General features: G+C 42.0%; 1 protein-coding gene across 3 annotated transcripts; it reads left to right on the top strand.

The window, feature by feature from the left end:
* Positions 1–36,560: 36,560 nt before the first annotated feature.
* Positions 36,561–66,664, top strand: LOC120057833 (carboxy-terminal domain RNA polymerase II polypeptide A small phosphatase 1-like). Of its 3 annotated transcripts, XM_039006294.1 has the most exons (8): positions 36,561–36,680; positions 42,140–42,259; positions 44,334–44,336; positions 48,502–48,603; positions 54,935–54,991; positions 57,765–57,857; positions 58,315–58,500; positions 66,358–66,664. In XM_039006294.1, the coding sequence occupies exons 1-8, from the start codon at positions 36,561–36,563 to the stop codon at positions 66,484–66,486; spliced, it is 810 nt and encodes a 269-aa protein (XP_038862222.1). In that variant the 3' UTR covers positions 66,487–66,664. The 3 variants fall into 3 exon arrangements, with proteins under 3 accessions (XP_038862222.1, XP_038862223.1, XP_038862224.1); XM_039006295.1 differs by lacking the exon at positions 44,334–44,336; XM_039006296.1 differs by lacking the exon at positions 44,334–44,336 and having other exon boundaries at positions 36,561–36,633; positions 42,108–42,259.
* The last annotated feature ends 77,515 nt before the right edge of the window (positions 66,665–144,179 follow it).

Raw genomic sequence — 144,179 nt, forward strand, 5'->3', positions numbered from 1 at the left:
TTTTATTTACAATGACGGCCTGCGGGGACAGGGGCTGGGATTAAAAAAAGAACAGATAAATTAAATATAGAATAAAGCACACATCACGATGAGAGACAACAACACTACATAAAGACAGACCCAAGACAACAACATACCAAGGCAGCAACACATGACAACACAACATGACAACATCATGGTAGCAACACAACATGGTAGCAGCACAAAACATGGTACAAACATTATTGGGCGCAGACAACAGCACAAATGACAAGAAGGTAGAGACAACAATACATCATGCAAAGCAGCCACAACTGTCAGTAAGAGTGTCCATGATTGAGTCTTTGAATTTTCATTTCATTTTATTTAACCAGGTAGGCCAGTTGAGAACAGGTTCTCATTTACAACTGCAACCTGGCCAATATAAAGAAAAGCAGTGCGACAAAAACAACACAGAGTTACACATAAACAACGTACAGTCGATAACACATTAGAAAAAGCTATGTACAGTGTGTGCAAATGTAGAAGAGTAGGGAGGTAAGGCAATAAATAAGCAATGGAGGCAAAATAATTACAATTTAGCATTAACACCGGAGTGATAGATCTGCAGATGATGATGTGCAAGTAGAGATACTGGGGTGCGAAAGAGATAGAGGATAAGTAACAATATGGGGATGAGGTAGTTGGGTGTGCTATTTACAGATTGGCTGTACAGTGATCGGTAAGCTGCTCTGACAGCTGATGCTCAAAGTTATAGAGGGAGATATAAGACTCCAGCTTCAGTGATTTTTTGCAAATCGTTCCAGTCATTGGCAGCAGAGAACTGGAAGGAAAGGCGCCCAAAGGAAGTGTTGGCTTTGGGGGTGACCAGTGAAATATACCTGCAGGAGCGCGTGCTACGGGTGTTGCTATGGTGACCATGGAGCTGAGATAAGGTGGGGCTTTACCTAGCAAAGACTTATAGATGGCCTGGATCAAGTGGGTTTGGCGACGAATATGTAGCGAGGGCCAGCCAAGAAGAGCATACAGGTCGCAGTGGTGGGTAGTATATGAAGCATTGGTGACAAAACGGAAGGCACTGTGATAGACTGCATCCAATTTGCTGAGTAGAGTGTTGGAGGCTATTTTATAAATGACATCGCCGAAGTCAACGGTTGATAAGATAGTCAGTTTTACAAGGGTATGTTTGGCAACATGAGTGAAGGAGGCTTTGTTGCGAAATAGGAAGTCGATTCTAGATTTAATTTTGGATTGGAGATGCATAATGTGAGCCTGGAAGGAGAGTTTATAGTCTAACCAGACACCTAGGTAGTTGTCCACATATTCTAAGTCGGAACCGTCCAAAGCAGTGATGCTAGTCGCGCGGGCAGGTGCATGCAGCAATCGGTTGAAAAGCATGCATTTAGTTTTACTTGCATTTAAAAGCAGTTGGAGGCCTTGGAAGGAGTGTTGTATGGCATTGAAGTTCGTTTTGGAGGTTTGTTAGCACAATGTCCAAAGAAGGGCCAGATGTATACAGAATGGTGTCATCTGCGTAGAGGTGGATCAGAGAATCACCAGCAGCAAGAGCGACATCATTGATGTATACAGAGAAAAGAGTCGGCATCAGAATTGAACCCTGTGGCACCCCCATATAGACAGCCAGAGGGCCGGACAGGCCCTCCGATTTGACACGTTGAACTCTATCTGAGAAGTACTTAGTGAACCAGGCGAAGCAGTCATTTGAGAAGCCAAGGCTATTTAGTCTGCCGATAAGAATGTGGTGATTGACAGAGTCGAAAGCCTTGGCCAGGTCGATGAAGACAGCTGCACAGTATTGTCTTTTATCGATGGCGGTTATGATATCGTTTAGGACCTTGACGTGGCTGAGGTGCACCCATGACCAGCTCGGAAACCAGATTGCATAGCGGAGAAGGTATGGTGGGATTCGAAATGGTCGGTGACCTGTTTGTTAACTTGGCTTTCGAAGATTTTAGAAAGGCTGGGCAGGATGGATGTGGATCTAGAGTATCTCCCATTTGAAGAGGGGGATGACCGCGGCAGCTTTCCAATCTTTGGGGATCTCAGATGATACAAAAGAGAGGTTGAATAGGCTAGTAATAGGGGTTGAAACAATTTTGGCGGATAATTTTAGAGAGGGTCCAGATTGTCTATCCCAGCTGATTTGTAGGGATCCAGATTCTGCAGTTCTTTCAGAACATGTTTGGATTTGGGTGAAGGAGAAGCCGGGGGGGGGGTGTCTTAGGCAAGTTGCTGCAGGGGGTCCTGAGATGTTGACCGGGGTAGGGGTAGCCAGGTGGAAAGCATGGCCAGCCGTAGAAAAATGCTTATTGAAATGATTGATTATAGTAGATTTATCGGTGGTGACCGTGTTACCTAGCCTAAGTGCAGTGGGCAGCTGGGAGGAGGTGCTCTTATTCTCCATGGACTTTACAGTGTCCCAAAACTTTTTGGAATTAGTGCTACAGGATGCAAATTTCTGTTTGAAAAAGCTAGCCTTAGCTTTCCTAACTGACTGAGTTTATTGGTTCCTGACTTCCCTGAAAAGTTGCATATCACAGGGGGCTATTCGATGCTAATGCAGAACGCAACAGGATGTTTTTGTGCTGGTCAAGGGCAGTCAAGTCTGGGGTGAATCAAGGGCTATATCTGTTCTTACTTCTACATTTTTTGAATGGGGCATGCTTATTTAAGATGGCGAGGAAAGCACTTTTAAAGAGCAACCAGGCATCCTCTGCTGACAGGATGAGGTCAATATCCTTCCAGGATACCCGGTCCAGGTTGATTAGAAAGACCCAGATGGTTTTTGGGGGGATAAGTTTCATGAGCTCCTTTTGCACCTCGGACTCATTGACTGCCTGCAGGGAGAAACTTTGTATCCGGGCAGGGGAAAAAGATGATGAAGCATCTGGGATAGTCGCATTAGAAGGGATGGGAGATGAGGAAATGTTGGACGGGCAAGGAGGCATGGCTGAGTCAAATAGGAATCCTGACTTAATGACATGAGCTCCGCCATGTGCTTCTTGTCAGTAACAACCATATCATCATCATCATTAAGGGACATCGGCAGCTTTGAGGAGGAGGGTTTATTCTCCAGGTCTTTAACCGTTTTCTAGAATTTCTTGGGGTTAGACCCACAGAGAGAGAACTGCTCCTTAAAGTAACTAACTTTGGCCTTCCGGATAGCATGAGTGCACTTATTTCTCATTTGCCTGAACGAGAATATGCATGTGCCAAGCCTTTCGCCAAATGCAATTCTTGAGGTGGAGTAACTCTGCAAGATCACAGTCAAACCAGGGACTGAATCATTTTTTAAAAATAAAAAAATAATGGCGGCGTGTTTGTTAACAATACCACTGAAAATATCAAAAAAGAAGGTCCAAGCGTCTTTGACAGAGTTGATTCTATAACGTTTTACAGAGGCCAGTTCATGAAGGAAGGCTTGCTTATTAAAGTTTTTTAGCAAGCGTCTATGACAAATCAGGACAAGTCATTTCACTGAGCAGCCATTATGAACACAGGCTGTAAAACGGTGATCACTAAGGTCATTACAGAAAACACTAGACTGATACCTATCAGGATTATTTGTGAGGATAACATCAAGGAGAGTAGCCTTTTCTGGGTGTTTGGAGTCATGCCTTGTGGGATTGGTAATAATCTGAGAAAGATTTAGGGAGTCCCATTGCTTTAGGACTTGGTCAGGTGGTTTAAGCATGTCCCAGTGTAGGTCACCTAGCAAAACAAATTCAGACTTAGTGTAAGGGGCCAGGAGAAAGCTTAAGGCTGGTAGGGTTCAGGCCGGTGCTGATGGAGGACGATAGCACCCAGCAACAGAGCTATTTGAAAGTTTAATGCTTAAAACCAGCAATTCAAATTGTTTGGGGACAGACTTGGTAGAGACAACCGAGCACTGAAGATGATCCTTGGGAAAGATTGCCACTCCACCACCTTTGGAAGATCTGTCTTGCCGAAAAAGGTTATAACCAGAAAGGTTAAAATCAGTATTTAAAACACTCTTCCTTAACCACGTCTCAGTAATGACCAACATATCTGGATTGGAGCTGTGAACCCACACTTTCAATTGATCCACTTTCGATAATAAGCTTCTACTGTTAACGTGCAGAAAACCCAGGCTTTTACGAGAGCAGAAATCAGTGAAGTAGATATCAGAGCACAAGTCAGATTTGGGGCTAGCAATAGTAGATGGGCCAGGGTGTACTTTACATGCACATTTCCAGATATCATCAACAGTAATACAATCAAGGCACGGCATAGTACAGGGAGTGCTGATTTATGACATCTGAATGTGCATCAGATGGCAACAAGATAATATTGTAAAGCAATTTCATCAGGAAACAGGAATACAAAGCCGGCGAGAGGTGGTTATAATAGGATGGGAGGCCAAGAGTCCATGTAATCAATACAGGCAGCAGTGCAGCAGGCAACAGAGTAGGTGTCACACCCACTCGGGAGAAGCTTGGAAGAGACGGTCTTTGAAGAGATGGTAAATGGGTCTAAATAGGCTTCTGGCGTTTGCTAGTCTTAATTCAGTGTATTCGTCTTTAACTGCCATTTACCAAAGTCCCACACTTCCCACAAGCCAACTCTGCTTCAGAAGAATCCGCATTCACCAAATTGTGTGTGGTTGTCCTTAGATATTATCAACCGACTTGCCCAGAGGAAGTTGTTGATATGGTGTTCATTTTTTATTTTAGATAATATTTTATTTTCAAAAATGCACCAAAAATGTCTTTACTATTTTACAGATACTGTAGAAATATTTAAAAAATATTTATCCTGGAGTGTCTTAAAGAAATAAAATAAAAACTATTTAGGCTGACTTCATCCAGTGGCCAGAAAAATGTATTTGCGTGGTATTCCAAATTTTTATGAGATATCACAAAATTTGCGTATTTTAACATTTTTCTTTTTTTTTGTAAAAGTTGATTGCGATATAACAAAATATCCCTATTAGGGTGTTGGGCCTGGTCTTAAAGATATCTCACGAGATATTCTGGATAGTACTGTTTTTGTTTGTTTATTGCAAGTGTGCATTTAGACAAGGAATATGTCCCTCTGAATGCATACATTTAGTCAAAAACAAGGTTTTGACTATGACCACTGGTCTTTATTCTAATCTCTGACCTTATCTTTGGGTTTCCTCCCTAGCCTGATAACATACTCATGGCAGACCCCCATGGTGATCAGATCCGCATCTGTGATTTCGGCAACGCCATGGAGCTCACACCCGACGAGGCTCAATACTGCAAATACGGCACACCAGAATTTGTCGCTCCAGAAATTGTCAACCAAACTCCAGTATCCAAGGCAACTGACATCTGGTAAAAATGCTGGAAGCCATTAAAGTGTTTAAAACTTGATTCCTATCACAAATGGGTCCTCTCTAATTCTCTTCTTTCTCTTCCCAGGCCGATTGGAGTCATCACATATCTGTGGTAAATATGGTGTCTATGCAGTGATTACAAAACCAATCATTGATTCATAAGATGATTAATCACGATTTAAGCATGGAATTATTATGCACATGCACACTACAAGCCAAATGGATAAATAAACACCTGTTCATTGCTATTTTAATTACTATTAGAGACCCTATCAAAAAGGCCAAATTTGCCCCCTCATGGAACTGTAATAATATTGGAACATGGCTCTAGAATCAGTGAACAATTAGTGAGAGGAGGAGAAGTTAACAGGTGTTTCTGCATTTCAGCTTGACTGGAGTATCTCCGTTTGCTGGAGAAAATGACCGCAGCTCCGTGCTCAACATCAGGAACTACAATGTGGCTTTTGAGGAGAGTATGTTCGCTGACCTGTGCCGTGAAGCCAAGGGATTCATCATCAAACTGCTGGTGGCAGACAGACTGTGAGTGAAACCTGTAGAGTTTAACATGTTCAGGCCAAAACTTGAGATGTCCATATGCTACTCAGAATGTCATGTAAATCATGCATTTGATTTAATTGTCAATGTTCCAGACAATTTTAGTTACGGATGTCAAGATAGGATTCGTCCTTAGGATGTTTCCTCTGTTCTTATACATGTGTGGGCTTCTTAAGACGAACTAGAAATCTAATGTAAAATGGTATCATGTCATCCCTTTAGTAGGCCTGATACACAGGAGTGTCTCCGTCATCCATGGTTCAAGGTGAGGCATGTGAACGTTGACTATGGACTCATGTGTGACGCATAACTTTAGGGCTCTGTTCTAACTTGAGATCCCCCGTCATATAATTTGGTAAGATATTGAGCAATTTCAAAATTACGGAGTAATATATGCTAATCTATTCTGTTTTCATTTTTTCATAAAGACCCTTACCAAAGGGAAGGCCATAAGCACAGAGGCCCTCAAGAAGTTTGTGTCTCGCCGAAAGTGGCAGGTAAGGGATCTGTCAAAGCGTCTTTTTTATTATTATTATACAATTCAAGCCATGATTTTTATTTTCATCTGATTCAGTCTAATATTTGTTTATGTCCATCTTTTCAGCGGTCCCTTATCAGCTACAAATCCAAAATGGTAATGAGGTCCATCCCTGAGTTGCTGAATGACTCATCCAGCCACATCTCCATCGCTGTTCCCCGACACCTCAAAGAGGGCTCACCCCCACCATCGTCGTCCTCTGACTCCGACGAAGATATTGACGAGCTTCCCTTCATTCCAATGCCACTCACCATGGAGTTCTCTGGATCAAGAATGTCTCTGAATGAGATCCCGGACGATCAGGAAGGCACAGGCAGGCCAAACGGCCCCATTGACAGACCAGGATCAGCAGTCACTCATGGCCAACAGAAGATGGTGAGTGAAACCACTGGGAGAGAGAAAGAGGCTGGAGATTCCGCAGGTAAAGGCCACGGCAGGAAAAGGTCAACGCTAGAAAATGACAAGGGGTCTTCGGACGAGGAGGCTCCCGCAGAGTTGGTGCAAGTATCTGAGAAAGCAAGAAGGCCCTTGTGCAGAGGCTTGAGCTTGGAGTCAGATAAGCCAGAGGGAGGAACCAGAAGGGGGCCGCTGCGTAGAGGGGGCTCTGCAGACAGTGCGCTGCTACTCCACCTCGTACCAGAAGAGGACACTCCGGAAAGGAGCCGACGAGTCCTCAAAAAGACAGTATCCATGGAGCTGCCTAGGAGGAGCACAAGCCCAGGGCCTCTGAGTCAGGAGGACTATGCTCTCAAACTGGAGCTGATGCGGCAGAGGCTACTTCGAGGCGGCTCTGTAGACAAGAAGATGAGTGGCCTGCGAGGACCCCTGCTGGAGACGCTGGGCATGGACGATGGAAAGCAGCGGTTGTCACTGGAACGCTACTCGCACGCCCCCCGCTTAGGGGTTCCCCCATTAACCAGGGCAGCTTCCAGCGACCAGCCTGGAGAAGACGAGCTCAAACCCAAATTGCTTCGCAAGAGCGCCTCCTTCAGTCAAGGAGATGATGCAGAGCCCATTCCTCTGCACAGACGGTCCGGGGAGCCACTGGAGTTCCCGCAGATAGAGGAGCGAAGACTCAAGGAGGCCATATCCATGTCTGCTCTCACTGAGCCATTCAAGAATGACTCCCGCCCTGTGACTCCCAGGGAACCGTCCCCTAAACTTCCCATACCAAGCCCAGAGCCTGGGGAACAGGAGACAACAACCAAGATGGAGAACAAAGAGATTAAGACTGTGGAGTCCATTGGCAAAAAAATGGATGGAGTGAGTACAGACAGTAATGCAGATCAGAGATCGAACACAGGTGGCTTCTCAGAGAAGAACATGAGCACGTCAGAAGAAGCAATGATTGAAACAGAGTACGTGGATCTGAGGGAGCCTATCCCTCCTTGGAGGGAGCCTAGCCCTCGTGTGATGGTTCTTCCATTAGAGGAACCAATGGAGGAAGAGAAAGAAGAGATTGAGGAAAAAGAGACTGTTCCTGTAGATGAACCGAAAGCTAGAGAAGTTGAAGAAATACACAAAGAGGAACAAAAAAAAGTCAAAGAAGTAGAAGAAGAAGTGAAGGCACCAGTAAAATCTTCTGAGATGGTCATTACTACAAGCTCCATAAGGGTCACGCCAGCACCAGCATTTTCAAGGGCACCAGATAATGTTGTGACTCCCTTTCCACCTACGTACGTGGCTCCCTCTCCACCTGCCCTTACTGTGCTCCCAGACGGTAGGACCTCTGCGTACGCTAGCATAATGCAAACCATCATGGTCCCCTCGCTTCAGCCCCTAGTTAGCCCCCCATTAGCAGACTCCACCCCTGTAGTTGTTCCAGTCCTTGCACAAGCCCCATTTCCAGCACCAACATTAATACCCACATCTACAACTGTCCCTGATCCATCAAAGCCAGTAACTCTGCTATCTACACCAGGGGAACACCCTGCTGTCTTTTCAAGGGTGGCATCCCCCGAGCCCAAGGAAATGAGTCCACCCAAGGTTTCCCCGTGCCCCACGCCCCAACATGAGCTCTCGCCAGGGGGACTAAACCTCCAGGACATTGCCTCAGAGGAAATATTCAAGGCACGCTTCAAAAAGCGTGACTCTTCTGTCATTCGAGGCCTGAAGCTTCTCAACTGGTCAAAGCCTGAGGAGAAACAAGTAGCCTCTTTGGACTCTGCCGAGTCAGGCGAAGATGTATATCGTCCTGGGCCCGTTGGAGCGCCGCTTGAGCTTGTCCCCAGGAGATTGGAGGAGAAGTCCAAGTCGGTGCAGGATCTCCGCGAGGCCCAGAAGGACCAAGGTTTTATGAGAAGGCTCTCCATGCGCCTCAAGAGGACTCCGTCAGCCGAACGCAAGGTAGAAAAGCCAAATGAGGAAGAACCGGTGGCTCCCAGGCGCCGGCTCTCCTGGGCTCTCCCCGGCCGAAGAGGATCCCATTCCCAGGAGAGAAAGGAGGTGGAGATGATGAGGATGGATGGGGGAATGGAAGCCGAGGTGGAACAGGAGGTCAAGGAGCCAAAGAAGCCAAACGAGTCGCCAGTCATGGCCATGCGCAGGAAGATCGAGTCGACGGTGTCCGGAATATCCATGAGGATCCGCAGTGCCTCAGAGGAGAGGAGGGTAGCAGCGGAGGAGAGGGAAGCCAACAAACCAGAGAGCAAGAAGACACCCCTGTTCTCTATTCTGCGCAGGTCGACTTCGGAGGGACGTAGCCTAAAGAATATGGCTGGACACAGTGTCCCTCAGAACCAGCTGGTTTCTCAGTCGGGCACCGGAGCTTCCTCAGATTCCCTGGAGTCCATGTCCAGCGTCAAGTTGGAGACAGCATCAAAGGGTACGAGACTTCTACCAACATATAAATAACATTTATTTAGAATGAACATGTTCCCCCTACACCTGAAAATGTCATATGTTTCTTTTGAAGATGATTACTGAGCAGAATTAGACAAAACCAAACTTTAACAATTAAAGGGTGTATTATCACTGTACAGAGACAATGTCACTATTCTGGAGTGTTACTAAGAATGTAATAAGAATCATACATTTGAACAATTATGCAAACCCTCCCACCCCCTTCCCCAACCAAACCTTTGTTCTTGCATACTGAGATACAAGAAAAAGTTAATCTAAGGAAACACGCTTCCCTATGTGTGCTATCATCCCCTTTTTTCTTTGTTACTATTTATGTTCATTTAACTTTGTTATGTTTGTTCCCTCTGGCAGGGGCAGAGGGCGAACGTAGGTCCCGATGGGACCGTTGGGGCCTAACCAGAGGCAGCAAGAAAGACAAGACGGTCTCGCAGCCTGATATCCCCACGGCTATTGCCAGAGAAAATGGCTCCCTACGCTCTCGCTCGTACTCCAGACTGGCATCTGGTAATACTTAAAGTCCCTAATTTCTTAAAGAGATTGTTTATCCAAATTTCCAGACCTGGTAATCTCAATTACATTTCAAAATAAGTATTCAGATATCTTTTATTTGAAATGAAAAGTAGTTGAATATTTAAAAAGTAGTTGAATATAAGTAGTATAAATACACTTGGAAACTGTTTGAAAATACTCAAATACACTTCCATGCATTTAACCCATGTATTTGAAAATATATTGTATTTGAAATAAGTATTTGAAAATACTTTCAAATACAATTTGCTAGACTATTTGGTTTAAAAAAATAACCATTCAAATGTTTTGGGCTGTGTATTTGAAAAGCATTTAAAATACCAGATACTCAAACACACATGTATTTGAACCCAGGTCGGCAAATTACAACATTTTATATTTGTTCCCTTACCCTAAAGCACTCAGTGGACAGGAAGAAACCGCAATCCATCATCATGTATCAAATTACCGGAGGGTTATGAGAATATTCCATCAACGTTCCACCAAACAATTTATTTTCAATCTCTTTTCTATTTTTAAAATAAATATACCTTCCGGTAACCCACCTCACTCAATGTGACACGGATCCGCAATTTTTTTTAGACCTTAGCTACTAGCTATTTAGTCATTGTTAGCCACTGCTAGCGGCCTTTACCTTCTGCACAGGCACCAACCGTTTATTTTTTAGCCTGGATAATACCTACCAGCCTCAGACTGTTTTTTTCCACCACAACGCCGGATTACTGCCGTAAACCCTGGACCATTACTCCTGATCATCACAGCTAGCTAGCTGCCACCGAGTGACCCAGCCCCGAAGCTAGCCCTGAGCCAGGCCCACATCCTGGCCTACTCTGTGATCACCCGGCTACCCAGCCGATGCCTCCCGGACACGGCTAGAATCTACTACTCCACCGGATACTTCCCGTAAGCTCTGGACCTTTGCAGCAGATCATCACGGCTAGCTAGCTGCTACCGAGTGGCTATAGTGGCTAACGCCCCTGCCCCGAAGCTATCACCAGTTAGCCGCGAGCCAGGGGCATCTCCCGGCTAGCAAACACAGTTACTACAACTACAACACCTCTTTCGCCATCTGGACCCTTTGTCGACACGGCGCCCCGCCGTACCACCACGACTGGTCCGCAAACGTAATTCCGTTCACTGTGCCCTCAACCGGCCGTTGCTGAACGTCGGAGCTGACGCTTCTACTTACCACGGCTTGCTAACTATAAACGCTGTGTCTCCCGCGTGCTAGCGTAGTAACGACTACCCCGCGGCTTCCCTGTTCCATCTATTGCTGTTCACTGGACCCCATGATCCCTTGTCTACGTAGCTGGTGCCTGCTGGACTGTTCATTTATCACGTACTCCATTTGGATAATTTTTCCGTTTATCTGTCGGCCCTAGTCCCGAACTCAGGCCCTGTGTGTAGTTAACCAACCCACTCTGCCCATTCATCGCCATTTTACCTGTTGTTGTTGTTGTTTTAGCTGATTAGCTGTTGTTGTCTTACCCGTTGTTGTCTTAGCTAGCTCTCCCAATCAACACTTGTGATTGCTTTGTGCATCGTTTTATATCTCTCTCAAATTTCAATATGCCTTGTATACTGTTGTTTAGGATAGTTATCATTGTTTTAGTTTACAGTGGAGCCCCTAGTCCCACTCTACATGCCTCAGATTCATCCTTTGTCCCACCCCCCACACATGCGGTGACCTCACCCAGTATAACCAGCACGTCCAGAGATGCAACCTCTCTTAACATCACTCAGTCCCTGGGCTTACCTCCACTGTACCCGCACCCCAACATACCCCTGTCTGCACATTATGCCCTGAATCTATTCTACCACGCCCAGAAATCTGCTCCTTTTATTCTCTGTCCCCAACGCACGAGGCGACCAGTTTTGATAGCCTTTAGCCATACCCTCATCCTACTCCTCCTCTGTTACTCGGGTGATATGGAGGTTAACCCAGGCCCTGCGTGTCCCTAGGCACTCTCATTTGTTGACTTCTGTAATCAAAAAAGCCTTGGTTTCATGCATGTTAACATCAGAAGCCTCCTACCTAAGTTTGTTTTACTCACTGCTTAGCACACTCCGCCAACCCTGATGTCCTTGCCATGTCTGAATCCTGGCTTAGGAAGGCCACCAAAAATTCTGAGATCTCCATACCCAACTACAACATTTTCCGTCAAGATAGAACTGCCAAAGGGGGAGGAGTTGCAATCTACTGCAGAGATAGCTTGCAAAGTTCTGTCATACTTTCCAAGTCTATGCCCAAGCAGTTCGAGCTTCTAATTTTAAAAATGAATCTCTCCAGAAATAAGTCTCTCACTGTTGCCGCCTCTTATAGACCCCCCTCAGCTCCCAGCTGTGCCCTGGACACCATATGTGAATTGATTGCCCCTCATCTATCTTCAGAGTTCGTTCTGTTATGTGACCTAAACTGAGATATGCCTAACACCCCGGCCGTCCTACAATCTAAGCTAGATGCCCTCAATCTCACACAAATCATCAAGGAACCCACCAGGTACAACCCTAAATCCGTAAACATGGGCACCCACATAGATATTATCCTGACCAACTTGCCCTCCAAATACACCTCTGCTGTTTTCAACCAGGATCTCAGCGATCACTGCCGCATTGCCTGCATCCACTATGTGCCCGCGGTCAAACGACCACCCCTCATCACTGTCAAACGCTCCCTAAAATACTTCTGCGAGCAGGCCTTTCTAATCGACCTGGCCCGGGTATCCTGGAAAGATATTGACCTCCTCCCATCAGTCGAGGATGCTTGGTCGTTCTTTAAAAGTAATTTCCTCACCATGCATGCCCATTTCAAAAAAATTTGAACCGATATAGCCCTTGGTTCACTACAGACCTGACTGCCCTTGACCAGCACAAAAACATCCTGTGGCGGACTGCAATAGCATCAAATAGTCCCCGCAAAATGCAACTGTTCAGGGAAGTCAGGAACCAATACACGCAGTCAGTCAGGAAAGCAAAGGCTCACTTTTACAAACAGAAATTTGCATCATGTAGCTCTAACTACAAAAGGTTTTGGGACAATGTAAAGTCCATGTCCACTGTAATGTCCAATGTCCTGATCTCCAATCCAAAATAGAATCGGCATTCTATTTCGCAACAAAGCCTCCTTCACTCACGCCGCCAAACTTACCCTAGTAAAACTGACTATCCTACCGATCCTTGACTTTGGCGATGTCATCTACAAAATAGCTTCCAATACTCTACTCAGCAAAATGTATGCAGTCTATCACAGTGCCATCCGTCTTGTTACCAATGCCCCTTATACCACCCACCATTGCGACCTGTATGCTCTAGTCGGGTGGCCCTCGCTACATATTCGTCGCCAGACCCACTGGCTCCAGGTCATCTATAAGTCTATGCTAGGTAAAGCTCTGCCTTTTCTCAGCTCATTGGTCACAATAACAACACCCACCCGTAGCACGAGCTCCAGCAGGTATGTCTCACTGGTCATCCCCAAAGACAACACCTACTTTGGTCGCATTTCCTTCCAGTTCTCTGCTGCCAGTGACTGGAACAAATTGCAAAATCGCTGAATCTGGAGACTTATATTTCCCTCACTTACTTTAAACATCAGCTATTTGAGCAGCTAACCGATCGCTGCAGCTGTACATAGTCCATCTAAATTGCCCACCCAATCTACCTACCTCATCCCCATATTGTTTTTATTTACTTTTCTGCTCTTTCACACGCCAGTATCTCTACTTGCACATAATCATCTGCTCATTTATCACTCCAGTGTTAATCTGCTAAATTGTAATTACTTCACTACCATGGCCTATTTATTGCCTACCTCCTCACGCCATTTGCACACACTGTATATAGACTTTCTTTTTTTCTATTGTGTTATTGTGTGTACGCTTGTGTATTCCATGTGTAACTCTGTGTTGTTGTTTGTGTCGCACTGCTTTGCTTTAACTTGGCCAGGTTGCAGGTGTAAATTAGAACTTGTTCTCAACTAGCTTACCTGGTTAAATAAAGGTGAAATATATATATATTTTTTAAACATACACAGAACATGGTTGCCATCGTCACAGAATTGTGTGTCCAGTTTTCTGAGGGTTCTATAACATTAATATCTTATGTTCTGAGAACATGGCAACCATATTCTGTGTATGTTTGGTAGGATGTTAATGGATTATTCTCCTAACTCTCCGAGAACTGGACACATGAATGTTCTTGCAACATTCCCATTAAACGTATCTAGAACATTCATATTTTAAGTTCTGAGAACATGGTTAAGCACGTTCTGGCTAAGTTATATTTGACATTAAGAGAATGTGTCTCATGGAAACATTCCTTGCACATCAATAGAACATTCCACATTTCAAAAAATGTAAATACCTGAGACTCTTAAAACTTAGGGATCAAATCCTGTTAACGGGATCGATTTGACATCATCCGGTGAAATGGCAGAGCGCCAAATTCAAATTAAATTACTATAAATATTAAACTTTCATGAAATCACACAAGCAATACACCAAATTAAAGCTACACTTGTTGTTAATCCAGCCAACGTGTCAGATTTCAAAAAGGCTTTACGGCGAAAGCAAACCGTGCTATTATCTGAGGACAGCACCCCATCAAACAAACACAGACAATCATAATTCAACCCGCCAGGCGTGACACGAAACTCAGAAATAATTATATAATTCATGCCTTACCTTTGACGAGCTTCTTCTGCTGGCACTCCAATATGTCCCATAAACATCACAAATGGTCCTTTTGTTCGATTAATTCCGTCGTTATATATCCAAAATGTCCATTTATTTGGAGCGTTTGATCCAGAAAAACACCGGTTCCAACTCGCGCAACATGACTACAAAATATCTAAGAAGTTACCTGTAATCTTTGTCCAAACATTTCAAACAACTTCCCTAATACAACTTTAGGTATTTTTTTACGTAAATAATCGATCAAATTTAAGACGGGATAAACTGCGTTCAATAGCGGATAAAAACAAAGTGGAGCGAGCTTTCCGGTCACACGCCTCTAACAAACAGTACACTTCACTCGAAGCTCGTTCTGAACTGTCCTAATTCTTCATTACACAAAGGAAAAACATCAACCAATTTCTAAAGACTGTTGACATCTAGTGGAAGCGATAGGAACTGCAAGCAAGTGCCTTAGAAATCTAGATCCCCATAGAAACTCATTGAAAAGAGAGGAACCTCAAAAAAAGTTGTTCCTGGATGCTGTAATCGCTGCCGAAGGTGCTTCAACAAAGTACTGAGTATATGGTCTGAATACTTATGTAAATGTTATGTTTTTTTATTTTTAATAATACATATGCAAAAATTTCTAAACCTGTTTTTCTTTTGTCATTATGGAGTATTGTGTGTAGATTGATGAGAAAAAGGGGTCTGAATACTTTCCGAAAGCACTGTAGCTTGCCAGTGTGTAAACTCGCTTGTCAGTCTAAACAGCATGTTGATACTCACAGTTGTTGAAAGAGTCTAATTAGCAAACAGTGAAAGACATATCAAACAACATTTATTTTTATGTGGTCCATAGAAATGCCAATTTTTTTACTTCTTAAACCCATTCCCAATTTGTCTCTCTTCCAGACTTCCCTCCCGTGTTCCACATCAAGTTGAGGGACCACGTCCTGCTGGAGGGAGATCCCATCACCCTTAGCTGCCTCCCTGCTGGCAGCCCCCACCCACACATCTCCTGGATGAAAGGTAAGAACTTAATATAAGAGCAGAATGTAATATCAACCCCTATAGCATTCAGACCCCTTGACTTTTTACACATTTTGTTAATTAAAGCCTTCTTCTAAATTGTATTTTTTTTGTTATTCCCCCTAATCAATCTACACACATTACCCCATAAGCACAAAGCAAAAACAGTTTCTTTTTTCTTTTTATAAAAACTGAAATAGTAAATTTAAATAACTATTCAGACTCTTTACTCTGTACTTTGTTGAAGCACCTTTGTCAGCGATTACAGCCTTGAGTCTTCTTGGGTATGACGCTACAAGCTTGGCACACATGTATTTGGGGAGTTTCTCCCATTCTTCTCTGCAGATCCTCTCAAGCTCTGTCAGGTTGGATGGGGAGCATTACTGCACAGCTATTTTCAGGTCTCTCTAGGGATGTTCGATCAGGTTTAAGTCCGGGCTCTGGCTGAGCCACTCAAGGACATTCAGAAACTTGTCCCAACGCGGCTCCTGCATTGCCTTAGCTGAGTGCTTAGGGTCGTTGTCCTGTTGGAAGGTAAGCCTTCACCCCAGTCTGAGGTCCTGAGCACTCTGGAGAAGGTTTTCATCAAGGATCTCTCTGTACTTTGCTCCGTTCATCTTTGCCTCGATCCTGACTAGTCTCCTAGTCCCTGCCGCTAAAAAACATTCCCACAGGATGATTCTGCCACCACCATGCTTCACCATAGGGATGGTGCCAGGTTTCCTCCAGACCTGACACTTGGCCAAAGAGTTCAGTTTTGGTTTCATCAGACCAGAGATTTTTGGTTCTCATGGTCTGAGAGTCCTGAAGTGCCTTTTGACAATCTCCTAGTACGCTGTCATGTGCCTTTTACTGAGGAGTAGCTTCCATCTGGCCACTCTACCATAAATGCCTGTTTGGTGGATTGCTGCAGAGATAGTTGTCCTTCTGGAAGGTTCTCCCATCTCCACAGAGGAACTCTGGAGCTCTGTCAGAGTGACCATTGGGTTCTTGGTCACCTCCCTGACCAAGGCTCTTCTCCCCCGGTTGCTCATTTTGGCCGAGTGGCTAGATCTAGGTAGAGTCTTGGTGGTTCCAAACTTCTTCCATTTAAAAATTATGGAGGCCACTGTGTTCGTGGGGAACTTCAATGCTGCAAAAAATGTTGGTACCCTTCCCCAGATCTGTGCCTTGATGCAATCCTGTCTCGGTGCTCCTCTGACATGCATTGTCAACTGCGGGACCTTATATAGACAGGTATGTGCCTTTCCAAATATTGTCCTATCAATTGAATTTACCACAGGTGGACTCCAATCAAGTTGTAGAAATATCTCAAGGATGATCAATGGAAACAGGATTCACCTGAGCTCAATTTCAAGTCTCATAGCAAAGAATCTGACTATTTATGTGAATAAGGTATTTCTGTTTTTATTTATTTGATCAATTTTAGAATAAGGCTGTAACGTAACAAAATGTGGAAAAAGTTAAAGGGTCTGAATACTTTCCGAATGCACTGTAAATGCATCATATTGCATTATAACTGTTGGCTTTAAGTGTACATTTTCTCCCACCTCAGATAAGAAGCCTCTGCAGATTGATGCCAGAATGAACATGATCTCCTGCCCGGATGGCAGGCAGCTGCTGATGATCATGACAACCACCAAGAAGGATGCAGGGCTATACGAGTGTGTGGCTACCAACCCTCTGGCTTCGGTCTCCAGCTCCTGTACTCTCTCCCTTGCTCGTAAGAGTCACACACACCTCAGAAAGGGAAATAGAGGGAGAGAATTGTCGTTATTTTTTTGTTGGTTTTCTAAATGACAGATTTTCCTGCTCTATTATTTCGGTTTGGATAGACCCCTTGGCCAACTCAGTTGTTCGAACGAACCTATTCTAGCGCAAATTCCTTTCTAATTCTGTTACGTCAGAAAATGATACCAAATTAATTACCATCAACTAATCTTTAGACCAACTCTCTTGCAACTGAAAATCTTTTTTATTTCGGCCTATATCATTTGAAACACTTTTAGTGGTTTTGAATGAACAGGACTGAGTTGAACCTATACCTCTCTGACCTTCTAGGGCTGCCTAATCATCCTGGGACTCCTGAGGTTCCCCAGCGCTATAAGAACACTGCCCTGGTCCTCTGGAGGCCCTCGGACACTATGGCACCCTGCACCTACTCTCTGGAGAGAAAAGCAGAGGGTGAGTCATGGTGTCACATACACTCACACATACAACATCATTCGTATCATTTCAAAGTCTGAACTTAAAGCCATACTGTCCAAATGCAGTTGTATCATACGTCAAATGTCCACAGTCCAACACATTATTGCCCTGTTGCAGTCATTAGCAATATTGCAGTGTTGTTCTGTTCAATCACTGATAGAAATACATTTACATTTAAAAATGTAATCCTTTTATCAAGGCGAGACCCAAATGCAGACACAGGAGGCAGATGGTTGGAGTCTTACAATGTTTATTAATCCAAAAGGAGTAGGCAAGAGAATGGTCGTGGACAGGCAAAAAGGTCAAAACCAGATTAGAGTCCAGGAGGTACAGAGTGGCAGACAGGCTTGTAGTTAAGCAGGCAGAATAGTTATGCAGGCGGGTACAAAGTCCAGAAACAGGTATGGGTCAAAACCGGGAGGACTAGAAAAAGAAGAATGCAAAAAGCAGGAGAACGGGAAAACCGCTGGTTGACCTGGAAATATACAAGACGAACTTGCACAGAGAGACAGGAAACACAGGGATAAATACACTGGGGAAAATAAGCCACACCTGGAGGGGGTGGAGACAATCACAAGGACAGGTGAAACAGATCAGGCTGTGAGGGGGGGGGTCAAGTGCAAGTACTGGTAAATGTTTTACATTTTGTATTTTAGGTGAGGAGGAAGATTGTTTAAGATACTGTTTGAAGAGGTAGGGTTTCAGATGTTTTCAGAAGATGGGTAGGGACTCTGTCCTAGTTTCAGGGGGAAGCTGGTTCCACCATTGGGGTGCCAGGACAGAGAAGAGCTTGGACCGGATTGAGCGGGAGCTGCCCCTCCCGTAGGGGGGAGGGCCAAGAGACGTGAGATGGCTGAACGAAGTGCTCGGGTTGGGTTGTAGGGTTTGAGCATAGCCTGAAGGTAGGGAGGGGCAGTTCCTCTTGCTGTTCCATAGGTAAGCAACATGGTCTTGTAGTGGAAGCGATCTTCGATTGGAAGCCAGTGGAGTGTGCGGAGGAGCGTGAGAGACATGAGAGACATTTTTTTATGCAGTTTTATTATTCCAATGATTCATTCAAAATAACTGCCTTCCGTGACCTTATTCTCTGACAATGATTGAAATGTGTCTTTCTAAATGAAATATAAACATGAACACGTAAATGTATGTCTATGGTCTTTCTCCCCCAGGTGAGAGTAACTGGCTCATCGTGGCCACTGGAGTGGCTGACTGTTACTACAATGTGGTAGACTTGCCAGGAAGGGGCACCTTCAGGTTTAGAGTGGCGTGTGTGAACAAGGCAGGCCAAGGACCCTACAGTAACCTCTCAGAGTTAGTGTGCCTGGACGCCTCAGGTATGTGCTACTTTCTACTATGAAGACCTAATGGTAATACAGTATGTCATTATTATCATACATTTATTTTCCATTTGGTTTACATTTTTGCACACATGTATGATGTACTTTAGGCACCTGGAGATTGACAGACTCCTGTAAACGTCTATACTTTCTCCATCAAATATGAATGTTTCCTAGCAAAGTCTTTTTCATAGAATTCTACGAGAGGGCTCACTCTCGTAATACTAAAAACGGTATTATTCTGAATCAACAGCACCAACAAAATCCAGTGGATCAGTCGTTGTGAAGACAGTCCATGCAGCACCGGTTGTCAAAACGTCAGCAATTACCGTCCCCTCCATGAAGCCTGTGCCTAGTAAAGTGCCGACCCCAGCCCCATCTTTCTCCCCATCCACACAGACCCCATCCCCCTCTGCTGCTGCTCCCACTCCTGCTGTACCAGCGGCCAAGTCTATTGCTTCTATCCCCGCTTTTAAACCTGTTGATTCCAAACCCTCAGTCCCTCAGACCCTAACCAGCGCTGCCTCCGCCCCCATTGTTATTAATGTGGCCCCATCCCACCGGGCCATCCCTGAGATCCAAAGCCCGTCTCCAGTTCAGTCCGCTCCTGCCCCGGCCAAAGCCAAGACCACCATCAATATCAACGTCACGAAAACGCCACAGTCTCAACTGGGAACCGTAACCAAGCTCGCTCCTCCTACCGTTCTCCCCAAACCCCAGAGTCCCATCAATATTGTCTCTCCCATGACTAAGACCCCACCTAAGACCCCACCTGTGGCCCCTCCCACAGCCATTGGCAAACCCATTTCGTCTGTGCCCATGTATGCGCCAATACCGGCTACCACGGCGCGCGTCATCCCACCATCCCCCTCCACCCCCATCTCACCCCCGGTGGTGCTGGTTTCCAGCATGAGTCCTGTAGGGGATGGTGGGGTTACACCCACACGTATGACCCCGTCTGGGCGGATGACCCCCTCCGGCACCCTGTCAGGACGCAAGACACCCTTGGGGGGACGCCCTGGTGAGAGTTCCCTGCGCCAGGGAGTGCCCCAGAAACCATACACCTTCATGGATGAGAAGGCCAGGTAAAGAATGTAAAAAGTAATGTCCACAATGCTCCCACAGTGATATGCTCAGAGATATTTTAGACACAGCATTTCCCTCAAGACTGTCTATCCATAACTGTGTTATTACACTGAACAAAAATATAAATGCAACATGCAACAATTTGAAAGATTTTACTGAGTTACTGTTCATGTAAGGAAATCAATAAATTGAAATAAATTCATTAGGCCGTGATCTATGGATTTCACATGACTGGGATTACAGATATGCCTCTCTTGGTCACAGATACAATACATGACCAAAAGTATGTGGACACCTGCTCGTCGAACATCTCATTCCAAAATCATGGGCATTAATATGGAGTTGGTCCCCCCTTTGCTGCTATAACAGCCTCCACTCTTCTGGGAAGGCTTTCCACTAGATGTTGGGACATTGCTGCAGGGACTTGCTTCCATTCAGCCACAAGAGCATTATTTAGGTTGGGCACTGATGTTGGGCGATTAGGCCTGGCTCGCAGCCGGCGTTCCAATTCTTCCACACCAATCTCGACAAACCATTTCTGTATAGACCTTGCTTTGTGCAAGGGGGCATTGTCATGCTGAAACAGGAAAGGGTCTTCCCCAAACTGTTGCCCCAATGTTGGAAGCACAGAATCGTCTAGAATGTCATTGTATGCTGTAGCGTTAAGATTTCCCTTCAATGGAACTAAGGGGCCTAACCCGAACCATGAAAAACAGCCCCAGACCATTATTTCTCCTCAACCAAACTTTACAGTTGACACTATGCATTTGGGCAGGTAGCGTTCTCATCCACCAACCCAGATGGTGAAGCGTGATTCATCACACCAAAGAATGTGTTTCAACTGCTCCAGATTCCAAAAGCAGCAAGCTTTACACCCCTCCAACTGACGCTTGGCATTGCGCATGGTGATCTTTGGCTCGTGTAAGGCTGCCCGGCCATGGAAACCCATTTCATTAATCTCCCGACGAACCGTTCCTGTGCTGACGTTGCTTCTAGTTTGACCGTTTGTGAAGAAATTCTTCAGTTGTACCATCCCACAGTTTCATCAGCTGTCTGGGTGGCTGGTCTCAGACGATCCCACAGGTGAAGGAGCCAAATGTGGACGTCCTGGGCTGGCGTGGTTACGCGTGGTCTGCGGTTGTGAGGCCGTTTTGGCTTACTGCCAAATTCTGTTAAAAATCGTTTGAGGCGGCTTATGGTAGAGAAATTAACATTGCATTCTCTGGCAAGAACTCTGGTGGACATTCCTGCAGTCAGCATGCCAATTCCACGCTCCCTCAAAACTTTAGATATCTGTGGCATTGTGTTGTGTGACAAAACTACACATTTTAGAGTAGCCTTATTGTCCCCAGCAAAATAAATTTTCGCACAGAATTTTCGCACAGTTTTCTGGGATTATTTTATTTCATGAAACATGGGACACTTTACATGTTGCATTTATATTTTTGGTCAGTATATTATTAATATTATTATAATTATGAAACACTTATTATTATTTATTATATTATGCATTTCCCTGGAAATCTACCTCTAATTCAGTTTAAATTACTTTTGAGTCTGTTGTAATGTTGATACATTTAGAGAGACATCATACATCATACATCATCATCCATATAATAAGCCTTATTATACAACATTTTAATGGTTTGTATACAGTTATCTTCTTGATGGCTTTTTTTGAAGTGTCAACTCAAGGTTGTCTCTTTGTTTGTCTTAAAGGGGCCGCTTTGGGGTGATCCGAGAGTGTAGAGAGAACGCCACGGGCAACCTGTTCATGGCTAAGATTGTGCCCTACGAGGCAGACAATAAACAGACAGTGCTGCAGGAGTACGACATCCTCAAGTCCCTCCACCACGATAAGATCATGGCTCTGCACGAGGCTTACGTCACGCCCCGCTACCTGGTGCTCATCTCGGAGTGCTGCAGTGGAAAAGAGCTCCTCTACAGCCTCATCGACAGGTCCGACAGCACAAACTCTTACGTGTACCAACTAATGGATATAACTCGTTTATTTCTGTTATATGATTTTGTATGTAATGAATTACATTTGCTCTGTATAGTATCCCTGGGCCAGGGTTGGGGTCAATTCCATTGGATTTCTTCGTTGAAAAGCTATTTATCTTCAAGGACAACTTTGGAAATTAGTGTTTCTATTAATGCTTTAAAGGGCTATAGTCAGGGGATGCAATGCAAATCGTGTGGTATTCTTTTTTTTTTTACCCAAATAAATCAGTCAAGGCAAATCAGAAGAAATTGGAATTTCAGTTTACTTTCTCAATTGATGGAATTGACCTCAACACTTTCCTCTTTTGTTGTCCCCCTAGATTCCGCTACTCCGAGGATGACGTGGTGGCCTACATCGTTCAGGTCCTGCAGGGTTTGGACTACCTGCACAACCGCCGCATCCTGCACTTAGACATCAAGCCGGCGAACATCATCATCACCTACATGAACGTGGTGAAGATCATTGACTTTGGCAGCGCCCAGACCTTTAACCCACTCTTCCTCAAGCAGTTCAGCCCGCCTGTTGGAACTCTGGAGTATATGTGTAAGTCGTGAGCATGATCGAAATCGGTGTGTCTCAACCCAATCCTACCGGTTGAAACTTAGGGGGTGAAAAATGTTGTTTTAGCCTGGCACTAACATACCTGATTCAACTTATCAATCAAATATGTATAATAGGGAATCCTTGTGTATAATAATATGTATTAATGTGATAGTTTTTAAACATGAGCAATCTGAACAGGGAATTTCAAGCACATCAAAATGTGTTCTGTGCGGAAAATGCTCTGTAGCCAATCGGTCTGTCTCTGTGGCACGATGTAGACACAGACGGTAAGGGACGGCTCATAATACCATGTACAGATGCCACGACTGAGCGGTGAACAGATTGTGATAGATGAATCTTTGAGCAATGAATCATATGTTATTACCAGGTACAGTATGTGAACACACGCTAGTTGTGCCTATTTATGTGTCCTGAATGCCTCAAAGTTCTCACACTAACCTTTCCCTAACCTGCTCTCTTTTTCCTAACCTTTCCCTAAAGCGCCTGAGATGTTGAAAGGGGATGTGGTGGGCCCTCCGGCTGACATTTGGAGTGTAGGCGTGTTGACCTTCATCATGTGAGTATGACCAAGGCTTTGGGCCAATGTCATTTGAACTCATTTGAAACTTAAGCCAAATCCCAGTTCATTCAAGTACCATTCATGAGTTGCAATTTGTCTCTATACAGTTATGTAAGTTTTTATTTTATTTTTTATAAATGAATCCATTTTTGCAGTCATCTACACAGTGTAACAGATGGGCACCTGCTTTACATGAATAAAATCAAACTTTAACGTTCATTTAAATGTCTCAACACACAAATTGTTACACATGAATGTTTTGATTTGATTTGTTTATTTTAAGTGCTCTGTCCCTTATGTTTATTTCAAACCTATTTAAAACCGATTTCAAACCCATTTCAAACGTTTTCAGGCTAAGCGGCAGGTCGCCCTTCATGGATCATGATCCACAGGAGGCTGAAGCCAGAATCCTGGCAGCCAAGTTTGACGTGGGCAAACTCTACCAAAATGTGTCTCAAAGTGCCTCTCTGTTTTTGAAGAAGATCCTGTGTAGCTACCCTTGGTAAGTGCGGCTGATAGTTAATACCAATTAAGTGCTATTTTCTTTCGATTAATTGGTCCATTAATTATATTTTTTACAGTCTGGACTGACATCAGCAGTTGGTCCTTATTTTCTTTGTCAGAGCAATACATTTAATAAATTAAATCAACGCAATGGCCTCTGTCTCACTCCACAACATTACAAACATTGGCTGTTGTTAACTTGATCTGTACACATATTTTGCAGTGGTTGATAATGCAGGATTGAGGCATTGACGTCTTCACACTTATACCCATTCAACAAGGCTGCCAATGGATGCCATAGCTTGTAATGAATTAATTATATAAAGAATGGTGTGTGTCGTATCACATTTATATGGCCAATCCCTTATGGGATAGTTTGTGATTTTGAGTTAGGGCTGCTTGACCCTGGTTGTAACCTCTGTTTCAGGGCCCGTCCTTCCATCAAGGACTGCTACAACAACTCATGGCTCCAGGATGCCTACCTGATGCGGCTGCGGCGGCAGACCCTCACCTTCACCACCACGCGCCTCAAGGAATACCTGGACGAACAGCAGAGCCTGCGGGTGGGGGTGGCCACCAAGCACAAGGTCCTCCTCCGGTCATACCAGAGCTCGCCCCAGTCACCCACCAGCCCTATACCCCCCTTGCCCATGACACCGGTCACACAGTGAGCACGGCTTCATATGTTAAATGCATGAAGGAAGGAGCTGTTGCCTGGGAGGAAGTACGCAATCTAAATGAGGCAGGTCTTAGGACCGAGCTCCCTAACTTGGTGAGATGAGGTGTGACTTGACCTTTTCAGCCAAATGGACATAAAATCACAACATCCAGCACTGGTTCTGAATATTGAGGACCTAACCTCTCTGCCTCCACTAGAAAAGTCCCTATACTAAGCCTACAGGAAGGCACACGTTTTTTGTCTTGCAATGAGACAATCCCACAATGGTTCTTTGTGTATTTCATAGGGTGATACATGTTTCTCAAGGACTGGATGCCAGCTCAAAGTTCCAAACCTCTGCTCTCTTTTTTTATGTTAACAATCTCACAATGTTTTCATCTGATCCTCTTGTTTCCATGTACATCAACCAGATATCTTCTCTAAACATCTAGTGCATGTGTGATTTTATCTTTCCCTGGGATAATGACATTTGTGGAGATGATGTCTCTTCTAAGCAATTTTTTTATGAAGCAACACTACTGATGACATCTTTGCCCATGATTTTGGGTGCTACGGTATGCACACCATAGTACTCAGTTGCATTTTCTATCTCTGATCATCAGAATGTTCTTGAAAACATGAGACGGAATAAATGCATTGAGAAATAATTGTTAGCTAAATGGTCGAGACAAGATCAGCAAGAGCTACCAGAACAGTGAACAACCAATCAATACAACCCAAATCAAGGAATAGGACCACATCTGCCTGAAAATATTCTTAAAGTCATTCTGATTTGGCCCGTTGAGTCTTTGTCATGATATATTACTATGTCAATGGCTACATGTTCCTATAGTTCCCATAATTCATGGACATTGCAGAGGATTTGTGTATACAAAGGCTGCCTTGAACTCCAGTACCTTAGATTCACAGTAGCTGAGGGTGTCTTGAGTCACATGGTATAATGTGGAAGGGGTCATGCTGTAGCTTACAAGTGCCCTTACTAGAGTTCAGATTGAACATTTTGACAAATTGCATTTGTAAAATGTGAATGAGTAGAGGGAGTGATGAGTGGCTTAATCTACAGTTAAACAGGACCTCTTTGACTGTACGAATGTAAATGAGTACACAGATAATACAAGTTCCCACTTTTAAATTAGGATGATGCTTGGAGAAAGAATGTCTCTTTGTTTTGGGGTTGTTGCCATATTTGAAAAATACATGTGTGTCGGTGCATGTCAGTCACATCCACGCAGATGAAGAAAGTGTGAACGTTTCATTCATAAACATTTGAGAATGTAGTTATTTGATTATCTGTTTTGGTATCTTCATCATCCAACATCGAAACAGTATAACAAAAGAGATTTAATAGTATAGATATGATATATATTTATTGTGGTATAGTCATGAAATGATGCGGCAAATGAGTGTCATGAAGATGGTTTTACTTGACATTGTATTTCAGTTTTTAAATCAGCAGTTTGTTAACAATTAAGTATTTCAGCAGGATTCTTGTAGTTGAATACCATTGTCAAGTATGATATTAGTTTGATGCCTGCCCTGTGTGTCATATCATACAGTTTTCTATACAATTATGATATGGTCAATTTCTTGGATGACAGAAGTACTTGGGGTAAATCTACAAAATGGATAAAGAATATATTTCAATGGATTGTGAAGACAGTATTAACATTTAAAAAGAGAGAGTGAATATTGATGTATGAAGACAAAGAAGGAATGTGCAAGACACCTCCAGTACGTTAAGAAGTAAAGTAATTGCAAATTATTTTGTAATGGAACTGTTTGCAAGGTTGGCAATGATAAAGTGAATAGTTTTGTACCAAAGTAAGATACCTTGAATTATTGCAGTGTCCCATGTAATGCACATTGAAACACAAGCGTTTGCTTTGTATGTTGAGAATCAATATTAGCTTTAATTAAATATTTTATTCGGGGGGGTGGGGTATTATGATACTGGATGGCTTTGTGTGTGTGTGTGTGTGTGTTTGTTTATTTATTCATTGATTGAGCCATTCAGCTTGGGCCTAGATTAAATCAGATCAAGCATTAAGCGGTGATAGCCGACACCCTAGCTGATGTTTTGGCAGTGTCGGAGGTGAAACTGCATTGGAGCTGTCAAATCATTGTCCCGAAAACACACCCATGGGAAAGTGTATGCTATATAAGTGATAATGCCCGAGAAGCCGGTATTTGGAGGATATATTGACACGGGTGTTGTTTGTCTTGGGCCGGCAAACTGTGCCAATATATCCTCCAAACACCGGCTTTGAGTGCATTATCCCTTTTATACAACAGGTTACCAACATGCTCAAATAATGATGCAGATTTTTAATTAAAAACCTTATTTCGATGAATGTATTCATACTATTTCATCCTTCCACAAGATATAGTCCCGACACAAATCTAGGGTTGCTATCCAAGCCGGCTGGTCGTTCGTTCTATCGGTCCGGTTGCCAGAGACGCGACACAGTCGTTCCGTGTTTTTGTTCTGTATCTACGGACGTGACCCAGTCGTTCGTTCTAAATATTCCATTGCCATCCTGGCTGGCAGCGTTCTTATCCCTTGCTTGATAGCTAGCCAACTACGGCTAACTTACAGTCACGTCAAAAAGTGCAGCCAGAATAACAGCAAAGTAGCTGCATTTGCATTTGTTTAAGCTGTTTTCTAGTGACAGTTATTTGGATACATCCATAACAACGAGCTAATGAGGCACGATTTTGCCTGGCATAGAAAATGTGCTCCCTCGTCAGGACACTTGTTCAGAGGAGCTAGCCAACAACACAGCTAACACAATCACTTCAAACTGAAGTTGGAAAGACTGCAAACTAGCTGCACTTCGTTTCGTTTGACCTTTTACAATTTACATTTCTTTGTATATATCCATAAACATTTTGACAGCTGATTCATGATTTCGACTGGCTGAGAAACGCTGCCTGCCTGTCTCGTCCCGACTCCCGACACGTTCATTACTATGGGACAGCTGGAGATCGAATTTGAATATTGAAACTAAATGTTAGTCTAAAAGAAATGTGAGATAATGTCTAGAAGCTATTTATAGTGGCGATCAAGTTTAGAAATTGCTTGGCTGGGCTGATGAGACAGTGGATTGCACAGTCAGATCAAAAAGAGTAAATAGGCATTTTAATGTCATAGATTTAGCCGGTGGTAACTTGTGGAATAGACACAGGCTGGAATGCAGTTTTAACTGATCAGCATTCAGGATTAGACCCACCCGTTGTGTAACTGGAAATAATGACCCTTAAATTAAAAAACATTAAATTAAATAATGAGGATTTCAATCAGCCTAATCAAGGTGTAGATTACATCTCACATTCCAGTGTTAGAACTTGTAAACAAGGTTGCATGGGATTTCTCGTAATGCAACTCCGTGCAGCCAATGGCAATGTCCGCTTTAGGTATAATGCCAGGAGACACTTGTGGATTTGACAGCTCTAATGCAGTTCCACCTCTGACACCGCCAAAACAACCGCTATGATTGAATAGAGCCCTTGATGCAGCTCTTAACCTTCTTTGTTCTATGGAATCTCTCTGAATCTGGCATGGAATAGCTACGAATAATAATAAAGAACATACATCTTAAACCCATTAGTTTCAGTTTGTGTTATTTCAATTGAGCTTTGAGTTGTGTCTTTGTTTAATGACATTTAACAAGCACTCGTGAGCAAAAGTATTTCATTTTATTTGGAATGTTAAGGCAGACAAAATTAAACATGCCTATTTACGTAATGAATTTGAGTTTGGGGGGCTAAAATGATTCAATATTAAAGCTTTAAACCTCACTAAAAGTTTCACTCATACATAAATTATACTTAAACCCAAAATGGTTCTCCAGTAGATTATTAAGAAAGTCTCATCCTTTGTTCAAAAATGGCCTTTTTGACTTTATAGAGATTACAACTTCTCATTTCAGACTAATTGAAAAATAAAATGTATAAAGTATCGCCCTTTCTTAAACAAGCCTTACAAAGCTGATTACAATTTCATTTTTATCCTCCAGAAAATATTGAAAAAATATATATGATGAATGATGAATACATTTGCATAACACAACCAACCAACAGTAACTCCTGTTCAGGCTATCCTATCCAATCAATCAATCAGCTAGTTGTTATGATATGGGGGTAGTTTAGTGTTAGCACAGTTAAGCGCCACTCTGCCAGGATGCACTTCCACACTCCATCCCCAGGTGGCAGCACCAACCGAGTCCAAGTGCTTAGCCAAGCCTTTATTTGCACACAGGTGTGAGTAATTAGGACTGAGCTCGACTTCCTCATGAGAAATCGTTAAGCACTGTATGAATTTAAGAATTTCCAAGCTGATGAAATGGCATCCCTTGAGAAGGCCAGAACGAGATGTATGTTAGGAGAAGTACAATATTATCATAAGGAGACATAGAATTCAGATGAGGAATGGAGGGGCGGAGGGTACGCAGAGGAGGCCGAAGAGAGAGAGGAGGGTGAGCTTGAGTCGGGTAAACATTTTCAGGAAAAAAGGGAGAGGTTTAATGAAGAAGAATGGTAGAAAGTGTAAGCAGAGTGAGCCGTATGCCAGATCGAGGTCTGGAGGAGGAAATATAAGTGAATGAGGGCGAATTATCGGAGGTGGCAGGTGTGGTGAAGTCCTTGGAGACTGAGGCTTGCACCGGTGGTCAGGATAAAGATGAGTCTGTGACGGTAGGAGTGACATTTTTGGAGAAAGTGGACCCCTGCATTTTGGTTGATCCATTTGTGTTTTCAGGGTGGGTGAAAATGAGTTGGATGCTGTGGAATCAGTGATGGTAACCCAAAAGTGGACTTGTGATAATTGTTTGTGTTTCTGCTGGTCAAGGGGAGCCGGCGCTTTGCGCCAAACGAATTGGAGCAGGAGATGTGAATTGTTTTGCTCTCAAGAAAAGGGCATCATTGAAAGGTGAGATTACTGGGATAGCGGTAAATCTGAAAGTGGACCAACTGAAGGGAAAGATTTCCGATGTTTGTGATTCTCGTCATTTGGTGTGACGCAGACAGGGTGGCGTGAGTGGTGAAACAGAAGAGTCAGAGTCATTGTCTGTTCTTTAAGTTTTGATGTTGAGTCTCTGCCCAACAAAGTGATGTTAGGATATTTCAGTTATCCCGTACGAGCTTATATGCCGAATACATTACTGTACGTTGTTACAGGTGTCAAGCGTATGGGCATGTGGCAGCAGTGTGTAGGGAGGTTCCTGGTGTGAGAAGTGTTCAGAAGGACATGAGAAAAAGGAATGTGTAGCATTGGGGAAAGAAGTGGTATGTGTTAATTGTAGGGGTGTCTATCGGGCTGGGGATCAGAAATGTATGGTGTGAGAGGCAGGTTGAGGTTACCAGGGTTAGAGTAGAGCAGAGAACGTTGTATTTTAATTAATTATTTATTTCACCTTTATTTAACCAGGTAGGCTAGTTGAGAACAAGTTCTCATTTACAACTGCAACCTGGCCAAGAATAAAGCAAAGCAGTTCAACACAAACAACAACACAGAAATACACATGGAATAAACAAACATAGTCAATAATACAGTAGAAAAATCACTATCACTACTCTGGACGGGCGGGCAGGCAGGTGCGGGCAGCGATCGGTTGAAGAGCATGCATTTAGTTTTACTTGCATTTAAGAGCGGTTGGAGGCCTTGGAAGGAGAGTTGTATGGCATTGAAGCTCGTCTGGAGGTTAGTTAACACAGTGTCCAAAGAAGGGCCAGAAGAATACAGAATGGTGTCGTCTGCGTAGAGGTGGATCAGAGAATCACCAGCAGCAAGAGCGACATCATTGATGTATACAGAGAAGAGAGTCGGCCCGAGAATTGAACCCTGTGGCACTAAAAGTAGAAGCTCGGATTGTTTGGGTACAGACCTGGATAGTAAGACAGAACTCTGCAGGCTATCTCTGCAGTAGATTGCAACTCTGCCCCCTTTGGCAGTTCTATCTTGCCGGAAAATGTTATAGTTAGGGATGGAAATTTCAGGGTTTTTGGTGGTCTTCCTAAGTCAGGATTCAGACACGGGCCTTCCTCTGACACCGCCTGGTGTAGAAGTCCTGGATGGCAGGCAGCTTAGCCCCAGTGATGTACTGGGCCGTACGCACTACCCTCTGTAGTGCCTTGCGGTCAGAGGCCGAGCAATTGCCGTACCAGGCAGTGATGCAACCAGTCAGGATGCTCTCAATGTTGCAACTGTAGAACTTTTTGAGGATCTCAGGACCCATGACAAATCTTTTTAGTTTCCTGAGGGGGAATAGGCTTTGTTGTGCCCTCTTCATGACTGTCTTGGTGTGTTTGGACCATTCTAGTTTGTTGTTGATGTGGATACCAAAGAACTTAAAGCTCTCAACCTGCTCCACTACAGCCCCATCGATGAGAGTGGGGGCGTGCTCGGTCCTGCTTTTCCTGTAGTCCACAATCATCTCATTAGTCTTGGTTACTTTGAGGGATAGGTTGTTATTCTGCCACCACCCGGCCAGGTCTCTGACCTCCTCCCTATAGGCGGTCTCATCGTTGCCGGTGATCAGGCAACACTGTTGTGTCGTCAACAAATGAGAGCACCTGGGGAATAGGAGTGGAGCGAGGCACTGCAGGTCCTGGATTAACCTCTACATCACCAGACGAACAGAGGACTCAAGGGGGAGGGAGATGGGTCAAGGGGGAGGGATCCTGAGAGGATTCATGTGAGTAGTAGATCTGTATCAGTACAGAGGGATAGGCCAACAAATGATATATGCTTCAGTAAGATTGGCCTTTTAGCATTTATAGTAATGGTTATCAACTGTACTGCAGGGATGGAACGTAAGTCACAGAAAATAGTTGTGGTGGCAGCAGCAGAGAAGTATTTGGGTGTACGAGATTTGACGTCAGAAGAGTTACAGGGTGTGTTGAGTGGTGGGGTCCCATCCATACAGGCTGTTGGCCTGAGGTAAGAATAGATAGGTTTAAATAGTGGAGCAGGGTGGTGGTCAAGAAGGAGCTGACCTTGGACCTAAGATAAAGTGTCTGTTTCCTTGGTACATGCATCCAACACGGTCCTCAAATGCTGATTTCTCACATAAATGCACACATCAAATCAGGTTACAGACCAGTTAACTAGGCCTAAGACTGCTAGACTTAGCGAGACAACAATATTAGCAGGCTAGTTATTGGCTACGTAACACAATCACAACAATACATTTTTTATAACACAATCAAAACAACTACTTTGATTAAAGGCACCTTCTGGTACGTTGATCAAAGAGCTCCTCATAATGACTAAATGTAATTGTTTTGAGCTGGACTCATTGATTGCAGAAGTGGGAACACCTGTGTGTATTGGTCGGGTGCAAGGGCTGTGGTTCCTCTGGCTACTCATCCTGGGATGCAAGAGGCGGCAGGGAGAGGTTCACGCTGGCTGTCCTCATATAAAAGGAACGTCAACCTGCAAAGCAATACAAATAATATAAAATATACACACACACACACACGTGTTCCCACTTCTGCAGTCAAGCTCAAAACAAACAAAGGAGTGTGATAGGGCAGACATTACGCATACAACAAAATACACTTTTCACCCATATGACCACATAATTCAGAGTAAGAGGTTACAAAACGCATACACTGAACAAGAGTTAGTCTCGTCAAAGAATGACAAGTTGATGGCTTGAAAAGCAAGTTAGCCTACAACAATGCTATTAAATGAATGCAACAGATTTGGAATGAATGTGGACCTCTGCTATGGAAATGTATGTTACATGAAGGTTGGGTAAACACACTGTCACTGTAAAAAATTAATGCACACAAGATTCTACAACCTCGGCTTCCCTATTCCTCTGCTGGAGAAGCTTCACATACTAGTGCAGCAGCTGGCAGGTAGTCCAGCATGGTCATCAGATCGCAGTATTTTTCTTTCTTTACTAGAAGAGGAGACTTGTAGGCCCTGGGGTAGTGGCTTAAGAATGAGGGAGCTTGAGGTCTAGCTCCACGCTTCCGCTTAGAGACAGACCAAGACTTCCATTCCTCATATTGGCTGTGGCTCTGCCTGGTGTGTATGGTCCAAGGACCATCAGCTGAAATGACAAAAGACGGCAGAAACAATACTTCCAATTCTAATTTGTTTTTCAACCAAATGCCCTACCATCACTTTTGCTATAAAGCAGTGTGCTGGGGTTAGGGAACCCCTCTAAAAGACAGAGAGACAATGAGAGAGACAAATATTTTTTGTAAAGTACCTGAGAGTTTGAACACATCAGTTAGGTGATGTGTAGTCCAGCTGGTCGAGGTGGCCAGGGCCCCATTGTGAACATATTTCTGCCCAGTGTGGATGCAGTCAGGCCACTGAAAGCACATTCATCAACTTAAGTTAATCTGAATAGCAAGAAAACACAGAGGACCCGGTGTCGAAAGAAGAGCCACATCCAGCACACGTGTACTGTAAGTATCATGTGTGGACGCACGTATTGGGATCAGAGAGTGTTCTGATCAGCATATTCTGATATAAGTAAGAAATGTAGACCTAATACTTAACCTACACATATAACATGACATATGCCATTTAGCAGACGCTTGTATCCAAAGCAACTGACAGTCATGCGTGCATACATTTTACATATGGGTGGTCCCGGGAATCAAACCCAATACCCTGGCATTACAAGCACCATGCTCTACCAACTGAGATACAAAGGACCACAGCCTAATCATACCTGTAGATAGCTGTTTGTCAGTTGATATACTGACATGAATGTCTTCTTGCAGACAGTCAGTCTCTGGGCCTCCCTGTTGTAAGGTGTATTAAAAACATTGTTTTATTTTAGGCTGGTCGTGTGGCTGCCCTTCTTCGCTTCATTTTGTGCTGGATAGTAAACACACACATGTTTGCAACAGTTCTATAGGTCTGCAACATTGTATAATATCAGTCAGTCAGTGAGACATCTAATCCTTCTGACACTCCCAACTGCCTCCCCCTATTATTATTATTATTATTATAATCACACTGCTCATTCCCGGGCTGAGACTACACAGATACAGACACACACAGATGCTCCAGGTTTAGCACATCTTATCATTACTGCCTGACCATGATCTCAGTCCCTGTGTCTGTCAATCAACACACTACACCAAAAGCCTTGACAGTTTTGTTCTCATCAGTGCGCCATCCCACTTTTGACAGTCACAAAGACCAGGGTTCATGTACTAGTCAGGCACTAATATCTCATTAAGCTACAAAAAAACTGATGCCTATATAATTCTCTACACCCATCTTACTGAAAGTAACAGCACAGTAGTGGAGAAGGTGGAACGTTTTAAATTCCTCTGCGTACACATCACGGACAAACTGAAATGGTCCACCCACACAGACAGTGTGGTGAAGAAGGCGCAACAGCCTTCTTCCTCAGGAGGCTGAAGAAATTTGGCTTGTCACCTAAAACCCTCAGAAACGTTTACAGATGCACAATTGAGAGCATCCTGTTGGGCTGCATCACCGCATGGTACGGCAACTGCACCGCCCACAACCACAAGGCTCTCCAGAGGGTGGCGCGGTCTGCACAACGCATCACCGGGGGCAAACTACCTGCCCTCCAGGACACCTACAACACCCGATGCCACAGGAAGGCCAAAAATATTATCAAGGACAACAACCATCAGAGCCAATAAGGAGGAGGTCAGAGACCTGGAAGGATTGTGCCAGGATAACAACCTCTCCTTCAACATCAGCAAGACAAAGGAGCTGATTGTGGACTACAGGAAACAAAGGATCGAGCACGCCCCATCCACATCGACGGGGCTGTTGTGGAACAGGTTGAGAACGTCAAGTTCCCCTGTTCCCCCCCCTCCACTTCACAAACGAACTAGCATGGTCCACACACATAAGCACAGTTGTAAGAGGGCATGACAACGCCTCTTCCCCCTGTGAAGGATGAAAAGACTTGGCATGGGCCCTTAGATCCTTAAAAAGTTTTACAAATGGGGGCCTCCCGAGTGCCGCAGCGGTCTAAGGTACTGCATCGCAGTGCTAGAGGCGTTACTACAGACCCAGGTTCATTCCCGGGATGTGCCACAACTGGCCGTGGACAGGAGTCCCATAGTACGGCACACAATTGGCTCAGCGTCGTCCAGGGTAAGGGAGGGTTTGGCCGGGAGGGCTTCACTTGGCTCATCATGCCCTAGCGACTCATTGAGGCGGGCCGGGTGCCTGCAGGCTGACACTGGTCGCAAGTTGAACAGTGTTTCTTCATACACATTGGTGCAGCTGGCTTCCGGGTTAAGCTGGAGGATGTTAAGGAGCGCTGTTCAGGGTCTTGTTTCGGATTACGCATGACTCCACCTTCACCTCTACTGAGCCCGTTGGGGAGTTGCAGCGATGAGATAAGATCAAAAAAGGGGGGTAATATACTAAAAATAATAATTTAAAAAAATTACAACTACATTGAGAGCATCTTGACTGGCTGCATCACTGGCCACTGTTTGGCATCCGACTGCAAGGCGCTACAGAGGGTAGTGCGTACGGCCCAATATATCACTGGGGCCGATTTCCCTGCCATCCAGGATCTTTATACCAGGCGGTGTCAGAGGAAGGCCCTAAAAATTGTCAGATTACAGCCACCAAACTCATAGACTGTTCTCTCTGTTACCACATAGCAAGTCTGAAGCCAACAGGACCCTGAACAGCTTCTATCCCCAAGCTATAAGACTGATAAATAATAGCTACCTGGAATATCTGCATTTACCCTTTTTGCACTAATCTCTTTTGACTCATCACATAAACTGCTGTTTATTATCTACCTCAACCCCTGCACATCAACAATAGTGCAGTAGTGAGTGCATTCATTTTCTTATTTGTTCATACTTGTCCCCCATGGGAATTTAACCCTCAACCCTGACATTGCAAGTTCCATGCTCTACCAACTGAGCCACTCAGGACAGAATTGTGTTTTTATTTTCCTATTTATTCTATGTGTTATTATTTTTCAATTTTTCCTCTCTGCATGGTTGGGAAGGGCCTTCACTGTTAGTCAACACCTGTTCATTATGAAGCAAGTGGCAAATATAATTTGATTTGATTTAACAAGTGACATAATAAGGGATCATAACTTTCACCTGGATTCACCTTGTCAGTCTATGTCATGGAGAGCACAGGTGTTCCTAATGTTTTTTACACTCAGTGTATGTCACAGTGCTTCTATAGCTATATACACCATGATACTGCCAATTTCATTTATTCATTTAGCAAACAAGAAAGCTCATAATCCAGTGTCTTTTTCACAGTCAACACACCTATATTTCAGCTTTAATTAGCTTTAAAACAGCAACATTTTCTCTCAGCATCATTGCAAAATATTTTGAATAGCATGAGATTAGCTACATCTTTCTCTTTACCCCATGACAAAATGAGTAAAATTATATATATATATGGGGCCCAACCAAATTTATGCAGGCCCACCTACCAACGAATTTCTTACTTTGCCACTGATTACTAACCTCCATTTTCCTTCGTTAGTCGGTTTCAAGGCTACCCTCGTCGGCTGCTCCTGATCTACAAAGTTTACTACAAACATTCAGCTTTCAAGAAACTGTAACAATGCGTCTCTCGAACATCTCGTTATGTCAAGGCAGCATATAGTATTTTTGATCGCTAGAAATAGCCTACTGCTTTGGAGGAAAAGCATACATATTATTCAATAATATTGTCTACTGTTAAATATTCATTATGTTTTATGATCCGGTTCAATATATGAATTGATGAAAAAAGAAACATGGGAAATACATCGTTTTTGTGTGACATTGTTGGATATTCCAAAATGTTATAAGGACATAAACTTTTGTCGCTTTAAGACTGGGCTGCCTTGAAACCGTCAAGTTCCATGTTTGTATCGAGAAATTGAAGGTTCTGAACTGAACTCCATATTGAAACAAAGATGTCAACTAGAATCTGCCCCTTTTATTTCTTTATTTTAACATTTTATTTCATATGCACTGATGTTTTCAAGAGATTAGCTTTAGAATCGGGGCTATTTTACTTAATTTTCCTGCGGGGAGTGGCAAAATATAAATAATATTTTCTATATTTAAACTTCCTTGAGCTATTATACATAGTCAACATTATTTCTTTATTTACGGAACTAATGGACATCTCGTCCTCAATAATCACGCAAGTAACAAGGGATGAAGAGGATAACTATACTCTGCGCGAGGAAGGTGAGTTTGGAAAAGTTTTCAAGAAGTGTTCTGTTGCGCATGACAAAGTGGATATACATACACAAGATGGTCAAGGCCAGAACTAAATAAATAAATCCATTTTAAAGTTCAACGGAATATGTAGAGACCCATGTAATATTGCACTACCATAAATAATTGCTTGAAATTATTGTAATTTACAGTCAAACGTTTGAATAATCGTAACGATCATTGTGAAGCCATATAGCTCGCCTACGACATGGCCCAATGAAAGGCTTAAATTATTATTTCAACTAATAACTTTTTGTTTGACAGCATCTTGTATTTATAAAAGGATGTAGTTGAAATTATTGAGTCAACATTTTAAGTAGGAAATCACAACCGCGTTTTTGGAAGGGGCGGGGCCCACATGACTTGTCTGACGTTTCCAATGTTTTTGATATGTAACTTGGACAATCCGACCAAATTCACATAGAAATGTTATAGATCTGTAATTTTCATTGAAAGCAAGTCTAAGAAGTGGTAGATCTGTTCTATGTGTGCTATTTCTATGCGCCTGTTCTTAAATTTAGTTTTGCATATTTTATTTTCAGTATTGTACACCAGCTTCAAACTGCTGAAAATACATTATTTTTGGTTATGGAAAATATATCTCACAGCTGTTTAGATGGTACAAGGATTGTACACTATACCTGCTTGTTGAACTGAAATTAGGCAAACTATTAGAATTTTAGAAACTAGGAAATGGCAGGGTGATTTTGGCATAGTGCATCTTCAAGTTAATTTTGTAGTAAAGTTATGGAAACAATGTAGGATACACCTGTATGGCTAAATAGCCTGTTAGTCAAATGAACAAAAATGTAGCAGTTTTTTTTTTCTGATTTTCACTGAACAAAAATATAAAAATGCAACATGTAAAGTGTTGGTCCCATGTTTCATGAGCTGAAATTAAAGATCCCAGAAATGTTCCACATGCACAAAAAGTTTATTTTGCTCACATTTTGTGCACAAATTTGTTTACATCCCTGTCAGTGAGCATTTTTCCTTTGCCAAGATAAACTATCCACCTGACAGGTGTCGCATATCAACAAGATGATTAAATAGCATGATCATTGCACATGTGCATCTTGTGCTGGGGACAATAAAAGGCCACTCTAAAATGTGCAGTTTTGTCACACAACACAATGCCACAGAGTTTTAAGGGAGCGGGCAATGGGCATGCAGAATGCAGTAATGTCCACCAAAGCTGTTGCCAGGGAATTGAATGTAAATTTCACTACCATAAGCCGCTTCCAATTTTGCAGTACGTCCAACCGGCTACACAACCATAGACCACATGTATGGTTTCGTGTGGGCAAGCGGTTTGCTGATGTCAGCGTTGTGAACAGAGTGCCCCTTGGTGGCGGTGGTGTTATGGTATGGGCAGGCATGAGCTACGGACAACGAATACAATTGCGTTTTATCGATGGCAATTTGAATGCACAGAAATACAGTGACAAGATCTCGAGGCCATTGTGAGGCCCATTTTCTTTAAGTTATATGTGACCAACAGATGCATATCTGTATTCCCAGTCGTGTGAAATACATAGATTAGGGCCTAATTTATTTATTTCAATCGAATGATTTCCTCATATGAACTGTAACTCAGTAAAATCTTTGAAATTGTTGCATGTTGCTTTTATATGTTTGTTCAGTATATGTTAGACATCAATTCAAATTGAGTAGTTGTCCTCCAAGAGACATCAAGCTACTCATGTTCAGGCTGTCCCACTACTACACTACCATTGGTCTACTGCCAGGTGTGTGTTCATGAGTCACGCACCAAGCCCCGAACACGTGCAAGTGCACGCTTCCTCAACATGAGACCACTGCCAAACGAGGCGAGAACGGTACTTGCTAGCAGTGAATTGCTAGTGAGGAGTGAGCATCATGTCTCAGCTTCCTAAAGAAAAATCTGGCTTCCAAAAACAAAAAGAAAGCAAAGAAAGCCAGGAGAGGGAAATGATAGGGCGACAGTATGTTACCCAATTTTTCACAAAGGAAAGTGGGTGTAGTCCGTGAGTGATGGAAATGTACCTGTTAGCCTAGTCCATAGTAAAATAGGCTACTTTTGCTCCCCTAAAATGAGTTACTTAATATCTTCACAGAAAATTCTGAGTGTTTACACTCTTTTAGCCGACATTTAATCAATGCAGGCAAACTTTTAGCAAGCTATTCATACTAAATCAGTTGTCCCTGCCCCTGCCTGGCAGCTTCAGGCTCAGCAGCCCTGTCTCCCCATCCCCATACCCCTGAACCAGCCGTACTCCTAACTGGAGAAGGACGTGAGCAGCATTGTGCTGAATGACATGTCAGTTGGGGAAAGGAATGTGATTCTCCAGTCAGGACAAATCTCACTTGACACAGAGGTAGCCAATATCAGAGCATTAAAGGAAGAGATGCAGGCTCTTAGAGATGGATGGGAGTCTCTCCTGTCTGAGGCAACACTGATTGCTACGCAACTGGATGTTGTACCACAATTTAGTAAGGAACACAGCCGCCAGAGGAAAAGGAAGAAATTCCATGATGAAACCTCTCAAGAGGAGACAGCTCAGGACAGTGCAGCAACGGTGTTTCAGAACACAGTGTTTTTTACTGCTATGGACAACATCATAAGTGACTTGGACACTAGGTTCCACACCACTGCAAAAATTGTAGAAGAATGTTCTGCTGTTCTGAAAGTTGGGCAGATTAGTGAGGATAAAGTCCCTTGAGTGTGCCAACCACTGATCATTAAGTATTCCAGAGATCTTTCATCTGAGCTTCAAAATTAAGTAAGATACCTGAACACTGTATATGCTGCCATTCCCCCCCCCCCCCTAACTTGTCCCCTCTTGGTCTCCTGAATGCAATTTGTAAGATGCAGCTGCAAAGCAGTTTTGGAGAAGTGTGTATTGCTTTACGTATATTTTGCACACTGCCTGTGACTGTTGCTGGTGGCGAGAGAGCTTTCAGTAAGCTAAAACTGATCAACTATTTGAGGTCCACTATGTCCCAGGACAGGCTTTGCAGTCTTGCCATGCTCTCCATTGAAAGTCAGTTAGCTAGAAAGCTGGACTTCAAAGATTTGATCAATGACTTTGCTAGCAAGAAGGCTCGGCGCTGGGCTCTTGGTGAGTAAGGCTGAGCAAGGGCCAGTGCTAAATGACATGGCTATGGATATTTGATCACTACACACATGATGCCCACAGACTGAGACTGAGAACAAGATATATCTCAAAGTAATGGCTGGATTGCCATAAAATGTGTTGTGCACAGTCAAGACCCCAAGTGGAAGAAACCTATTGATTTGTTGACCACTTGACCTTTCCTCTAGCGCCACCATCAGGCCTTTTCATGTCCATTTCCATTTTGTTTTTCATTTTCACTTTTACAGCTGCTTATTTTCTAGTTGGTATGTATACTTTGTTCAAAAATCTGCTGCTGATTTTAATATTTTGTTTGTTATATCATTCTATAGATGATAATGTTAATTTATTTTAATGTATATTTAAGTTATATTTATTTTAGTTATGCATTAATTTTAAGAGAATTTTCCATTCAAGATTTTTACCATTAAAATGACATGTAGACTGTAAAAGATGGCCTTTAGCACATTTCTTATAGAGGGTATCAGTCTTGCATCAAATAGTGAATTCCACTGTATGCAGAATGTTGCATGCATGTCTGCACAGTGTTATATTTCCACGGCTCACTGTCAGTAAATATCGTACAGTAAATATTGGACTACAAGAGAGTTGCAAGCCTGCAAAGGTAGAGTTATTTAAAGCTTTGATTGGGTCGATTGGGTTCTGGAGGTGTGCGGTTACAGCAATTGCGCAGGGTTGGTGTGTCCTGTGGTGTTGGGGCCCAATGTGATATATTTTCATGGGGCCCAAAATCCCTGGTGGCGCCCCTGACAGTATGTGTCAAGTTCCAGCCTCAAGTTCATATAACTGCAATATCTGAAGGGTCTCTGTTTTTCTTTAATCAACTCAATCACTAATGTAGTGGTTAAATAATACATATTTGAAATACATTTTAGCTGCACCAGGTAAACACGAGGCCTAGCCATTTCCTCCTGGCTGCTATACCAACACAAAAAGGTTTTGTTTTGCGTCTCCGTTTATGGCCTGGAGTGAGTGCGCGCTAGGCTATATATACACAGAATCCCATCATTAACCACTGTCAGCAGCTGCTCGTGGTGTGCTATTTAAAGTGCTCTAATGTGTAATATCAGAAGAGCTAACATGGAAGGCAGCATGATGTTTCTTCCCACCCATGTGTTCACCTGCCCTGTTCCTTCACATGTTTGCACACAAACGTCATGACTTGTAAGCCTCTAGCAAGTATGCACCCTGCGTAGGTGTAGTCCCTTGTGGCTTAGTCCGGTTTCAGCTCCAATTGAAAGACGTCTTCAACAGTCCTCAGTTCAACATGAATTGGTTTGTGAGGTGGGTCGGTGAAATGTGAACAGTCTGCCATTGAACAAAGTAATATGGTGTTTTGTTTTATTACTTTGTGTCAGTTCATTAGTTTTGCCATTATGACACGGGTGTGATTTTAAGTTAACCTAATTCATAGAAATTACAGAACATTGTTGTCTCAGGAGCCCCTTGGAAACAAGATGATTTTAAAAAGGATTTTATCTAGCAAAAGATCAAACATATTTATAAATAAATAGATAATACTGTAGTTTGCTGGCTGTTATGCGGTGACAATCTGTTCTATTAATAGAGCTGGGAAAAACAAACAACTGGCTTCATGAGATGGCGGCAATAATTACAGTATGAAATATAATGCATGCCGTGCATACAGTATAACACGACAATTGTGAGCTGCAATATTAACTATATACTGTACATAGATTTTTTAAATCTGATTTTCATGACTACATCACAGTGGCTATCGGTCGGATGAGTCTTAATGTACAATAGTGATTTGATATTTTTTTTTACATCTTAAACTCTTAAATGTAGTCAGTAGGGTGGATGAATACATACAACAACAACAAAAAACTAGGCACATTTCAGACATTACTTACTGTATATTTATGTTTCTTCTAAGATTATATAAAAAAAAAAAAAATGGGCTGAAAGAGTCCAACCTGATGATTCAAAATCGTAGGAAATCCGCTGTATTTCAAACTAAGCATAGAAAAAATAAACCAATGAAAAGATAAGGGTGTGGAAATTAATACTGTTTTTTAAGGGCTAGTCATAACTATCAACATGACTGTCCCCTAAACTTTTTTATTTGAGATATTATTTCTTATACACTACTTGTGTGATTCATTTGACAGATGTATTTTGTTAGTTCCTGTCATTTTAGTTTTGCTTAACTATTTCCATAACTGAGGTGGGCATCTGACTTTGTTACGTAAGCCATGGCGATAACTTTCTGCCACCTATTGTGAAACAACCACTCTCAGGTAACATAAGGACAGCTGAATACTATCTGAATGCTTTCTCTTTTAGATGCCCCTGCCCATGTCGTTTCCTCAAAGAAGCCCCGCAGTCGTGGCATTTTTCGAAGTCTCTTCTGCTGCCTCTGTCACAAAGAAACCGAGCAAATCCCAGTCAACAACAATGCCCCCTTATCGGTGGAAGAAAATGGGACCATTTCAAAAGTAAGCTGTCTTCGTCCTTACATCCCTCTCTCCCTCTTGCCCTTGCTTGTGATATCGCCTATCTCTCCCTCACTCTCTCTCTATGGTCATTTAGCATCATGTGGTCAACATGATTGAGAGCCACTTGATCGGTACACATGTTTTCTTTGCCCAATGTCCTTTCATATTTACAAGTTCTCTGGTCAATACATTTTTGCAGTTCTGCCTTAAAATGAAATATTTCACTGCCAATAAATTAACCCAGAAGACAGCATGAGTCAAAAAATATATACAATTAAATCAGCACAGACTGTAATGCATTATCAGACCACAGTCATTCTTTGTCGGTGCATTAAGGTGAATCACTTTACAGCAGGGATGGTCAACTTTGATGGTGGTGGGAGATCAACATTTTTTTTTATATTTTTGCGGCCCCCTTCTTGACGGTGGAGAGAAAAATGTCAGTTTTTAGAGTTGATTTCCTGGGTCACACTTTATTTGCATAGTCCAGATTGGATAGTCCGGATTTTTCCATCTGTAGATGTAGATGGTCATACTACCAACAAACTATATGTTGATAAGCAACTGCTTGCTAAGGTTACAGGGATAGGGTTAGGTTTAAAACAGGGATGGGCAACTGCAAGGCCCTCGGATCAATCCCCCCCTAAACAAATATAAATATTTGAATTTAGTCGGGGTCTCAACTTCCTGTTTCAAATTCGAATAGTAGAACACACATGGTACAATTTGGAAATTTGGTTGTGCATCAGCAGTTTATTTCGTTACTCAATTAGCCCAGGTCAACATTTTGATTGGTAAGTTAGTCTAGTTGATTGGTAAGTTAGCCAGCAATCTAAACTTGTACTAATCATGGTCGATTACCACCCGGCGGGCCCTCATTGACTTTGTTAGTCAGTCTCACTCAGATATCATATTAAAAACTGCAAACATTTCTCTCCAACCTATGGCAAAATGTGTAGAATTTCACAGATTTTGTGGTAAAACAGCTAATTTCCTTCTCCGCCCCATGGCAAAATTAGTAGAATTGCATGAAATTAGTTTTAAAATTTCTACATCTTCTCTCCGCCCCATAGCAAAATCTGTAGACTTGCATCGCCGGCAGTTGCCCATCCCTGATTTAAAGCATTCCCTGCTGAAGAGGAGATGATAAAAGGCAATTCCAATTTTTGGGCAGATGACAAAGCCGCCCATGACTCTATGTGAACACTTAATGAACAACATGGCAGTTAACTCGCTACGGACAGATTAGGTGATCAAGACGCATCTCGGGTGTCAGTTTCAGATGTATGCCTTACTTCAGCTTTTTACAGTGATTTGATATTCCAGGAGTTATTTGTCACGTCTCTTGAAGCCCGAAAATAAATTGCTCGGTCTCATGGAGAGGGGGCCATGTGTTAGTCTCAGTGTGGTTGTGACCTGTCAAGTCAACGTGTACTCTGCTGCTGGTGTCTCAGGCGGGCTGTAGACTGTGAATACCCCCAGCAGTTCAAGCCACCATTACCAAAGGAGCAGTCTTGTGAGATGCCAGCCCTCTGGACTGTGTCGCCTCCCTAGAGAAAACAAGTCTCTCTCTCTATGCTTGGAAAAGTGCAAAACCTCTGAACACTACAAACCTATTGGAGAACGTCAGCTCCCTTTGTACCTGAAAAGGCACTCTAATCAAAGCAAATCTTTTGACACATTTCCCAAAAGCAAGCATGCCTGCTGAACACTGCGAGGTGTCTGAACTAATTGAAGCCATGGAATCAACTGAGCCTTCTGCACAATCTGCTGAACCCTGCATCATTGTGGATGAAAGAAAAAACTCTTTGGACTATACTGAACACCAGAAGGTCAATGGACAAATGGATCCCGCTGTGCAGATTGTCGATCATTACAGCATGAATGGAGAACATGCAGAAGAGAGCAAACCTTTTGTGCATTATAATGGACATTCTGGGGGGTTTGAGCAATGCATCAACAAGCCTTGTGAGGACTATCCTGTTCTCCACATGCACACTAATCAGTATAAGTCTCCTGAGTTAAGCAAATCATTTGAAGAATGTTCTCAACATTGTGAGTGCTTTGACTTCAGCAAGTCCTCTGAGCACTATGCTAATGACTGTCTAACTTCTGGATTTAGCCAACACTGTGAACATTTCACAGAATGCTTCCAGTCATCTGAACAATGCAAGTCTTCTGATCAACACTGTAAGTCCTTTGAGTCAAGCGAACCTGCTGAGAACTCTGAGTTTTTAGAGCAATGTAAGATATCTGACTTCATACCTGACATCTCTGAATCCAATGAATCAAAAATATCATTTGAGCACTATACTGGAATTTGTGAGTATTCGGAAAAATACAATCATATTGATGACCCAACAGAGTATAATGAGACTACAAAGCCAATTGATGAGGATTTAAAGCCCTCTGAGCCATCATTTCAACAAATTGAAATCTGTGGGCTTTTTGACTCTGAGTTTTGCATAATATTAGAACCTATACATTCTTCAGATTTGAACATGCCTGCTGCACACGATTCTCCCAATGAAAGTAGACATGTCTCTGAAGTTCATGAACCTTCTGAGCAAACTCTGCTTGCTGAACAAAGCAATCATCAATCTGCTGACTATAATATGCCCTCTGGGCACTGTAAATTGCAAAACACTGTCTATGAGCAAAGAGAGACAAGTGTACAGTGTGAACTCTCTGAGCGATTTAATTCTTGTGAGAGCTATCCTTGTCAACATAAAAGCACAAGTGACAAATGCTATGAGCCTAGCAGTTCATTTTATTACGAGGAAGACAAGTCTTCTGAGTGCTCATCCATTGAAACAAGGTCTTTTGAATCTTTGATTTATGACAGTATAAATTCAGGCCCATTAACTGATTCAGCTGAATCCTATGAGGCGTTGGTGGAAGAAGGAGCACAGGACAAATCCAGTTCAGATATATGGGAATCATTTGATAATTGTGCAGTTGTGGTAGAATGTGAGGAAAGCAATGCTGATGAAGACAAGCCTCACTCGGATGCAGTGGTTGTTGAGGAATTCTTTGACTTATTTGATAAAGAGGACACTTATACTTTTTCCCAAAGGCCACCGTATACCTCCTGTTTTGAAGGGGGAGGGGTGCATGAGCTGTTTTTTGAACAACGCAAAACTCACGTGTCCATTATGAATGAGGAAGAAACACAAATGCCCTGTGCCAAAAAAGGGCTTGAAGTTTTTAGTCAAGAAGTGGAAGAAGTTGATGGATCTTATGATGCTTGTGCTGAGGATGGACAATTTAATGTAGACTGTGCTGAGGATGGACAACTTAATGTAGACTGTGCTGAGGATGGACAACTTAATGTAGACTGTGCTGAGGATGGACAACTTAATGTAGACTGTGCTGAGGATGGACAATTTAATGTAGACTGTGCTGAGGATGGACAACTTAATGTAGACTGTGCTGAGGATGGACAACTTAATGTAGACTGTGCTGAGGATGGTCAACTTAATGTAGACTGTGCTGAGGATGGACAATTTAATGTAGACTGTGCTGAGGATGGACAACTTAATGTAGACTGTGCTGAGGATGGACAACTTAATGTAGACTGCGCTGAGGATGGACAACTTAATGTAGACTGTGCTGAGGATGGACAATTTAATGTAGACTGTGCTGAGGATGGACAACTTAATGTAGACTGTGCTGAGGATGGACAACTTAATGTAGACTGTGCTGAGGATGGACAATTTAATGTAGACTGTGCTGAGGATGGACAACTTAATGTAGACTGTGCTGAGGATGGACAACTTAATGTAGACTGCGCTGAGGATGGACAACTTAATGTAGACTGCGCTGAGGATGGACAACTTAATGTAGACTGTGCTGAGGATGGACTATTTAATGTAGACTGCGCTGAGGATGAGACGTCCGCCTCTGGATCCTTTGCAGATGAGGAATCGTGCGAGTCTTGTTCTGAAGGAGCCACGGCTTACGAAGTTGAGTTTTATTACGCTTTTGTAGCGGGAGACAATGCTATTGAGGCTGAGGCCTACGAGCCCTTTGTTGAGGAAGAGGAACTTTGCGTTGCTGAAAATGAAGCTGGTGACGCTCGGGCCAATGGTCCCTTAGTTGATGAGGACAACAAGTACGACGAACACAGTGCAGAGGAAGCATCTCATGGATCCTCTTCTGACGTATCTTCTGTTGAAGATGATGAAGCATATGATGGCCAAAATGATCAAACTTATGAACCGTGCTTTGAAGAAGAGAAAACTTGTGATGAAGAATACCAGACAATATGCATCGCGGAAGACGAATTATACAGACAATATGCTGAAGACAAAGTGTATGGATCCTATGGGCCGTGTGATGAAGATTTCGATGCATATGGCAGTGAACATACGCAATGCTCTACCGAAGGGGAAGATAATGCACTATGCACTGAGGCCTGTGAACCGAGTGCTGAAGAGCACCATGAATATCAAAGTGAAGCCAATGAATCTAATGTTAATCAAGAAGTTAATGGATTCTGTACTGAAGAAGACTCTCATGATCAGTGTAATGAAGAAATGGATTATGACAGCACTCCTGAGACACATTTTAAAGATGGAGTCTGCACTGAAGAGGGAAAGAATGACGCTCCATGTGCTGAGGAGAATGAATCCCCGGAATCATTTGAGGTTATAACCAAAGACACTGCATTATGCACTGAAGGAAGCAAACCTGCTATGCCTGATGGTATTGAATTCAGTGGGGATCAAACTGATTCCTCCACAACCTCTTCCGAAGAGATAGATGAGCAAAACAAGTCATCTGAGATATGTGAGCAGCTAAACACACTATATCTGTCTCAGAACTGGGAGGAACACAATGGCGTCTCAGAGCATCTCCAACGCCCAGAGTCAGAGGACCTTTCAGAGCAGGTGTCTGAGAAAACACGCCTCCCTCTTGATGGTGCTGAACATAGTAAAGACACCATAGACCGCGAGCCACTTGCACATCACGCCGAACCAACAGAGCCCTCTGAACAAAGTGAGCTGGATGAGAAAATGCAGTTGCATGAATTCTTTAAGATTGTGGCCTCTGAACAATTAAGTGAGGAGTCTGAGGAGGAGCTGAGTGACGATGAGTCCTTTGAGTCCTGTGAATGCGAGTACTGCGTCCCGCCTAGAGAACAGGTATTACAAGGTCTTTGCACCGTGCTTGAAATCCGCTGGAATAGCTGTGACATGCACCTAATTTGATCAACGCTCCGCTTTCAAATTTCAGAAGTGTGGAATATGAACGTTTCGCATGGAGTGACAACAAACTGAAATTTGCCAGAGAAAAGAGTGAAATGTGTTTGTCTAAGTATTAGGCCTATTTTTTTTACATATTGTCCATTCAGTGTTAGCTTTGGATGTGTTGGCTTTGGATCAAATTTGTGACAACAGAACTAAAATAGAGGAGGATATGGTTTAACATAAGGTTCTTATTGCTTTGCACAGCAGATGGTATTTATGTCAAACTAGAAAATATACAATTTACTCTCCTCCTGACCTGGTTATTTACTTTGCTGGGTTAAAGAAATTTGAATTGCACAGTGTTTATAGGATGCTTATTTGGTCATCACATTTCCTCTTGCTAGTAGAGTCGGTTTCACAGTGTTGCTGCCTTGCTAAGTTGTTGTCTTAGGTCTCTCTTTACGTAGTGTTGTCTCCCTTGTCGTGATGTGTGTTTTGTCCTATATTTATATTTTATTTATATTTTATTAATCCCAGCCTCCGTCCCCACAGGAGGCCTTTTGCCTTTTGGTAAACCGTCATTGTAAATAAGAATTTGTTCTTCACTGACTTGCCTAGTTAAATAAAAGTTAAATAAAAATATTTAAATGGACCACTTGATAAGGGAATGGTTAGCTCTTAGTCAGTCCACAGACCCATGACAGTCCATAGTCACATTGATATTTACTTTTCCATCAACAGAACACCAGCTGTTGGGAAATAGCTTTCTTATGCCCCCTTATGGACATGCTCTTCTATAATTCAATTATCTCAACCTCACAAGCAAACCTTTTACCAGTGTGTTTTCTCACTACACATTCATGAGGTAATGTTATGAATCGTCAGTTTAATTCATGACCCACACACACACACTTTTTAATGTGTTTTTGCATCATGCCACAGTGTTGTCTTGATTGGCACAAACATAACAAAATAATTCAATTTGCATCTATGAATATGATGGCATCATTTGGCTGTTCATTGACCTGACGTCTAACTATTTGTTTTCAGGTCCCGGCAAAACCTCTGCTACCTCAACTCAAGTCACAAGACTCAGGGAAGATCTGTGTGGTGATTGATTTGGATGAAACATTAGTGCACAGTTCATTCAAGGTAAGCTGACGCGAGTGACCCGCTCTTTGAGGACAAACGTTAACAGAGAATACTTGATTGATTTCCACTCTCTCTTTTATACTAATTAGTAAAGCAAAATGTAAATATGATAATACATTTGATAATGAGCATTGTTTTCGTTTTCTTTGTCCATATCAATATGAATTTCTTAACCCTTTACACTTGTGGGAATTGGCCTTTATGGATAGGGAAACATGTTAGTGTTTCTAGCAGAATAAATATGAGAAAAATATGCATAACCACGGTAGAAATTAAAAGGGAACATTTTGGAATATTATCGGGTAATTATCAGATAAAAGGTGGGGACACAACAGTTCACTTGACACAAGACTGAATCCAAACATTACACTGTTGATTTAATTTTTTTATTTTTTACATTTACTGTAGTCTTTGCAGCATTTGTCAATAACAACATCTGAAAATACTCTTAATACATTCAGTAACATAATAACAATATTCATGGAAAGTTTGGGGTAGGTGCAACATGAGACAAAAAAAATGACAAAGGTTTGAGTGAGAGGTCTAACTGGTGTCTAGAGTAAGCGCAATCAGCTAGCTGATCTCACAGACTTCTAGTCATTGCGCTGACGCTAGTTAGCAATGGCTCTAGAAACTACCTTCACTTCCTTCAAACTGCACACAGACATAAAAATGGTATCCATGAGTTCATCTGACTCTGGGTAAGTAATTGTCAAAATCTCGCACTTTGAAGAATACATTTGAATTCCAAGTAACCTTTTACACCTGGTATTGAAATTATAGTCCATATCAAATATTGTGTGATATGTCCCTTCCTGTTTACAACTTTTTATATTTGTGTCATGTATCCATTGTGATTGTAATGAGTATGATGGGAGACAGAGTGCTGGTTTCAAGAGCAGGGCGCAGCAGGTGTTTATTTAGTAAAGGACCACAGGAGGAGGCAGGTAGCAGGGTCCAGGGACAGGCAGGAGGTCATACACAGGAGGAGGCAGGTAGCTGGGTCCAGGGGCAGGCAGAAGGTCAAACACAGGGGGTCCAAAAAGGTAACAGTACAGGTAGGGAAAAAGGCTAATAACGTAGTCCGGGAGATCAGGCAAGAGGTTGATGACAGGAAATCTGATTGGCAAAAGTACAGAAAGGGAATAGGCAAAAAAACATTGTTAGTGAAGATGGCCAAAAACTACAATACACGGGAGAACTAATATGGGGGGGGGGGCAGAGCTCTGAATAGAATGTGGACAAAAACAAACAATACCTCACAAAGATAGGGTGCAATGAACTGAACTAAATAGTGTGATCAGAACTCAGGTGATTGGGATCTGGAGAGTGAGCTGCGTTCAGGGCATCTATGTGTTTGAAAGTGTGAGCTGGAAAGTGGGCTGGAAAGTGAGCTGCGTTCAGGGGATCTGTGTTTGAGAGTGTGAGTTTGAAGCAGAAGTTACAGGGATCAGATTTATTTGGAATGATAATTGATGTTAATTCATGTTTATTTTGGTAATCAACTGCAGTTACCATTAAACTCGTTTCTAGCGAGTATTCTTATCTATGCTACTCTGTAATTCCACGATTGGCTGCATAATGGGTATAATGTGCTCTTCCCGACGACAGCTGGTCTTGGCCATCTAATCACAGTCTGTCCCAAAGAATGTCACAAGATAGGCCACAGGTTTAAACTGTCAATGAAAGTGGCAGCATTTTATTGAAGACGAGTCACAAGGTGTAGTGTGTAAATAATGGGATTGATTGTCCAAAAAGGTAATGGAGGGGTACGTATAGTAAATGAAAGATGTTTATTCTCAGAGATATATATTTCATGTCCTATTCTCTGAGAGATATACAGTTTGTCCTATTCTAACTTAAGTTGGCTTGTTTTCTACCATAGTATGGCAACTTTGATTGATTTTAGAGTAATACTGTGAATTTGGGTGTATGTATTCAACTAGACTATCCATACAAAGTCGAAAACTTGATTTTCAATACTCTTTAATGGCATGTTACAGAGTAGTTTTAAAAATGTGTCTCAGTGTTTTATTTACGCGTGACTTCAGATTGGCATCAACCCTGTGCTCACTGACCTGGATGTCTGGGTGGCTACTACGGTCATGCTAGTGGTGGAATCACTGACATCTGTTAATGGATTTGAAATGATTTTGCAATATATGCATGTGAACCAATTACCATGAGGTAGCTAGTGATGTGAACAAGTCTGGTGTGCTGGTAGATCTTCCACAGAGCAAAAGAAAGTGTCTCTCCAAAATTAGCTGGCATCAAATTCTGACTTGGTGTCAGACGTGGCATGCAGTCAAAAATTGTCAAATAAAACCTTGAAAGCATTCGAACTAGTCACATGTGTATTTAACAAAACCCATGCATATACGGTGCCTAAAGAAAGTGTTCATACCCCTTGACTTATTCCACATTTTGTTGTCTTACATCCTGAATTCAAAATGTATTAAATATATGTTTTTCTCTCACCCATCGACACACAGTAATACCCCATAATGACAGTGAAAACATGTTTTTAGACATTTGATGACAGCTTTGCACACTCTTGGCATTCTCTCAACCAGCTTCACTTGGAATGTTTTTTCAACAGCCTTGAAGGAGTTCCCACATATGCTGAGCACTCGTTGGCTGCTTTTCCTTCACTCTGCGGTCCAACTCATCCCAAACCATCTCAATTTGGTTGAGGTAGGGTGATTATGGAAGCCAGGTCATCTGATGCAACACTCCATCACTCTCCTTCTTGGTCAATTAACCCTTGCACAGCCTGGAAGTGTGTTGGGTCATTGTCCTGTTGAAAAACAAATGATAGTCCCACTAAGCGCAAACCAGATGGGATGGTATATTGCTGCAGAATGCTGTGGTAGCCATGCTAGTTAAGTGTGCCTTGAATTCTAAATGAATCACAGACAATGTCACAAGCAAAGCACCCACACACCATCACACCTCCTCCTCCATGCTTCACGGTGGGAACCACACATGCGGAGATCATCCGTTCACCCACACCACGTCTCACAAAGACACGATGGTTGGAACCAAAAATCTCAAATTTGGACTCATCAGAGAAAAGGACAGATTTCCACCGGTCTAATGTCCGTTGCTCGTGTTTCTTGGCCCAAGCAAGTCTCTTCTTATTATTGTTGTCTTTTAGTAGTGGTTTCTTTGCAGAAATTCGACCATGAAGGCCTTATTTCACACAGTCTCCTCTGAACGGTTGATGTTGATGTGTCTGTTAATTGAAATCTGTGAAGCATTTTTTGGGGCTGAAATTTCTGCGGCTGGTAACGCTAATTAACTTTTCCTGAAGCAGAGGTAACTCTGGGTCTTCCTTTCCTGTAGCGGTCCTCATGAGAGCCAGTTTCATCATAGCGCTTGATGGTTTTTGCGACTGCACTTGAAGAAACTTTCAAAGTTCTCGACATTTTCCAGATTGACTGACCTTCATGTCTTTTAGTAATGATGGACTGTCGTTTCCCTTCGCTTATTCAATCTGTTCTTGCCCGTAATATGGACTTGGTCTTGTACCAAATAGGGCTATCTTCTGTGATCCAATTCAGGAAACTAGGCATGAAGTCACGACTTCACAGGAGAGCCGTTTGAATGTAATTTTTTTTTATTTTAATCAAAATGCGTTTTTTGGCAGAAATGCCTTCTCGAACATGTGAACTTTTATGTGCCTTAATAACAAACTTGTATGCCATCTGTAAATACGAATCAAATTGTTAAATTACGAGCCTAGTATGTTTAGCCACAGAAAAAGGACAGCAACCTTCCCGCTAGCCATGATTGGCTGAGATAATGAGTGGGCTATACATGCTGAGAGAGGAGTTCGGATCGGTCTGCCATATTGAAGACGTCTGTCTATTTGAGCTCTTCAGTCTGTGTTGGTAATCCTATCGAATGGGGCTTTTTTTAATGTATTGTGTAGTGGAGCTGCATAAGTGTGGATCTCCACTTTCTGGAGGATCAAGTTTTGAAATCAGTGGAATTAGAGTATGATAGCTAAAGAGATGGCGAAAACACCTGTCTCCGGATTATATCTTCAAACCTAGGACAACCGTGGTATGGCATTCCTGACAGGGAGACGCGTCCATGATGCATGTTGATGTATGCAGGTAAGATAGTCTAGCATTAGCTAGCTACATTTTCATATATTACACATTTCTAATTTTGACAGAAATTGGTTTAACTTCAAGTTAAAGTGTACTGTTAGCTAGCTAACATTAGCTGGCTGGCTCCCTAGCTGATGTTGTTATTTGTTTCCCAGAGCCGTTTGCTTCTCTAGTTAGAGTCTAATGTTAGCTAGCTAACATTGGACCTGGTTAGTTAGCTCCCAGCACTGTGGCATTGTTGCCACTTTGTTCATTGTAGTTTAACTAGCTAACGTTAGCTGGATGGCTCGTTAGCTAACGTTATGTGACGTGTGTGATCTTAAATGTTGTTTAGCTAGCTAGGTTCATTGTTTACCTAGCTAGCTATATGTCTTAAGCTAAAGTGTACTGTTAGCTAGCTAGCTAAAGTTAGCTGGCAAGCTCCCTAGCGGACGTTATTATTTGTTTCCCAGAGCTGTTTGCTTTTCTAGTTTGCAGTGTTGGCACTTTGTTCATTGTTGTTTCACTAGCTAACCTTAGCTGGCTGGCTCGTTAGCTAATGTTACGTGACATCTGTACAACATCCGTTGAATATGGCCGGTGTCATTAAACGTCTGCAAAAAAGCATAATTAAATTGTTGCCAGCAGAGCTGGTTAGGCTGTTTTCATGTTATCCAAACGTAAACAAATCATCGGCCAGAGCGTCAAGTGTGCGCTCTGAGAGCGAAACGAGATGGGAGGGGCTAAAGCTTAAGAGGGTGTGAATGATGCTGAATGGGTGTAGACATAGAAGAGCTCCTTACTAGATTCCAAAACATTTAAAGATTTTCTCAAAAGTGAGTTTACAAGTTGATCAACTTACCAAATCATAATTACGTTCCCATTGTTCCTCAAATGCAGTGTACGATATACCATTTTGTAGCTCTGAGGCTCTGCTTTTATCCAATGTAAAAAACACCATTTCACATTTTGCAACATAAGACCGAGTCCAGGTGGTGAGTTACAAATAAAGAAATCCCTTGAATGAGTAGGTGTGTCCAAACTTTTGACTGGTACTGTATATTTTTATTCTGTACAGGCTTCCTTTTCACTCTGTCAATTAGATTAGCATTGTGGAGTAACTACAATGTTGTTGATCCATCTTCAGTTTTCTCCTATCACCGCCATTAAACTCTGTAACTGTTTTAAAGTCACCTTTGGCCTCATGGTGAAACCCCTGAACTGTTTCCTTCCTCTCCGGCAACTGAGTTAGGAAGGACGTCTGTATCTTTTTAGTGACTGGGTGCAATGACACAAAATCCAAAGTGTAATTAATAACATCACCATGCTCAAAGGGCATATTTTTACCCATCTACCAATAGATGCCTTTCTATGTGAGGCATAGGAAAACCTCTCTGGTCTTTGTGGTTGAATCTGTGTTTGAAATTCACTACTCGACTGATTGACCTTACAGATAATTGTATGTGTGAGGTTCAGAGATGAGGTAGTCATTCAAAAATCATGTTAAACACCATTATTGCAACTTATTTTGTGACTTGTTAAGCAAATTTGTACTCCCGAACTTATTTATGCTTGCCGTAACAAAGGGGTTGAATACTTATTAACTCAAGACATTTCAGCTTAATTTGTAATTCCACTTTGACATTATGGGGTATTGTGTGTAGGCCAGTGACAAAAAAAAATCTAAATTTAATTAATTTAACATTCAGACTGTAACACAACAAAATGTGGCAAAAGTCAAGGGGTGTGAATACTTTCTGAAGGCACTGTATACGTATGTAATGTATGTAATGCATGTTATGCTCGGCTCAACATTACTTCATAGACTATGAATAGACTATGAATTTAGGTCATGGTGTCCTGCATAGCACGTACTCGTGACTAACCTAACATTTGAGAAACTTGTTTTAGGTAGAAGACCTATAAATCACATTTTTATAGGTGTTGTCAAATACATTATATTTCAGTGTCTCGAATGGAAACATATTACTTACATACTGTTATTTCTGAAGTCGCTGATGGTGAGCCTTTTATTTTTGCTTTACAGTCTTTACAAGCTTGTAAAGCACATGTTTTAATGACTTAATTCAAAAATATTTTTTTTACATAAATAACACCCCACAAACTAGAGTTAATGTGTTCCGTACAAAATTGTAAAGCACATGTTTAATGACTTAATTCAAACACACTGTGCCGTACTTGATTCTTAAATGGAATGTTCTTTCTCCCAACAGCCTGTGAACAATGCTGATTTTATCATTCCAGTGGAAATTGATGGAACAGTTCACCAGGTAAGTGCAACTCTTTTCAGTTTCAATTCTTAGCCTTTTTCACAGGTTCTCTCCTTCATAGCGCCACAATGAAAGGAGCAGTAAAGTGGCCATGACCTCAAATAAAATTACAGAATCTAATCTCCATGATATCCATGCTATGTTGGAATGCCTCTCCTTCGTTATGAAAGTGTTTAATTAGTTCAAACCTTTTTTCCACCACTGTTTACTCGGTGACTCTGTTTGTGCTGTAGCACCGGTGCGCTAGGCTAGCTATCTGACAGAGCTTTGGCCTTCTCTGTTGACGGATCCTAGCAGCAGGTGGCTATTTCTGTGGGCTGACGAAACAAGGAAGTATGACTGGCTTCTTAGAAATCACTGGGCCCATCAATCTCAGTCCCTAGCGCAGATTCTGGCCAGTCCATAGAAGATCACATCGGAGATTGCAGGAACTGCTGTAGTTTTGCCTAGTTTAAAGGCTAACTCCAGACAGAAGACAGAAGAACACTCCTGTTTTATACCCCAGGCCTGGGTCTGTTTCAAGTAATCCAGGATAGGCTTGTTTAAGTGGGCACAGCCTATTCGGGATGACTTGGTTCAGGAACAAGGCCGATAACGTCATGTTCTTTTGAGAAATGGATGTGAGCAGAAATTGAGTGAAAGTTCTTTATTGACAGGCATATCTTTCCATATACAGATAATAGGCTGCACCTAAAGTTGCAAAGGTAGGGTATATTACTGTAAACTTTTGAAGGATTTTGGGGAATTTTACAAGATTACTTCTGGTGGCCTTTTGGGTACTTCAGATTATCACAGGTGTCTGTAATTATCTATGGCCCTCTGTGTGGCTTTATCACATGTACAATATATAAAATAATCAAATAAGATGATCAAAAAAAGAATTACAAAGCTGTAAAGCATTATGCTTATTATAAACCAGGGATGGCCAACTTTGATGGGGGTGGGGGCCACAACAAATCTGAACTGTAATTCGACCTTAATTACTATTAGTTTAGATAGCTGGCCACTAGACTAATTTACCAATCTAAAAATGTTAGCTGAAATGGGCTAATTGAGTGAATATCAGTGATTTTATGCACAACCAAATTTCGAAAGTGCACCTTGTGTATTCTACTATTCTACCTCGCAGCAGTAAGTTGAGACCCTGATTGAATGTAAATTGATCTGAGGGACGGAAATTCATCCGAGGGTCGGGCCGCTAAATTGCCCATCCCTGATATAAAAAATGTACTTAGTGATACCATTTGTGTTTAATATGAGGGTTTCAGCATGAAATACCCTTTATATTTTTTTTTGTACACATTTTTTCTTTTACTATGTCAATATGTCATTGTTGTAAATGTGTTGGTGCCAAACTGGTGGCAGTTGTAAAAAAATCAGAAGTTTGAAAAGTTGCTGAGTTAATTGAAAATAATGCCATTGTTGATAAGATGCTTTTTTTCATTAATTAGGTAATTTTTTCTTGAACCATATGCTTTATCCACTAGAAACTCATGGACAATATGGACAGATATAAAAAATGAATAGCATACAGAGCAAAAATATAAACGCAACATGTCAAGTGTCGGTCCCATGTTTCATGAGCTGAAATATAAGATCACAGAAAGGTTCCATACGCACTAAAAGTGTATTTTTCTAAAATGTTTTGCACAAATTTGTTTACATCCCTGTTAGGGATCAAATCCCCTTTTGCCAAGATAATCCATCCACCTGACAGGTGTGGCATATCAAGAAGCTGATTAACAGCATGGTCATTACACAGGTGCACCTTGTGTTGGGGACAATAAAAGGCCACTAAAATGTGCAGTTTTGTCACAAAACACAATGCCACAGATGTCTCAAGTTTTGAAGGAGTGTGCAATTGGGATGCAGAATGCAGGAATGTCCACCACAGCTGTTGCCAGAGAATTGATTGTTAATTTCTTTGCCGTAAGCCGCCTCCAATGTTGTTTTAGAGAATTTGGCAGTATGTCCAACCGGCCTCACAACCGTAGACCATGTGTAGCCACGACAGCCCAGGACCTCCACATCCGGCTTCTTCACATGCAGGATCGTCTGTGCCCAGCCACCCAGACAGCTGATGAAACTGAGGAGTATTTCTCTCTGTAATAAAGGCCTTTTGTGGGGAAAAACTCAATCTGATTGGCTGGGCCTGAATCCCCAGTGGGTGGGCCTTTGCCCTCCCAGGTCCACCCATGGCTGCGCCTCTGCCCAGTAGTGTGGAATCCATAGATTAGGGCCTAATGAATTTATTTTAATTGACTGTTTTCCTTATATGAACTGTAACTGGCTAAAATCATTGAAATTGTTGCGTTTACATTTTTGTTCAGTGTGCATATATATGAATAATATGATTCTGGTAACTTTGATAAATTACCAGTAGCTTTGCAACCCTAGCTGCACCTGATTTACTATTCCACATGGACATTTAGGGTAATATGTGGCATTTATGATTGTTCATTTCTAAAGAAGTCTGATATGCTGTCAAAGGAAACCTCTCTTTCAGTCTCTCCCCTCTCTCCCCTCTCATGTCCCATCCCATTAACCTCAATATCATCTGGCATCCCATAGCACTAAAGCTGGACACGCAAAGCAAGGTGTAGCCAAAAGTCACAGACGAGGGGGAGGCGCATTTCTCGCTCAAAAATTATTTAAGATCTTCTATTTAAAAAAAGTTGTTTAAAGCATTAACACCTTTGGCAAAAACAAATGTACGTAAACTTTTTGTAAATAATCCTGAGTATTTCCATATGTCTTGTTTTTATTACCTCAGGTATACGTGTTGAAGCGACCCAATGTGGATGAGTATCTCAAAAGAATGGGGGAGTTGTTTGAGTGTGTTCTGTTCACTGCCAGTTTATCCAAGGTGAGTTCATTAAACTAAATGCTGATTGACATATCTAAAGGTTTTATTAAACTAAAGGTTGACAGGATCTAACAAGTACTAGCCTTAAAGGGAAGTTCATGATTTTACAACATTGATGTCAGATGGTCCTCACCCTGAAAGTAGTCAATGGGCCAGGAGAAACTGTAATCCATGGTTTGGTTTTCTTTAAACAGCCACTACAAGCTTCAGCTAACTTTAGTAACTGCTAGCTAAAAATCAATGGAAGTGATGGGGCCATCTAAAATACTAAACTTCCCCTTTGAGACTGTGACATGTGTTTGACATGTTATGTTTCGAATTCTTAGAAACTTTGCCCTGCCATTCTAATCTGTTATTCATCCATACACACATATTTCATAATAAATGTGTAGACACACACATCTTTCTGTGACATAACATCAGGGACAAAGTTGTGTGTGTTTTCCTTTTGTGCCAGTATGCCGATCCAGTCTCCGACCTGCTGGATAAATGGGGTGCCTTCCAACACCGTCTCTTCCGGGAGTCCTGCGTGTTCCACCAAGGAAACTATGTTAAAGACCTGAGTCGGCTGGGCAGGGACCTCAACCAAGTCATCATTGTAGACAACTCCCCAGCCTCCTACATCTTCCACCCTGATAATGCTGTATGGCATTCCTACTTCTATCTCCCTGTATACTATAATACTAAGCTCTCAATTCAATCAATTGCAGATAAAGGAAAAACTGCATAACAGTAGTATCTAAGGTATCTGAGGTGCTAAAAAGGTATAATTTCCTCTTTAAGTGTGTTCCATGGCATTGCCATTGAAAGGGATCCTTCAAAGGGGTGTTTACTTACTACTTTCATATTCCCTAGGTTGTTGTTTCCTCCAAGCATGGTTATTTAACAAAGTCCAGAATAATCTAGCTTGATGGAATGTCTTTGAGAATGTAGCACTGTTAGAGGATATGGATTTGATCCGTTTCTCAAAGGCATGAGAAAAGCACGGTTTACCTAATTATTATTATTATTATTATTATTATTCAAACTTGATTTATTCATCAAAGTCCCATTGAAACCGATGTCTCTTTTACAAGGGAGCCCTGATTTCACATAATTCATCATAAAAATACAAAGTACATAATAGGGAATAAGTGACACAATTATTACAATCAAAGGCGGGTGTAAGGACCGGCGCTGGAGTCGAGAAGCAGATACGGGGAGTCAAACATTTAATGAGGAACAGACGAGGAACAAGACAGGAACAGCGTCAGCACACGGCTAACAAAACGACATACGAACGTTAATGCGGAAGCTGGGAACAGAGCTGGGGGATATACAGATATAGGGAATGAAATAACTTAGGTGATTGAGTCTAGGTGAGTCCAAATGATCGCTGATGCGCGTGACGAGTGAAGCAGGTGTGCGTAATGATGGCGGCAGGAGTGCGTAATGCTGGGGAGCCCGGCGCCCTCGAGCCCCAGTGGGGAAATAGCTGGAGCAGGCGTGACAGCAGACGCATGATAAATACAATTACAGTATCATTTTATTTATTGTCACGTTCCTGACCTGTTTTCTGTTAGTTTTGTATGTGTTAGTTGGTCAGGACGTGAGTTTGGGTGGGCAGTCTATGTTTTCTGTTTCTATGTTTGTTTAAGGGTGACCTGATATGGCTCTCAATTAGAGGCAGGTGGTTTTCATTTCCTCTGATTGAGAGTCATATTAAGGTAGGTGTTTTCACATTGTTTGTTGTGGGTGGTTGTCTCCTGTGTCTGTGTACGTTGCGCCACACGGGACTGTTTTCGGTTTGTTTGTTCGTTTGTTCGGTTTATGTAGTCTGTTCCTGTTTCATGCGTTCTTCGTATTATGTAAGTTCTTATATTCAGGTGCGTCTACGTCGTTTGTTGTTTTTGTATTTAATCAAGTATAGTTCGTTTTGTGTCTTGTTTAAATAAATAATATGTCATCACACAACGCTGCATTTTGGTTCAATCCCTGCTCCTCCTCTTCGGATGAAGAGGAGGAGGAAAGCCGTTACATTTATACTGTAAAACAGTATAAAAACATACATTCCTCTGTGAATAGGTCATTTCCCAATGTCCTGAAATGCCCAAAAGACACTAGTGTGTCCAATTGTAGAGTATTCAGAAATTTGTTCCATGTATGTGGTGCGTAAAAACTAAATGCTGTTTTACTTAAATAGGTAGCAACTAAAATAATTTAAAGAATGATCTATTCCTGGGAGCGAGTAAGGTATTTCATACTTCTGTATGTCAGGAGCGATGTGAGGTAGTATGGTATCGTGGAATCTCCACGAGAGCTTTGTAAATGAACAGAAGGCAATGTTGCATTATCTGATAATGAACACAATTATGTTTGAAAAAACATTCACCTGTAATAAAGCAGAATACGCAATGATAAACGGCATCCAGTGGTTTTAAAGAAGAGGCGTCTGCGCTCATATAGATATCGCCATAACCAGGCGCTGACAGGAAAGTCGACGATCAAGTTTCCTACTATCAAGTGAAAGGTACATTATATTTCTGTAGAAGAAGCCCAGTTAAATTCTCAGTTCCTTCGTTAGCTCGTGGGTTTTTGTTTTATGCAGGTTTTTGAATATTTCAATAAACTATCGCAAATTGGATGGAAACCTAGCTACTGATTTCAAATACTTTTGCCAAACAGGAAAGCTTTGATATATGGTGATAGTTGTTTAGGTTGCTTGTTTTTCAATGCACCGCTAACTAAAACAATCTGTTTCCACTAACATTCTCCAAACATGCTAGCCAAGATATGTTGGACATTACTGCATACCTTGATAACAAATGGTAAAACAGTTTGGAGGAAACGATAACCCCCTGGAGAAGTTGAAAATAACCTAAAACTTAAAGATGTCTTTAGTGATGGTTGACCTTTTTGAAGTTTTAGCTTATTTTCAACTTTTTTTCCCCAACTATCACTGAACACTTCTTTAAGTTAGACAGATTTTTTTCAGTATATATTTGCAGAACAGCATGTGTGATACAGATGTTGGATCTTAATATCAAAATAATCCTGCAGCAATCGGAAATGTGGATTATAATTAATTGACATTTTTGTAAAGGCTTTTTCGAATGTGAAAATCAAGTCTGAAATGTCAAAGTGGAAATTAAGAACTTCAGAAGCCTTTTTAAATCTCAAATAATATACAAGTTGAAAATGTCTTGCATCGCAGGAAAGTTGCCCTGCAACAGGGTTATCAAATTAAGATCCTATATCTGTATAACTGATGTTCTCTCTGCAAAATGTCTGCAGCTTCCATAGTTAGGTACTCTTAACAAAAATATAAACGCAACATGCAACAATTTCAAAGATTTTACTGAGTTTCAGTTCATTTCAGGAAGTCACTCAATTTAAATAAATTCATTACGCCCTAATCTATGGATTTCACATGACTGGGAATACATAAACTCAGCAAAAAGTCCCTTTTAGGACCTTGTCTTTCAAAGAAAATTCGTTTAAAAAAAATCTAAAAATCTATTTGTTTCCCATGCTTGTTCAATGAACCAATAAACAATTAATGAACATTCACCTGTGGAACAGTCGTTAAGACACTAACAGCTTACAGACTGTAGACAATTAAGGTCACAGTTATGAAAACATAGGACACTAAAGAGGCCTTTCTACTGACTCTGAAAAACACCAAAAGAAAGATGCCCAGGGTCCCTGTTCATCTGTGTGAACATGCCTTAGGCATGCTGCAAGGAGGCATGAGGACTGCAGATGTGGCCAGGGCAATAAATTGCAATGTCCGTACTGTGAGACGCCTAAGACAGCGCTACAGGGAGGCAGGACGGACAGCTGATCCCCGCAGTGACAGACCACGTGTAACAACACCTGCACAGGATCGGTACATCTGAACATCACACAGGTACAGGATGGCAACAACAACTGCCCGAGTTACACCAGGAACGCACAATCCCTCCATCTGTGCTCAAACTGTCCGCAGTAGGCTGAGAGAGGATGGACTGAGGGCTTTTAGGCCTGTTGTAAGGCAGGTCCTCACCAGACATCACCAGCAACAATGTTGCCTATGGGCACAAACCCACCGTCACTGGACCAGACAGGACTGGCAAAAAGTGCTCTTCACTGATGAGTCGCAGTTTTGTCTCACCAGATGTGATGGTCGGATTCGCGTTTATCGGTCAAAGGAATGAGCGTGACACCGAGGCCTGTACTCTGGAGTGGGATCGATTTGGAGGTGGAGGGTCCGTCATGGTCTGTGGCGGTGTGTCACAGCATCATCGGACTGAGCTTGTTGTCATTGCAGGCAATCTCAACGCTGTGCGTTACAGGGGAGACATCCTCCTCCCTCATGTGGTACCCTTCCTGCAGGCTCATCCTGACATGACCCTCCAGCATGACAATACAACCAGCCACACTGCTCGTTCTGTGCGTGATTTCCTGTAAGACAGGAATGTCAGTGTTCTGCCAAGGTCATTCGAAGAGCCCAGATCTCGTTCTTATTGAGCAGTTGGATCGGATGGTGAGGGCTAGGGCGATTTCCCCCCAGACATGTCCAGGAACTTGCAGGTGCCTTGGTGGAAGAGTGGGGTAACATCTCACAGGAAAAACTGGCAAATCTGATGCAGTCGATGAGGAGGAGATGCACTGCAGTACTTAATGCAGCTTGTGGCCACACCAGATACTGACTGTTACTTTTGATTTTGACCTCCCCTTTGTTCAGGGACATATTATTCAATTTCTGTTAGTCACATGTCTGCAGAAATTGATCAGTTTATTTCTCAGTTGTTGAATCTTGTTATGTTCATACAAATATTTACACATGTTAAGTTTGCTGAAAATTAACACAGTTGACAGTGAGAGGTCGTTTATTTTTTTGTTGAGTTTATATGCATCTGTTGGTCACAGATACCTTAAAAAAAGTAGGGGTGTGGATCAGAAAACTAGTCAGTATCTGGTGTGACCACCATTTGCCTATACAGTGTGGTACATCTCCTTCGCATTGAGTTAATCAGGCTGTTGATTGTGGCCTGTGGAATGTTGTCCCACTCCTCTTCAAAGGCTGTGAGAAGTTGCTGGATGTTGGCGGGAACTGGAACATGCTGTCGTACACATAGATCCAGGGCATCCCAAACATGCTCAATTGGTGACATGTCTGAGTATGCAGACCATGGAAGAACTGGGACATTTTCAGCTTCCAGGAATTGTGTACAGATCCTTGCAACATGGGGCCGTGCATTATCATGCTTAAACATGAGGTGATGGCAGCGGATCAATGGCACGACAATGGGCCTCAGGATCTCATCACAGTATCTCTGGGCACTCAAATTGCCATCGATTTAAATACAGTTGTTTTCATTGTCCGTAGCTTATGCCGGCACACACTATAACCCCACCGCCACCATGGGGCACTCTGTTCACAACATTGACATCAGCAAACCGCTCGCCCACACGACGACATACACGCTGTCTGCCATCTCCCCGGTACAGTTCAACCCGGATTTCTTCTGTGAAAAGCACACTTCCCCAGCGTGCCAGTGGCCATTGAAGGAGGGCAGTTTCCCACTGAAGTCGGTTACGACGCTGAACTGTAGTCAGGTCAAGACCCTGATGAGTACGGCGAGCACGCAGATGAGCTTGCCTGAGACGGTTTCTGACAGTTTGTGCAGAAATGTCATCAGCTATCCGGGTTGACTGGTCTTAGACGATCCCGCAGGTGAAGAAGCCGGATATGGAGGTGCTGGGCTGGCGTGGTTACATGTGGTCGATTGGATGTACTGCCACATTCTCTAAAACGATGTTGTAGGCGGCTTATCGTAGAGAAATGAACAGTCAATTCTCTGGCAACAGCTCTGGTGGACATTCCTGCAGTCAGACTGCCAAATTCACTCTCCCTCAAAACTTGAGACATCTTTGACGTTGTGTTGTGTGCACATTTTAGAGTGGCATTGTCACACCCTGATCTGTTTCACTTGTCCTTGTGCTTGTCTCCACCCCACTCCAGGTGTCGCCCATCTTCCCCACTTATCCCCTGGGTATTTTACTATATGCCTGTGTTTTCTGTCAGTCTGTGCCAGTTCGTCTTTTTTGTTCAAGTCAACCAGCGTTTTGTCTCAGCTCCTGCTTTTCCCCAGTCTCTTTTTTTCTCGTCCTCCTGGTTTTAACACTCTTCCTGACCTGACCCTGGGCCTGCCTGCCATCCTGTACCTTGACCCCACTACTCTGGATTATCAACCCCTGCCTGCCTTGACCTGTCGTTTGCCTGCCCCTGTTGTTGCAATAAACAATGTTACTTCAACTCAGTCTGCACTTGGGTCTTACCTGAAACCTGATAGGCCCTTTATTGTCCCCAGCACAAGGTGCACCTATGTAATGATCTTGCTGTTTAATCAGCTTCTTGGTATGCCACACCTGTCAGGTGAATGGATTATCTTGGCAAAGGAGAAATGCTCACTAACAGGGATGTAAACACATTTTTCACAACATTTTAGAGAAATAAGCTTTTTATGCGTATGGAACATTTCTGGGCTCTTTTATTTCAGCTCATGAAATATGGGACCAACACTTTACATGTTGCATTTATATTTTTGTTCACTGTAATTTTAGTGGTTATGGGTAAAGAATATGCTCCAATGGAGAAATGTGAAATGAGTGTAAATGTACCAAATGAACAGCATGCAGCCTCTCGAACCGATACTTCCTGGTCGAGATTTACGGCTTTCAGAATGCATTGTCTGTCTAAAAATGTGTTTCATATGTTCACCTATGGCCTATTCAAAAGAATATGAATTTTCACATTCTTATGAATAGATTAACTTTTTTATTTATGATTTCTTTTTAATTTTGCATATACACTACCTGTCAAAAGTTGTTGAACACCTACTCATTCAAGGGTTTTAATTTATTTTTACTATTTTCTCCATTGTTTAATAATAGTGAAGACATCAAAACTATGAAATAACACATATGGAATCATGTAGTAACCAAAAAAGTGGAAAACAAATCAAAATATATTTGAGATTCTTGAAATACCCACCCTTTGCCTTGATGACAGCTTTAAACACGCTTGGCATTCTCTCAAACAGCTTCATGAGGTAGTCACCTGGAATGCATTTCAATTAACACGTGTGCCTTAAGTTAATTTGTGGAATTTCTTTCCTTCTTAATGCATTTCAGCCAATCAGTTGTGTTGTGACAAGGTGGGGGTGGGGGGGTGGGGGGGGGGGGGGGGGGTGTACAGAAGATAGCCCTATTTGGTAAAAGACCAAGTCCATATTGTGGCAAGAACAGCTCAAATAAGCTAAGAGAAACAATAGGCCATGATTACTTTAAGACATGAAGGTCAGTCAATGCAGAATGTTTCAAGAACTTTGAAAGTTTCTTCAAGTGCGGTCACAAATACTATCAAGCGCTATGATGAAACTGGCTCTCATGAGGACCACCACAGGAATGGAAGACCCAGAGTTACCTCTGCTGCAGAGGATACGTTCATTAGAGTTACCAGCCTCAGAAATAGCAGCCCAAATAAATGCTGCACAGAGTTCAAGTAACAGACACACCTCAACATCAACTGTTCAGAGGAGACTGTGTGAATCAGGCCATCATGGTCGAATCCTGCAAAGAAACCACTTCTAAAGTACACCAATAAGAAGAAGAGACTTTCTTGGGCCAAGAAACACGAGCAATGGACATTAGACCGGTGGAAATCTGTCCTTTGGTCTGATGAGTCCAAATTTGAGATCTTTGTGAGACACGGTGTGGGTGAACAGATGATTTCCGCATGTCTATTTCCCACCGTAAAGCATGGAGGAGGAGGTGTTATGGTGTGGGGGTCCTTTGCAGGTGACACTGTCTGTGATTTATTTTGAATTCAAGGCACACTTAACCAGCATGACTACCACAGCATTGTACAACGATACCCCATCCCATCTGGTTTGTGCTTAGTGGGACTATCATTTGTTTTTCAACAGACCAATGACCCAACACACCTCCAGGCTGTGTAAGGGCTATTTGACCAAGAAGGAGAGTGATGGAGTGCTGCATCAGATGACCTGGCCTCCACAATCACCCGACCTCAACCAAATTGAGATGGTTTGGGATGAGTTGGACCGCAGAGTGAAGGAAAAGCAGCCAACAAGTGCTCAGCATATGTGAGAACTCCTTCAAGATTGTTGGAAAAGCATTCCAGGTGAAGCTGGTTGAGAGTGTGCTAAGCTGTCTTCAAGGCAAAGGGTGGCTATTTGAAGAATCTAAAATCTAAAATATATTTTGATTTGTTTAACACTTTTTGGGTTACTACATGATTCCATATGTGCTATTTCATAGTTTTGATGTCTTTACTATTATTCTACAATGTAGAAAATAGTTTTTTTTTTTTTTTTAAAAGGAAAAACCCTTGAATGAGTAGGTGTTCTAAAACTTTTGACCGGTAGTGTACATATAACTAACTCACTGGTACACATAGATTTGTGTCATTATTTTGAAAGTTTACTTTGTTTATAACTTTTCACACACTCAGGTCCCCGTAACATCCTGGTTCGACGACATGGCCGACACAGAGCTACTAGATCTCATCCCATTCTTCGAGAGACTAAGCAAAGTGGAAGATGTCTACGATATTCTCAAGCAGCAGAGGACTGCAAGCTAGTACGTAATAAGACACTGGCTGCAACTTTTCACCACATAGGGGCCATAGAGGAAGCTGGTGTGCAACAGGCTTCAAGTTTCTTCCCACTAGAAGGACCTGCTAGTGTCTCTCGGTCATTGTCATCCTCCAAATTCCATTCACACAAAACGTGATAGAGAGGCCACTCAGTTTGGCACAGAGACGGAACAATGAGGAACTGCTTCATGGCAAACATTGAAAAGAATGGTATCAGTTATTCTTTCACATTCGATGCAGTAATCACCTCTTGGTTAGGACTTTTCGCCCTGAAGACAAGGTTAAGCGAAGCCCTTTTTTCATGGAACGGTGATCATTTAAGCAGGCGATAATGTCCTTTTCGCAAACTAATTGGGGAATACGATATACAAAACAAAGGGGTTTCATCTTGAGATCAAGATAACTCAACCCATTCCCATGTTTTAATATATTTTACCCAAAATACCTAAGTAAGGGCATACTTAACAACAATCATTCAAAGATGATTGTTTCCTAAAATATCCTGCTGTACCACAAGTATAATGTTAAAGAAAATGTCATCCCCTTTTAACTGAACATTATATCATGTGTTTTTTGCAACATGAGATACTATTTTTGGAAATGATTCACTACGACATACACACTCGTGTGTGTGTGTGTGTGTGTGTGTGTGTGTGTGTGTGTGTGTGTGTGTGTGTGTGTGTGTGTGTGTGTGTGTGTGTGTGTGTGTGTGTGTGTGTGTGTGTGTGTGTGTGTGTGTGTGTGTGTGTGTGTGTGTGTGAGTATGACGAAGGATGGACTATGTAGCAACACACAGAAAGCATGCATTCAGACGAAGAGGTTTGAGTTTGGTCAGTGTACAGTTATGCTGTCTGTTAGTAATCATGCTTAAAATACTGGAATCACATCAGTCAAGGATTATGATGAACCATTTATCCATTATATCAGATAAGTGTTTACACCCCGTTTGAAATGTAATACACGCACAAAATACCTTAATAATAATTTGTCCATCATTCACTTAAGGACATTATCAACTGAAGGGTGTATTGTCCTTTGTCCTGGAGCCTTTTCAGGAGGTTGTAACATTACAGAACGTTCAGATATAAATGTATCATGTGGAACAGAAACTAATGTCTGTAAGATAGAATATAGAATTGTGGCAGCTCTATTCATTCTATTTCTATCTGCACCATTCAGTGAGTTTCACCTCCCTGAATACACCTCTGAATAGGCAATAGCCTACATGTACAGTACATACGGAAAGTATTCAGACTCCTTGACTTTTTCCACATTTTGTTACGTTACTGCCTTATTCTAGAATTGATTAATTGATTCATTTTGATTTTTTAAAATCCTCAACAATCTACACACAATACCGCATAATGACAAAGCAAATCGTTTTTTTGACATTTTTCAAATGTATTACAAATAAATAACAGAAGTACCTTATTTACATAATTATTCAGACGCTTTCCTATGAGACTCGAAATTGAGCTCAGGTGCCAGGGCCTTGTTCAGGGAGTTAACCAAGAACCCGATGGTCACTCTAGTTCCTCTGTGGAGATGGGAGAATCTCCCAGAGGGACAACCATCTCTGCAGCACTCCACCAATCAAGCCTTCATCGTAGAGTGGCCAGAAGGAAGCCACTCCTCAGTAAAAGGCACATGACAGCGGGCTTGGAGTATTTCAGGCCTAATATACAGAATGATGGTCAGACCTACAAGTGCCAATATGGATACCTGGTGAGATTACTTTTGTACAGCTATCAGTATTTAAGTAGTTGTTTAAAAACTTTTTTAAACCATGTTTATTTTACCTATGTGAAAGATGTCATGTTTTATGTCGTAGATTAACTGATATTGACTTAATAAAATTTGCTAACTTTTATTAATTCTAGTACGGTGTCCAGGTTGGGAAATGGTTTGAAATCCATATGCTGGAGTTGTATGTGTGAAATTTGGTTTTAACAAGCAAAATGTATGCTTCTATTCTTTCAAGTACTTGAACTAGACTTTTTTATATGCAATATCATATTGCAAGTCTAATGTGATGCTCATTTAACCTGTCCAGTCAGTTGAGTGGGTTGCCTTTTCATAGCTCCTTGTAATCATGCCTTGTGACAATCTTAATTTTCTTCATGACACTTCCTGACGTGTTTGCTTGTGCGTGTACGTGACTAGGTCTCTGTGCATGCGGATCTGCGTTACCTTAAAAATACAATTCAGCAATAATTTGACAAGATCTACGTCTTTAAATATAAAAAATATATTAATGACTATAATTATTAGCTTTTTTTTTTACTGCATGCAACAAGAGCGTTAACATCCATGTACTGTAAAGAAACTGAAACTGCTGATTAGTTATAAGAAAGAACTCTAAAACGTTTTGTACTTTCTCACAATAAAGCATGATTTGTCGAAAGAGGTAATATCTCACTACAATGAATGATGCATACACCAATAGTACATACACCAATAGCACCAATAATACACCATTAATTCAATTGCAGGGGGTGGTGGAAACAAATGAAATGAAAAAGAAAATGGAAAATGTACCTGACTTGATATTAGGAAGGTATTCTCATTGTTTTGTACTCTCAGTGCAAGTACCCATTATGGGCTAAATATTGAAATAGGATCCCAGTGAATTTTCAGACATTTGCATAGAACATTCATTCATATTTATGGCAGATTTGCAAGCAGATTCCACTCAAACACAGATCTCAAGTCAGGATTCAGCAACTAGTCTGCAATCAATTGCATTCTCCAACTGTACTTTAGGGCATATTTATATATTACATTACATTTTATGGATTGAGCACATGCTCTTATTTAGAGAGACAATTGAGTCAACTCTGTACTTACTGTATGTTGGTTGACAATTGAATGTACCTACAGCCTTTGAAGATGACATTGTTTCTAGGCATTGTTTCAAGTGAGTTGGGAATTGGGAATAATTACACAAATCTTTCAATTACTTCTTATTATCTTTGACACAAACTAGTAACTGCCTTTTTAAAGACACGAAAATATCTTCAAATTCTAACCATTACAATTTCACATTCAAATATGAACACAAACATATTGGTGGATAAGATATATCGATCCATCTCATTCTGATGTTGATACTGCATCAAGATGATACCGCGTCTTGTTGAAGATGAGGAGTATGTTATGTACAGTATGTTCTATTCAAGCAAAAAGGTTAAACAGGTTTCCGCAATAAGACAAATATTTGTCTTCATGTATGCATTGCAAAATGCATGTTTTGTATGATGATATTAGTGTCAACACACAGTAGATATCTTGTATTTCATTATTTGAAAATGTTGGAACTAATATCCCTCTATAGTGTTGATTCATACTATATCGAGTGATGGAATTTACTGGGAAACATCTTATGTTTGCTAATTCAATAATATCTTGGGCATGACTGTCACGCCCTGACCTTAGTTATCTATGTTTTCTGTATTATTTTGGTCAGGGTGTGACGTGGGTGGGTATGCTTGTTTGTCTTGTCTAGGGTTTTTGTATGTCTAGGGGTGTTTGTAAGTCTAGGCATATTGTAGGTCTATGGTGGCCTGAATTGGTTCCCAATCAGAGGCAGCTGTTTATCGTTGTCTCTGATTGGGGATCCTATTTAGGTTGCCATTTTCCTTTTTGGTTTTGTGGGTTCTCGTCTATGTGTAGTTACCTGTTTCAGCACTCTTTGTTATAGCTTCACGTTATTTTGTTTGTTCTGTGTTATTTCTTCATTAAAATAATGTATACATATCATGCTGCGCCTTGGTGTCATCACTATGACGAATGTGACAATGACATTTGTTTTTGAGTTTTGTTTTATCTTGAAATAGAATAATACACAATGGTTGATTGAGTAGGGAAAGACGATATACTGCATTTGAATGCAACTGCATAAATACTATGATGTAGGTTCAATTGAATTGGGGATAACCAGTGACCCTCAGTTAGCTATAGTAGCTAACTATAGTAGCAATAATAGCCTCAAGTGTTCCATTGAGTGTTCCGTTGATTGAAGAATCGCAATGTTGCGTCTCTGGTGTTGAAAACTCTAGTCAATGAAGATAGCTAGCAGTAGCTAGCAGGCACATTGAGCAGGCAGGCCAATTTAGCTAAATAAGCTTATCAAGTCACTGGCAAGTGGCGACGTGTGTTCAAATCAAAATCAAATCAAACTGTATTTGTCACATGCGCCAAATACAACAAGTGTAGACCTTACCGTGAAATGCTTAACCAACAGTGCAGTTCAAGAAGAGTTAAGAAAATATTGACCAAATAAACTAAAGTAAAACATAATAAAAAGTACCACAATAAAATAACATTATTTTAAAACGTTCTCACTATATAGTACACTATGAAACACTGTCTAGCGAATCATGTTACAAAACAGGTCGCGGCAGGAGATGCTCAAGATGCTCGCAATTCGTGAATGGGTTTTGAATTTTGGCAATTGGGATGCGGGTGCGCATCGTCTCAATTCTCATTTTACCCAAAACAGTGGCAGACTTGAGTGATCACTATCAAACACATAAGCAAGTTGCCACTCCATAAAGGGCTTAGGGGCCAAGTGTTCTTCCAACATAACATTGGCGAAATGTTGTCTTATATAAACAAGTCTGAGTCCGAAGCGTTGCTTAATGTGCAAGTCTGTCTCACTGTCTGGAGGCTACACTTGGATAGAATGCAATCAGCGCAGCTGTTTCTCTGTGCATGAGAATTCTCACTGGCATTACCATCTTGTGTTATTGGGCAAGCACCCTCAGCAGAGTTGACAAAAAACGGAAGCATCCGCTTTTCAGGGGAAAAAACAAAGAGGAAGGGGCGAAGCCTGAAAACCAGTCCTCGCTCATGCATTTATATTACAACTGCTACGTTAGGTTCGTGGGTACGTAGGCATGATTGTAATTAAACCCCAACCCTCATGTACATCATGACGACATCAGTTACACAAATCTCACAAAACTCTGTTTTGGAATACACTGACTTTATGACCACTGGGATAAATGTTTCTGACTAATATTGTTGCCACATACAGTGTATTCAGAAAGTATTCATACCCCTTGACTTATTCCACATGTGTTACAGCCTGGTTTCAAAATGTATTAAATAAACTCTCACCCATCGCCACACATTACCCCATAATGACAAAGTGAAAACATGGTTTTAGAAATTCTTGCCAACGTATTAATAGTGAAATACAGAAATATTGAATTTACATTAGTATTCACACCCCAGAGTCAGTACTTTGTAGAAGCACCTTTGTGTAACGATGTGCGCTGAGAGTCGGGAAACAAGTTCAGGGAGTGTTTTAATAAATAATCGTAACATAATACAAAACAAGAAACAGAAACAATGACGCCTTGGGAAGGAACCAAAGGGAGTGACATATATAGGGCAGGTAATCAAGGAGGTGATGGAGTCCAGGTGAGTGTCATAATGCACATAATGCGACTCACAGCTGTGAGTCTTTCTGGGTAAGTCTCTATAAGAGCTTTCCACACCTGGATTGTGCAAAATTTGCCCGTTATTCTTTTCAAAATTATTCAAGCTCTGTCAAATTGGTTGTTTATTGTTGCTAGACAACCATTTTCAGGTCTTGCCATAGATTTTCAAGTAGATTTTAGTCAAAACTGTAACTCAGCCACTCAGGAACATTCATTGTCTTCTTGGTAAGCAACTCCTGTGTATATTTGGACTTGTGTTTAAGGCTATTGTCCTGCTGAAAGGTGAATTTATCTCCCAGTTGTCACGCTCTGACCTTAGAGAGCTTTTTATGTCTCTATTTTGGTTTGGTCAGGGTGTGATTTGGGTGGGCATTACATGTTCTTTTTTCTATGTTTTCTATTTCTATGTTTTGGCCGGGTATGGTTCTCAATCAGGGACAGCTGTCTATCGTTGTCTCCTGAGTGTATGTAAACTTCTGACCCACTGAATGTGATGAAAGAAATAAACGCTGAAATAAATCATTCTCTCTACTATTCTGACATTTCACATTCTTAAAATAAAGTGGTGATACTAACTGACCTAAAACAGGGAATTATTACTAGGATTAAATGTCAGGAATTGTGAAAAACTGAGTTTAAGTGTATTTGCATAAGGTGTATGTAAACTTCCGACTTCAACTGTAACAGTTCACCGCCACTTTAAACATTTGGATAATAAAGCATTTAAAGGCTGACATTGGTTGATTTTAATACTTCTGACAGCCAACACTCTATCTCCACCCTTAAGTTTTGGACTTTTAAACATTTCCAGAAGACAGGGATTATTAGAACCTACTGCAGGCCTAAAACCTATGGGTGCAAACAATGTTTCCATTATAGGCTATTAGCAGGACAATAGACTCTCCAACCTTTACAAAAGGATAGCTTGGCTTGTTGTGAAAAAAAAAATCCTTGCAGTGTATTATGTACTCTAAAGTTTAAAATGTCTAACTCCAAATCTCATGCAACCGCAAAATGTCCGATAAAGGATATCCTGTACAGTATTTCTTCATCAACACCTTTATGCTTTCGTGAATAAAATGATAAAAATACACTTTCAAAATGCAGATGTTTATTTCATCTATCAGCAGGACAATAGACTCTCTTCCCGAGTTTAGGAACTTTAAATAAATGAATGGATTCATAGCGAATTACTATGAGAATAAATATCACTGAATGACAGCATAGGGACTGGTCTTGATAAATCAGATGTTTATTTTGAAATGTTCTTCCAAATATTTAGCTTTTCACAATATTTAAAACATTCAAATTCATGAATTATTAGCCTACATGTTGCGGTTCATCTGGTGAAGTTGCACATGGGCCTATTTATATCATGAATATGAATTCAGAGGGCAAAAATAATTTGAATATTAAAGCATTAGACCTCTCACTAAAGATGTCAGTCATACAAATGTTATACTTAAATCCAAACTGATTCTCTAGCAAATTAGTATGTCTCACCCCATGTTCAAGAATGTCCCTTTTCCCTTTATTCAGATTACAACCACTCACTTTCAGTTATTTGAAAACAAAATAACACAAATATTGTGGTTTAACTCAAATATACTAATTGATAAAAAAACTTTATTTTTCGATAAAATGCTTAAAGGTATACTCTTTGTAAATAATATCATAAATATGACTGGTGGAGTTATGTCACACATGCAGCTACCACAATAATATGGAAATGTCTGTCCTACCCAAAATTATAACCAACTAATTTCAGCATTACCGCAAAAATGGAAGAGGCAAGTGGAAAGGGGGAAAAAGTAATCCCCAAGTCGAACAATATTTTACCGACATGTTTAATTATTCAATGCTCCCTTCTCTTCTCTATGCTGGAGTTCTTTTAAGAATACAAAAGAATCCATGCAGCCTTTATGGTGTCACGTTCCTGACCTTGTTTTCCTTTTGTATAGTTGTGTTTAGTGGGTCAGGACGTGAGCTGGGTGGGCAGTCTGTGTTGTTTGTTCTATGTTAAGTGTTAGGTTTAATTGACCTTGTATGGCTCTCAATCAGAGGCAGGTGTTTTCATTTTCCTCTGATTGAGAACCATATATAGGTAGGTTGTTTCACATTGTTTGTTTGTGGGTGGTTGTATCTCGTGTCTGTATGTCTACCACACGGGACTGTTTCGTTTGTGTTTCATATAGTCTGTTCCTGTTCGTGCGTTCTTCGTTTATTGTAAGTTCTCAAGTCCAGGTCTGTCTACATCGTTTATTTGTTTTGGTAGTTTGTTAAAGTGTTTTCGTGTTTCGTCTATCATTTAAATAAATCATTATGTCATATCGCAACGCTGCGCTTTGGTCCAATCCCTACTCCTCCTCTTCGGACGAAGAGGAGGAGAACAACCGTTACAGATGGGCTATCAGCAGGACAATACTTGTCACGATCGTCTTCTTGAGAGAGAGTGGACCAAGGCGCAGCGGGTGATGAATACATAACGATTTATTTCAAACAGACGAAACACTGACAAAACACTAGAACAAACTACAAAACAATAAACGAAGGCAACAGACCTGAAACAAACGAACTTACATATAGACGAAGGACGCAAGAACAGGAACAGACTACCTAAAACGAACGAACAAAACGAAACAGTCCCATGTGGATTACACAGGAACAATCACCCACAAACAAACAGTGAGAACAACCTACCTTAATATGACTCTCAATCAGAGGAAACGCCAAACACCTGCCTCTAATTGAGAGCCATACCAGGCAACCCATTAACCCAACATAGAAAACACATAACATAGACTACCCACCCAAACTCACGCCCTGACCAATTAAACACATACCAAACAACAGAAAACAGGTCAGGAACGTGACAGAACCCCCCCCTCAAGGTGCGAACTCCGGGCGCACCCCTAAAACTCAAGGGGAGGGTCTGGGTGGGCATCTGTCCGCGGTGGCGGCTCCGGCGGTGGACGAGGACACCACTCCACCACTGTCTTTGTCCACCTCCTTAGCGTCCCTTGAGTGGCGACCCTCGCCCCCGACCATGGTCCAGGAACCTTCACCAACGCCCCTCTACAATGGAGGAGACAACTCAGGACAGAGAGGTAGTTCAGGACAAAGAGGTAGCTAAGGACAGAGAGGTAGCTCAGGACAGAGAGGTAGCTTAGGACAGAGGGACAACTCTGGACTAGTGGCAGCTCCGGACTGAGTGGCAGCTCATGACTGGAAGGCAGCTCATGACTGGAGGGCAGCTCATGACTGGAGGGCAGCTCATGACTGGAGGGCAGCTCATGACTGGAGGGCAGCTCATGACTGGAGGGCAGCTCATGACTGGAGGGCAGCTCATGACTGGAGGGCAGCTCATGACTGGAGGGCAGCTCATGACTGGAGGGCAGCTCATGACTGGAGGGCAGCTCTGGCAGCTCCTGCCTGGCTGGCGGCTCTGGCAGCTCCTGACTGGCTGGCGGCTCTGGCAGCTCCTGACTGGCTGGCGGCTCTGGCAGCTCCTGACTGGCTGGCGGCTCTGGCAGCTCCTGACTGGCTGGCGGCTCTGGCAGCTCCTGACTGGCTGGCGTCTCTGGCAGCTCCTGACTGGCTGGCGTCTCTGGCAGCTCCTGACTGGCTGGCGTCTCTGGCAGCTCCTGACTGGCTGGCGTCTCTGGCAGCTCCTGACTGGCTGGCGTCTCTGGCAGCTCCTGACTGACGGACGGCTCTAGCGGCTCCTGACTGACGGACGGCTCTAATGGCTCGGGACAGACGGGCGGCTCTAATGGCTCGTGGCAGACGGATGACTCAGATGGCGCTGGGCAGACAGATGGCTCAGATGGCGCTAGGCAGACGGATGGCTCAGACGGCGCTGGGCAGACGGATGGCTCAGATGGCGCTGGGCAGACGGATGGCTCAGACGGCGCTGGGCAGACGAGCAGTGCAGGCGGCGTTGAGCAGACGAGCAGCGCAGGCAGTTCAGACGGCGCTGGGCAGGCAGGCAGCTCAGACGGCGCTGGACAGACGAGCAGTGCAGGCGGCGTTGGGCAGACAGCCGACTCTGACCTGCTGAGGCGCACAGTAGGCCTGGTGCGTGGTGCCGGAACTGGTGGTACCGGACTGGAGACACGCACCTCAAGGCTAGTGCGGGGAGCAGGAACAGGGCACACTGGACTCTCGATGCGCACTATAGGCCTGGTGCGTGGTACCGGAACTGGAGGTACCGGGCTGAGGGCACGCACCTCAGGGCGAGTGCGGGGAAAAGGAACAGTGCGTACAGGGCTCTGGAGACGCACAGGAGGCTTGATGCGTGGTGCCGAAACTGGAGGCACTGAGCTTGAGACACGCACCACAGGGAGAGTGCGTGGAGGAGGAACAGGGCTCTGGAGACGCACTGGAAGCCTGGTGCGTGGTGTAGGCACTGGTAGTACTGAGCTGGGGCGGGAAGGTGGCGCCGGATATACCGGACCGTGCAAGCGTACTGGCTCCTTTGAGCACTGAGCCTGCCCAACCTTACCTGGTTGCATGCTCCCCGTAGCCCGTCCAGTGCGGGGAGGTGGAATAACCCGCACTGGGCTGTGTTGGCGAACCGGGGACACCATGCGTAAGGCTGGTGCCATGTACACCGGCCCGAGGAGACGTACTGGAGGCCAGATATGTTGAGCCGGCTTCATGGCACTTGGCTCAATGCTCACTCTAGCCCGGCTAGTACGGGGAGGTGGAATAACCCGCACCGGGCTATGAACACGTACAGGAGACACCATGCGCTCTACTGCGTAACACGGTGTCTGCCCGTACTCTCGCTCTCCACGGTAAGCCCGGGAAGTTGGCGCAGGTCTCCTACCTGACTTCGCCACACTACCCTTTATCCCCCCCCCCCCCAAGAAATTTTTGGGTTGTACTTGCGGGCTTCCAGCCTTGCTTCCGTGCTGCCTCCTCATATCGTCGCCTCTCCGCTTTAGATGCCTCCAGCTCCGCCTTGGGACGGCGACACTCCTCTGGCTCTGCCCAGGGTCCTTCTCCGTCCAGAATCTCTTCCCATGTCCATTCCTCCTTGACCCACTGCTGCTGTCGCTGCTGTCCGTTAACCCGCTGCTTGATCCGGGTTTGGTGGGTGATTCTGTCACGATCGTCTTCTTGAGAGAGAGTGGACCAAGGCGCAGCGGGTGATGAATACATAACGATTTATTTCAAACAGACGAAACACTGACAAAACACTAGAACAAACTACAAAACAATAAACGAAGGCAACAGACCTGAAACAAACGAACTTACATATAGACGAAGGACGCAAGAACAGGAACAGACTACCTAAAACGAACGAACAAAACGAAACAGTCCCATGTGGATTACACAGACACAGGAACAATCACCCACAAACAAACAGTGAGAACAACCTACCTTAATATGACTCTCAATCAGAGGAAACGCCAAACACCTGCCTCTAATTGAGAGCCATACCAGGCAACCCATTAACCCAACATAGAAAACACATAACATAGACTACCCACCCAAACTCACGCCCTGACCAATTAAACACATACCAAACAACAGAAAACAGGTCAGGAACGTGACAATACTCTTACTGAGTCCACCAATTGCATCGTTTTCTAATCACATCTGGATGGATCCATAATGAATTACTATGGGTATAAATATCACTGAATGACAGAAATGTTGGAATAAAGTAGGCTAATGAAGGCAACATTGTTGCTTACTGAAACTCCTAAAGTCATCCAATTGTTATAATAGGATTTGAAGCAATAGTCTAACTGTGTGTGGTCAACTATTTCAGCACCGTTTCATGCTGATGCATTGGTCCAGAGCCAGGCTGTATTGACGAAGAGTCAGGGGGAGAATGACGCATTGAAGAGGGCGAGGAACGAGGTGGAGTCACGATCCATGCCAGGCACACCTGTGAGCTCTGGAACTCCACCTCCGACAGGCAGAGTCAGCATACGTGGCAGGTTCGTCAGGTCGTCGGTTCACCCTGACATTTCCATTCCTCTTCTGACAACAGAACTTGACCAACTGCTCACAAGGCACAGCAAGGGCCATCCGGACCGTTATGCTGTTCTGCTATTCCAAGGATGTGTAACCGAAGAGAGACACCGAATACCAACTGGGATGGGTCCCGAGGCAAATGTGGCTTACCAGTGAACCTCCAGGTTTTCATCATTAATACTGTGTCTCAGAAGTTCCTGTCCATGATTGATGCAACCCGAAAAAGCATTAAAGACAGAGTTAATGAGTACTTGAGGTCACCGAGAAAGTCTGGACATGGCCTGCTCTCACTTATGTAAGGAATTAGGCACTTTACCATGTTTACTATGTACTATAGGCTATGTTTACTTGTCAGACTGCACAGTAGTCTAATAAACATATGCATTTTGAAATAGTTTTGAAATAAAATCGAATTCAATAACATATTTCTACCACAGTAGATGCTGTGTTTTTGGTTGATGGCCAACATTAAAAACAGTCAAATGCATTTGTGAATTCAATCATTTTATTGTATAATTTTTTAAGGCTCCTTTCTCTTCTCTGTGCTGGAGTTCTTTTAAGAATAAAGTAGGCTAATGAAGGCAACAAATTGTTGCTTACTAAAACACCCAAAGTCATCCAATTGTTATAATAGGATTTGAAGCAATAGCCTAACTGTGTGTGGTCAACTATTTCAGCACCGTTTCACGCTGCTCTGAGACAAGCATGGGGGCTGGTATTGATAAATCAATGACATTTTTATTTTCACTGAATCTGCATTTGGGTATTGGTTACACTACAATTAGAGTGTGGAAATGTTAGGATTATTTTCCTCTTCACTCGCAGTAAATTAGTAGCCTACTCCCGACTGGTCAAATTGTACAGCTCAATATTTTCCTCACGGAAACCCTGAGGGTTTCATTCATTTTTCTTGGAATAGAAACACCATAATATTAATCAAATGAATTAGGCTACATTTATTAAAATCAATCCCATATACTATTTTCTTACAAGAAAGGTTAAAAATGCTCTAGTACAGCCAATATTAAAAAAGGTCAAATGTTTCTCAAAGATGCCCTCTGGTGGTCAAACTAGCACTGACTAGCATTAATGTCAACAATGGCTGACACTTAAATAATGTGCCATAGAATTCTGAAATTCTACGAAAGACAACCCTAAAATACGCAAAAAAAAGAGTAGGTTTCAGTAATAAATAGGGTTTCTAAAATGCTCAATTCTCCAATTCACTGTCTACCCAACCAAAGACCTACAAGAGTAACATTTTCAACAACTAAACGAGAACTTGTTCTCAACTAGCCTACCTAGTTAAATAAAGGTGAAATAAAAATACAAATAAAAAAACTTATAACAGAGATAGATCTGTGTTGGGCTTTCATGATTCTTCCTGGTCTTCAAATACTTTGAAAATAATGAAGTTTACTCTGAAACATGTATACATGTTTCATGGATGTATACTTGCAGATGGATCCCGGAAAGGTGAGAGCGGTGGTGGATTGGCCCCATATGTCCGGAGTGCAGGGATTTGCACATTTCTATCGCCACTTTATCCGGGGTTACAGCACCCTGGCTTCCCCCCTTTCTGCACTCACCTCTCCCAAGGTTCCGTTCACGTGGTCCCCAGCTGCTGACCGGATGTTCCTGGACCTCAAGCACCGCTTCACCACAGCTCCCATATTAGTCCATCCTGACCCGTCCCGTCCCGTCAGTTCGTGGTGGAGTCCAATGCTTCGGATGTCAGAGTGGGGGCTGTTCTGTCCTAGCATTCTGCCCTGGACCTTAAGCTGCATCCCCGCGCCTTCTTCTCCCATCGTCTTAACGCCACGGAGAAGAATTACGATGTGGGAAATCGTCAGCTTCTCATGGTGAAGATGGCATTGGAGGAGTGGAGGCACTGGTTGTAGGGGGCGGAACAGCCTTTCATTGTGTGGACGGATCACAAGAACCTGGAATTCCCATCGGACCCTGGCCTTTGTGCGACAACGCTTTTGGTGGCCCACCATGGTCCCTAACGTCTCCGTGTTCGTCGCCGTGCTCAGAATAAGACTCCTCGGCAAACTCCGGCTGGCCTCCTTCAACCACTTCCTGTCCCTCACCGTCTCTGGTCACATATGTCCCTGGACTTTGTCACTGGTCTCCCCCCATCTGATGGCAACACTGTTATCCTTACAATGGTGGACCAGTTTTCTAAAGCTGCCATTTCATTCCTCTTCCCAAGCTATCCTCAGCCAAGCAGACGTCCCAGCTCATGGTGCAGCACGTCTTCTGGATCTATGGACTTCCGGTGGACATGGTCTCCGACCGGGGCCATCTCCAAGATTCTTAGCCCCTCTGCTGTTCATCTTCTGTTGCCCCGTACCCTCAGTATACATCCCACTTTTCATGTGTCTAGGATTAAACTTATGTCTCACAGCTCTTTGTCTCCTGTTTCCAGTCCCACCCCTCTCCCCTGTCTCGACGGCCAACCGGCGTAGACTGTGAGGCGCCTCCTGAAGGTTTGGCCGCGGGGCAGGGGATTCCAGGACCTAGTTGACTGGGAGGGTTATGGCCCGGAGGAGAGGTGCTGGGTCCCTACTAGGGATATCCTGAACACAGCCCTCATCGCTGAGTTCCACCGCCGGAATCCCGGTCAACCAGGTATGCATCAACCAGGTGGCGTCCTTAGGGGGGGGTTACTGTCACACTCTGATCTGTTTCACCTGTCTTTGTGCTTGTCTCCACCCCCCTTCAGGTGTCGCTCATCTTCCCTATTATCCCCTGTGCATTCATACCTGTGTTCTGTTTGTCTGTTGCCAGTTTGTCTTGTCTCGTCAAGCCTACCAGCGTGTTTTTCATATTCCTGTTTTCTTGAGCCCCTGTTTTCTAGTTATCCCGGTTTTGATGATTCTGCCTGCCCTAACCCTGAACCTGCCTGCCGTTCTGTACCTTTTGATACTGCCCTGGATTACTGACCTCTGCCTACCCTTGACCTGTCGTTTGCCTGCCACCTGTTTTATAAATATATGTCTGTTATTCGAACTTTCTGGGTCTTATCCTGAGTTGTGATAGTGTAACAGTATAACTTTAAACCGTCCCCTCGCCCCGACCTCGGGCGCGAACCAGGGACCCTCTGCACACATCAACAACTGACACCCACGAAGCGTCGTTACCCATCGCTCCACAAAAGCCGCGGCCCTTGCAGAGCAAGGGGCAACACTACTAATAGGTTTCAGAGTAAGTGACGTAACTGATTGAAACGCTACTAGCGCGTACCCGCTAACTAGCTAGCCATTTCACATCCGTTACACTCACCCCCCTTTCAACCTCCTCCTTTTCCGCAGCAACCAGTGATCCGGGTCAACAGCATCAATGTAACAGTATAACTTTAAACCGTCCCCTCGCCCCGACCCGGGCGCGAACCAGGGAACCTCTGCACACATCAACAACAGTCACCCACAAAGCGTCGTTACCCATCGCTCCACAAAAGCCGCGGCCCTTGCAGAGCAAGGGGCAACACTACTAATAGGTTTCAGAGTAAGTGACGTAACTGATTGAAATGCTACTAGCGCGTACCCGCTAACTAGCTAGCCATTTCACATCCGTTACACTCACCCCCCTTTCAACCTCCTCCTTTTCCGCAGCAACCAGTGATCCGGGTCAACAGAATCAATGTAACAGTATAACTTTAAACCGTCCACTCGCCCCGACCCGGGCGCGAACCAGGGAACCTCTGCACACATCAACAACAGTCACCCACAAAGCGTCGTTACCCATCGCTCCACAAAAGCCGCGGCCCTTGCAGAGCAAGGGGCAACACTACTAATAGGTTTCAGAGTAAGTGACGTAACTGATTGAAACGCTACTAGCGCGTACCCGCTAACTAGCTAGCCATTTCACATCCGTTACAATAGCTGTGGGAATCCTAGAGCAAAACAATCGACATGTAGTCTTCTTGAGAGATATATATTAGTGTGTAACCGAAACTGTTGTGACGTGGCCCTTCCACGGTGTAGATCATGGCTCCCCCCCTTTCTCACTCTCCTAACCCAGGTTTATTACCTCTGATCGTAAATACCGGGCAGAAACCACCATGCAGTATTGAGGGAGAGAGTTTCCCAGAACAGAGACTTGGCCAAACTCCTAATCCCCAAAATGGGAGAATTAAACAATATTGCTACTTTTGAGAATATGGTAATAGTCTGTGGACACTTAAGGGACAGTTATGATGAGTTGTTTTCATTTGATGATCTCAAGCAGAACAGGAAACACACATAACGGTATCTCAGGTTTACATTTAAATATTGTGAAAAGTATGTGATTAAACAAACTATTTTGAAAATATGTCATGTGATATTAATAACCTCTTGAAGCTAGGGGGCAGTATTTTGATGTTTGGATAAAAAACATTCCCAAAGTAAACTGCCTATTTCTCAGGCCCAGAAGCTAGAATATGCATATAATATAATGGCAGATTAGGATAGAAAACACTCTAAAGTTTCCAAAACTGTCAAAATATTGTCTGTGAGTATAACATAACTGATATTGCAGGCGAAAACCTGAGGAAAATCCAACCAGGAAGTGCTGTTTTTCTGAAACTACTCTGTTCCATTGCAAGCCTATCCTCCATTTAAAGGGATATCAACCAGATTCCTTTCCCTATGGCTTCCACGGGGTGTGAACAGTCTTTAGACATAGTTTCAAGCTTTTATTCTGAAAAATGAGCGAGAATGATCACATCGCGTCAGTGGATAGCCAGATGTCCTTAGATTTGGTCATGCGTGCGCCACTGGTAGCGAGACCTTTTCTTTCTCGTATTGAAAAGGCTAAATGAGAGTATGGATTTTCATATAAAGATTAACTAGTCAGTGGCCACACCCCCGTGAGCCCTGACATCACATTAGGCGTCATGGACCGCCCTTATCTACTGTTACGTATAAAACCCACTCTTGGTGAAATTCACATCAGACTAAGCAAACCCCAGAATGAGCTGAGGTTGCAAATGTTTGAATTTCTGAGACCAAAACATGCCGGGTGACGCTGGTGTGTGAAGTGGTTTAAACTATAACTCTACCAAAGGACAGGACTATACCACATGGAGCATTGGCTACACGGGTGGAAATGGTTCAACTCTGAGACTATCAATCCCTACAGAATAAGAGCAAATCTTAGACATATGATTACTAGTCTGCAGCTAGAAATCACGTAAGTCTAGAACGAGAATACAGACAACCGCCGAAGCATCTGTTCTATGAGAACATTTCTGAATGGTACTCTGAAGTAGCCATTCGAACCACTAAAGACTTTGTGACTTCAATGAAAGTTAACCAGAGAGACTCTGATGAACTCTCCAGCAGACAGACCAGAGAAAAACAGAGAAGACAACAAAGACATCAGGTCGTAAATATGAATTGCAATTTCTTTTCGAATGAGCGGCCATTCATGGGCAAAGGATTACCATTTCAATTAATATAATTATAGACTTTCCCACTCTTTCTCAGTCCCACTCCTTTCTTTTTGTCTACCAAGCTGTCATATCGGCTTAGCCCACTAGGGACTTTCCTATCATTGTTATTAACCACTTTCTACTGTTTGTTTGCTATGTATTTCTGTGATTAGTTAGTTAGTAAATAAATAATTAAGCCAATTTGTATATTGCTGATTCATAATTTATGCTAAGGTTCGCGCAGATAACCAATAATTTTAAGATGTTCAGATGAGACTGATAGAAGGTAAAGAATAATTAATGATGGACTGCTATTGATATAAAAGATCTTCAGATCTTTAAGAGTGGATTCAGGAGATAGCCACTCTATATAAACGAATGCTTCCGTGGTGCCCCAGGTTATTAATGGTTTAATTCAATCATGTAATCAATTAAACGTAATCGATTTGAAAATAGCATGTCATCTCATTTAACCATAGTAGAAACACGACAGACGGTACAGACAGAAGTTGGCAGATCGGCTGTACCGACTTCAGACGAGTATCGGAGAACACCATCATGTTCGTGAGAGTCTCGTTTTTCCATAGAGGGGTTATAATAGTTTGTAGGCCAAATCGTTCGAATGCTACAGACGACTTTGTGAGAAGACCAATTTTCGGGATGTCTCATGTTCTGAAAAAGACCGCTCTAGCTCTATACCTTTCACTGCAGATGTGGAAGTGCGACATTGGCAGATGCGGTGGATTGAGACGCATCCATTGCAAAAAACGGATATCTCTAGCTTACACTGACAGATGTTTATGGGGATTTTTGTATTATGCTAATTTGATTTCTGCGGGACATCGACTCTAGGGGTTTAAGATATTTTTTATATTGAGAAGTGTCTAATTTCTCAATGGTGAGTAAAGTGGTAATGACATCTTTACTTCACAATTGCATGTATCCAAAACCAGAAGCTCTGGACATTTTATCTAGGAATGGACTCCCCATGCTTGAGATTGTGTTGCACAAGCTTTCCACTTGTTTTTTTTGAAGGTTTGCTAGTGTGATGAACCTTGCTTGTGTTGAACGAGACTCGACAGTGGCTTGCAAAAGTATTCACCCCCTTTTTCCTATTTTGTTGCCTTACAACCTGGAATTAAAATAGATTTTTGGGGGGTTTGTATCATTTGATTTACACAACATGTGTCACGCCCTGGCCATAGAGGTTTTTATTTTCTATTTTGGTTAGGCCATGGTGTGACTAGGGTGGGCATTCTAGTTTCTTTATTTCTATGTTGGTGTGGTTCCCAATCAGAGGCAGCTGTCTATCGTTGTCTCTGATTGGGGATCATATATAAGTTGTCCTTTTTTGTTTGGGTTTTGTGGGTAGTTGTTTTCTGTCTAGTGTCTGCACCTGACAGGACTGTTTCGGTTTTCTCCCTTTGTTATTTTGTTCGAGTGTTTTGAGTAATACATTTATCATGAACACTTACCACGCTGCCTATTGGTCCATGCATTCCAACAAGAGCCGTGACAACATGCCTACAACTTTTCTGTTTTAATTTTTTTTTTTTTTTTTTTTAAACAAGTCATTTTTTTTCAATTCACTTCACCAATTTGGACTATTTTGTGTTTGTTCATTACATGAAATCCAAATAAAAATCAATTTAAATTACAGGTTGTAATGCAACAAAATAGGAAAAACGCCAAGGGGGATAAATACTTTTGCAAAGCACTGTACATTCAAAAGCTGGCATTCAAAATCATCCAGAAGGCAGTGGGGTTCTCCGTTAAACCAGTCGCTCCCCCTGTACCTTTTGGCAGCTCATTGTTTTGCTCATGGGCTTGGTCAAGCAGCACACATGAGAACATGTTTTGTGTTTTTGGCAGGACCCAGAAGTCTGAGAATTCTTACCTGATGTCAGCTTGGTAAGGCTTTCATTTCTCGGATGTTGTCACGTTCTGACCTTAGTTCCTTTGTTTTGTCTTTTGTTTTAGTATGGTCAGGGCGTGAATTGGGTGGGTTGTCTATGTTAGTTTTTCTATGATTTTCTATTTCTGTGTTTGGCCTGATATGGTTCTAAATCAGAGGCAGCTGTCAATCGTTGTCCCTGATTGGGAACCATATTTAGGTAGCCTGTTTTCTGTTGGGTTTTGTGGGTGGTTATTTTCAGTCTTTGTGTGTCTGCACCAGACAGAACTGTTTTTGGTTGTTTCTTTGTTATTTTGTTATTCAGTGTTCTGTTTTGATGATTATTAAACATCATGAACACTTACCAAGCTGCACCTTGGTCCTCACCTTCTTCCACCGACGACAGCCGTTACAGATGTGGATAGGATTCCACCTTGCATAGTTTGCTCTGTCCAGTGCAAAGAACCAGGGTGCCAAAGCCTGTTTCAAAATAAAGACCAAAATCTCTCGTTCTGTGTGAACTGAAAAAAATTATCACAAGTCTCTCAAACTCAAGAACAATGCTCCAGAACTGGAAGGTTGGATACCTCTGACTCATGTATGCTTTCCATGTAACAACATAAGTGCACGTGGACTCCAACAGCCGAGCATCTTTACGGAGTTTGAAAGCAAAGTAACTTGATGACTGTGCCTTGTTTTAGTCAAGTGTGCTGACTTCAAGAATGAGTTTACAAGGCAGCGGTCCAACCTGAGGCATCCAAAAATTATCCTTTTGTGTGCCATAGGGCCATTTCTAAGTGCAGTCCACCAAAACATAACCACAAACATTTGCTCTCCATAGGCCTTAGGAAAGCTCCAACGAACAAACTTTGCAAGAGCAGACGGTGGTTGGTCAAAAGCCATCATAGGTATTTGGCCAGGGTTGAACTGTACTGTGATCTGACCATGGTGAAACTGGCTGCTTTCTCATAGAAAATAGGTAGAAGTGAATTTAGTGCTGCCTTGTCAGTGGGATCTGGCTAGAGTGAAGCATGGTATGCTGCCCAAGAGATGAAGTCTCCTGTATCCAATGGGTCCCTTACCATTTTCCCTCAGGACGTCCTTTTGTTAGCTGGGTAGCTAGCTAGAATTCATATTATATGTTGACTGTTGATACCCATGGTCTCAATAAATTAGTTAGATAATGTAACTCCCTAGGCCTGTTGGCCATTTTTAAGCTTGATAACATGTTTTTAAGGTGATTCATGTTGTATTTCAACAACATTCAAGTAGTTTACAGGTAGATTTCTGGTGTTTTCAGGCCATTTTTGCCGGTTGCTTATGAAATATAATGGTATATTGTTGAAGACTGGTCCACTACTCACAAATAACAAGATATATGGCAACAAAAATTCAACAGTTGTAACGCTCGTCTTCCTCCTCGTCTGAAGAGGAGCAAGGATCGGACCAAAACGCAGCGTGGGTTGAATACATAATAATTTTAATAATAATAACGAAGACGAAAAAAACACTTGAACAAACTACAAAATAATAAACGACGTTAACAGACCTGAACTTGAGAACACATAAAAACATGAACAGGAACAAACGAAACGAAACAGTACCGTGTGGTGAACAAACACAGACACAGCAACAATCACCCACAAACAAACAGTGAGAACAGCCTACCTTAATATGGTTCTCAATCAGAGGAAACGTAAAACACCTGCCCCTGATTGAGAACCATATCAGGCTAATTGAAAATGAACCCAACATAGAAACACATAACATAGAATGCCCACCCAGCTCACGTCCTGACCAACTAAACAAAGACAAAACAAAGGAAATAAGGTCAGGAACGTGACAACAGTAATATCATCTTTCCAAAAGCGGATTCCGTATTGGAGGCCATATTTTATTATGTAAAAAAACTACTTGTAATATCAATTAATACATCTCAAAGAGCATCTTTACCAAATGTCATGCTTGTATCGGCCGCATAATGGTTTCTTCAAAAACAATTATGTTTTGTTTCTTTCTCCCAGATTTCGTGGCATCCATTTGGTAGTTTGAGTCTTGTCTCATCGCTGCAACTTCCGTACGGACTCGGGAGAGGCGAAGGTCGAGAGCCGTGGGTCCTCAAACACAACCCAACCAAGCCACACTGCTTCTTGACACAATGCCCACTTAGCCCGGGAAGCTAGCCTCACCAATGTGTCAGAGGAAACACCGTACACCTGGCGACCGTGTCAGCGGGCACTGCGCCCAGCCCGCCACAGGAGTCGCTAGTGCGTGATGGGACAAGGACATCCATGCCGGCCAAACTCTTCCCTAACCCGGAACGACGCTGGGCCAATTGTGCGCCGCCCCATAGCCGGCTGCGACAGAGCCTGGACTCGAACCCAGAATCTCTAGTGGCCTTAGACCACTGCGTCACTCGGGAGGCCCGTTTCATCACTTTTTTAATGCCAAGGCCCTGGACTATTTAAAAAATAAAAACAAATTCAAGAAGCATTTAACATCTTGTAGTCAAATCATCACTCTTTTTGGCCATTTTCTGAGCATAACATGTCTAGTGTCAATCCTGTTTTTTGTTTAAGTTCGCATTCAAATGCCCCTCGCTATTGCACACAACAAGCTTCCATTCCCCCTGTCACAAGGTGAGGTATGGCTGATTTATGATGAAATCATCAACCCTGTTACGGTCAACCCTGTTACGGTCAACCCAGTTACGGTCAACCCTGTTACTTTAATTGCCACCTTTTTATAGTAATTTGTTTACCATAAAAACATGTTTGTTATGAAGTTGAACATGTTCTATTTATGACAGCTTTATTTCAATTTTTTTTACCAAATTACACTACCCATAAGGCACTCTAGTCGTGGAAAGACCCACCTATTTTTTCAAGCTGACAGGGCTTGGGCAGAAATAGGCCTATGGTTTGTAACAAGCTATTACAATATGACTGAAAACATATCAACTAAAGTATTGTTGTTGGTTATCTGAAGAAGAAAAACATTTTTGTTAGATTTTCTTTACATCAGACATCCATGATAACAATATAAAACACATAATTTAAATGTTACATTTTCTTGTACACTAATTTATAGGATAATAAATGTCTATCTGAATAAATCAGATATTTGAGATATATAAATAATGGCATAAGGGGACGACGAGCGGATAAGAGACAATTAGTTAGGACGGACGTAGTCAATATAACTATTTGTTTAGCATTTTTTTAAATGTACAGTGACAGAATTCAGAACATGGGCCGTTCTTACAGTATTCTCCCTGTACACCAAGTCAGAACCGTAGGATAAATAAATGGGGCATATAAGCAGACAATGAAAGCTCTTACAATTTTCAATGATTACATTTATCTAAAACAGGCTATAGGCCACATGTTCACCACCAAGTCAGAACAGTAGTCTAAGTTATGAGGGGTAAAGGGACCAAATTATTAGGGTGAGGCACATGGGCTACTTACAGCTTACTACACAACATACACTTATGTATACTGTATCTAAGAAAGTAATACTATCTCCCTGTCATATTACGTAATTTATGTAGCAGCATAGAAGATGATTTTTGGACTCACCTTGTTGTGCTGTGCTCACTTGAACAGGAAGGTGGCACGGTGGTCCTTCTTGTGGGCAAATTTTTGGCATCAAACTTTGTCATCAAAGTCTGGCATTCTCTGGATTTATGATGCTTTCAAGACAACTTGGAACTCTGAAAAAAACAGGATTGAATCATCACGTCAATGATCTTCAGGTCTAGAAAGAGGCCCGAGTTCCCGACTTGGAATTCTGAGTTGGATGACTGTTCAAAACGTATTTTCCCAGTCGGAACTCGTTTTTTTCCAGAGTTCCCAATTGTCTTAAACTTACGGACTGAGATTTCCCAGTTCCGAGTTTGCAGTTGTTTTGAACGCGGCATAAATCATGCTGGATTGACTGCATGGCGAATGTATAAAAATGTTTTCTGGCCCATGGTGTGGCATGTGAATGTTAATCCTTTTAAGCTTGGAAAAGAGACCTTTAAACCCAGACTTGGACCACACACCCACTCCACTGAATATCAGGCTAGTGATTGCTTTGCAATGCTTGCAGTTAGCCACTCATTCCTTTGCGATTTCCAACTTGTTGTGTAATGTTGATGTCCAATGGCAGATGAGCACCAATACGTTTTCTCTATAATTTCTCTTCGTATGACTGAAAAGGATTTGCCAGCAGATTGTCAACTTGATTCATGACGACTGCTTTTCTAGCTTGCTAGCTAAGATTTTGAATGTAGGATGTTGACATGATCAGTCCAATCAAAACTACAGTAGATATAACGTGATTTGACGCATTTTATCTGTGGCCAATGACCTTGAGCCTGCTTGGATGGGCACTTCTAGTGTAAATCTATGGCATCACCCAAGGGACTTGAATTTTCGAGCTCTCCACGTAGATTTTCCGGCGACGTAGTGTCCCCATGAGTGACATAACACTGAGCCAATCACGGCGCAACTACAGAACATTACCAACCGTATTTACGCTGGCTGCCCCATCACCACAGAAATCTCGGCTGAAACCCCTGGATTTTGGAGCTGCCTTACGCAAAAAAGAGACCATGTTTGTATGGGGCTTTATTAACTCAATGATCTTCACATTGTTTACATTGTTTGCAAACTGATATGTGACATGTATTAATGCCAAAATAACATGCAAAACAGGCAACACATTTTTTGGGGTCCTACCTGCCCTGGATGACGGGTCGCCACTGTAGAAGTCAGACAAACATGAGTAGGATGTGGGTTGTTCCACATCAAAAAGCACAAGAAAGAGGATTTGGACACCCACCATCTCAGATTGTTCTGAAATTGTTTCTGTTGTTATAAACAGATAAGATTAGCGTTCTTGCAATGTTATTTTGTTGAAGTATAATTTCATCTCTGAGAAATTATGCTAAATTATCGCAGGCAAATTGGCCTCTTTAAATTATAGCAAATTTTTTCTAACTATGTGTCAGGATGATGGAATCCAAAGAAATGGTCAAAAGTCTCCCATGGACCTCCACACCAATCCTACCCCAACAATGAATGTATAGTATCAGTTCTCAATGTCTTAACAAGTAGTATGGAGTTTGTGTCTCTGAGTATTGTTTCTTCATTTTATGTAATGTATTCTCAGTGAATTTGGTGTTTCCCCCCCCTTTTCAGAGAAATTAGTAATTGAAGTTGTTAGGTTTATGTCCTATCCTACATTATGATATTACCACGTTCTGACCACTAGATGGTACTGTTCTAGATGATTTATTTTTTAAAGAATCCCCCCCACCTCAATGTTAGAGTGAAGGGATAATTCACCCAAATTGCAAAATGACATATTGGTTTCCATACCCTTTCCATACCCTAATGGACAAGGTATTTAAACACTTTTTTAAATGGAACCTTTATTTAACTATGCAAGTTAGTTAAGAAAAAATTATTATTTACAATGATGGCCGACACCGGCCAAACCCGGACGATGCTGGGCCAATTGTGCACCGCCCTATGGGACTCCCAATCACGGCCGATTGGAATACAGCCTGGATTCGAACCAGGGTGTCTGTAGTGATGCCTCAAGCACTGAGATGCAGGGCCTTAGACCGCTGCGTCAATCCATGCATTGGTTTTCTTGTCCACGGTTTCAAATTATAACTTTTTAAGCATTTGAAACAGTGTCCAGGTAAGCAAAACCAAACCAGGGGTGTTTGTTAGACCTTGTGCATACATGGTAAGGAAACCTCTCTCCATTAAAAAATCACATAAAAGTAGGAACACCACAATCTTGTGGTCAACACTTGGTCATATCAGGATGTAGGAGGGAACATAAACCATAACTTCAATTACTAATTTCCCTGAACAGGGTGAAAAAACAACCAAATTCACAGAGAATACATTACATAGGATGAAGAAACAATACTCCAACTTGCAGCTCCATTCTACTTGTCAGACACAGAACTGATACTGTATACTCGTTGTTAGGGTGGGATTGGAGTGGGGTGCATTGGGTCTGAGGGGGTCTTTTGGTAATTTATTTGGATTCATCATGTCTTACTCATTGTTAGAAAAAAAAGTTTGGTCCAAATTGGTTACGTACTATATTTATTGAATATTATGTGAATAGTATACATAAAAAATACAAATTTGGGTGTAATCAATTAACTTAATTTATCAGAGATCTACAGTGCCTTGTGAAAGTATTCACCCCCTTGGTATTTTCCCTATTTTGTTGCCTTACAACCTGGAATTGAATAGATTTTTTGGGAGGTTTGTATCATTTGATTTACACAACATGCTTTAAACACTTTTTTATTGTGAAACAAACAAGAAATAAGACCAAAAAACTGAACTTGAATGTGCATAACTATTCACCCCCAAAGTCAATACTTTGTAGAGCCAACTTTTGCAGAAATTACAGCTGCTAGTCTCTATAAGCTTGGCACATCTAGCCGCTGGGATTTTTGCCCATTTTTCAAGGCAAAACTGTTCCAGCTCCTTCAAGTTGGATGGGTTCCGCTGGTGTAGAGCAAAATTTAAGTCATACCACAGATTCTAAATTGGATTGAGGTCTGGGCTTTGACTATGCCATTCCAAGACATTTAAATGTTTCCCCGTAAACCAGTCGTGTTGCTTTAGCAGTATGCTTATGGTCATTGTCCTGCTGGAAGGTGAACCTCCATCCCAGTCTCAAATCTCTGAAAGACAAACAGGTTTCCCTCAAGAATTTCCCTGTATTTAGTGCCATCCATCATTCATTCAATTCTGACCAGTTTCCCAGTCCCTGCCGATGAAAAACATCCACACAGCATGATGCTGCCACCACCATGCTTCACTGTGGGGATAAGGTTCTCAGGGTGATGAGAGGTGTGTTGGGTTTGTGCCAGACATAGTGTTTTCCTTGATGGCCAAAAAGCTCAATTTTAGTCTCATCTGACAAGAGTATCTTCTTCCATATGTTTGGGGAGTCTCCCACATGCCTTTTGGCGAACACCAAACGTGTTTTTTTCTTTAAGCAATGTTTTTTTCTGGTCGCTCTTTCGTAAAGCCCAGCTCTGTGGAGTGTACGGCTTAAAGTGGTCCTATGGACAGATACTCCAGTCTCCGCTGTGGAGCTTTGCAGCTCCTTCAGGGTTATCTTTGTTCTCTTTGTTGCCTCTCTGATTAATGCCCTCCTTGCCTGGTCCGTGAGTTTTGGTGGGCGGCTCTCTTTTGGCAGGTTTGTCGTGGTGCCATATTCTTTCCATTTTTTAATAAAGGATTTAATGGTGCTCCGTGGGATGTTCAAAGTTTCAGATTTTTTTTTAGAACCCAACCCTGATCTGTACTTCTCCACAACTTTGTCCCTGACCTGTTTGGAGAGCTCCTTGGTCTTCGTGGTGCTGCTTGCTTGGTGGTGCCGCTTGCTTAGTGGTGTTGCAGACTCTGGGGTCTTTCAGAACAGGTGCATATATACTGAGATCATGTGACAGATCATGTGACACTTAGATTGCACACAGGTGGACTTTATTTTATTAATTATGTGACTTCTGAAGGTAATTGCTTGCACCAGATCTTATTTAGGCGCTTCATAGCAAAGGGGGTGAAAACATATGCACACACCACTTTTCCATTTTATATTTTTTAGAATTTTTTTCATTTCACTTCACCAATTTGGACTATTTTGTGTATGTGCATTACATGAAATCTAAATAAAAATACATTTCAATTTAACTGTAATTACATTTCTACAAAATAATGTTGCAGGAATGCTAATCTTATATTTTTCTAACAATATAAATTATTTTAGAACAATCCGAGATTGTGGGTGTCATGGCTTGCTGAAATGACATGGAACAACCCATATGCCAAAATAGGTATTTTCAGAGAAAATAACTAAGTTATTTGAATGAAAACATAATTTTTTAAACATGGTTTCGTTTTGTTCGAGTGTAGATGTATGTGATTCAATTGTTAAATTGTGTTTTATCAAAACGTACACACATCATGTAATAGGGACATAAAAGGTAGGCCTTATCATTGGAATGCGAACTACAATGCCAGTTTGACCACAAATTAGGCTACTTCTTCTTTCACCTTGAAATTGACATTTACAGGCAAATCTAAGATTGGTGTAAACAATGCTGCGCAAAAAAATATAATTATATTACAAACGCACCATGCAGTGAAAAAATAGCGGGACTCTTTAGGACCCAGAAGGATTCCCCTTTGTCAGATTATGTGGGACACTGGTCTCTCCCACAATTTCTCTCTGTAACTAGCAGAGAGCCGCGCATCAGCTGTTCACGGCTTGGCAGTCGTGGTGGACCGGGGAAACTGGGAAAAAGTTTTGAATTTATTTGGCCAGAAATCGTGTAGCCTTTCAACTTGGTCACCACCAAAACAAAGATGAAAATGAGGTATTTTGCATTCATTTACGTTCTTGGGGGATGTATAGAAATCCAATAAAAATCTTAATTTAATGCACAATGCGCTACCTCGTTGCAGGTGTTCCTCATGGTTGGAGACACTAGTTTGCTCTGTCCTGGTTCTTCTGACCCCCGCAGCATCGCAATGGCCAGGTAAGCGCAACATTTCGAAAAACATGGATACTTAACTGTTTAACGTTACAACAAGTTGTAGACATCAAGGCATGTATCTTTAGCTCCCGAACCGTTATAATGTAAAAACGTATGTACACCTTGGACACTACTTATACAACGTTGAAATACAATACACTTAGGCCTAAATTTAAAGGTTTTACATTGTGAAGTTGTAACGTTGCTTACAATGATGACACAGGCTAATGCAAAGTGGGAGATGTCTGTCATTACAGTATGTATGGTAAATTAATTACGTTTTGTACAGCTAATTGGGAAATGTTGTTCCCTAAAGAAACTGCTATAATATTACCCGTTTCAGCTATTGGAAACATTGCCTGTGTCTGGGATGCGCATGTCATGTTTCTGAGTGTGGACTGTGGGTGACTTTCTTTGTCAAGATTTATTGTATTCGCTATCTTACATCAGTGGAGAAAATAGTTGTAGGTGTAGGCCTACTTATTCCTCAACAACCTTAGGGTCTATGTTTGATTTCGTTTGACCATCCCTGCACTTTTTTTCAGGAAAATGTGTTCAGTTTGTGTAAATTGACTTTCAATGATTTCTATATTTAATTTCATACGCTCTTAGGCAAACATATTGGTCAAAGTAATGATACAATTTGTTTCTATTGCTATTTTGTGAATTGTTATGAATTTTTTAGTAGATTCTGTGTTAGTTGCGCAGTGAAAGTGATTCATAACATTGTCCCATGTTGTCTGAATAATCAGGCTGTGATACGCAATTAATTGGTATATACATCCAGACACTTTGAAGTGCAAAATCATGTAAATGTTCCTTACAAACCGAAATGTTGAATACAATTACAATTGAACTTTACCGGTTTTATGTGCAGTTTTGGACAAAATATCCACAGGAAAGTATTGTTTAGCTGACTTTATAGAGATCCGGTAGGTTTGCCACTGCCAGCTGAATGCGAGCAACGTTCGGTCTGTGGTTCGGTTACGCTCGGCTATTGTTTACATATTGTGCTAGTGTTTACGCAGTGTGTGTCAGTAAATTGAAAATACAAGCCGACAGAACCATATACCTACCGGCTCTCTTAAAAAGCTGGGTAAACAATCTCCTGTGGATATTTGTTGTCTTAAAGCGGCAGAAGAACCAACTGCACACACAACTGGTAGAGTAAGTTTAAATGTAATGTCTTTTTATTCAACATTCTGGCTTGTAAGGAACATTTACACAATTTGATTAATCACACAAAGAACCAATATCACCAGCTAACACACTGTTGGGTGATTGACATCACACACCCCAATAAAAATGTAGTTGTCACTGAGACCTATTGAATGTCAATAATCAGGTCAGACTGCAAAGAAGCCAATACCATTCATCTGAACTTCCACTTTGATGTGCACAGAATGGCTTTGGTCTGTTGACAGGGGCTTTCTCAAGTCCAAAGTCTGCCCTCGGAACTCAAATTCCTTAGCTTTTTGTCCAGTGTTGCTTCTTATCTATCCGGAGATTGGGATGGGGACTCTTGGGTGTGCTGAAGACCTGCAGGGCACACTAGTCTTAAGAGAGAAGAATTTCAGAATGGGACACACCTATTCTGATACTAAATTATTCATCTCTGAACCTCACTGCAGCCCTATATTTAATTTAGTCAAAGTTCTGTCCAGTGGATTGTGCAGCTGTCAGATGGAGAGCAGGGAGGAAATTGAGAAGTCCCCATGAATATTTGATTGATGGCCATCGCTGTGGTTGCCTTCACATTAACTTAACAGCACAGTCATGCCAAAGACTCTAAAAATGGACCTGATGCCTCTGCTTGGCAGCAAATACTTCAGAAACACTCACATTCCAGTTGAACATACCATGTTAGCGATAATGTCTTGGAACTTACGGTGCCTTCATGGAGGACAGTTTGATGAATCCTGTACGTCTTTGGCTCTGGTCGGAAATGAGAGCTTTAAATGGGCATGTCTCCTAGGTTGGGACAGGAATGAGGAATCCTCTTTGTCATGTGATGCTTTCTCTGCTCCCGGTGCGGCTGTACCTGCAGGCTGTGTTGAAGCAGAGGGGGACAACAGCTGTAAGGGGATACCCTGCCAGCACATTTAATGGCTGAATTAGATGATGCATTAAAAAAATCACTGCAAATAGGACTTCCACCTGTCATATGCAGGGGTCAGAGCCATTGAGATAAACAAAATCCTCCTCATCAGTAGACGCATCGGTAATAATTAAACCTTTAAAAGCCACAGTCTGTAATTTGATAGCGTCAAGCAACTATTATGACACTCCAAGAGTCAGTTAAAGCTCATCGTGAAATCATCTTGAAACATTTGACATGTTTTTGAAACGGTGAAACTGCTCTGTGGACTTTCGAAGACATGTTGGGATGGTCAGTCTCAGGTTGTCTGATAGCTGATACCACCTTGTTGACGTTATACAATAACTCAAGTCTGTTCCTCAACTGCAGCTATAAATACTGATATAATAAGGGTTGACTTGAGAGAAAGGGTGGTTCTGGGGTTAGAATTAGGCTCCTAACATCTGTTGACATGTCCAAGATAGTTGTGGCCTTTGCCACTTCATTTGCCACAAAACATATTCTCCACACCCCTGGGTTGTGTTCATTAGGCAAAATGTTCTTAAACGAAAGCTAGGGCTGGCAGGTAATGTTTTTGTCAACTTCATATTAATTTCAACAAAGTAAAAGCAACCCTGGTTTACATCTAACAGCCTATTTATAAAAGAGACGAGAGGAAGCAAAACTAGCCATTTGTAGAATTTTGTGTTGTGGCATGAACAGCTGACTGTTGACTGGATGACCAGGCATTCAAAAAGATGAGTGTGGCTAACTTTTTACAAAGTTGTTTCAGCAAGGTGTTGTAGCAAACAAGTCTTCGGGCAAACAAGTCTTCGGTCTCAAAAATCCAACAGTAGGCAACAGGGTCTGGTTTCAATGACTGACTCTTTTGTCAACTCGTTAGTGAAAAAAATAGTTCCGGGGTGGGTTCTCTTCAGATAGACAGCTCTCACAACAAATCACGGGGCAGATTTTTTGGGGGGTTTGTATTATGTACTGTATTTATTGAATATTATGTGAATACTATAAATAAAAATTACCAATTTGGGTGTAATCAATTAGCTTAATTTATCAGATATCTACAGTGCCTTGCGAAAGTATTCACCCCTTTGGCATTTTTCCTATTTTGTTGCCTTACAACCTGGAATTGAACGTTTTTTGGGGGCGGTTTGTATAATTTGATTTACACAACATGCCTACCACTTTGAAGATGCAACGTATTTTTTTATTGTTGAACAAACAAGAAATAAGACCAAAAAAGTGAGTGTGCATAACTATTCACCCCCCAAGTCAATTCTTTGTAGAGCCACCTTTTACAGAAATTACAGCTGCAAGTCTCTTGGTATGTCTCTATAAGCTTGGCACATCCAGCCACTGGGATTTTTGCCCATTTTTCAAGGCAAAACTGTTCCAGCTCCTTCAAGTTGGATGGGTTCTGCTGATGTAGAGCAATATTTAAGTCATACCACAGATTCTCAATTGGATTGAGGTCTGGGCTTTGACTAGGCCATTCCAAGACATTTAAATGTTTCCCCTTAAACCAGTCGTGTTGCTTTAGCAGTATGCTTACGGTCATTGTCCTGCTGGAAGGTGAACCTCCATCCCAGTCTCAAATCTCTGAAAGACAAACGGGTTTCCCTCAAGAATTTCCCTGTATTTAGTGCCATCCATCATTCATTCAATTCTGACCAGTTTCCCAGTCCCTGCCTATGAAAAACATCCCCACAGCATGATGCTGCCACCACCATGCTGTTCTCGGGGTGATGAGAGGTGTTGGGTTTAAGCCAGACATAGCGTTTTCCTTGATGGCCAAAAAGCTCAATTTTAGTCTCATCTGACGAGAGTATCTTCTTCCATATGTTTGGGGAGTCTCCCACATGCCTTTTTGGCGAACACCAAATGTGTTTTTTTCTTTAAGCAATGTTTTTATCTGGTCGCTCTTTCGTAAAGCCCAGCTCTGTGGAGTGTACGGCTTAAAGTGGTCCTATGGACAGATACTCCAGTCTCTGCTGTGGAGCTTTGCAGCTCCTTCAGGGTTATCGTTGGTCTCTTTGTTGCCTCTCTGATTAATGCCCTCCTTGCCTGGTCCATGAGTTTTGGTGGTCGGCTCTCTTTTGGCACGTTTGTTGTGGTGCCATATTCTTTAAATTAAAAAAAATAATGGATTTAATGGTGCTCCATGCGATGTTCAAAGTTTACATTTTGTAAAATTTTTATTACCCAACCCTGATCTGTACTTCTCCACAACTTTGTCCCTGACCTGTTTGGAGAGCTCCTTGGTCTTCGTGGTGCCGCTTGCTTAGTGGTGTTGCAGACTCTGGGGTCTTTCAGAACAGGTGTGTGTGTATATACTGAGATCATGTGACACTTAGATTGCACACAGGTGGACTTTATTTGATTAATTATGTGACTTCTGAAGGTAATTGGTTGCACCAGATCTTATTTAGGGGCTTTATAGCAAAGGGGGCGAATACATATGCATGCACCACTTTTCTGTTAACTTTTTTTCAGTTTTTTGAAACAAGTAATTTTTATAATTATTTTATTAATATTTTGTGTATGTCCATTACATGAAATCCAAATAAAATCCATTTAAATTACAGGGTGTAATGCAACCATATAGGAAAAACGCCAAGGGGGATCAATACTTTTGCAAGGCACTGTACATAATCAAAAGTATGTGGACACCTACTCGTCAAACATCTCATACCAAAACCCTGGGCATTACTATGGAGTTGGTCCCCCCTTTGTTGCTATAACAGCTTGTACTCTTCTGAGAAGGCTTTCCTCTAGATGTTGGAACTAGGGTTGCACTTCTTGGGGAATATTCAGAGGTGGAAACTTTCCGCTGCAATTAACAGGAATATATGGGAATTAACGGTAATATATGGGTATTAACGGAAATATATGCAAATTAATATTAATACCATTTAAATTGAATGTTTTTTGCATTGGATATATTTACCATATCATATGGAGACAAACAAACATTTTACCTTTATCATAAGTAGACATAATTGCAAATTATGAAATCCTTCCAATAGAAATAAAAACAACTATTTAGTTACTAATTGAACATTAATTGAGTTGACTTTTCACATGGAATGATTTCACTGATCAGCAAAAGGGAATGTTGAATCATCCCCAATGATCCATCGCATCTCACAAAAACGTTTGAAACACAAAATATAATCTATAAAATGATAGTCTAGAAACTAAAGCTTTGGTTGTCTTCCTCTCAGGCTTCCATGTCTACTCCCTGGACCTCCTCAATGTCCACCTCTTGAACGTCAGACTCTGTGGCCTCATCTTCACTGTCACTTTCCAACCTTGTTGAGGATGGCTCGTTGTCAGGCTCAAAAAGCCTCAAATTTGCCTGGTTGGCCACCAATTTTTCAACACTTGGCCAGCCTGTTGCGTGCTTTGGTATGTGTCTTCCCAAACAAGGACCAGTTGCGCTCTGAGGCGGCTGATGTTGGTGGGATTTGGAGGATGATGGAGGCAACAGGGGAAAGAGCCTCAGATCCACAAAGTCCCTTCCACCAGTTGACTGATGAGATGTTGGCACGACTGCCATATTACATCTCCATCCCAAAGCCCTTGCTTGGAATTGTACTTCGCCAGACTGCTAAGAACCTTGCCCTCATCCAGGCCAAGGTGGCGAGACACGGTAGTGATGACACCATAGGCCTTGTTGATCTCTGCACCAGACAGGATGCTCTTGCCAGCATACTTGGTGTCCAACATGTACACTGCAGCATGTATGGGCTTCAGGCAGATGTCTTCACGCTTTTTGATGTATTTCAGAACTGCAGTTTCCTCTGCTTGGAACAAGGGCGAAGTGGGCAGGGCAGTGTGGATTTCTTCACTTACATCTGCAAGCAGAGTCTGAACATCAGACAGGATGGCATTGTCCCCCTCAATCTGTGAAATGGCACCTGCTATAGTTTTCAGGAGTTTCAGGCTGTTTACCACTCTCTCCTAAAATACATCATCCAGAAGGTCCTCTTGATGGGGCTTTCCATATCGGCAGGCTGTGATATGGCCATTTCCTGGAGAGACTCCCCCCAGGAGACTGTGAAACATGATAACAATTCCATTCCAACGGGTGTTGCTAGGCAGCTTCAATGTGGTGTTCTTATTCTTCTCACTTTGCTTCGTGAGGTAGATTGCTGCTATAACTTGATGACCTTTCACATACCTAACCATTTCCTTGACTCTCCTGTAGAGTGTATCCATTGTTTTCAGTGCCATGATGTCCTTGAGGAGCAGATTCAATGCATGAGCAGCACAGCAAATGGGTGTGATGTGAGGGTAGGACTGCTCCACTTTAGACCAAGCAGCCTTCATGTTCGCAGCATTGTCTGTCACCAGTGCAAATACGTTCTGTGGTCCAAGGTCATTGATGGCTGCCTTCGGCTCATCTGCAATGTCGAGGCCAGTGTGTCTGTTGTCCTTGTGTCTGTGATCTTGTAGAATACTGGTTGAGGGGTGGAGATGTAGTTAATTATTCCTTGCCCACGAATATTCGACCACCCATCAGAGATGATTGCAATACAGTCTGCTTTCTCTGATTTGCTTGACCTTCACTTTAACTCTGTTGAATTCTGCATCCAGCAAATTAGTAGATAAAGCATGTCTGGTTGGAGGGGTGTATGCTGGGCGAAGAACATTCATAATTCTCTTCCAATACACATTGCCTGTGAGCATTATAGGTGAACCAGTTGCATACACAGCTCGAGCAAGACATTCATCAGCATTTCTCTGACAACGTTCCTCCATTGAGTCAAAAAAACGTCTGATTCCAGGAGGACCATGACCTGTTGCTATCGATCAGGTGTCTAATTCATCAATTTCACCTCGAATAGAGGGACTTTTGTCAGAGGTTGTGAGCGCTGAGGGAACTTTATGCACTTGGCCAGATGATTCAGCATCTTTGTTGCTTTCTTCATATATGAAAATATGAGTATTTTCAAATTTACACAGCTTTTCCTTCTACATTAGCTGCAGTGAAATGTCTCCACACATCAGATAGTGCCCGTGGCATTTTCCTGTAAAGATTAGAAGAAGAAAAAATTCGTAAAAAAACCCCAAATACAATTCCATGTACAGATAAATAGTTAAGCAGTTGGATTAAACAACTCATTTTGTAAGATGCATGTTTTAAAATGAACTTTACATACACCTTAGCCAAATACATTTAAACGCAGTTTTTCACAATTACTGACATTTAATCCTAGTCAATATGCCCTGTCTAGCTTACCAAGCTAGTCCAGCTAGGCTAGCAAACTAGCTAACGTTAGGTTACCTTGTTTGTAATTAGCACTGCCAGGCACAGAACACCACACGGGCATGATGACAAACATTAGTGAAAAACAAATGTAAAATTTGTTTTATAAAATAATCTTGCTTCGAGAAATTCTGAGATTACTGTGTGTTGGTCGTTTGAAGTCAACAACGCCATTATTCATGTTTGTGGGCACACCCCCTCTACCTCGTGGGTGGTATCAGCATTCGATATGAATGCCAGACTTTTTGGTTCACTATGAGCAGACGAATACACAGGGAGTCGAAACTATACAATTCTACCTATGAAATGAGAATGTTCTAGCTTGTGGTTTGGATAATTGTGATGTTTTATGATAGAAATGTAATGTTAATATCGTAATGAATATATGCTGAGCCAGGGTAAAATTCCCCTTTAAAACGTTTTAGTAGTAGTTCTGGTCAGTAGTTTGCTGGAAATGTTGATGACAAAAATCACTAAACTATTTTGTCTGGCTCAAGTGATAGAGCAGGGACACAGAGGATTGTGTGGATTGTAGACCTGTTTAGGAAAGAAAAGCCCAAACTTTAGTTAAAAACAATGGCAATATTCAACATTAAGAAATCTTAACTCAAATTCATAGGCGGGTGGGGGGGGGGGGGGGGCTTTATTTAATATCCATGAGATAAACACGATAGGTTTTTGCATGTTTTTGAGCTATACATTGTTTGAAAAGAATGGAGTAAAACAAACTTCTATATATTTATTAACTAAGCTGGTATATTCTTCTAGAATCAATGGTTATAAATACTTACTGTATGTTTTGGGGGATTTTTACATTATGTGGCCATCGCAGATTGTACCTCAAATGGACGTTATTTTCCCTTGATCAAAACAAATATTTCAACGGCAGCACGGTTGAGCTGTATTTGCCCACGCTGTATGCTGCTTGGCCATGGATAAGCACTCTGTCAAGAACTTAATCTTCTACTGCAGCCACTGTGAGAGGAAGAAATACAGAACAACTAGTTTGAACAACAACGTGGTGTCAGAAAAAAGTCTGGAGCAAGAAGCAGTGCGCCACAATTACTACTCTGGTAAACTATAGGATTAAGTGTGACATTTTAGCAGATAATTTTTTTTATCTGAGAGGGAAGGGATACTGAATAGTGAAAGCCACCGGAGGATGTTCAGATTTATGGGTTGAGTGTGTGTGTGTGGGCTGTGTTGTTATTAGGGAGGTTATGTGTTGCTTGACGGGGTAAATTACTGTTCATTACTAACTCAGAAATATAGCTCAAACGTTCTTATTTTTAGCATATCAACTAGCATATCAAGATCCGGATATGGACCTCAGCCAAGAGAAGCTTCTCTGCAATCAATATAGCTTAATATCTTGCTTAGCATATGTGTTTTCTTATGCGATGTATACAGTTAGTATTAGTCAATATCTCAGGATATTGAATGAGGCCATAGGAAATGTCCATGTGTCATATTCAGAGTAATCCCAATCTCATATACTATGTCTAAAAGACACATCTGGATTCAGAATTTGTCAGGATATGGTGCATATCCACAAAACTCAAAATATACATTAAAAATGGTCTGTATTCTCTAGAATATCAAAAACATGTAAACGTACAGTTATCCCCTGATATGAACCCTTTTCGCCCAGTGTTTGATTCTGTAAAAGAACCCTGGATCTCACCCCGATATCGCCAACGATTTATATATACACTAGATGACTGACAGGGGGCGCTGTTTTGAAGCCACCGCACCTCCATCTTGGCACTACACCACCATTGTAAAAAATATTTGGGAAGCTAAACAAATGCATTTATTAATGTCTACATTTGTTTTTGCCACATTTATTCTATTACAGACACCTGAATGCATATTTATAATTTAGCGTGTTAAACATTTTCCTTAAATTATACTTTTTTTGAAAATTACACTGAACGCAACATGTACAATGGCAAGAAAAAGTATATGAACCCTTTGGAATGACCTGTATTTCTGCATAAATTGGTCATAAAATGTGATCTTATCTTCATCTAAGTCACAACAATACACAGTCTGCTAAACCTAACACCCAAACAATTCTATGTTTTCATGTCTTTATTGAACACACTGTGTAAACATTCACCGTGCAGGGTGCAAAAAGTATGCAAACCCTTTAATAACTGGTTTACCATCCTTTGGCAGCCATAACCTCAACCAAATGTTGTCTTTAGTTGCGGATCAGACCTGCACAACGGTCAGGTTGAATTTTGGACCATTCCTCTTTCTTGGGATGTCTGGTGTGAACTGCTCTCGAGGTCATGCCACAGCATCTCAATCGGGTTGAGGTCAGGACTCTGACTGGGCCACTCCAGAAGGCGTATTTTCTTCTGTTGAAGCCGTTCTGTTCTCCTGCAAAATGTCTTGATAAACTCATTTTTCCGCCAATGATAGCAAATTGTCCAGGCCCTGAGGCAGCAAAGCAGCCCCAAACCTTGATACTCCCTCCACCATACTTTATAGTTGGGATGAGGTTTTGATGTTTGTGTGCTGTGCCATTTTTTTCAACACACATAGTGTTGTATGTTCCTTCCAAACAACTCCACTTTAGTTTAATCTGTCCACAGAATATTTTGCCAGTAGTGCTGTGGAACATCCAGGTGCACTTTTGTAAACGTCAGACGTTCAGCAATGTTTATTTTGGACAGCAGTGGCTTCTTCCGTGGTGTCCTCCCATGGACACCATTCTTGTTTAGTGTTTTACGTATCGTAGACTCGTCAACAGAGATGTTAGCATGTTCCAGAGATTCCAGAGAAGTCTTTAGCTGACACTCTAGGATTCTTAACCTCATTGAGCATTCTCTTGCAGTTGTCTTTGCAGGACGTCCAATCCTAGGGAGAGTAGCAACAGTGCTGAACTCCATTTATAGACAATTTGTTTTACTGTGGACTGATGAACATCAAGGCTTTTAGAGATACTTTTTGTAACCCTTTCCAGCTTTATGCAAGTCAACAATTCTAAATCTTAGTTCTTCAGACATCTCTTTTGTTTGAGGCATGGTTCACATCAGACAATGCTTCTTGTGAATAGCCAACTCAAAGTTTGTGAGTGATTTTTATAGAGCAGCTCTAACCAACATATCCAGTCTTGTCTCATTGATTGGACTCCAGGTTAGCTGACCCCTGACTCCAATTAGCTTTAGGGGAAGTCATTAGCCTCGGGGTTCAGATACTTTTTCCAACCTACACTTTGAATCTTTAAATGATGTATTCAATATAGACAAGAAAAATATACTCAGCAAAAAAGGACCCTGTCTTTCAAAGATAATTTGTAAAAATCCAAATAACTTCACTGATCTTCATTGTAAAGGGTTTAAACACTGTTTCCCATGCTTGTTCAATGAGCCATAAACAATTAATGAACATGCACCTGTGGAACGGTCGTTAAGACACTAATAGCTTACAGACTGTAGACAATTTAAGGTCACTGTTATGAAAACTTAGGACGCACAATCCCTCCATCAGTGCTCAGACTGTCCGCAATAGGCTGAGAGAGGCTGGACTGAGGGCTTGTAGGCCTGTTGTAAGGCAGGACATCACCGGCAACAACGTTGTCTATGGGCACAAACCCACCGTCGCTGGCAAATCTGCAGTCCATGAGGAGATGATGCACTGCAGTACTTAATGCAGCTGGTGGCCACACCAGATACTGACTGTTACTTTTGATTTTGACCCCCCGTTTGTTCAGTGACACATTATTCTATTTCTGTTAGTCACATTTCTGTGGAACTTGTTCAGTTTGTCTCAGTTGTTGAATCTTGTTATGTTCATACAAATATTTACATGTTAAGTTTGCTGAAAATAAATGCAGTTGACAGTGAGGGGAGGTTTTCTTTTTTTGCTGAGTTTACATTAATTTGTGTGTTATTAGTTTAAGCACACTGTGTTTGCTTATTGTTGTGACTTCGATTAAGATCAGATCAAATTTTATGACCAATTTATGCAGAAGTTCTGGTAATTCCAAAAGGTTCACATACTTTTTCTTGCCACTGTAAACACAACATGACAAGTGTCGGTCCCATATTTCATGAGCTGAAATAAAATAACCCAGAAATGTTCCACAAAAAGCTTTTTTCTCTCAAATTTTGTGCACAAATTTATTTAAATGAACCCTCCAAACTCAAAGTGGATGTATAATAACTCAACACATGTGGAGTGTTAAAGCAGAAACTGCTCCCCCCAAATGGATTGCATCAAAGCATGGTGAGTAGGGCTCGGAGTTCTTTGTTCAAATGTGCGTTCTCTAGCTATAGTCTTCTGTCAAAAGTGCTGCCCCTACAGTTGTTGTAAAGCTAGGGAGAGTAGGTCTTTGCAAATGTAACTTTTAGTTTTTGTTTGGCTGAATGTGTTTTCTATTAAGTTACATGTTTCTATTCAATAGGAGGAATTCAAGTTACAAGTTGTAGCTTTTTTAAACTGCATGAGCGATCAATTGGTGGTGAGACAGAAAACGACTTCAGTTTAGTTTCCCTAGATATCTTTTTTCTCAGGCGGGGCAATTAACCCCGTGATGGGACATCCAGGGCTGCCAACACTACAATAACAATTGGAACCATATTTATTTTGGCTTGAGGGCAAAGGTGTTTGATGGGTTGCGTTCCCTGGAGACATGGTTGGGGAAACATTATCACTCAAGGATTTTTTTCAGCTGTGGTGGCAAAAAGTGTTACATTTTGTTACGTTACAGCCTTATTAAATAAATTAATAATACATCTCATCAATCTACACACAATACCCCATAATGACAAAGCAAAAACAGGTTTTTAGAAATGTTTACAAATGTGTGTGTATATATACACACAAAGCCAAGCCATAAGGTCGAAGGAATTATCCGTAGCGCTCAGACAGGATTGTGTCGAGGCACAGATCTGGGGAAGGGTACCAAAACATTTCTGCAACATTGAAGGTCACCAAGAACACAGTGGCCTCCATCATTCTTAAATAGAAGTTTGGAATCACCAAGGCTCTTCCTAGAGCTGGCCGCTTGGCAATCGGTGGAAAGGGGCCTTGGTCAAGGAGGTGACCAAGAACCCGATGGTCACTCTGACAGAGCTCTAGAGGTCCTCTGTAAAGATGGGAGAACCTTCCAGAAGGACAACTATCTCTGCAGCAGTCAACCAATCAGGCCTCCACCAATTAGTGGCCAGATGGAAGCCACTCCTCAGTAAAAGGCACATGACAGCCAGCTTGGAGTTTGCCAAAAGGCACCTGAAGGACTCTTAGACCATGAGAAACAAGATTCTCTGGTCTGATGAAACCAAGATTGAACTGTTTGGCCTGAATGCCAAGCGTCACGTCTGGAGGAAACCTGGCACCATCCCTACGGTGAAGCATGGTGGTGGCAGCATCATGCTGTGGGAATGTATTTCAGCGGCAGGGACTGGGAGACTAGTCAGGATCGAGGGAAAGATGAACGAAGCAAAGTACAGAGAGATCCTTGATGAAAACCTGCACCAGAGCTATCAGTGCTGACCACACTGCCCGCGTCGCGTGTGCACATGTTATTCAGTCATTACACCCACACTGCTCGCGTGCATCAACGAGCGTCTGCGTAGCCAGGCGCTAAAATAGAACTTGTTTCTATTTGTGACTCTTGACTTGCTGGAAGTCTCGCCTCTCCCATCTCATTATTGGTTTTTAGGACCATACACCCATGTGATTGATTGAAAGATGACCTGAGTTCCACACTCCAGTTGGTTGTGTTAATGCACTTTTAAAGATGGTTGCCCACTGCCATAGAAAGTCCAAAGAAGAAGTCTGAAGGAGGAGCGATTACTAGAAATGGACTCGGTTTACCCTTTTATCTGTGGTTTAATTGTCAGAGTAGAGGTCCTTGTGCATTTCAGGTAAAATAACAACCCAATGTTTATATCCCAGGATAAATTAGCTAGCAACAGCAAGCTAGTGAGCTAAATTTCCATAACCTGTCCCCAAATTAGTATATTTGGTTCAGAGTTCGTTGTTGATATTTCAACCTTCCTGTCCCGATCGCGTCTAGTGTGGATGGACAAAATCAACCTGCGCTCACGTGGACGAGCGGTGTGGTCAGCATGTTATGCCGGCTAAATAAGGATGAATTTAGTACTTGCCATGTCAATAAAAACACATGCTGGCATCTTGGAGCACTATTAAAAGGAAAGACCCCACAGTTTGATACTTCAGTTTGCAACGTTGACCCCATAAATGTTTTTATTGTTTTATTTTTTTACTTTCATAGGGCTAGTTGTTGATTAAACAACTTGTTGATTTAACATGTGTCATAGAATCCCATAAAGATGTTAAACCGAAGGCCCCTCTCAAATATCTGCTTTGAACTATGACATTGGTTTCTGATGTGCCCTCAGAAAAGGAGGTGGTGTTTCCCATTGTTCTGTATTTGCTATCTGTCCTCTTCCCTTTCAGGGCGAGGTAGTCTACAAAACATCCTTTTGAATCATGCTGACAGCTGTTGTTTTTGTTTTTATGTGCCGTCTCCGCTGACTGTTTCAGGTGCTCTCGCCCCGACTCTCATACCAGCCCAATGTCAAAATGCTGCTTTGACAGTTACAAAACACCATAGGGAAACCATAATTACTGCTTTTGTTCTAAACGGTGGATTTGTACCGCCACATGTTCGGTGCACCTAGCCATCTCCAGTGCTAATAGCACACTGAGCCACCTTAACTCTCCGGAAGTCTTTCCGGTTCCATGTGAAACCCTCACTTATTTGTTCGTCTTCTTTCACAGCCATAATGTCAATGACAGCGATCAGAACTTGAAACTTCACTCAGCAAATGACACGACTCCCCATATGGTGTTTCCCAGAACAATATATTCACTTCAGACCAGAATGCCATGTTCCCTGAAGCAATTTCCAAGGCGGCAAACATTCAAAAATGCTAATTAGCAGCAGAGAGGAAATAGAGCTGACTATATTGGTAAGTCACTTTGTCCGATAGAGATTGACATGGTTATCAAAATGCACACCAGTGTAAGTCTACACGAAACACAGCCCTTATTTTAAGTGTTTCTAAAATCCACTATGGGGGGAAAAAATTTAGGAAAACTGATTGGAACACTTTCCCTGTTTTGACCGCTAGGTTTTATGGTTATTATGACACCTCCACTGTGGGGCTCTATAGTACCTAATCAGACCTTACTCATGGCTATGCTAGGGATGGGCACAGTTATTTGAATATCTAAATGGACGTTAGTGTTCGACAACTTCCAAGGGTATTAATTTGAGGCTTTTTATGTCTCAATTAAATGGTTATCTTTGACATTGCAACATAAGGATATACGATGACTTTTGAAATTCTTGATTTAATAAAACAAACTTTTGAATGTAGGTTTTATGACGTGCGTCCCATAAAAGTACATGTGTGTAGCTGCTTGTTGTTGGCACTACAGGGAAGATCTCCAATCAATTCAAAATGTAAAATGAAGTTAGCTAAATGTGAAGGAGTAGGCTACAATGAGCAACCGACAGGTAGGCTGTTAGATCTGTTGTAGACCAGGACGGGTTGCCCAGCAAAATGGCTTCAACTGGCCTAGCTAGCTATCCTAGCTAGCTACTTTACATCAATGTGTTGCAGTGAAGACAGGCACTGCCAGGTAGGATGATAGACAAACTTGTAACTGCCATAGGTTACCTAACTAGGGCATGTCAGAGTGGCTACTTTTTTCCTCTCATCCCGTGTCACACACACCACTGGCCCCTGCCCATCCCCCGCCCTGCTGTATGCGCACTCTCTCCCATGTCGTGCAGGCTGCACAGCAAACAAGTGTCCCAAGTTTAAACAAAGTTACAGAAAACCGATATCTGGGAAAAAGTTTAATTCGAATAGTGAAGTGATTTAAAATGCCCATCCCTAGGCTATGCCCCTCTTATCTGACTGACCATCAAGATGGGCATTCTTTTCAAAACGTCCCAAATTCCTCCCATTCATCCATCTTTCAGGAGCGTCAGTCTCCATAGATGGTTCTCTGGTCTCGCTCAGAAGTCTCACGCATGGGGGGGAGTGAAAGACAGATTTCCCCTGGGTAGGGGAAATTAACATCAAGTGCACTGGGACAGAAAGGGGATTTGTCAAATCCTTTAACTCGTCCTCTGGTCTCTTGACGGATGCCTGAAATGGGGGTTGTGGGTTGGAATTGAGTAAAACGCAATATTTTTTTTCTCAAATGTTAACGAAAAAGTTAAAGGTGTTGAGGATTCACCTCCCTTTTTAGAATTGATTATCAATGGACCATATTGGCTACAAGGTGCTACAAGGTGCTTTTTTTTTTTTCATGAAAAGCCAGTTTCAGGACATGATGCCAAACAGACAATGAATGCCCCAGCACAGAGGCTGCTAATGTCTAGTTTGTGAAACAAGAGTGTGGTGGACAATGAAGGAAGCCCTCTATTCACTTGGGCTGGCGTGAGCCAGATGGCGCAGTGCCATTCGTTGAGATACGCAGAGAGAATGAGAAGTGAAAAGGACTTATGCCAACCGTAGGGTCGTTAAAGCATTTAGAGAGCCAGTGAAAGATTTGCAGGGCCATTCTTTTGACCCGAGCCAGTGGCATTATCCATGTTGCACGAGTGGGAGCTCCAGCAGTCTGGACAAGTCAGCATTACCCTCTCTCTTTATTGGCCCATTGGTGGAAACATCCAATGATGCTCCATTTGGTGCCCCGTCGGTAACAAGCGAATAGAGGCGAATCCTGTGGTTTCACAATGACAGTTACCAGCTACATCTTGGCTGGATAATTATATATATTTTTGTTTCTATCCCATATAGAACCCAACATTTTCATTTACGTTTTAGTCATTTAGCAGACGTTCTTATCCAGAGTGACTTACAGAAGCAATTAGGGTTAAGTGCCTTGCTCAAGGGCACGCCAACAGATTGTTTACCTCGTCGGCTCGGGAATTCAAAACAGCGACCTTTCTCTTCCTCCCCTACTAAGTGAAAGAATTACCCGGCAGTGCCGTACCACGCCTCGGGCAGAGAAGAGCTGTCGACATTATCAGGTGCTATGCATGAAATTCTGTCTATTTGTGACGGCAAACATCTCCCGCTCAGTCCATAATAAATCTTTGCCTGCCCCAGAATGTCTGCCTGCCTTTTACCTTGAAATTCAATGCTTCCTTCTTAATGTCACATTAGGGTTGGGCGACGTCAACCTTTTGTCCTATCGTGATTATGTACCCATAAGAATTGTGATATACGATGCTATTGCCCCTAGCACGACATCGAGTGCAACTGGACCATGTCGAAAGATAATGTTGAAAGCCCAGGCAGAGGCTAAGTGCAGTCAATAGCAAATATTTCCTAATATTCCTTTCCGGTGGAGGAGCAGAACGTGTGTGTGTGTGTGTGTGTGTTAGGTTTGGACAGTATCCATGCTTTTTATACTGTCATACAGTTTCTGTATCATGACGCACAAAACAATTTAGACAACAGGGAACTTGATCCTGGAGGGGATTGAATGCATAGAATTTGGAATTACAATTACAATACCAAGAGTAATTTAATAGGATCTCTATTATTAAATGTCTCTGCTGTAACCAAGAGGCTTGACCTTGAGATCGTACCATTTAGCTAGCATGTAAACCAACCAAATGCATAGCTATATATTTTGACATCTTAGATTTCTTATTTATACTTAGGTATAAGCAGTGGCACATGCCCCTGCTAACGGAATTGAAAATCATACCTTCTGTATTTCGAAATACACCGGTATATCGCCCAAGCCTAGTCTGTGTCACGTGCACATGATGGAACAGTGACTGTCTGATGAGGAACGGGCTGTCTTACCGTAGTGAGCTAGGTTAAAGGCCTACATCATAGGCTGTATAGAAGCAGTCTACTGTGCAGAACTGGATAATAATTTCTATATTTACTTCATAAAATAATATACAAATAAAAAGTTTGTTCTATTGCTAATAAATCTGTGATTGACAATAACCTAGTCCTAGGCTATAGACCTATTTTTGAAAGACACAACTTTGGGACAACATCTTCGTAGGCTATAATGTTGATGAAATAAGCTACTGTTCATAACTTGATGTTGTCTTAAAGCTTTTATGATGGGCCTAGTAGGAGGATAGGCTATTGGCCCTTTTGGTTTTCAACCTTGCAGGGATTTTCCAAACCCACATGGATAATTTATTTCTTAAAAAGCTTGATTAAACTTGTCAATAGATTTTTCTACAGGCTGTTTTTGTTTGTTCTCTCTCATTATTAGTCGTATGGCGACCTGACGTGTCTAGGTTATTTAAAGTCACTTTTTGAGACGGAACTCCGTTCCATTCGTTGTTTGATCGGCGGAAAGACATGCATAAAACGATAAAACGATGAGCCTTCAGTCATATTCGTAGCCTATCGAATGGAGAGAGAGAGAAGGGAATATAGGCTACGTTTTTTTTTTAAACAGCTAGGCACAATAGTTAAGGCATGTCCGTTTTTATAAAATAAGTTGTTTTAGGCTATAGCCTAATGCCCATGCGTCTGACAGAGTGAGACAGAGAAACAATATTTTCTGACTGGATGTATATTGTGCTTCTTCGGTGGAATTACGTTCCTACGTTCCTTTCGTAGGCTATATAACATATTTGTTGAAATAAGCTATAGCTAATAGGAATAGGCAAATTACTCGGGAATGCCACTTGTGTACTGTTCGCTGCAAGACAATTCAAATAGGCTAAACCGTTGTCCGTCACATAATGTCGTCGCCATCGACCATGGCTGTCAATCATCGCCAGTAGACGACGCTATCATAATATTGCCCTTTCTATGTCACACAAACTAAGAAGCAGTCAAAATATTCAGTCCCACTTAGTTATGCTATATTGTGTTGTATTATACTATATTGTATTATCCTTATAGCTGTATAACGTCTAGCACCCATGGCTGATGAGAGAATTCAGTGATTCAAGTCACAGCTCCCTACTTTTTACAAAAAGATAACATAGCAAGTGTGGATATATAGTGCCTTCAGAAAGTATTCACACCCCTTTACAAAGTGGGATTAAAATAGATCTAATTGTCATTTTTTTTTTGTCAACGATCGATAGAAAATACTCTGTCAAAGTGAAATAAATAGTTTTTTTGTTATTAACGGAAAATAAAACGCTACACCCGCAATAACATCTGCTAAACACATGTATGTGACAAATAAAATTTGATTTTCCCGTTATTCTTGAAAAAATTATTCAAGCTCTGTCAAGTTGGTAGTTGATCATTGTCAGACAGACATTTTCAAGTCTTGCCATAGATTGTCAAGCCAATTTAGGTCAAAATTGTAAATGGGCCTCTCGCGAACATTCAATGTCGTCTTGGTAAGCAACTCCAGAGTATATTTGCTCCGAACATAACACTTTGTTGATCCATCCTCAGTCTCCTATCACAGCGATAAAACTCTGTAACTGTTTAAATATCACCTTTGGCCTCATGGTGAAATCCCTGAGCGGTTTCCTTCCTCTCTGGCAATGAGTTAGGAAGGGCATCTGTATCTTTAGTCACTGTGTGTATTGATACACCGTCCTCAAATGGATATTCAATGTAGTGTTGCCATCATAATCAAGCTGCAGATGTCAGTTCTATGTTCCCACCTGTACCCCCACAAATCTACCTTCTCAGAGTCTTAGATGTAGCCAGTGACTACCAGTCTCTGAGTTCGCTCTCCCCTGAGATCAAGAGTAGCCACTATTTTCAAAAGTCCCTCATGGATTAACATGCCTTTGCCCACAGGGGGACAATGAGAAGCTGGCACCCTTCCTCAGTCTTGGACCGGACTAATTTAGGGCCTGATTTGTCTTCCTGATGAATGCTGCTTTTGTCCCTCATTTTTCCTCCTGTGTACCCGGGCCTCTGGTTTAGCCACAGGCCGAACGCCATCTCCTTCAAGCCATTTTCCTCTCATTACATTCAAATTATATTATTTAATAAACAGTAGTCTTAATTTTGGCTCGTGGGCTATTTTTAAAGGTGTGCCGACGCTATGGGGGCTGTCTTCCATCAACACTTTTAAGGAGACAGTCTTTTTTGTGTTGCTTGACTACGTGAGAAAAATGTCACGGTACGCTCCTAAATCCACAAGTATTAGATGTCTTTGACAGTCAGTAACCAGACAACAACAATTATCACACAGTAATGCGCAATGGCACTCGCTGTGCCCTAGAATGTGGTGCCAGCTTTTAGCCAGCCACAGGTTCACGGACTCTGAGATTCTTCCTCTCAAATACATTTTCATTGGGCGAACTGAAAAAAATATAATCCTTTTCTTTCATGTCTCTTGTTGGTTTCTCACTTTGGGATCTGTATTGGGCCTGAGCCCTCTTACGCAAACTATGGTTTGCTCTGACGAAAAGAGCTACTATTTTTTTTTTTTTTTCTTCGTCATGGTCAAATCTACTGTCAAAGTCCTGATATGCATTGACATGATCTTGACGTTCAGAGCAAAGCTGAACACTCAAGTGAGGGCCTCGCTATTTCTAAGCATTGCAAAAGGACAAAGAGCTGAGCTGACCATGGAGTTATCTAACAGACTCTGTTTCCCTCAGACCTGGGCAGCAATTGAAATGAGATTTGCATGCACATTCTTTCCCGACGAATCCTTCCCCCCTTCAATGAAGAATCTTATTTGCTTATGCATTCAAAAGCATCACGCACAAACCATAGTATGGGAAGACTAGTATGGGAAGTTGGCGAGTGTGCATATGTGTGTGCTTTCGCTAGCCGCTTTGTAAATGTTGGACTTGCACAGGCAGGTAGAATATGTGCATACTTAATGAGTGTCTTTTTTGTATTTGTCTTATGGCATAATCAAAGCACAGCGTGACATTTGGTAATGGGTGATGCAGTAACTAAGGCTTTTGTGTAAATCTTTCTATCACATTCCGGTACTTTTAATCAGGGATATCTTAAGAGACGCTTGCTTACCATATGCACAGGGTCTAACTCAAAACCTTCAATTTTGCAACAGAACGTGTCATTGCCTGTCATTTAGGTTCGTTTCAAAGGTCATTGGCTTTTTGTGTGACGCGATCTTTACAAGATTAAGTCAAACGGCTGTAGTTAAAGTAAGTAAAGGAGGCCAGAATGCAGAGCAAACGGGGCTCTAATCTCAGTGTCGTAATTAGAAGGGTTGGAAATTACAGACAGACCCTTTAGCCTGTATGTGTGTTCTTAATTTCACCTAACAGTATTTCATCTGAACATATTATATACAGTTGAAGTCGGAAGTTTGCATACACCTTAGCCAAATTCATTTAAACTCAGTTTTTCACAATTCCTGACATTTAATCCTAGTAAAAATTCCCTGTTTTAGGTCAGTTACAATCACCACCTATATTTTAAGAATGTGAAATGTCAAAATAATAGTAGAGAAGGATTTATTTCAGCTTCTATTTCTTTCAGCACATTCCCAGTGGGTCAGAAGTTTACATACACTCAATTAGTATTTGGTAGCATTGCCTTTTAAATTGTTTAACTTGGGTCAAATGTTTCGGGTAGACTTTCACAAGCTTCCCACAATAAGTTGGGTGAATTTCATCCAATTCCTCCTGACAGAGCTGGTGTAACTGAATCAGGTTTGTAGGCCAGGTTTGTAGGCTTTTTCAGTTCTGCCCACAAATGTTCTATAGGATTGAGGTCAGGGCTTTGTGATGGCCACTCCAATAGCTTGACTTTGTTGTCCTTAAGTCATTTTGCCGCAACTTTGGAAGTATGCTTGGGGTCATTGTCCATTTGGAAGACCCATTTGCGACCAAGCTTTATCTACCTGACTAATGACTTGAGATGTTGCTTCAATATATCCACATAATTTTCCTACCTCATGATGCCATCTATTTTGTGAAGTACACCAGTCCCTCCTGCAACAAAGCACTCCCACAACATGATGCTGCCACCCCCGTGCTTCACGGTTGGGATGGTGTTCTTCGGCTTGCAAGCCCTTTTTCCTCCAAACATAACGATAGAACTGTTTGGCCATAATGACTATTTTTGTTTCATCAGACCAGAGGTCATTTATCCAAAAAGTACGATCTTTGTCCCCATGTGCAGCTGCAAACCATAGTATGGTGGTTTTGGAGCAGTGGCTTCTTCCTTGCTGAGCAGCCTTTCAGGTTATGTCGATATGGGACTCGTTTTACTGTGGATATAGATACTTTTGTACTTGCTCCAGCATCTTCACAAGGTCCTTTGCGCTAGTTCCCGGGATTGATTTGCACTTTTCGCACCAAAGTACGTTCATCTCTAGGAGACAGAACGCGTCTCCTTCCTGAGAGGTATAACAGCTGCGTGGTCCCATGGTGTTTATACTTGCATACTATTGTTTGTACAGATGAATGTGGTACCTTCAGGCGTTTGGAAATTGCTCCCAAGGATGAATCAGACTTTTGGAGGTCTACAATTTTCTTCCCCTGAGGTCTTGGTTGATTTCTTTTGATTTTCCCATGATGTCAAGCAAAGAGGCAGTGAGTTTGAAGGTAGGCCTTGAATTACATCCACAGGTACACCTCCAATTGACTCACATGATGTCAATTAGCCTATCAGAAGCTTCTAAAGCCATGAAATAATTTTCTGGAATTTTCCAAGCTGTTTAAAGGCACAGTCAACTTAGTGTATGTAAACTTCTGACCCGCTGTAATTGTGATACAGTGAATTATAAGTGAAATCTGTCTGTAAACAATTGTTTGAGAAATGACTTGTGTCATGCACAAAGTAGATGTCGTAACCGACTTGCCAAAACTATAGTTTGTTAACAAGACATTTGGAGTGGTTGAAAGACATGTGGAGTGGTTGAAAAACAAGTTTTAATGACTCCAACCTAAGTGTATGTAAACTTCCGACTTCAACTGTTGTTCACCTTTCGGTTTCATCTCCCAATTTATAACTTTTTAAAAAACAATGTGGCAGACTGGATGTGTCAATGTGTCTACAGTTTTGCTTTTGTCTGAGCAAGGGGTTGTCATTCCTTGCATTCTGTCTGCTTTTAGTGCCATTCTGTTATTAGGCACATTCAGTATAAACATTAGTACTAAATATTTATGAATGCCAAATAGCAAACCATTTTAGTTGACAAAGTTGTGTTATTGGTTTTGAGCCTAACCAAATAATGTTAAGAGGTCCAATGTTAAGCTGAAGAAACATCTTCGTTTTCTGTTATACAGCTAAACTCTCCGATTTCTGTGTGTGTGGCATTGAAAATATTGAAAACATCTATTTCAAATGAGCTGAATCCATGATAGGATGTTTTATTGGCAAGTTTCACTTTAACCACTGAATTTCTATTATTGACAGCTGCAATGGTAGTCTTAAAGGAAGTTTACCCAAACAACAAAATTACTTTTGTTTCCTTACCCTGGAAGCAGTCTATGGTCAAGAAGAGACTTCAATCCACACTTTGGGTTTTTACCAAGCCACTGTCACTGCCACTGTTAGTGCTTTTTGAGGTTGGTTCGATTATAAAAAAAAAAAAAAAAAAAAAATTGGTTTAGATAAACAATGTTTTAGCTTTTATAGGGAAAATCCAAAGCCCTGGATAGTGAACATTCAATTGCCAAAACATTGAAAATATTCCATTGTCACTGTCAGGTCCACATTGGGTAGACATCAATAGAAAAATAGGAAATTACTATGAAATAATAAAATATTTCAGTTGTGTATATTACTTAGTTTTGATTACTATTATTTTTATTTCCTTAAAGTAATCAATGCATCTCTGCTCAGGCAGTAGCAGTCAGCCAGCCAAGCCATCTGTTATGTGCTCCCCATACTGTACTGTCTTTAGTTATCCTATTTAGCTAGCCTGCTTAAGTATGCTGCAGAGCTGTTAGACAATAGTTTTACTAGTTCTTCAAAGTAGATAAAGTATACTTTTACAAACTGTCCTCGTCCCTCTCGTAGTGTTTTGTACATTCCTCTCTCATGCGGTCTGTGTGCCTCTAAAATAGCAGGGGTAAAAGTGTATCCGTCCAGAGATCTGTATACAATGATGAGATGCTCATGTCTGTGCCCTAACAATGGGAGTCGTGGTCTCAAAGGCGGGAAGGCAGACGACAATTAGGTTGTTTAATAACCAAACCAGCACCCGCTCTCAGCACTACCAACCACTAACTTAAGTACTTAATATATATATATATTTTTTTTTACATGTACCTGATATTAGCATGTTTTATATTATGCCTAAATTACCTCGTAAAGGATTATGTAGCTCAATCTGGTTGTTCTAGTTCTAGGAAGCCTCTGAAAGCGGACTTAATATTTGAGTTGAGTTACTCAACTATCTGATGCCTATCAATTGTCAAATATTAAAATACCTGGTAATTGATTGCAGTTGTATACGAGTGTACATGGGTTATCATAGAACATAACAGGAAATACAGGTCCCTGGACCATGCTGGGCCAATTGTGCGCCGCCCTATGGGACTCCCAATCACGGCCGGTTGTGATACAGCCTAGAATTGAACCAGGGTGTGTATTGACGACTCTAGAACTGAGAGTCGTCAATACAGTGCCTAAGACCGCTCTGCCACTCGGGAGCCCCCCCCCCCCCCCCATCATTGTAAATAAGAATTTGTTCATAACTGACTTGCCTAGTTAAATAAAAATGTCATCTGTAGCCTAAAACTGCATTGCTTCCCGATGAGTTGTAGTGGGAGGACCACACACCATATCATCTCGTGAGTAAATTTCCTGTATCACAATCCAGACGACGCTGGGCCAATTGTGCGCCACCCTATGGGACTCCCAATCACGGCCTGTTGTGATACAGCCTGAAATCAAACCAGGGTCTGTAGTGACGCCTCTAGAACTGAGATGCAGTGCCTTAGACCGCTGCGCCACTCGGGAGCCCCTGATGGTGAACTTCACAGGGTGGTGAAAGTGCAAGGTGATGAGCTTGATGCTCCTTTCCAATAAATATCGAGGGTGTTATTCTGGTGACATAATAGTCGATGCTTGGCTGCTGTTTGACAATTATAAATGCTCTTTTGTCCATAATAATCTCATGTAGGCTATAGGTACGCTCTAGTCAACAGCGTGGAGGTAGCGCTGTGGGCTAGAGTACACATGCCAATACCAGAGTGGGCACACAGCATTTTTGGTGAGAACCATCAGTAGTTGAAAATGCGATGGAAAGCCATTGACGTGTATTTTCGTTCGGGACATGGGACTTTAACTGCTAAAGTAATTTTGATGTGCACTACGTCATCACGCACAGCCTTTTATCTGCAACAAGTCCATTTGATGGACACATCTTTGGTGGGAAAATCCACATTGTTTTTATGCAGGTTTTTGAATATTTGCATGAATATCTGTTGCCAATTGGAGAGAAACGTAGCTACAACCGTTCATTGACATTCATCACATTAGTGAAATAAAAGTCGAAACCACTTTTGCTCACTGCCAGTGGTATTCTGTGGCCTGGTTGCGCAGCGCGGCCTCACCTTGTCAGGTGGCAGGGATTAGCAGTGTAATTAGTACGCTCTTCTCATAGTGACAATGGCTGGGTCTGTTTCCACTGCTATCTGCTTAGGGGATCAGCTGAGCTACCCCACAAACCACAACCCCTGTACGGTGCAATGTCCCTAATGCACCAGGTACTCATTGTCAAGGAAAATTAACTCTGATGAAGAACAGTTTTTCCTCGTCCTGGAGGTTCAAGACGTTTATGGGAATAATAGGATCTTCTTGTCCCATTTTAATAATTGTTTTGCACTAAATGATTCAGCATTTTGTGACTAGCGTAGAGCCTCTCACTCTTTCTTCTCTGGAAGTATAAACGTGGAAGCTTACCTCTCTGAAAGGCCCCTTGGTCTCTATATTTGAATCAGCCTTTTTTTCCCTTGTTGCCAAGGCCCTGGTGAGTGTGTATTTTGAACAGAAGCTGAGTAAGGGATGGGCAAAAGTGGGTCCAGTTGGGGGTGTGTGAAGAGGGTTCAAGTGTACAAGATGTATGAACCTTGTTGATGGTCCTCCTCCTGTCCAGTGTTCCCCTGCTCCAATTGTTGGTCCATTTGATTGTTGGGATTTTCTGTCCTTTAAGTACGCCATGGATGACTGTTCAAAGCCACCCATTTAAACAAGTCAATATTTTGGCGTAACAACTCATTTTGTTAGGCCTGTCCTCTTCACCTGTTATGAATGTTGTTTTAGATTACTACTTTGGCAGACCATTGTGTATTTAACGTCACGTCTGATGGTGAATGCTTGCAGACATGATTTATTATATGGAGTAACAAAAAATATTTTTGTTTTTATCAACTGAAGAGGGAAGTTGCCCTCCATAGATTATTTTGCTGTTAGACAATGCCCTCGTAGAGGATGTGTTGAGAAATTGGTTCTATGAAGACCCCATAAAATATTAAAGGTAGCCGGTCTTCATTACTTGTGTGGAATTCAACCCCTGTGAGTTTATGGTCGCGCAGTCTTTTGTAGGTGGGATCTCGATGGAAATACCCTACAGTGTATTTGTAGTCCATTTACATAATGTTTTAATGCAGATTGTTACTCTTGTACCACTCTGGTTATAATGCATGATTAACCTAAAATCCTGGGTTTGGTTGAGTGAACAAGACAAGGTCGTTTGTTATTTGCACCATCCGAGTAGGATACTTGGCAGATGGGGACGTTTTTGGGTTGTTTCTTGCGACATTTCTTGGGGTCTGTTTATCACTACTAAGCTACTGTGCCTTTTAAACACAGGTACATTTCCACAATTTCCAACTCCCAAGACATTGGATAAGTTGCTACTTGCCCGCTACCTCACACAAAATCCACCTCACCTAAAGACGGCACTCTTTGTAAATGGAATTTGTTGGGGGTGAATCTCCATGGAAGCATTTACCACAATGTGATCCGAATTGCTCTGCAACAAGATCACGTTGACCGATAACAATGGTAAGCTGATATTCATTGAGCCCTGTCTAGAAAGCATGGCCCAAGGGGAAAGAAGGAATTCCCTAGCCTTGCAGTCTATCCTCCCTTCTTAGTTAAACTCCTCCAACCCCTACAGTCCCTTGCCTTTATGCTGACTGTCAGCCATCGAGATCACACAAGGGATGTGGAGGAACTCTCCCTAAAGGCTTCCGCATGTTTCGTTTCGGCTGGAGCCTAGCCAAAAACCAAATGAGGGTGCTCACATACCTTAGACCTTTGCTTGGAAAGACCTTTGCTTGAAAAACACACAAAAAAGTGACAGTAGTACCGTTTTTATCTTGAGACGCCGTAGCCAGTATAGACTTCCTCAAAGTAGTCAGAATTAATCTAAGCTAACTCAAGAATTCTGTCATTAATGTTGATGTTTTTGCTGAGGAGATCTAACTAGGATGTTTAGTGCAGTATTTCTCAAGTTTAAAAAAAATTGCATGAAAAAGAGCCGTCTGTCGTTGAATGACGACAAACACTTAATTGAAGAATCCCTACTTTTGACCAATCACTGACGAAGGGGCATAGACTTCTGCTTCCAAATTTAGGCTTGCCGTGCGAAAATATGTTGTGTGCGTGAACAGCTGGGAAAAAACCTTGCCGAAGGCCAGAAGGATCAAAAACACCACTAAATATTATCATAATATATGCACAAACTGTTTCGGATAGGGGGGGGGGACTGGCTGCTTTCCAGGAGATTTGTACCTCATTGGCAAATCACAGTTATGTGAAAAGTACACTGGCAACAAATTGCTCCTTAATTAACTCAGCAGAGACGATGTCGGGCCGGGGGATTGCGGTTGGAGGTGGCGGGTGACTCCGATCAGTGTGGGTGTGGGGAGGAGGGGGGCGTCTGGCTGTTAGCAGACGGCTATAGGGGGATTGTGATACATTTACTGTGAGGGCATTGCCTTTATCATATCAGATTCAGCAGGAGGCTCTGGTGCAGAAGTGTCTATTTTATTTAAAAAGTTTTCAAGTAGGCTGTTAATACTTGATACTCCAATAGTAACTGAGTTCTCGCAAAGCGCACAAAATTCCTATAAGCAGCGACGACACCCCATGAGTGATGGCTTTTTTACGTTCCTCTGTGGGGGTACTATTTCAAAGTTGGCCGTGTGCTCCATATTGACTTACAGGGGAGTATAATGGCATGCACTGCTTGGCTTTTTTTTCTTCTCTGCTCCAGGTTAGTTCATTTTGAAATGTGAGTCTAGACTACCACAAGGCTTAAAGCACAACAGTTCAAGCAGCCATGGAATAAGTATGTGTACGTAGCTTACCTGCTGGTTTCAAACTTAAAATAGGGTATATTGCGTATGATATGGGTAATCCGTGTGTAGCGCAGAACTAGCATGTTTTTGGTCATGTCATTCATGGACTGTCGTTATTGTTAGTGGAGTTATGGTTTAGTTCTATAAAGTAGAGGTCGACCAATTTTTTTTATTTTATTAGGGCTGATTTTTCAAGTTTTCATACAGATCGGTAATCTGCATTTTGGATGCCGATTACATTGCACTCCACGAGGAAACTGCGTGGCAGGCTGACTACCTGTTACGCGAGTGCAGCAAGGAGCCAAGGTATGTTGCTAGCTAGCATTAAAGTTATCTTATAAAAAAGTCAATCTTCACATAATCACTAGTTAACTACACATGGTGGTTGATATTACTAGGTTAACTAGCTTGTCCTGCGTTGCATATAATCAATGCGGTGCCTGTTAATGTATCATCGAATCACAGCCTACTTCGGCAAATGGGGGATCAAATTTATTTATAAAGCCCTTCTTACATCAGCTGATATCTCAAAGTGCTGTACAGAAACCCAGCCTAAAACCCCAAACAGCAAGCAATGCAGGTGTAGAAGCACGGTGGCTAGGAAAAACTCCCTAGAAAGGCCAGAACATAGGAAGAAACCTAGAGAGGAACCAGGCTGAGTGGTGGCCAGTCCTCTTCTGTCTGTGCCGGGTGGAGATTATAACAGAACATGGCCAAGATGTTCAAATGTTCATAGATGACCAGCAGGATCAAATAATAATATGATTTAACAAAAGCGCATTTGCGAAAAGAGCACAATCGTTGCACAAATGTACCTAACCATAAACATCGATGCCTGTCTTAAAATCAATACACAGAATTATATATTTTTAAACCTGCATATTTAGTTAAAAGAAATTCATGTTAGCAGGCAATATTAACTAGGGAAATTGTCACTTCTCTTGAGTTCATTGCATGCAGTCAGGGTATTTGCAACAGTTTGCGAGAATTTTACATAATTTTACATAATTTTGACATAACATTGAAGGTTGTGCAATGTAACAGCAATATTTAGACTCAGGGTTGCCGCCCGTTCGATAAAATATTGAACGGTTCCGTATTTCACTGGAAGAATAAACGTTTTGTTTTAAATGATAGTTTCCGGATTTTACCATATTAATGACCAACGGCTCATATTTCTGTATTTATTATAATTAAGTCTATGATTTGATAGAGCAGTCTGACTGAGCGGTGGTAGGTGGCAGCAGGCTTGTAAGCCTTCATTCAAACTTTACTGCGTTTGCCAGAAGCTCTTAACAATGTTTGCTTCACAGTGCTGTGTATGACTTCAAGCCTATCAACTCCTGAGATTAGGCTGGCAATACTAAAGTGCCTACTAGAAAATCCAATAGTCAAAGGTATATGAAATACAAATGGTATAGAGAGAGGTAGTCGACACGTCATAATTCCTATAATAACTACAACCTAAAACTTCTTAACTGGGAATATTGAAGAACTGGGAATATTGAACCACCAGCTTTCTCATGTTCTGAGCAAGGAACTTAAACATTAGCTTTTTTACATAGCACATATTGCACTTTTACTTTCTTCTCCAACACTGTGTTTTTGCATTATTTAAACCTCTACTATTAAGTGCCACATCAGAATTGAACACAATTGTAATCAGAATTAGAGAATCATGCAGACAAATAATCTATCTTCTGAAAGCAAACTAGGTTGTCTGTGAGTTGTAGTATTAGTCAGCATGTGGCCCACAACAAAATGAGCAGTGTGACAAAAAAATATAATATTTTCTTAAGTTTGTCTGTTTTGATTGTTAATTCATATCTGAATGACCCAATTTGAATTCTTGTTTCTTCTCGTTTTTTTTGTATCAGTCCCTTTTTATTTTTCTCCATATCATTAAAACACTAACTTTTTACAAGATGCTCAACCACTGAAACAAAACAAATTGGAGAGTTTACTAAATTAATCCATGTATTTTCCGGGTCCCATTGAAATAATTGTCTTTGAACGTCCCCCCCCATATCAAAATGTCTCTTGTGCCGCAAGCTTCTGTTGATTTTGTTTTATATTTATTCCCCAATGAATGTCACCATTCTTTGTGGTGGAGGGGAAAAAATAGCCACTCACACCCTTCTCCGCTTTTTACTCTATCCCCGTTCACCTTCCTCTGCCCCAAAATCTCTGCACAGAGTGATGAACAAGTCCCTTTATCTCCTCTTGATTCATCTCTGCTACCCTCCACTGAATTCCAATGGCCGTTAGCGCAGTGGCTAAAGTCCAGGAAAGAGGTCAGGCTGAAAGGCTGCTGCTAGGCCCATTAACCTCCCACACATCCAGTAGGGTCTCCTTAGTGAACGGCCTGCGAGGAACGCCTCACACTAGACAATAGAGCCTGGGCTCAACTCTCTCACCACCAAGCTGGGCCCACTCAAGGAAGGGAGGAAGAGACTCTAATAAGGAGCCTAAACTTAAGTGTCAGCGCATGGATTGTGTGGGTGGGTGGGCGCGCGCGTGTGCATATTTTGCGGCCTTTGTTGACTCCTTCTCTGCCATGTCACATCTTTGATGTTTGGGATGAAAGGATACCTTCCATACCATAAGCATAGCTTCAGTCGGTTAAGGTGCATTTCGTGTTCCACACACACCTGGAACCTTCTATTTACATGCAAGTTTGTCATAAAACGTTACGCTGCAGGGATAGAGGGAGGGAGAAAGGTAACTGGTATTTGCTCAGCTAAGTGTTCCCCACCCAGAGCCTGAAAACCAATTATGTATCTCCAAGAAAAATAGCCTTGTTAAAATTTTTGGGTTAAACTACTGTATATTTTCAGGTGACGCTTATTATGACATTTCTAGAGTCAACCAATCAAGGCATTTTATAAGATGTAATGCTTGCAATTGACACACGCATTTGTCTTTTTGACTAATTAAATATCTACTTTTAGCCTGTGAATTCTTAGTTTATGGAATCCAGTTCAAAGCTCTGAAAAAGACAGGTCAACTCCTGGTATTATAACATTGGATTGGGATATAAATTAATTTGCAGAATAATCTCCCAGTGAGAGCCAAGGGAAACAATTCAGGAGATGTTGGCTTCTTTTAACAAATCTCTTCACGGAAGAGGATGTTAATATTATCTCAGTATCCCGAGCTCTGAGTGTGTTGGCCTTATGTGGATATATTTATTTGGATTCCGTACATTAGCATTGGCAATAAGCATCGTCCATAGAAGGCACATTTTCTCCAAGTTTAACTAGTTTATTTACCATGGTATCACTACGTTTGCACTACCAAAGTCGTGAGAATTGTTTTTTACAATGACTTTTCCTAAATGTGTGTGCATTTGTTGTGACACAATTCAAAGTAATATATTGCATTATCTTGACTGAGTACCTACCAATTTAGAAAAATTGTGTTTTAATATTTCACTGACACATTTAAAAACTACATGTAAATGCTTAAATGACAATTTCTCATGTGCCATTTCATTCCCTTGTTGTGACAGCATGAATTGTGACAAAGAAAATGAGTTCTCAATTGCAATTGAGAATTATTTTCCATACTCTGGTTTGACTGTCAAAATTCAGATGCTCAATCTGAATATTTTGTTTCCTCATTACTTCTTTGCGTTGTCGTTTTCAATGTGTTAGACCTGTCAATCAAATACAGTGGGCAGGGTTTTGGTAACATGAGGTGGAAGAGGTTGGGCTTGCTAGCAATGTTCCCTCTAAGCTGCGCACGTGCACGGCCGTGCACTTTCTCCAGGACTGGCTCATAGAAGAAATGCCATGCCGCGCAGAGACGCAAGAGATTGAACTTTACTGAGTTCGCCCCATTTAGTTTGCACTATAGAGATCAATCTGAAAAATGTCAAGAACTTTTAACTTCATGTGCAAAAAAAATTAAATACGTCAAGCGCTATGATGAAACTGGCTTTCATGAAGACCGCCACAGGAAAGGAAGACCCAGAGTTACTTCTGCTGCAGAGGATAAGTTCATTAGAGTTACCAGCCTCAGAAATTGCATCCCAAATAAATGCTTCACAGAGTTCAAGTAACAGACACATCTCAACATCAACTGTTCAGAGGACAGTGTGAATCAGGCCATCATGGTCGAATTGCTGCAAAGAAACCACTACTAAAGGACACCAATAATAAGAGGAGACTTGCTTGGGCCAAGAAGCAATGGACATTAGACCGGTGGAAATCTGTCCTTTTTGGTCTGATGAGTCCAAATTTGAGATTTTTGGTTCCAACCTCTGTGACTTTGTGAGATGCAGAGTAGGTGAACGGATGATCTCTGCATGTGTGGTTACCACCGAGAAGCATGGAGGTGTGGGGGTCCTTTGCTGGTGACACTGTCTGTGATTTATTTAGAATTCAAGGTACACTTAACCAGCATGGCTACAACAGCATTCTGCAGCGATACACCATCCCATCTGGTTTGCGCTTAGTGGGACTATAATTTTGTTTTTCAACAGGAAAAGGACCCAACACACCTCCAGGCTGTGTAAGAGCTATTTGACCAAGGAGAGTGATGGAGTGCTGCATCAGATGACCTGGCCTCCACAATCACCCGACCTCAACCCAATTGAAATGGTTTTGGATGAGTTGGACCGCAGAGGGAAGTAAAAGCAGCCAACAAGTACTCAGCATATCTGGGAACTCCTTCAAGACTGTTGGAAAAGCATTCCAGGTAAATCTGGTTGAGACAATGCCAGGAGTGTGCAAAGCTGTCATCAAGGCAAGGGTGGCTACTTTGAAGAATCTCAAATATATTTTGATTTGTTTAACACTTTTTTGGATACTACATGATTCCTTGTTATTTCATTCGTTTTCATGTCTTTACCATTATTCTTCAGTGTATAAAATAGTAAACAACATAAAGGAAAAACCCTTGAATGATTAGATGTGTCCAAACTTTTGACTGGTACTGTATATATTCACATAACCACATACACACCTGGACCTCCAGCCAAGATCTTAAGGTCTGACCCCCCCCCCCCCCCCCCCCCCGAGAAAAAGGAAATGGATAATGATAAGAATTGATAAATAAATAACGAAACGAAACACGAGAATCTAACAACAGTCCTCCAGCCAGAATCAAAGTGAAATGAAAGCTCCGATCTCCCTCCAGTGGCGAGATCATCATCCTGAATGTATGGGAACAACAAAACGTAAAATCGGCAGCCCTTGCTGAAACAGTTTAAGATTTCTCCCACTATGGCACAGTAAAGACTCAGAGTCCGTGAGCAGACCTTAACCCGTAGGGGGCACTGGTGTCTATTCCCAGATAAAATGATCTGCGTCCAAAACCGAGGAGAGACAAATCTTCTCACCGGCAGCGAGGAGCAAGGCTTGGTGAAGATTGAGTTTGTAGAGTTTAGTCATGACATCCCTGTAGCCGGCACTGCTTTGCCGCACCGGGCGCGTAATCATCATAGACACCGAAGGGATGTCCTTCATGTAACAGCTTACCCCTCATTCGAGCCTCACGCAGGATAAGATCCTTGGTCTTTAAACTGTGACAACAGATGATTACTGGGTGAGGACATTAGCCCGATCCGGGCATGGTGACAAGTGCACGATCCAGCTGCGGATCTGAAGCCAGAACTTCCGATCGCATTCTTTCCCTCAGTAGCTTGGCGAATAAGTCGGTGGGGCGAGAACCAGCTTCCACCCCCTCTGCCAGACCAACAATGCGAAGGTTATGACGTCTGGGCCGTCCCTATAAGTCTAACAATGACAAGCCACCGGGGTCCAACAACTTGGATGGAAAATTACTGAAGGTAATTGCGGACGATATTGCCACTCCTATTTGCCATAACTTAAATTTAAGCCTACTAGAAAGTGTGTGCCCTCAGGCTTGGAGTGAGGCAAAAGTCATGCCGCTTACCTACCCTTAGTAAGGTTTTGGATTTTTTTTGTTGACCAGATACAATGCTATTTTACAGAAAAAAAACTAATTGACAGACTTTCAGCATGCTTATAGGGAAGGACATTCAACAAGCACAGCACTTACACAAATGACTGATGATTGACTGAGAGAAATTGATCATAAGAAGATCGGGGGGCTGTTTTAACTTCAGTGCAGGTTTTGACATTATCGATCATAGTCTCCTGCTGTAAAAACTTGTGTTATGGCTTTACACCCCCTGCTATATTGTGGATACATTGTTATCTTTCTAACAGAACACAGAGGGTGTTTTTTTTAATGGAAGCCTCCAAAATAATCCAGGTAGAATCATGAATTCCCCAGGGCAGCTGTCTAGGCCCCTTAGTTATTTCAATGTTTTCTAATGACATGCCACTGGTTTTGAGTAAAGCCAGTGTGTCTATGTATGCGGATTACTCAAAACTATACATGTCAGCTACTACAGCGACTGAAATGACTGCAACACTTAACAATGAGCTGCAGTTAGTTTCAGAATGGGTGGCAAGGAATAAGTTGGTACTAAATATATTTTAAAAACTAACAGCATTGTATGTGGGACAAATCATTCACTAAACCTCAACTAAATCTTGTAATAAATAATGTGGTAATTGAGCAAGTTGAGGTGACCTAACTGCTTGAAGTAACCCTAGATTGTCAACTGTCATGGTCAAAACATTGATACAACAGTTGCTAAGATGGGGAGAAGTCTGTCCATAACAAAGCACTGCTCTACCTTCTTAACAGCAATATCAACAAGGCAGGTCCTACAGGCCCTAGTTGTTGCATGTGGACTACTGTTCAGTCATGTGGTTAGGTGGCATAAAGAGGGACTAAGGACAATTGCAATTGGCTCAGAACAGGGCAGCACGGCTGGCCCTTGGATGTACACAGAGAGCAAATATTAATACATCTATGTCAATCTCTCCTGGCTCAAAGTGGAGGAGAGATTGACTTCATCACTACTTTTATTTACTTAACATTTTATTTAACTAGGCAAGTCCGTTATGAACAAATTCTTATTTACAATGACGGCCTAACCCGGACGACTCTGGGCCAATTGTGCACCAACCTATGGGACTCCGAATCACAGATGTGATACAGTCTGGAATCGAACCAGGGTCTGTAATGCTGCCTCTAGCACTGAGCTATGTGTGAGAGGTATTGACATGTTGAAAGCACCGAGCGGTCTGTTTTTAAATGACTAGCACACAACTCAGACACCCATGCATACCTGACAAGACATGCCACCAGAGGGCTCTTCACTGTTCCCAAGTCCAGAACAGATTATGGGAGGAGCACAGTACTACATAGAGCCATGACTACATGAAACTCTATTCCACATCAGGTAACTGATGCAAACAGTAGAATAAGATTTAAAAACATAACAATATACCTTATGGAACAGCGGGGCCTGTGAAGCAACACAAACATAGGCGCATACACAAATATAACATATGCACTATACACTAACGTACCCATGAATTTTGTGTTGTGCATACAGTATGTGGTAGTGGATTAGGGGCCTGAGGGCACACACTTAGTGTGTTGTGAAATACGTTATGAATGTATTCTATTTTTTAAATTGTATAACTGCATTACATTTTCCGGACCCCAGAAAAAGTAGCTGCTGTCTTGGCAGAGTAATAAATACAAATAAGTTGACCACTTTCACGGAAAGCCTCGGCACACTCTCCTGCAAGGAAGTACATAGCTTCTCTAACTCGTCGATCGTACCGGAGTTGAATTCGGATGCCTTCTCAAGATCCACAATACTCTGGCCCTGGGAAGTTATCATTCAATTGGTGCGTCCAGTTAAGCAATAGCATCCTTGAAATCCTCAGCTATAGCATCACGTAATTCTCCCACAGCCAGGGTAAGTTCTGAAAGCGGCACATTATTACATGTTCCTTCTGCCATGGTTGTCTCGTTGTTTGGTGGGGAGGAGGACTCCGATGAGGATTTCTTGTCCTTTAGTCGCCTATTACTCAACATGTTAACATAAGAAGTTACACTATTGTATTAAAAAGAGACTTGTGTGGTAAAGTAGGTTAAATTTAATTGTTTTGTAAAAAGTTGCGGGAGCCACTCTCAAACATAGCCGTTCAATCCAACATGCTAGCTCTGCTACACAAGATTTCTTAAGCCAGGTCTCGGACAGAACTAAGACATCTGGGTCAGCAGTATGAACTCAGACATTTATCACGTCCACATGTAACTGAACTAAATTACTATCGCCCTGTAGCATTCACTTCTGTCGTCATGAAGGGCTTTGAGACTAGTTAAGGATCATATCACCTCTACCTTACCTGACACCCTAGACCCACTTCAATTTGCTTACCGCCCCAATAGAGCCACAGACGATGCAATCGCCATCGCACTGCACACTGCCCTATCCCATCTGGACAAGAGGAATACCAATGTAAGAATGCTGTTCATTGACTACAGCTCAGCATTCAACACCATTGTACCCTCCAAGATCATCATTAAGCTTGAGGCCCTGTATAACTGGGTCCTGGACTTCCTGACGGACCGCCTCCAGGTGGTGAAGGTAGGAAACAACACCTCCACTTCGCTGATCCTCAACACTGGGGCCCCACAACGGTGCGTGCTCAGCCCCCTCCTGTACTCCCTTTTCACCCATGACTGCGTGGCCATGCACGCCTCCAACTCAATCATCAAGGTTGCAGACGACACAACAGTAGTAGGCTTGGTTACCAGCAATGACGAGACAGCCTCCAGGGAGGAGATGAGGGCTCAGGGAGTGTGGTGCCAGGAAAAGTACCTCTCACTCAGCGTCAACAAAACAAAGGAGATGACTGGGCCGCAGTGGAAGGTGGAAAGCTTAAATTTCCTCAGCGTACACATCACTGACAAACTGAAATGATCCACTCACACAGACAGTGTGGTGAAGAAGGTGCAACAGCTCAACATCAGGAGGCTGAAGAAATTTGGCTTGGAACCTAGAAACCTGACAAACTTTTACAGATGCACAATTGAGAGCATCCTGTCGCGCTGTATCACCGCCTGGTACAGCAACTGCATCGCCCGCAACTGCAGAGCTCTCCAGAGGGTGGTGTGGTCTGCCCAACGCATCACCGGGGGCAAACTACCTGCCCTCCAGGACACCTACAGCACCCGATGTCACAGGAAGACCAAAAAGATTATCAAGGGCAACAACCAACCGAGCCACTGCTTGTTCACCCTGCTGTCATCCAGAAGGCGTGGTCAGTACAGGTTAGAGTTCGACCGATTAATCGGCATGGCCGATTTTTTATTACGGCCGATTTTCAAGTTTTCATAACAATCGGTAATCAGCATTTTTGGATGCCGATTACATTGCATTCCACGAGGAAACTGCGTGAAAGGCTGACCACCTGTTACGCGAGTGCAGCAAGGAGCCAAGGTAGTTGCTAGCTAGCATTAAACTTAACTTATAAAAAAACAATCAATCTTCACATAATCACTAGTTTAACATAGAATTATTTTAATAAATATTCAGACCCTTTGCTCAGTACTTTGTTGAAGCCCCTTTGCCAGCATTTACAGCCTTGAGTCTTCTTGGGTATGACGCTACAAGCTTAGAACAACTGTATTTGGGAAGTTTCTCACATTCTTCTCTGCAGATCCTCTCAAGCTGTAATGGATAAGGTGTAACCAGCAAAATTACTCCTTGAGTTTATTTTTATAATTATTTTTATTTTTTAAAACTTTAAAAAAAAACAACAGATTCACAAAATATAAATATAACATTCAAGAGCAACATGGAAACTTAATAAATACTGAACACTTCTCATACAACTCAAGTCAAAATAGCTCGAATTAAAAAACAAAAACGGACCAAATATATACACATGGTTGATGATATTACTAGGTTAACTAGCTTGTCCTGCTTTGCATATAATCAATGTGGTGCCTGTTAATGTATCATCGAATCACAGCCTACTTTGCCAAATGGGGGATGATTTAAGCCCATTCGCGAAAAAAGCACAATCGTTGCACGAATGTACCTAACCATTAACATCAATGCCTTTCTGAAAAACAATACACAGAAGTATATATTTTTAAACCTGCATATTTAGTTAAAAGAAATTCATGTTAGCAGGCAATATTAACTAGGGAAATTGTGTCATTTCTCTTGAGTTCATTGCATGCAGAGGCAGGGTATTTGCAACAGTTTGGGCCCGGCTCGTTGCGAACTAATTTGCGAGAATTTTACATAATTTTGACATAACATTGAAGGTTGTGCAATGTAACAACAATATTTAGACTTAGGGTTGCCGCCCGTCGATAAAATATTGAACGGTTTTGTATTTCACCGGAATAAATAACGTTTTGTTTTCAAAATGATAGTTTCCGGATTTGACCAAATTAATGACCATCGGCTCATATTTCTGTATTTATTATATTATAATTAAGTCTATGATTTGATAGAGCAGTCTGACTGAGTGGTGGTAGGTGGCAGCAGGCTCGTAAGCATTCATTCAAACTTTACTGCGTTTGCCAGAAGCTCTTAGCAATGCTTGACTCACAGCGCTGTTTATGACTTCAAGCCTATCAACTCCTGAGATTAGGCTGGCAATACTAAAGTGCCTACTAGAAAATCCAATAGTCAAAGGTATATGAAATACAAATGGTATAGAGAGAAATAGTCGACGCGTCATAATTTTTATAATAACTACAACCTAAAACTTCTTAACTGGGAATATTGAAGAACTGGGAAAATTAAACCACCAGCTTTCTCATGTTCTGAGCAAGGAGCTTAAACATTAGCTTTTATACATAGCACATATTGCACTTTTACTTTCTTCTCCAACACTGTTTTTGCATTATTTAAACCAAATTGAGCATGTTTCATTATTTATTTGAGACTAACTAGATTTTATTTATGTATTATATTAAGTTAAAATAAGTGTTCATTCAGTACTGGTGTAATTGTCATTATTACATATATATATTTTTTTAATTGTCAAATTAATCGGTATCGGCTTTTTTGGTCCTCCAATAATCGGTATCGGTGTTGAAAAAGCGTTATCGGTCGACCTCTAGTACAGGTGCATCAAAGCTGGGACTTAGAGACAGATGATGATTTTCAATCTCAAGGTCATCGGACTGTTAAATAGCCATCACTAGCACAGAGGCTGCTGCCTAAATACATGGACTTGAATTCACTGGCCACTTAAAAAAATGGAACTCTAGTCACTTTCATAATGTTTAAACATTTTTTGCATTACTTATCTTGTGTATATGCTGTATTCTACTGTATCTTAGTCTATGCCGCTCGTCCATATATTCCATTCCTTTTACTTAGATTTGTGTGTATTGTTGTGAAATAGTTAGATATTTCTGCACTGAGTTGGAAACACAAGCATTTCGTTACACCCGCAATAACATCTGCTAAACACGTGTATGTGACAAATACATGTGATTTGATTAGCTAGGACCCCAGAGCGTTCAACAGCTTCTGAACGAGTCTGCTGACAGGGAGTTCGCCCGGTGTGTGGATCTGGTCAAGGTGCACAGTCGCCTTGCGGTAGGCTCTACCGCACAGTGAGGCAGCAGTGGGCCTTGTAGACCAGCAGCAGCGGGCTCTGTAGACCAGGAAATCAAAGGTGGAGAGTCTACCTGGTGGGGGTATCCTGGGCTAGGAAGCACAGCACATCTACAGTGCATGTGGAAAGTTTTCAGACCCCTTGACTTTTTCCACATTTTGTTAATTACAGCCTAATTCTGAAGTTGATGTAATCTTTTTTTTCTCATCAATCTACACACACAATACCCCAATGACAAAGCAACATGTATTTATTTTTTCGGAAGTGTTTTCAGTTATTTACATAAGTATTGACACCCTTTGGTGTGAGACTCGAAATTGTGGATGGCCGGGGGGCTGTAACGTTATAATTTGTACACTGTAAATTGACCACAACTATGTTCAAAGGAGATTTTGTTTTTGAAAATAACAATAATGTCATACCTTGATTACATTGAGACATGATCATATTTTTTGGGGGGGGGGGGGGGGGGGGATACTTGGGAATAGATTTCCTAAATTAAACACATTTATATTTGATTCCTTGTCCAATGCTCCAGTCATTTTAGGCTTGTTATATATTTTTTTAATCTAATTTTATTTATAGTGCAAAAAAAATCACAACACCCTTCATAGTGGTATCCCAGAAGAGTCAATGCTGAAACATGTTTTTTGAACCATCATGCATGAGCACATGCATAAACATTTTAAACCCTATGTTATTGGTGTACCACCACTCTCACTCTTACCTCACATTGTAAGGTCTGGCTTCAACAGGTTTAAACATTTTGGTGCTAGAAGGCCTAACTCTGGGAGCCTTTGCAACCCACCTAGGACAACACATGTATATGGGAAAACACTGCCCTTTTGTCAAAGGGAGTCTCCTAAAAGGGCAGAAATATTGCCCAGAAATGACCTCATTGGATAGAAAAGGGCACACCTCCCCACGACCATGAGAAAATGTGTATTGTTACACTAAAACTAAGGGTTGTTTGGTTTCATGAGTTGGCAGCTAAACTTGTAGTGTCTCTAACAAACTGTTTTTTAACCCAAAAGTCAGTCAGAGCGTGGTTCTGGAGCTGGGTTTTAGGTGGTCCAATTGGGAACATTCTCCAGCCCCATAGTTCTTAGCTGACAACACAAACGCAGCCTGGAGACTTCCCTTTTTGTGTTGGCCCGCTTGGGAGCCTCTTTCACATGCGGCACTTTCGTAATACCCAGCCTGAACCAACATGATTGGAATGCTTTTTTTTTCTCTTTTTTTTTGGTAGAAGGGGTCTTTTGTTCCAACAGGATAATTAAGTTGGAATGTAATTCCCTTCAGGGGGGCTTTTGGGGTTGGTGATGAGAGGAAAGAGTGTCAGAGTGAGGGGGAGAGGGACAGGCAGGGGAGAAAAGGGGTCTTATCTGTCCAACACATACTCTGTCCCTTTGAGGAACTCTATGACAATCCTCAGTGAAACAAGGTATCTGTAAGAAAAGTCCATTGCGCTTGAGACGGTTGCAGCGGTTTTAGCCATTGTCTTACACCAAAACAATTTCTCCCCCCAGTCTGCTGCCCCATCTTTGTAAGTCACCAGGACACTGGCATTTCCTAAACCGCCACCTTTGCATGCTTATTGTCTCATCTTGTATAGAGGCTTTTCTTCCACAAAATAACACAATGCGTTTCCTTTGCTTGCAGAGGATTATGTAAATAGGGAGTTCAATGAGGAAGAAAAACCTCCGCTTTTCCTCTATATTAGCCTTTCCCAGAACACACCATTACCCTAAACTGAGGGGAAAATGCCTTAGAAATAACTTCTTTTTTTTGACAATTAACATGAATGATGTTTTGGAATATGGGGTGGTAGGTGGATGTTTGATGCTCAGTGTGCGGTGTATCCTCCCCCTCCCTCTGTTCCCCGGTGGCATTTTGTTCCCACTCTCCCAGCCAAGTGGGACTCAGGATATTTCCCCAGAGAAAGTGAGTCATGCTGCAGGGTCGCAGACGGCTGAACCACGGGGTCAGCTGACACCGTGATGTGCTAGCCAGCTTCACTAATCCTCCTCCTGCCACTGTAGTCCGACTTAACTCGGAAACGTGTACCACAGTTGGGGTACTTTTTTGCTGAACTGTCAGTTTAGTTTATTAGTCATCACAATCCATTTGGCACATTCTATGCATGTTTGACATAGATGTGGACCATGTAAGAAAATGTAGCGAAGACTAAAAGCAATGACGTGGTGCCAGTCAGAGCAGAAAAAGGGCCCTATTCAATCAAAAGCAAATCAAGTTTAAATCAAGTACTTCTTCCACTGTTGCCAGCCACCAGTCTGGTTTCAGACAGGAAACTGTGTTTTTCCCTGTCCTGCATAAACTTCCAGATATAGGTTTTGATTAAATATGGGGTCTGACTCACTTTGCAAGCTGTTACACACTGTACACCAGTAAAACACGCCGTGTTGAAGCCTGTCTGACAGACCAATTCAGGGGTTGTTTATCACTTGGAAGTGCAGTGAAGCTCCTGAAAAGGACTCCATTTTCAATTGCATGGTCACAAAAGAATGCACCCCGGATGCCACAATCCCAGGGGCCTTTTGACGCTCAAACCACAGAGACCGTTTGTTGAGTCTCATTTCACGATTTAAGAGGGCAGAAATGGGCCTGGATGGTCGTTGGAGGGACCCTAGTAGTGCCTTGTGTTCTCAAAATAGGCCTCCCCTTTGTAACAAGTGCCTGTGCAGAGTTCCTAGGGTCTCCCACAGCATATTACCACAGCATATTATCTGGCAAACCCGATGGAAAAAAAACTACCACTTAAGGAAACTATCTGTGCTTTCCCTAAAGACATAGAGTAGCCAGCCAAATAGAAAAAGTAACCAGCCAGGCCTTGCAAAAGTAACCAGAAAAAGTAACTAGTTGTTTTGGATATCGTCTAGATGTAGGGTCAGTACTATTTAAGAGAACATTAAATCTTTTTAAACATTAAACCTGTCTTCTCTTGAGATTTAAAATCTTATTTACATTTTTAATTCAAGACGTGCATTGTCACTGATGTTTGTTCTTCAAATTATGTGTACTGAACCGATGTAAACGCCACATGCAACAATTTCAAAAATGTTGCTGAGTGACAGTTCATATAGGGAAACAGTGAATTTAAATACATTAATCATGTGTAATCTATGGATTCCCCATGACTGAGCAATGGCACAGCCATGGGTGGGCCTGGGAGGGCATATGCCCACCCACTGGGGAGCCAGGCCCAGCCAATCAGAATCCCCCCCAAAACAAGGCTTTATTACAGACAGAAATACCCCCCCACCCCACCCACCTCTCCCGCCCCACAGGTGAAGAGGCCGAATGTGGAGGTCCTGGAGTGGCGTGGTTACACGTGGTCTGCGGTTGTGAGGCCGGATGGACGTACAACGATGTTGGAGGCAGCTTATGGTAGAGAACTGAACATTCCATTTTCTGGCAACATCTGGTGGACATTCCTGCAGTCAACATGCCAATTGCACACTCCCTCAACTTGAGACATCTGTGGCATTGTGTTGTGTGACAAACCTGCTCATTTTAGTGGCCTTTTATTGTCCCCAGCACAAGGTGCAACTTTGTAATGATCATGCTGTTTAATCAGCTTCTCGATATGCCACACCTGTCAGGTGGATGGATTATCTTGACAAAGGATAAAATACTCACTAACAGGGATAACAAATTTGTGCACAACATTTTAGAGAAATAAGATTTTTGTGCATGTGGAACATTTCTGGGATCTTTTATTTCAGCTCATGCATTTATATTTTTTGGTCAGTATATTTTATTAAAACAGAAAAATAAAGTAATAGCCCACCCACATTATCTTGAAAAATAAATGAATTCTGACTTCCACAAACTTTCTTTTATTGGTCATTTTCTGACCTACAGGTATGATTAAAGAATTAAGCAGGTGTTAAACGTGGGCTTTGCTACACAGAAAGCAGCAGCTGAATACTCTGTTGCCGAAACTTTAGGCCTTATCAAATCAGTAGGCATACATCAATATCTTAAAAAATACCATATAAGTATAGCTTTTCTAACAATTCAATCTATTTTCTTGTGTCATGCAGTGCATTCGGAAAGTTTTCAGACCTCTTTACTTTTTCCACATTTTGTTATGTTACAGCCATAATCTAAAGTGGATTAAATTGATGAGGGGTAAAAGAACATCTACACACAATGCCCCTTAATGACAAAGCAAAAACAGTATTTTTTTTGTGCAAATTTCTAATAAAAAAACCCCCCTCACATTTCCATAAGTATTCAGACACTTTACTCAGTACTTTGAAGCACCTTTGGCAGTGATTACAGCTTTGTGTCTTCTTGGGTATGATGCTACAAGCTTGGCACACTTTTATTTGGGGAGTTTATCCCATTCTTCTCTGCAGATCTTCTCAAACTCTGTCAGGTTGGATGGGGAGCGTTGCTGTGCAGCTATTTTCAGGTCTCTCCAGAGATGTCCGATCGGGTTAAGTCTGGGCTCTGGCTGGGCCACTCAAGGATATTCAAAACTTGTCCCGAAGCCACTTCTGCCTTGTCTTTGCTGTGTGCTTAGGGTCGTTGTCCTGTTGGAAGGTGAACCTTCGCCCCAGTCTGAGGTCCTGAGCACCCTGGAGCAGGTTTTCATCAATGATCTCTCTGTACTTTGCTTTGTTCATCTTTCCCTCGATCCTGACTAATCTCCCAGTCCCTGGTGCTGAAAAACATCCCCACACCGTAGGGATGGTGCCAGGTCTTGGCATTCAGGCCAAAGAGTTACATCTTGGTTTCATTAGAACAGAGAATCTTGTTTCTCATGGTGAGTCCTTTAGGTGCCTTTTGGCAACTCCAAGTCGGGCTGCCATGTGCCTTTTACTGAGGAATGGCTTCCGTCTGGCCACTGCAGCATAAAGGCCTGATTGGTGGAGTGCTTCAGAGATGGTTCTCCCTTCTTCACAGAAGAACTTTGGAGCTCTGTCAGAGTGACCATCAGGTTCTTGGCCACCTCTCTGACCAAGGCCCTTCTCCACCGATTGCTCAGTTTGGCCGGGGGCCAGCTCTAGGAAGAGTCTTGGTAGTTCCAAACGTATTCTTTTTAAGATTGATGGAGGCCACTGTGTTCTTGGTGGACCTTATATGATTTGTTACCCTTCTCCAGACTTGTTACCCTTCTCCAGATCTGTGCCTCAAAACAATCCTGTCTCTGAGCACTACAGACAATTCCTTCAACCTCATGGCTTGGTTTTTGCTCTGACATGCACTGTCAACTGTGGGACCTTATATTAACAGGTGTGTACCTTTCCAAATCATGTCCAATCAATTGAATTTACCACAGGTGGACTCCAATCAAGTTGTAGAAACATCTCAAGGATGATCAATGGAAACAGGATGCACCTGAGCTCAATTTCGATGTCTCACAAAGCGTCTGAATACTTAAGTAAATAAGGTATTATTATTATTTTTTAATACATTTGCAAACATTTTTAAAATCTGTATTTGCTTTGTCATTATGGGGTATTGTGTGTAGATTACTAAGAAAAAATAAATGTATCCATTTTAGAATCAGGCTGTAACGTAACAATATGTGGAAAAAGTCAAGGGGTCTGAATACTTCCCGAATCCACTGTATATCCCTGGACCAGAATGAGGCTCTCTCAACACTACCTGTTGTTCCTGCAGTGAGGATTCACCATCTAGTCACTCACAATTCACTCAAGTCCCACCCTCCGCGGGTTGGCAGATGTTTCCGGTTTTCAGGGATACAGTATTTTCAATCTACCTTCAGTTTCCCCTGAAAATCAGATGTGGGGACTCCACTGAGGCATTTCTTTTACGCCTGCTACAGTACGTTAGGTTACTCGAGTCCCGACATGGGCTTTATATCCTAGAAAAATACTAACAATATCTTTTGGTTTAGTTGTCCCGACGCGATACCACGGACATACAAGTACATTGTATGATTTTATGAATTTCAAAGGGATATAGAAAATCGAATTTATTCAGTCAGTTCATCACCTTTTATAAACTAGTCAACAAGTTTGCTGTTCGGTGGTCAAAGTACAGTAACCTATCCACCATGTAGAAAATATATGAATGTGCCAGAAAACAATAATTAAGCTAAATGGATTTCGACTAATCGTTACCACTTACGTTTGGGATGTGTAAATTCACTGACGGAGACGATGCAGGAGCATCATGCTCTCTCCCTCCTCCATCTAAAGTTGTTGTGACCTCAACCAACCACAGCCAGCACAAATCACACAGGTGCTGGGAGGCAGGACGGGCAGCAGACTGTCGAACCAGCTGTGTTTCCCTGTAATCACTCGCTTTGTGACTGACAGGCGCCTGTCCTTATCAGTAGATCGCTAGAAAATGCATTTTGTTATTCTAGCGGGAGAGGTTTCGTTAAAATTTCTGACCAGCGAGTTATAACTTTTACATGAAAAGTGGAAAATGTAGCAGGCCGAAAATGAACCTGTAACCAGCTGTTTATCTGAAGGCCGGCGCTTAGGGAAGCCACTGCTATCTACAGTAGTTAGTAGACGAACATGTTTCACCAATGTTATATATTAAATGAGGTACCAACCGATGTGTCCCAATTAGAACAGTAATACATGGAAGGGACAGCCACCTGAGTATTCCTACATACCCTGGGAGGCTTTCACCTGCTGTGGCTGAGACAAAAATCATGTTTGGTTAAAACTTGGTGTGCCTCACGTTGGACGACGGCTTGTTGTTCCACGTAATACTCTTGCTTTCTGTACAGTCCTACACCAATATTGTTTGTAGCTCTGACTTTCCTCCCTCAAACATGGCTAACAGAAGTCCCTATGTAAACTGTCCAGATTATAAGGTATACAACTTTGTACAGCGGTCTCTCGCACGTAAGAAACCCCTGGCGGTAGGGTTTGTGTTCATTAAGGCACACCATAGCCAAAGCTTTTCGCAATGGAAAACAAAAACAAGTCCAAGTAGTGTTTATCTATTTTTCTCTTTTTGGTGCCTAATGAACATGACCCGTATCCTCTGAAATGTATGCACCACCCAGCCACCTGGATTTCCCCAGTCTGTTACTTAGCGTGGGTAAAATAATTCCGATTCAGCACTCTGCTTGTCCTGACTCATATTCCTTCGCTCGCAGTGGAACTTTATTCATTTTGGCACGATTCACTCGTCGGGATTAGTTTGAGAGTCTGTGAAAAAAATGTTTTGGGGGATATCAACACACGCCGAGTTAACCATACTTGTCTTTTGAAACGACTTATCATACCTATATCAAAACACCAGTCATTCTATATAATGTATTTCTCTCATATCAGTACTCCTTTGTCAAACACTTTGGAATATAAAAAAATACTGTCTGCATTTGTTATTGAATGATTTGACTGTAAAGTGTAACTTTACTGAGAGGGTAAGGTGGCTCGGTAAACCAAAAAAAATGTGTTTGAGTCATGGAAAGGTATACTAGTGATGAGATGGATGTAATTGTCCATATTAATGAATGACTCCTTTAACCCTGTGGACATGAAAAAGAAACACTTTTGTAAAGTCGTGTCTGGACATATCAGCTTCGTCTGGATCCATTCCTCGGGGGGAAACGGTTTGTTTGTTTAAGAGCCAAGTCTAGGATGGGCCTATGATGGCAGCCAAGAACCATAAAAAAATAGTGGCAATTAAGGAAAGGCTTTCTGTATAAGCGGAAAGAAATGGCACCTGCTCTGAGGAGACACAATGCATCTGGTTAGGTTGAGCCAAGTTATAAAACATCCTAAAAATCAATGATAAAGCGACATAAAAGCCACCAAATCTGGGATTGGTTTGATGTCTTATTGTATCTGCCTAATTTCAGTGTTTGCCGAGGGTTAACAAATTGGAGGCCTACACACACACACATACGATCTCGGTTTACTTCATGAGGACATTTTATTATAACAATCGGGGCCAGTATCAATTACAAACCAAACGTTGGCCCCCTCATTGGGACCTCACTGTGGGGATGGCTCATTGCACCTGTATTTGAACCCTTCTAATTTCCTATCTTTAACTCAAATGTTGAAAGAAGACAATAGTCCACAAACAAGTGGGGGTTAGAACAGTGTGAAAATGATGCCTGTTCCCCAATAATAATCTCTGAGAAATTCCGCTAATTGATTGCACCCAAGTTGGGATAAAAAATAATAAAAAATATTTTTACCCTGTGTTCTCCCCAATTTCGTGGTGTCCAATTGGTAGTTAGTCTTGTCTCATCGCTGCAACTCCCGTACGGACTCGTGAGAGGCGAAGATCGAGAGCCTTGCGTCCTCAATTTTTTGCCTATGGAATATTGACCCACTCCTTTTCAATGGCTGGGTGAAGTTGCTGGACATTGGCGGGAACTGGAACACACTGTCGTACACGTCAATCCAGAGCATCCCAAACATGCTCAATGGGTGACATGTCTGGTGAGTATGCAGGACATGGCGGAACTGTGAGATTTTCAGATTCCAGGAATTGTGTACAGGTCCTTGCGACATGGCCGTGCATTGTCATGCTGAAACATGAGGAGATGACTGCAGATGAATGGCACGACAATGGACCTCAGGATCTCGTCACGGTATTTCTAAGCATTCAAATTGCCATCGATAAAATGCAATGTGTTCGTTATCTGTAGTTTATGCCTGCCCATACCAGAACCCCATCGTCACCATGGGGTACTCTGTTCACAACGCTGACATCAGCAAACCGCTCGCCCCAAGACGTCATACACGCTGTGTGCCCTGTACAGTTGAAACCTGGAAACATCAATGAAGTACACACTTCGCCAGCGTGCCAGTGGCCATAGCATGTAAGCATTTGCCCACTGAAATTGGTTACGACGCTAAACTATAGTCAGGTCAAGACCCTGGTGAGGACGATGAGGACGCCTGCAGATGAGCTTCCCTGAGATGGTTTCTGACGGTTTGCGCAGAAATTCTTCGGTTGTGCAAACCCACAGTTTTATTAGCTGTCTGGGTGGCTGGTCTCAGACGATCCAACAGGTGAAGAAGCTGGATGTGGAGGTCCTGGGCTTGCGTGGTTGCACGTGGTCTGCAGTTGTGAAGCCAGTTGGACGCACTGCCAATTTCTCTAAAAAGACATTAGAGAAGGGTTATGGTAGAGAAATGAACATTCAATTCTCTGGCAACAGCTCTGCTGGACATTGTATGTATGTATGTACATAATGGTGTGTGTATAGACAGTATGGATACTATATGAATGGAAAAGAGGTGTACAGCAGTAGTTATATAGGATGAGCCTTGACTAGAATACAGCACATACTGTACATATGAAGTGGGTAAAACAGTATGTAAAAATTACTGAAGTGACCAGTGGGCCATGACTATGTACATAGGTCAGCAGTCTCTAAGGTGCACGGTAGAGTACCGGTGGTAGCCGGCTAGTAACAGGGACTAAGTTCAGGGCAGGCTACTGGGCAGAGGCCACCTAGTGGTGATTAAGTCTGATAGCTGCTTTTTAGTCTCTTGTTCCCAGCTTTGATGCATCTGTACGGTCTCCACCTTCTAGATGGTAGCGGGGTGAACAGTCCATGGCTGAGGTCCTTTAATGATCTTCTTGGCTTTCCTGTGACACATGGTGCTGTAAATGTCCTTGAGGGCAGTGTGCCTCTGGTGATGTGTTGGGCTGACTGCACCACCCTCTGGAGAGCGCTGCGGTTGCGTACGGTGCAGTTGTCGTACCAGGCGGTGATGCAGCCGTCAGGATCCTCTCAATGTTGCACCTGTAGTAGTTTGTGATGGACTTAAGGGCCGAGCCGAATTTCTTCAGCCTCTTGAGGATGAAGAAGCGCTCTCTGAGATGGCAGCTCTCTGACAGGGCTATCCATATGGTGCCATTCTCATATGAAGACTTTTCCTACAAGCCCAATACTTTGGTGGAGTAATGGGCTAATGACCCAAATGTTGTGACAACCCTAATAATATAATCTAATTCTAAACCATTGCATGGCAGTCGTATGTTTTTCAATACATTTATTAGAAAACATATCTATATAGTGCATTCGGAAAGTATTCAGACCCCCAGACCACATTTTGTTACGTTACAGCATTATTCTAAAATTGATTAAAAAAATAAAACATTCCCTCATCAATCTACACACAATACTCCATAATGACAAAGCAAGACCCTTCTCCCCCGATTGCTCAGTTTTGCTTGGCGCTCAGTTCTAGGAAGAGTCTTGGTGGTTCCAATTTCCTTTTAAGATTGATGGAGGCCACTGTGTTCTTGGGGACCTTTAATGCTGCATAAATGTTTTGGTACCCTTCTCCAGATTTGTGCCTCGACACAATCCTATATCGGAGCTCTACGGAAATTTGGCTGGGTTTTTGCCTTTCCAAATCATGTCCAATCAATTGAATTTACCTCAGGTGGACTCCAATCAAGTTGTAGAAACATCTCATGGATGATCAATGGAAACAGGATGCACCTGAGCTCAAATTTGAGTCTCATAGCAAAGAGTCAAACTATTTATTTTTTATATTTAATTAATTTGCAAAAATTTAAAAAATAAAGAATAATAAAGAAAAAGCGATTTAATCAATTTTAGATGGTATAGAATGCATATAATGTAATGTATTCACAGGTAGTACATTACTAAGGTTGAAGAAGCTCTCAGACATAGAGAGCTGATACTGTATACTGGTTGTTGAGGTGGGATTGGCGTGGGGTGTCCGTGGGTGGCCTTTTGGTCATTTTGGTGGGAATGCATGGGGGACAGCTACTCTCCCTCTGGCAGACAGCATTTGTTTCCCATCTTTTCATCATTTTGATTGGCGCCCTTTGTTCTGATATCCTCCTCAGAATTGCACGTCCACATTCTCTTTCCTTTTCTGCTGGTCTTGTATGGGAAAAAACCCTGTAAAAGTAACGGGCTATTCCGTTTTTTTCTTTCCCAAGATAAATATGTACATTTCAAATCCCGAGGGGACAAACACTCTTGTCAGATGCACTTGATGAGTAATAGAAACGGTCGTTGTTGCGGATGGAACATTTGTGAAAGAACATGAAGGTTAAGGCCACATTTTAAGGATGTCAGGCTTGTCTTTTCATACTGGAACTGGGCGCTTTACTCCTTTTCGTCGATAGAACTTTGTGGATTTTGTTCAAGTTCTTCCCCCTCCGATCCAGATGTTGTAATCCCAGAAGTCAACATCTCCTCTTCCTGACTTCCGCATGTGATCCGTCCGCTCTTCACTGAGGTGAGAAGGCCGATAACAGGAACTGCTGCAGCTGCATTCATACACATCTAAATGACGGCTCATTATCTAGCCATCCCCAAACC

The sequence above is a fragment of the Salvelinus namaycush genome, chromosome 13 (genome assembly GCF_016432855.1).
Source record: "Salvelinus namaycush isolate Seneca chromosome 13, SaNama_1.0, whole genome shotgun sequence".
Classification (NCBI taxonomy): domain Eukaryota; kingdom Metazoa; phylum Chordata; class Actinopteri; order Salmoniformes; family Salmonidae; genus Salvelinus; species Salvelinus namaycush.

Coding starts and splice junctions, on each gene's coding strand:
- LOC120057833 (XM_039006294.1), top strand. CDS start 36,561: ATGGACATCTCGTCCTCAATAATCACGCAAGTAACAAGGGATGAAGAG. Junction 36,681..42,139: donor GTTCTGTTGCGCATGACAAA/GTGGATATACAT, acceptor TCCTCAAAGAAG/CCCCGCAGTCGTGGCATTTT. Junction 48,604..54,934: donor TAGTGCACAGTTCATTCAAG/GTAAGCTGACGC, acceptor TTCTCCCAACAG/CCTGTGAACAATGCTGATTT.